Here is a 144,179-nt window from a genome sequence, read left to right on the forward strand (position 1 = left end):
TTCCTGAGTGACTTATGTCAAGCCAAAAGGAAAAACAATAGTTTATGGTAGAATATATAATGGAAATGGTTGTAATGCAAAAATTTTGTGTGCACAGTCCAGCCGGTATTGAGGGTCATTTGAGAATAAACAGACAGAATCCCAATACTGGATAAAAAACCCAAACTTTTTGAGACTACCAGGTCTTCACTGGGGACACATTGCCCTATTCAGTCTAATGTGGAATGTTTTGGGTGCTTAACGGTAAAGATCACCAGCAGCACCTAGTGCAAATGGTAATCCTGCATATTTCAGGAACAATTTAGATTAAATCCACTTTAACTGGACTAAGGTCAACAGTTGTGCTGCTTAGTTCATCTAAACATTGGCTTTCTGAATCATCTCCGGCAGTCGTGCACCTGCTATTGTGTGGCTTAAGTCTCTCCTGAAAGAGAAGTCACCTGCCGGCACAAAGGTGGGGAGGAGGGAAGGGAATGACAGAAAGAATGAAGGAGGCAGGAAAAGACAGTGATGTGTTGAAGACAAATGCATGTTGTCATTCATTTAAAAGAAAACGCAAATTAAGCCTCACGCATGAAAATTGTGAGGAGGAGATGAAGAGGGTGTGTGTGTGTGTGTGTGTGTGTGTGTGTGTGTGTGTGTGTGCGTGTGCGTGTGCGTGTGCGTGTGCGTGTGCGTGTGCGTGTGCTTGTGTGTGTGTGTGGTGGTTGTGGTGGGAGGAAGGGAGGGAGGTTGTTGTTGTCTCCTGCAACAAGTTTAACCTGAATCCAAAGCTAACAAGATGCAGTGATTGCAGGGTGCTGAAAAAATATGAAGGGACAGCCAGAGACAGAGAGCAGGAAAAAAAAAGCAAATTAAACACAGGCTTTTGTTGTCTCTGCCCTCCTCGGGTTTCAGACAGTCGTGAGTTCTCTCTCTTTCTCTTTCTGTCTGTCCGTCTCTGTCACCAACACAAACACACTCACAGAAAAGGGATTTGTTTTGCCAACGCGTGAAATTTTCCTGCATTGACAGTATCTGTGAGGTCAGGTAAAGTCCTGAAAAATGTACATCTTAACACACTTGTAGAAACATGCGTTCACATAATGCACTGCTTGTTGCATATGTGGGCATGCAGTGAAATAAGCATTTAAATCCTTTATAAGAAGTAAAAGCAGTTTAGAAATACTACGTTGCAGAAAAAGAAGGAAAAACACGAGTGCTCTCAGTAACAGTATATTTATATTTTATATTTTAAATTTAGTTTTTGCTGTAATTCTAATTTCAAACATGCAGGAAAAACAGCCTAAAACTAAACATACATCTGCACACAGATACAGTCAATTAAATCAAACACACTCAGGGAGTGCAACTGAGGTACAATAATTTCTCACAATAATACAAAAAAAAAACAAGTAAAGTTAAGAACTAAAGAAAGAAATACGGAAACTATCACCCACACACAGCATTTGACTGAGTTTGTAATGTATACAGTAAGTCGGGGTCAACAGTTGAGACTAAGTGTTATCTTACTCTTCTCATAACTGCAGGTGAGAGAAGAAAAAAGCCGACAAACCATGAACTGTGTTGAATGTGGGTTCTCACAACATCTTCTCCATGTTATTGTGGCAACTTTTGTTATCCAGGGTTTGGGTCAATTGCGTGTAAATTACACTTAACAATACCTTGAAACTGACTGGTAGCTGACATTCTTTTAAGTGGAAAATCATAGCCAGAGTCATGGTGCTGGAATTTGACTTTTTTATGCATAAAACTGGAATGCTGAAGACAAAAATACCACAATATGAAGTGAATGACAATTTTAGCGTTAAGTTTGTGTAATCATAATGCATCATGATGCGTTGAACGTCGTGAAACTATCAAGGGATTGTGTAAAGTCACGCATCTACTATCGAGCTCTGAGTCACAACTGTTTCATGACACAAATATGTTGGAGGTATTTAGTTCTGAGGATTTCTCTGGATTTAAGTCCTTGATGAAATTACGATTTTAAGTGCAAATTATCCTGTGCAAAATATATCCTTGTAATGTCAGCTAATTTGTGTTTTGTCATGAGATGATTTTTTTAAAGATTTTTTTTCCTTTATCTGTTATCATTTATGTTAGTCACACATTTAAAATTTAAAAATAATGGAAAGCAGAGGCAAAGATAACAAAAACGGATTTACACTGTAGAGTAACAGAAAAATAATATTTAATGAATAATTTGTTTAAAAAAAGTTCACATATAAACCATTGGATCAGAGAAGATGTGAAAGAACATCTAATGTTTTTGTGTGAAGAATTCATCTTTAAAACTCTGATATCTGCATTTTCGGGGAAATAATCCTCATTAAAACGCTTTGATGTATCTGCAATACAATTAATGGTATAATTTATACATCATTATCATTACATAATTTAATATTAAAAAAATAAGATTTTTAATAGCCATTTTCAAGTGCTTCATAAAAGGACTAAAAAACAATAGGAAAAGACTTAAGATATAAAAAAATAACTACAGTGAACAACAATTAATCAAAAATGAGAAGGAAAAATGTAAATTCATACAGATCTGAAAGTTTTAAAAACAAACAAACAAAAAATTAACCTTAAAAACACCGATAGATTTGGCAAATCCAGTTTCAACAGGTAAGAATTCCAAAGTTTAGTGGCTTTGACGGCAAAAACACAATAGTTCTTACTCACCAGTTGGCCTCTAGGAGTGACCTAAAGACAAGCAGATCTTAGATGATTTCCAGGCTCATACAGGATTAGTAGATGCTTGATATAAGTAAGAGGCTGGTCATGTTACCCCTTAAAACTCAGCAGTAAAATTTTAGAATCAATGTGAAAATGAACAGAAAATACGATTTTAGCCTTTACTTGAAGTAATAAATCTTAAAACTATGAATAATCTAATTTATTATTTATGTATAAATCTATTTTTTGTCTCATTTTGGAAAGGGGCTTAATATTATACAATGTATAATATAATGCCCCATGACCACAACTAATAGAGCCCTGTATATGTACATATCTTCTATACCGGTATCCTAATTATTCATGCATTCTGTTCCATCTGACAGGCTCCTTGTCTAACGGCAGAAATGCAATTTATTTCCTTTGCTTCCTCTGATCTGTGCTCATGCAAAAGAAACGCCTAATTATAGAGATTAGCCTGTTGAAATGCTCCTCTCACACATAATAGCCAGGTACTGCACACAGAACAACAGAGGTCTGACTGAACAGAGCAGGCTTAGGGCCACTAGGAGGTGAAGATGACCACAGCTTTGTTGTTTTCATTACTGCCTCATTCAGTGCAAAGCTCCCTTCATAAATGCATCTGTGCAATGGAAAGAGTTGGGAGTAATTAGATTGGCTAGAGGGGATAATCACTGTGAGTTTCAGCTTATATAACAGTCAGAGAGAATATTATTTTAAATGGCACTCTGGCTCTAAATTAAATTGTGTCTGGCATAACCATAATCAAGGAAATCTTTTTGCACTAGTAAGAACAATGTGCTGGTGATAAAAAGTGCAATTCCACCGGTGAAATTTTAAAATAATTCAATTTGCATACCAGCTGAATAGACTCCAGATCCTCATAAAAGAACGAGAACAAGTCCTTCAAGAAACTAAGTAAAAGCGTTGCCTTTTGTCATAGGTGCATGTTTATTTTCTCCTCATCCTCCCCTGACATCCATGTTATTATTTAGATAAAAACTGTCTCTGAATGTGTCTTTTGTCATGCGTCCTTTTCATTTTCCTGTGCCAAAAGGCACACAATGTCATCGAAACCAGTACTCTGGAGGGATGCCCAAGAAGTTTTCTCAACACAATCAGCGCTACACTCCCCCCGCTAGTTACAAGCCGTGCTTAATTAGAGTCAACTATTAAAGCCTGCATTCTTTATGATGTTGTCATTGTCACTTTGGACTCATTGTTACAGGTGTCTCATGGCAGGCCTGGACTTGCGTAGGATTTAGGAAAATCCTGCTCTTCCACCACCACTTCATAACGTGTTAACATTCCTTCACGAGTTGGAGTATCACCTCATGGAAGAAGTGACTTCCGGCTGCTTGCTGCTATACTGAAATGAATGCATCTCCTTCATTCCCCTTTTCCCTATCTAACGTACTCACATTCTTCAGTCATTACAAATGGATGCTGGCCTGTTTGGTTTTTAAAACAGGCCCGACAGTTAATAAATACACACTGCGATGCCTAACGTTCGTGCATTCCTCGAGAGACGGTGCCCACGCATCACATGGAACAAGAGAAAGAAACCAAAGATAGCGTGTTGATAGCAAACTCACAGTAATTATAAGATATATTATCTTTTGGGGCGTTGAAAGCAGCACTCCTTTTCTGGCTCCACAAAAGCGGCCAAAGGTGAGAAATGTAAATTATCGGATGCATTGGCTGAAATGCATCTCATCTCTTGTAAATTACAGGATACTGCAGTGTTTTGAACAATGCAGGGCCTTTAACTTGGTGTAAAACAGTCCAACAAAGTCTAAAGACATCAATGGAAGCTTCTTTGTGACTGGAAGCAAACAAAAAAGTAAAGAAAAAGTCTGTGATTTAGTTTTCTCCATGATCTCAACCCTGAAACAGGCACAGGTAGGTTGTATTAGACCCTTAAAAACTGAGCGATTAGTTGATCGACAAAAAACTCAGATTCTGTTTTAAGCAGAAAAGCAAAAAATCCCTGGTTGCAGCTTCCCAAATGTGAATATTTTCTCTCTTTTTCCCTTCATTTATGTTAGAAAGTTATCTTTGGGTTTCTGCACAAAGAAAGACATCTAAAGACATATACCTTAAATGGAGCAAATGATTGACTGTTTGATCAAGAAGTTAAATAAATGATTTAAAAAAGGGTAATTGTTAGTCAAGCAGAAACACCTGCTTGATTAACTGATTTCTCAAATAGGAGAGTTTGCTGCTTTTTTTCCATGTACTACCATTGTTCATTTACACACAGCACACTTTGTGCTAAAACTAATTATGATGGATGTTTTTCACAATTTTATTAGAAAAGACTGAACTACTAATTAAGCAATTAGGAAAATAGTGATTCAGTAATTAAATAGTTATTATTTACAAGCCTGTAGATGCTTTTGGAATTTTTCCACATCTGCTCATTCGCTGATTTATCCTCATCAACCCGTTAATCTTTTCATTCTTCCACAGGGCCTTTAAAGCTGTCTCATGATGGAGATGCAAAAACACACAAACACACACACACACACACACACACACTGAGAGGTGGCAGTGAACAGGTCTGTCCACCATACAGGATAATCTAATGTCCTGAGAAAGGAACACACCTTTGCCTTCTGACCCAACAAGGTCAGAAGGTGACAATAAAAATCTGCTTACACTTAACTTTAATCACTAAGAAGCATGGTAATGATCAGAACTGCTTCATGGGAACAATGTAGGGGCACAATAATTACTGAGATAGATGCTTTGTGCAGCATTTGCATATTTAAAGACCTCAAAGCATTTTATATCTAAGTTCTTGGTGTATCTTTGACTGTTATTATGTTTGTCTCTTATTTGTTTGACAAACATGAAAGAGTCATTCATGCCGGTTTCTGGTGTTTCTAATTGTGTTCCCAAGCACTGAACAACTGTGTAACCTTCATTGCAAACAAAACTTATGCTGAACAGACGAATATTAAAAAACATCAGTGTGTGCTGAAGATGCCTTATGTGTTTTGTTTTGTGTTGTGTATGTGCACATTTAGCTTCACTGCATTTCAAATGGGCTGCCTTAGTGTCATTCATTGTGTTCTACGCTTTTTAATGCAGCTTCAAAATGTTCTATTTAAGTGTTTTCTTTTATTTTCATTTGCTTTTCCTCAAGTTGCAGTTTCTGTTTGTTTTATATAAGAGTTTCACATCTATTACATCTATTTAAATGAAACTTTTCATTGCAGGAACATCAGTGTATGATAGTTGTGCAACAAGCCAAATCAACAAAACTGACTAAAGTAAAGTAAAACTAAACCTTTAAAAAAACAAACAAACAAACAAACAAAACAAAAATGCATCCAACCTAAACACTTAAATACAAACCACTTTCTAGAAGTTCAATTCTATTTCTCAGTGTTTGTAACATCTAAAAAGCAAACTATAAAAGTATAGCACTGTTTTAATGCTATACTCATCTTTTCTGAAGAATTGTGTTCTTAACACTGTGGCCGCAACGTAATACACTGTAAAAACAAAAACAAACAAACAGGCAAATAATATACAAATAAACTGTGGAATACTCTAATTTTCAAAAACTTAAGAAAAAAGAAAAAGAGAAAAAGCAAATACCTGTAAAATATAATTATTTTTGATAGCTTTAAATACAAGACAACTTTTTTTTTACAGTCACACATTGTAAAAGAACTAACTTATATTTGTAAACAATACAGATTTTTGTAGTGGACATTATGTAAAGTTTTGGCTTTCTTTTATACAGTAAAATATCTGTAATATAAAACTTAAAATGATTTGCACCTTTTTCAGTTCTTAATACGTCTATTTTTTCTTTCAAGCTACTGCAAATATCTGTACAATATTGCAATAATATAAAAAGGCAAAAAAGGCATACACACATACACACATACACACATACACACATACACACATACACACATACACACATACATACATACATACATACACACATACACACATACACACATACACACATACACAAATCACATTTTTGACCCGTGTTTTTATGGTTGACATAAATTAATACTTTTTTCTGTGATTTTACTGGTCATTATGTGTAACTGAACAAATCTATAATGCAACAGCAAATAGTTTTTTTAAAAATACAGTTAAAAATGCAAAAAAAAACCCAACCCAAAAAACAACTTTTTTTTTTTACAGTGTTATATGATTTGTTCCTCCTGAGTGCATGACTGCAGTGGAAAAAGTTCACCTGCATACCTCCATACACCTGTTAACACCCCAAGGAGGAAGCACTTGTTAACTCCCAGTCTGTGTTCACTCAGTCTGTGAGGTGTAATCAGAGTAGGTGTAATAAATATCTACAGTTGATAACCCACGTCTCATTCCAGCCTTTCGTTGAGGACAGTGACAGGTGTGGAAGGCGAGGAAAGCTTTGTAGCTTAGCAGGCAATTATGTTTCATCTACAGAAATTACTGAGCCGCTACAGAACTGAGCCAGCTTCTGTGAAGGTTTCATGAATCACAAGTGTGAAATCATGCAAGACGTAACCACAATCCCCTTCAACAACATGCACAAGTTGTCTTAATAACTACTGTGACTGAAGAAAACAATTGTGCAGCTGCTGTCACTGGAAGGCGTGACAATCTTATGATCTTTCTGAGCTCTGAAAAAGTGGAAGAACACACGCACACGGCAGAAATCATCAGTTCACTGCTCTGAGCAAAACACACTGCTCTAAACAAGTTCCTGCAGCATGTCAGTAAAAAACAAAAACAAAAAGAAAACAAGAGATGGCTTTTCAAAAAATACATGCTGGATCTCTCGTATGACTGTCATGCATTCAGGTATTTGTGGTGTCAAACGAGGAAAGCAACGAGTGACAATAAATTTTAAAATTAAATATGAAACACCATTTGAAAATTTACATAGGAATGTCGACTTTGATTTTAGCAGGTGCAGAACAAACTGACAGTGTCCTCTTAGCAGTGGAGTTCCTCCCTCTGCTGGTTAGCAAAAGAAATGAGAAGAATTACTGTCATTTCAGGGTTAGTTGTCAGAAATTAAACTTATTTTGGTGCCTCACACTCAGTTTTTAAGATCATTAGAGATTATTCTCCATTTTTTGTGAGTTTGTAATTTTGCAATATTGGCAGCTTTAGTTTAAGTTAAATTTTTCCTATTGAATCAGCGATAGAAGGCATGGAAATTTTAGTTTAACCTGTATTTAATTATGTTACTACATCTACTACATTGTGCCTTGTATTTTGGCATGACAGCACATGGAAACAATGACTCATCAGGTACTTCCATGAATTCTATCTGCTTTTGATATGTGGAAAAAAAAAACTTGTGTCTCTTAAAACAGTGGCTCACACCCTTCATTGACCTACCTTTGTTTTCTTCACAGCTCCTGTTATAGAAACACTGCTGCTGACGTACTGTCCCTCCTCTGCTGCAATGACACAAAGAGAACAGGGAACATACCATTAGCGTTACTCAGGATCATAATACGATGGCATAATTAGACAGTCATTATTGTGTTCTTGGACGTGAGAAGGAACTGCCTATTTTCATTTGCACAATTTGTTTTAGAGGTGTTTGTATAAATAAATAATCTATGTCACATAATTCATGAACATGCAGTCTGATTTTATTAGATGTGTTACACCTAGATGTAAATATTCATGGATATGTACACGATGAACGACAACTGGGCAGTGCTCTAAGTCGAACATAAGAATTTACTGGCATTTGATTGCCAATTCAAAGTGATTAAAATCTTCCACCTCAGGTGAAAATTCTTTGGATCAATTCTGGCTCAATGGCTCAACCTATTGTTCTCAAGAGGTACTGCAGACTAAAGGCTGAACTACAGCACACAATCGAAACCGCATTAAACCGAATTTTAAAAAAAATAAAGAAAATGGGAATAATGGGGAATAGCAGAGAAAAAGAAGTTTGAGAGTGAATAAATGAAAAAGAATAAATTATAGAATATTCCTCTCATCCAACATGTAAATAAAAGCATTTTGTTGTCACATGCAGTCTCTGTTAGACGTACAGGGTCACGTGGTCAAAGTGGAACCGTCTTGCGTCATGACGCAGCCTGAAACAAGCGAATTCAACCCGGAAGTGAGGTGCTCCTCGTACAGAAGATGGTGTCTTCCTCAGCGTAGAGCTAGAAAAACTCAAAAAATGAGCGATAGATATTACTGGTCAAATCAAAAGCAACGCGATAAGATGAAATATCTGCTATTTGAGTGTCTGGATAGTTCTTGTAATTAATAAACTACCTCTGAAGTTGAACAGTATGGATCTGAGCAGAGCCGGAGGAGGGTCCTACACGGTGAGTTTACTTTTAACCGTCTATTAGCACTTGCAGAAACATGTACGCGTTTATTTTCAAGATTGAGACATTAAAATGGCAACTAAACTGAAGATATTGAGTACTATATAGAGAAAAATACCAACAAGTACGATGTTAATACACTACAATAAATATTGAGTGCTACAGTGGCGTTATGTTAATGAGAATATATTGAGGAAGTTATGTTATTGATAAATAAAGAGTTAAATTTGAATTGTGCCTATGGCGTAGATCATTTTGTTGAACCTGTCTGAATTAGATACATGTCCTCTTTCTTTTTCAGGACAATCTCATTGGGACTTTACTTGCTATTTTTGGAAATCTGCTTGTGAGCATCTCCTTAAGCATTCAGGTACAGAACTCCTTATCTAAAAACGTGTCTGCTATAGGACTGCCCACTATTGACGAAAAAAACACATGTAAAAAAAAAATACAGGAATTTGAAGCAGATGACTTGAATAACCATTTGGCAAGAATTATTACATCTGGAATGATTTCACTGATTTTGTAGTGGGAAGCATCTGCATAGAAAGTTATGAAATTATTAAAAAACAGTTAGAAAAGGCTGTTTGCAACCTCTTTCATATGGTGTAACAGTGGTACAGGCATTAGAAACAGCTTTTTTTTCAACTTTGAATTGCATTCAGGTCTGACTTGACACGTCAACCTGAACCTTGTGGTGCTGATTTGTGTGGTCAAACAAAATTGTTGTGTTGCTTTGTGCAGTGGAATCACTTGCAAGACACTGTCGACAGAGAACCACTTTTTGATATCCTTTATGTAGTATAAAAAAACTTAGTGTATCCAAGAGACAGTGTAAATGATGTCATATCAGACAAAATGTTCTTGTAGAGTAGGCATGGCAGTTAAGTGTGAGTTTACTTTTTGAATCAGTAGCAGCAAAAAAAGTTGTAATGCTTCCTGTGATGTTGTTATTGTGAATGGACTCATCCAGTGCTGATGCTGAAACAATGCATTGTGCAGCCCTAGTCTGCTTTGTCACCCAAGTGCCCTGATACTAGCTACAATTAGAGTTATTATGTCTTCTATATGGAGTAGTTATGTCTCTCTATTTTATGTGCACTATGTATACTTACGCCAATGCTTTGTGTCAACACAGCTTCTGGGACAACTTGTCAGGAGAATCCCCTCAGGGCTTCAACATTTCAGTGTTGTTATCAGCCTTTAGTAGAATCATATGTGAATGAAGTAACGTACAGTTATCAACTCAGGATACATAGCTACCACTGTGTTGTTCTTCCTGCCCATCCTTTATTTATTTTTAATTGACCATATTTATTTTGCAAAACCTTTCTACACTGTGTGATTTCAGTCCTCATCATATGTTTGTTTTTTGGTATGTGTACTGCAGGATATTTTCTGTTTACTTTCTGTCACTGCTCTTTTACCGGCATGCTTTTCACTTGCAGAAATACAGCCATGTGACGTTAGCGGGAACAAAAGACCCGCGTGCCTTCTACCGCACTAAAACCTGGTGGTCTGGTTTTGTGTTCACCTGTCTCGGGGAGGCAGCCAACTTTGTCTCTTACGCTTTTGCCCCCCTCGCTCTTGTAGCACCTCTTAATGCGGTGTCTGTCCTGAGTGAGTATTACCTCCACATTCCCAAATGTATTGTTAGCGATGTTTCCAGATAAGTGCTAAGGATAATATTCGAAATGTTGTAAACATGTAATAGTGACTGACAATTTGTACACAAAAGTAATTCAGAGGAAAGTGAATGTTAATGTATTGCGTTATCCTTTTTAAAAATGTCTTTCAGCAAGCTCAATTTTGGGATTTATTTTTCTGCGTGAGAAGTCTAAACCAAAGGACTTTGCAAGTAAGTTCAAAACAAGTGTGTGACTGAAGATGTGCAGCTGCACTGACACTAATGCAAATACCACTGAACCTGTGCCATTATATGCAAATTCGTACTGCCTCCTTGGCTGCTCCACTGACTGAAATTACATAGAGACTTTGTCCAGTACAGGATTTACTTTGTTGAAAATCTAAAAACTTCTAAAAGTATGCAGGCTTTCAGTTAACAATGACTGATCGCTCTTAATTAGTTGTATGCTTTTCATCATTTCAGAGAACTATGGGCTGACTTTCCTGGGTTACATCCTCACTATAGGAGGAACATACCTCTTTGTATCATTTGGACCAAACTCTCATGAAAAACTCCAAGCAGAGAACATTGTGAAGCACCTTGTAGGGTGGCCTGTTCTCTTGTATCTGGTAAGCTATTTTCATTTCTTAAAAAAATTCAGAAGCAAAAGGCTTGGTAAACATTTCTCAGGTGCTTCTAGTCTAAAAATCTCCCCACGCTCCATAAACAGCTATAAAACAATTGATTCAGGTGTTAGAGCCAAATCTGAATGTGTCGCTGCCAAATAGCATATTTAATAAAGATTTATTGTATATCCTGGAAATAAACAAACCGCAAATCCCTTTTTGACAGTTCTAGTGTTGTTTGAAATGTTCTTTTACTCCCGTGGGACTACGAAATGTAATTTTCACACACCTACAGTATCATCACTCATGTTTTGCAAATACACCCTTGGAAGTCAGTGCAGCAGTCCTGCAGGACGGGGTTGGTGACTCATGCTCTATTTTTTCGGAGACTGTCAGGAGCGTTAAATCAACTCGGCGATCATTTTTGAGGCTGTAGGTTGTAAAGTTGGTAAGAAAAGACGATGTGGTTTACATTCAGTGTTGAAGAAGGCTTAAATATGTATAGCTGCTGCATTAGTAACATGCTGGTCATTGTCAGCACTGATCCTCTGGCAGTTCCAACAATAACTAGAAATTACAAACTCCTTCAAATGTATTTTTACTTCAGGACTGTTAGGTTGTATCTTCTGTTTCGTTTTGTAGTTTTTTATTATTTGTTCCTACCTTAAGACACAAATTGTGCTCCACAGACTTAAGCAAAACGTGTCAACATTTCCAGCCTGCTCAACTCATCTTGGTATTCAGCATACACATTAGTTTGTAGCTGTAAGATTAACTGTGTTATTATTGAACCGTCCTGTGCTTCTTGTGTTGTTCATATGCAGTTAATTAGATGTTTATTGTTTCTTTTATCCTAATTGACAGCTCTTGGAGATCATCACGTTCTGCCTGCTTTTATACTTCTACAAACAGCGCAGTGCTAACTACCTCATTATTATTCTGCTGATGGTCTCTTTACTGGGTGAGTCCTCTGCATTAAAGCCTATCAGTCTCATAGGATCTTTAAACTCAAGCTGTTACCATACTTTATTGGGATGCATAACTAGAATTGAATTATAATGGTGACCAAGAGCTCCAGACATTTTGTGAAATGATGTTTAATCACTTGTTTGTTCTGTGTTTAACTGTACTTTTGGCACACAGGCTCGGTCACAGTCATCACAGTGAAGGCGGTGTCAGGAATGTTGGTTCTAACGGTTGAGGGCAACATGCAGCTCAACTACCCAATCTTCCATGTCTTGTTTGTGTGCATGGTGGCATCAGTGGTCTTCCAGGCCAGGTGAGACACCCTCAGGATGGAATTTTTGTCAGTGGATTGCTGTAATCATGGCTCTCTGTCACAGATTTTAATTTTGACCCTATAGGTGAACAAAATGATGTTACTTTATCTCTCAGTAAGCTGTTGCTGACTGTTTTTTTTTTTTGTTACTGTCTTTCTAGGTTTCTCTCCCAAGCATGTAAGCTGCACGACTCCTCTCTGATTGCAAGTGTCAACTACATCCTCTCCACCTTCTTTGCTGTGGTAGCTGGTGAGTCATGGCATTCTTTGCTGCCGCATTTCTCTGTTGACAACTAGTTTTTAGGCTACATCTACACTAATACAGTTTCATTTTCCAGCACTTAACTTCTGCTATTTTTACACCTAGTGTCAACAATACTCAAGAGTTTTAGGACCCGTAACACAGAGAGTTTTTTAAAACCCTGCCGACCCAATTGTAGTTTGGAAACAATGGTGCAGAAACCAATTTTGGCTGTCTGATTGTCCCCTGATTCATCATACTCCTATCACCTGACTGTTTTCCAAAACAAAACAAAGCCTGATTAGCAATGGTTAATTCAATACAGATAACAAATTAGGCTCCAGGCGCTATTTACATTGTTGTGTGTGCCTCAGCTGTTGTGCAGTGAAGGAAATCTGTGGTCCATTTATTTCTCCATAGCATTTTCTGCAGATTATTAAGCCACTAACCCCCTGTTTCATGTTTACACTGGCACCAGCAGTCATGTGATATTCCTTTTTAGAAGTGTTAGTATACACTGAGATCATTTCTGAAATACAGAGTGGATGAATGCTCAGTTACGCCTAGATTAGTCAATGTGTGCAACTCTTTACCTTAGCATTGCTCTCAGTGTCTGGCTTGAAAATTTCTGCTTAGCTTCAGCAACACACATGTGCAGTCACAACAAGTCAGCAAAGATTTCTTCTTCTCTGGTTTTCAGGAGCTGTGTTTTACTTAGAGTTTAACAATGAGGACGTCCTTCATATCTGCATGTTTGTGTTGGGGTGAGTTATTATCGATCATTTCACACGCAACATTTTGCCACAATAATAACGCTGTTCTGCGTTTGTGCCTGCTGCCAGTGGATTTACTATGACACCTGAATAAAACAGATCCATGGTTCATGTTATTTGTAACACCTGTGCTTTTCCTGCTAGGACAAGTCAAGATATCTACTGTGAAAAGCTTGTTTTAGTAGTATTTTTCTTTAAAGTAAAGGCTGTAGCTGATTATTGTGTGCTTTGTGCAGAACTGCATTCTGTTTCCTTGGGGTCTTTCTCATCACCAAAAGCAGGAAAAGTACCAAGACCTTTGAGCCATATGTCACAATGGATATGACTAATGGTTTGTATAAATTTTACTTTATGTTTATTTAAACTCATAAACTGTACAGGACATGTTTTTTACATATTGTAAAGTTTACCAAAGCCTGCAAGGTCACTAAACACTCAATATATGATCCATTGAATGTAAGTCGGTTTGCACGGTCATTTTACTTTTACAGTTTCTCACATGAAGTTGTTTTTAAAAAAAACTTTTCCTCTCTGTTCTATCATCAGGAGTCCCCGTTATTCATGACAAGGGCCTGGTCGTTCAGCCAGACTTCAATGGTTCATTCTCATACGGGGCTCTTGTCAACAATGACGGAGTGGCTCCTGCTACTGTACCAGTCACCCTGGAACAACCACCGGTCGGCTCCAGATCCACTGATGCATCTCATGACCAGCCTGACCTAAAGAAAGATTTAAAGAAAGATTGAAACAGTCCCCTTCTTTATTCCATGTAACAACAAACAACATTGAAGGACCTTAAAAGGCTTAGATGGGTATTTTCTTTTCTGTTCTCAAAAAAAAAAACTGACCAACCTCCAGCCCTGTAGGCGGTGTCCACTGGGTGTTTTCAATGCTCTCTTATCGCCTTACACTCTTCTGTGCATGCATTCCTTTTTGAAATCTCTGAACCAAAGCTGTAATAATTCCAGGAATGAACAGAAGAAGCCTGAGGCTGTTGACTGTTATAGTGGATTCACAAAAATGGTTTCAGAAATATGAAGGCAGAGATAGTGCTGCGGCTTGAAGCTTCCTGCCTTATACTCAGCGAGCACTGACCTCCACAAATATTGAGCAATTTTCTTCCCATTCACTCAACAATAGAAATATATCGCTATGTGTTCTTCCATTGAGGATTTGTACTGAGTTATTCCTCAAGTCAGGTTTGTTATAAACCAATATTACAATGTAGCTGCAGTGGTTTTCGGAAGACTTGCCATTGAACATTTACACTTTAAATATCTGCCTCTGAACAGTTTTCACTCACAGTTCTCTGCCTTTTGTTCTTGAAATTTCATTGAATTACTGCTTTTCCTCATGTGACCAAACACTGAGTGCAATTAATTTAATTTATTGTAACATATTTATTATTATTCTCTTAATATCTGATTTTAATGTGCCTTGAAAATTAGTCACACACTGGATAGATTAAGGTAGTGCTGTAAGGTAGTGCATCACACAAGCAGGTGAGTGATAAATTACTGCGGCAGATCAGGTATGAAAAGGCAACTGTAAACTGTGCCTGTCTCAATATAAGTAAAAGAATGAATCATTTAAAAAGGGATGAAACTTTTGAGCAAACTAATCTTACAGGAGGGAACTGGAAAATAGCATCTTGAAATTACTGACAGTGTAAAACTAGTTTAATGTCCAAGTATTAAAAAAGCAGCCTAGATTCATTTTGCATTGTACATTACACTGTGCTTTTGGCATCAAGAAGCTAAAGGTTTCCCTTTAACCTGATGCCGGCAAACAGATCTAGAAATAAAGGAATGTCGTTAATATTGCTTATTTAACTTTTTTTTCCCTGTACAGTGTATTTCCATTGTAACCTCATCATTTTTTTCTTGTACAAGCTGAAAAGTAATGAATCGCTGCATAAATGGTACTTTCAGACACTTACTTTCTCCAGATGCAGCACTGTGTCTCTTCAGTGTTAATAGAGCAGAGCTATGCAAAGACTTGAGGCCGAGCACAGTGTTCGGTATGTGGTTATTGTTGGTAATGTGGCTGTTTTCTGAAATCTTTTGTCTGTCAGCATCACCGTGTAAAGCGGCTGAAACCAGTCAGGTTAATTCGGCCATCTAATGAAACCAGGATTCCTTTTAAAGACCATTGCGCTGGCGCTGTACTGTAAGTGTCAACCTTTTCCACTGTAAAATACATGTAATCTTGTGTCATAATGTTATAAAGTAATGCAGTTTTGGTGGAGTCTTGCCTCCTGGGTTTTCTGATACACTTTCAGTGGTGTTTGCTCTCCATGTTAATTTATTTAAAGTCACACTGATGCCAATCTTCAGACAGGGTCTGACCTTTTTGACTTATCTAATTATTTCCGTGGCTCATCCTTCATTGAAAGACTGAGATGGCATTCTTGTACTTCACACACTCACAGCTCCTCATTAAATTTAAGATATTTGACTTTGTTCAGGGGCAATGAAACAACATCATTAAAATCTTGGAATCAAGTAGGCAATTTGGTGCATGACAAATGTTACTGACCAACCGGATTTCTTTTTGAAAACTTGTTGCTTAATGTTGCTTTGAGATGTCTGGATTTGTTGGGTTTTCTGTATGTAAATTTGTAGACTCTTAACCTTAATTAAAACAAAAAAAAGACAGGTAATTTGGAAGATTATATTAGTGTATGGTCTTAGTCTTAACATTTAACTTGGCCAGTTAATTTTGCATGATATATAACATTGTAGGGTTTTAATACTTAAATTGGTCTGTTAAAATTGTAATATATATTGGACATTGTATGGACTTACTCTTATTATGTTAGTGTGTGTGTGTGTGTGTGTGTGTATATGTGTATATATATATATATATATATATATATATATATATATATATATACACACATATATATATATATATACACATATATACACATATATATATATATACACATATATACATATACATATATACATATATATATATATGTATATATATATATATATATATATATATATATATATATATATATATTATAGGGTTTTAGTATACAGGTTAGCCAGGTGAGGTTATAATAAAACATTGCAGGGTTGTATCCTAATTCTTAAATTAGCCATTTAAATTTGTATATAACCTTGAGGAGTCTCAAAATCGATAATTACATTTACCAGATAATTTTGAATTATAACAGTACAGGGTCGTAACCTTTATATTTGTATTATATATGTTATTGTAGGGATTTTACCTTAACTCAATATGGATTAACGTCTGTTGTTTTCAATGTGCTGTTTAAATGACTTGCTTGAAACTCGTTTTAAAAAAGTCTTAAATGGCTCATTTAAAAAAAAAAAAAGCAAAATTTCAACTTGTTAACACTAAAGTTAAGTACCTTCATTTCTGTGTGCAACAGGTGGATCCAGAGAACTGCACTGTAATCCATCTAGATGCACTAAATATCTGCAGACCTCATTATCTTTGCACTGCAGGTGATCCAGCAGACTGATGCTCACCTGGACTGCTTCGTCTCCCCGCTTCGTCCTTGTGAAATTATGAACTCGGCTCTCTGCTCCCACTGCGCCGTTTGATCGCCACCAATCTTGACGCGCAGCATCCTCCCCTTCCTGCCCCCTGATTGGTCGCTGCGAGCCCGAGCCGCCATCTGATTGGTCTCACCTGCGGGTCCCGACGCTGGATTAGGCTGCATCAGATAGTGTCCAATAATCCGGTAATAACAAACACCCCCGCATTTGACAGCAGCCTCCAAAATATCACAGCAGCCTCAACCTGTCATTCAGCAAACTCACCTGGAAACAGTCATTTTTCGTCCGCCTGGCATGGCTCGTTTCGGCCTCCTTCACTCACACCAGTGAGGTGAGTAACAACAGGCGACAGTGTCTGCATTTGAACCTGTCAGAAAGAGAAATTAAAGCAGCAACTTCATCCGTGTTCGTGCAAATGTCGCTCTGTGGCAACTTTCGTGTAAATTTCAGCTTTATTACAACTTACAAACATCACATTTAACGTTAGAAATGAATTGTTTTTATTAAAAAATTTGAATACTGTAATGTTAAACGCTTGTGGCGCAATTTTGTGAGGGCTTTACGTAATAACCAGGGGTTTCCTCCGGGTGGCTACACGAGAGGCAGATGTTGATGTCACGATCCTCTTCGGCCATTTAGACAGTGGACATGTCCATGTTGGAGAAATATTACCTTCCTTTGCTCCATTTCTATATATTTCCACCAAAATTCGCAGTTTTGATGCATTAAATTAGATGTCCTTCTTGTTTTTTTTATCCTAAGCATGTCACATCGAGTTGAATTTTAAATGTTATTGTGCTTAAAATATTGATGAGGCATCATTCAGTCGTATCTACCACTAGATGGCACTCTATCCTCAGTATGCAGCTGGCAGAGTTGGTGCTAAAACCGCATTTGAGTGGACGTTACACATAATAGTCAGACTACATCCAGCCATTTTCTTCATCAGTGGGTCATTTCACTGTAAACGAGCCAAATATGAAAAACTGTTTGGATAGCAGCAGGAATCATCGATAGAAAATGAGTTCATGTGCTGTAACCTGTTTTTGACCAACCATGTGGTGATATGACCCTTTTAAAAGTTGGAACACACCTTTTAAAATTTTTCTTCAGTTAATTATCAAGGAAACATATAGCACATCCAGAATAAAGATGCCTTTTTTTTTTATTGTTCTGGGTCATAAACATTAAACTGGTAGAAACTACTGAAACTATGATATATATTCAATTCAATTCAATTCAATTTTATTTATATAGCGCCAATTACAGTCAAATTGTCTCGAGACGCTTTACAGAACCCGTATGCCTGACCCCCAGAGCAAGCCAAAAGGCGACAGTGGCAATATTCCATGATATTGATGCTCAAAGTTGTTTATAGATGGAAGCATGCTTAACTCAAAGGAAGAATATGTCACCTGGAATGGATATACAATGGTTTTGGTTGCAGTTTTTAACAGAGGTCAAATGTGTTTGCCATCAGGGAACCTTTCATGTATCTATCTTCTGTACTTAGTACTAAGTATTAAGATATGAGGGCTCAGAAATGCTGAAAAATTAATGCAAATTAAAAAGTACAAAGCTGTTCATAGTATGAAGGTAGAATTTTGCATAGCTTCATTAGATATACTAAAGTTACTGTACCAATAAGAGGTGAAATGGGAAGCACTGATAGATTTTAATGTTTTCCAACATTTTGTGTACTTTTACAACCCATAAAATGAGTTCAAGTGATTATTAAATTAACTGATAAGTCAATGATCGAAAATTAGTCAGGGACTTTTTTGGGTAATTGAATAATAATTAGACTTTTTTTCAGTATACATGCCATATTCATTTCCAGCTTTCATCCATTCAAATCTAAATATTCGCTGGTTTTCTCTTCAGCTTTCTGTGATGGTAAAACAATTTTCTTTGGATTTTCTTCCAGGACTACAGCCGCATTGATTAATTGATTATCTATTAAAATAACCACCTTCTGATATGATAATCACTTTAGAAGTTTGAGTATTTTTTATAGAAAGTCACAATTTTCTTTTATTCACTCCTCCATGATAGTGAAACATCTTTGGGTTGCAGACAAAACAAGACATTTCTGGATGTCATCTTGGACTTTGGAAAACACTGATTAACATTTTTCCTCATGCGCTGATATTTTTACTTACTTGCATTCCCTATAAATATGTTTCTGTGCTTTACTCTATTGGTTTACTGAAATATTTTTTAATGTGAGACTAAAGATTGTGCATTTAGCAAATCAAAAAGGCTCCGATTTAGGATTTACAAGGTGCCTATTAAATAATGGAACTAATGCTGTAATGCAGTTTTATTTCATTCATGCAGATTGAAATTTTCAGCGCTGTTTTTCATCGATACTATGTGGTTTAGACTTGCATGTTGTGGTTCAATTGACATCAGGCCAGTCTCATTATTTAATAGTCACTTCTTGTACAGTTTGCAGATCATCTGACTCAGCGTTTAAGCTGTTGTGTCATGCTGTCCTACTTGTGTGACAGTCACGCTTTTTACAGTGACTCATGTGTTAATTTACCATAACATGTTTTAAATATATTACAGAGTAAATATTGAACTGAGGTTTGACTTTAAAAACTAGCTTGCAAATCAAATCACAATATCTTTGAGAGAAATCACAGTTGTTTTGATGTTTTTCTCCACATCATTCAGCTCTAGTGTTGTTTGGGCCACGATAAATACATGGTATAATAGAATTGTCCTGTAAAGACTTCTGACTGGGAGCAGATGGTAGATTTTCTCTGAGTGACCAGCTAATGCTCAGACATAGTTGAACCAAGAAAAAAGACGGAAAATAAACTGACCTACAAGTGAGAGCTGAACATGAAATTAGCTTCTCTGTTCTTTTTGTTTTTCTGGTCTTCCCCCTCTTTTTAATTTTCCTTACATTGTGTCTCTTTTGTGCGTCCCAAAGCCTGTGAAGCACCATTACTAACACTGCAATCTTCACATACCAGAGTTGAAACATCTCCTCATATTCTGAACACTTTTACCCACAAACATCAAACCAACATAGTCACCACATCGCCCAACTTCCAATCTCTGAACCTCCCCCTCTCCCCAGTTCCCAGCCTCTCTGGTCCCCACCAGCCCATCAGCAGCCTCCTAAAAAGGCTCCAAGATGCTGCGAGAGAGCTCCAAGGCTTGGAGCAACGGCTCAGAGGCCTACAGCAGCGACCCCGAGGAGGATGAGGAGGAGGAAGAGGACATGGTGTTTGGGGAGAGCGATCACGACGGCGTGGCGGAGGAGATGATGGATCTGAGCGACCTTCCCACGGCGCTCTTCGCTTGCAGCGTCCACGAAGCTGTGTTCGAGCAGGACGTACACAGGGTGAGATGCTGCAAACTCACTTTCTGGGTCATATTTCTGTGGTGTCGGCGCGTGTGAGTGTGTGTTTGTGTGCCTGGTTGTGTCGGTTTGTGCATTTCTGAGTCATCGTGCTCAGAGTGTCAGCTCGTCCAGGATTCAAAGCCCAGCAACATGTGCGTGGTGTCATCCACAGCTTCTGCTCCTGTCTGTCGAAGTCCACGTTTCAAACTGGGCCGCCGATTGCTCGAGCGCAAAGACACACACACATATACACACCTGATGTTGTTATTCATTTGCCAGTGAACATGAATGCAGGTCAGCGGATTATACCGTGAACTGCACAGAATCATGAGCCGCACTCATCCTTCCTGCATCCGTCTGTGCATTTCATTCAAACATCGCCGTGTTATTCGTGCTCACTTATGCTTGTCGACTCGGTAACGGATCTGAAACGAAAATGTTGCAGACATAAAGAATGATTGCATTTGTTCCCATGTGCTCACACACATACTGTACATTCTCTGTTAAGGCCTCTCTAGGATGTGTCGAGGCTGTCTCCATGCCCTATCAGATTCCCAGAGCAGGAGTATTTGGGATCTTTAGATCCTGTTTGCTGGAGGAGGATGCAAAGAAATACTTTCAATTTTCTGCCACCCTAATCCAATTATGCTGCTCTACCATCCCTCCATCCTTCCAGTTGGCATCCCTGCATCTTCCCCTCTTCTTTTGGCCTTCCTGTCAGCCCCATCCATCTCCCTCTTTATTATATCGGTCTCAGTGATCTCCTCTTCTGATCACAATATGCAAAACTTGCTTTTTAACTCTCATCTCCTTCCTCCATTCTTTTAACATTCCCCTTCGGTCTCCCTCCGTGGCCTTCTTTATTTAGCCATTCTATGTATATAAATGCAAAGCAGAGAGGCTAAATCTGGCGCATGCACAAAATCCCTTTAAATGAATCACTCCTGCTTTGTGAGTTTTCTGTTTGTGCACCCGTTGCTCCTAGCGGTGGAGTCCGCCTCCTTCCCTCCCTTTCGTTTTGCCTCCTCACTTCATTACGATTCACACTCCGGCTTTTAAATGGAAATGCCACCCACGCACCCTTCAGTCAGAACATGTCAATAGAGTGTTTTCCATATGTTTCAATTAAATGAGCCATACTAAAAATAGAACTTTTCAACATTTGTTTAAAGTTTTAAAATAAGGGCAGAAAGTGATGAGATACGAAATTTAAAAAAAACAAACAAAAAAAACTGGTTGCTTCTGATATTTTTAGAGCACGAACAAGGAGCTTATTAGGTTGTTTCTGGCTTGTAGCAGTGCTGTTTGATTTTCTTCACACATACACATTCGCCCAGAATCTTATTTTAAAATTAGAAGATTTCAGCATTTTCCTAAGTGCTAAAAACTTGACATCTCTAAATTTGTTGTCTACATCTTCAGTGAAGAACAGGGACATGGCAACCTACATTTTTGTGTCTTTGGGCTCTTGGCTTCCTCCCAACACCGACATTACCTTCTGTTTCTGTTCTGAAAGGCCTGCATGCAGGAGGATGGGCTGTTTCTATACTCACACTGTGCTCTTTTAGAGAGAGAGAGAGAGAGAGAGAGAGAGATGTGCCCCCATATTTATAAGAAGCTCTTAGCACGCTGTAAAAGCCTTTTCCTTTCTTCTGCATTAGTGAAAAGTAAGTAAAACCTGGTGGCACACTTTCTCTTTTATCTGCAGCATTTTGTTCCCCTGACCAGCTTTTAGCTAAAATGAGGAGATGCCTTTAGGAAGTTCAGCTGAGGTTTAGTTGGATCACGTCTCTACGGATGTGACTTTGTTTATTATTAATTTACGTATTTATATTAACTCTTTAAACAGGGCTGCATCACTACACAGTGATATGAATGATGTGTCTCAATTAAAACATCAAATGGGCTTTGTATTTCCTCCTGCATATGTCAATTGTTAGTGTGAAATGCAGCATTTAAGCTCAGGAGAGTGAGTTTTATTTGGTAAAGGTTTCAAAAAGATCAGAAGTTTGGATGCTCTTTGAGGATCTTAAGGATTTTTTCCCAAAGCATATGAAAGGGTTTTAGATTAATTGTTTTTCTACCTTCTTGTCCATTGTATTTTCTTCCTTGCCAACATTTTCAGTAATTGTGTGTACAAAAGATCCCCTTTGCCATTTTCTAGTTCCCCTGTGTCACAGAGAATGCCACAGAGAAGTCATTCTGTGCAACGCCGCAGCCGGTACGGCTCCTAATTTTGACGTGATTCATTATCGCCTGTACTGCAGCTACAGAAAACTAGTGTATAGAAGCAGTGGGAGAGTTGGCAGTAGAGGTGTGTGAGGGGAAAGTAACAAGGCGAAGCAGTTTGTGTGCTTGTCAAGACAAAGGTCAGAGAAGCCATTATAAGTCGTCCCTCATAGTGCCCAGTGTGTATCAGGCCTAATCAGCGCAGAGCAAAGCTTTCATCGCTGCTCCTGCTGCTGTCAGCCTGAGCTCTCCTCAATCCATAACCGGTGCAATCAAGCAAGCACAAGCTGCAAGCCTAATACAACACGAAGCAAAATGTTTTTATCATGCAGACAATAGAAAATCAGACAATAACAAATAACAATAATGAATCTGAGAAAACATTTGATGCAAGCTTTTGGTATATTTGCCACTGTCAATTAGTTTCGGTTTCATGCCTCTATTTATAAAGCTGTTCCTATGGGTTTAGTTCACTGCTAGCCAAGTTAGCCATTAGCTGTCTTGGAAGTGTGTAGTTTGTTGCAAAACTGCCCCTCGGCACATATTCAGGGCAGAAGATTTTACAGTACAACACTATATATAAAGTCTGGTCTGGACCACAGAAGTATTGATTTTGATTTCCAGTCCCCAACAACAACAACATCCATTGCCTGAATTGTCCCTCTTACAGTAAATAATCCACAGGACGCTCAATTTCAGTTGACCACAGTATTTTCTATGGATTATCCTGAGTAACAAGGACATCTGGAAAACATTACTGACACTGAGGCAGAAACATCAGAGATGTACATCTCAGTACAAGCCAACAACCAAAAATATTGTGCACGCACAAGTTAATTTGAGTGGACCTACTTTTTAATACAAATACAATGGCTTTACAGTTGGCTCACTGACTATATTAACAGTAGCGACTATATCTTCCCTGAAAAGCTTTTCTAAGCTGTTCCTCTTAGCAATGCATTAGCAGTATGGCATTGATGGAGAGCTGTAAGTATGTGAAAACTTGAATGGCTGTAGTGGACACTGTCTGTCCCACTTGGGAGTAATGTGTTTGATAGTGTGACTCGTGTATGTAGGATGATAAAGTAAGAGAACCCTCAGAGCAGAGTGCAGCTGAAACATCAGGGACTAAAGATAGCGTGATGGAGGACGTGAGAAGTGAGAAGCAAAGTGAGTGTGCATGTATTTAATGTCCGCATACAATGCATGTACATACAATTTGAATGCAGGCGCGTGGTAGTGATATGTTCGCATGTGTCAGACTATAATCTATTTTTGGGTGTCGGTCCTCGGGGGTGAACGTGAGGGAGCGGGTGCTCAGTAGAGTGAAGGTCAGACATGATGCAGTGCAGAGTGAGTGAGTGCCTCTGGCCTCTTGCTCTTGCTGCGGCCTGGATATTATTCTGGTACACTGACCCGGCTTGTTTCACTGGTCCGCTGTGCTTGTTTTGCCTTTATTTATGACACAGAAGAAAGCAGAAAGCAATTTAAGACAAGGAGACAACAATGGAAGGAACAATTTTGCCAAATTGAACTGGTGCAGCATTCAAGTATTTCACAAGATGACAGTGTTTTCTTTTGCCGTGACAGTTTAAAGTGCGATAGTGATTGCATTTTAATGAGGATCTCAAGTTTAAGTCATCTACTGAATTCTCTAATAACATTTGAGGGTCTACTGAGGCTGCAGATATTTTACTATGCACTGTATTATAATTATCTGTAACAATGCTCTGTAATCTTTTTAACAATCATTTTTACACCTCATTTTCTGCAGAGCCCTCTTAGTAAAGGGTGTTTTTGCCTGGGCAGCAGCAAATTAAAATCGAGTGGATAAGGTGACAGAAAATGCCCCCACACTGTCCTGTTAAATTTGTTTTATCTGTTATGATGGAGAAAATTACACCTTCATCAAAGGATGTGCTCCAACCCCAGCCAGCTTTGCAGTGATGCGTAGCAGTGAGTCTCGGTTTGCACTTCATTCCAATTCGAATATGCAGAACAGCAAAAGGCATATTTGTGCCGTTTTGAATCAGCAGCACTGAGCAGCATGTAAATGATAACCAAAGATACCACAGTACGAAGTACTGAACAGCTTGTGGCCAAATCCAAATGAATAGAATGGATCTGGGCCAGCAGAGAAAAAAAAAAGTTCATTACAGCAGCTGAACTACATGTTGCTGTTTAATCAGCTGCTAGTCATTCTGTGTCAGCTTCATATGCCACCTTCACTTCATTTCTGTTTCTCCTAGTCTTCCTGCTACATATGAATAACACAGGTAAAAGTTAACAATATTGTTAGTGATGCTGAATTCTGTGTAGCTGCTTCATTGTCAGGGCCCTGTTATTGTGCATATTGAGTCACTGTCATGGGCCACTTAAATAAACACAAATGTTAACATTATGTCTGCTGTAAAAATGGTTATTAGGGTATAGACTCTACTAACCTCACTCAATTTTATTCACCTAGTTTCAGCCATTGTCTAATCAGCCATGACAGAAAACACCTGTGCTTTTAGTGTGTGTATGTTTTTTTGGTGTTTTGCAGAACAACACTCTTGTTTGGTGCAGATTTTTATTGTTAAATCTTAGGGCGCAGATTGTATTTTGGGCTGCACAGTGGCTCAGTGGTCAGCACTGCTACCTTGCCCGGTTTGCGTCCCGGCCTGGACCTGGGATCTTTCTACATGGCATCCGACTTCCTCCCACAGTCCAAAAACATCCATCAAGCCATTATCTATACACCGCTTAATCCTCATTAGGGTCGCCAAGGGGCTGGAGTCTATCCCAGCTGAGCGAATGCAGAGGACATCCTGGACAGGTCACCAGTCTTTCAGCGGTGCTAACCAGCGAGCTACTGTGCGGCCCAATCCAAAAACATGTTGAGGTTAATTGGTGATTCTAAATTGTCTGTAGGAGGGAATGTGAGTGTGCTTGTTTGTCTCTATGTGTAGCCCTGTGATAGACTGGTGACCTGTCCAGGGTGTCTCCTACCTTCACCCTCAGTCAGCTGGGACAGCTGGGACAGACTTCAGTATTGGTGTCACCTGTGGACACTTGAAAAATGTTGCACATATTGATTCCAGTTTTTTAAAAATGTTGTAAAATAAGTAATCTAAGATGAAAGTTGAATTTTCAGTTTTGCATTCTTATAACTCTGTCCAACAGCACGGAAGACATTTTAGAGTTCTTTCTGTGCTGTTTTGCTGTTTCCATAGAAATGTAGGTTTTTATGTTGCAATGAAAAATTTGCCTACAGTAAGTAAAAATGTAACAGGATCAAAAAATGCCCAGAAATAGCTTCAGGTCCAAGAGGGTTAAACACACAGTATGCATTTTCTTCCTCTAAAGGTCTCTCAGTCAAAACAAAAACAAAAGATGTAGTTTGACAATGTTGTAAGATAGGTAGATTCTGACTGAGGGCATCAAAACTGTCAATGAACACTTATGGAATTAGGTAGTGAACAAAAATGTGTGAAATAAGTCAAAACTGTTTTTTTAAATTTAGATATTACTCCTTTGCACATTCTTGGCATTCTCTCAGTGAGCTTCATGAGGCAGTCACCTGAAATGGTGTTCACTTCACAGGTGTGCTTTGTCAAGGTTAATTTGTGGAATTTCTTGCCTTCTTATTGGGTTGGGACCATCAATTGTGTTGTGCTGAAATCAGGTTGGTACACAGTTGACAGTCCTATTTGACAACTGTTAGAATCCACATTATGGCAAGAACCAATCATCTAAGTAAAGAGAAACTACAGTCCTTTATTACTTCAAGAACTGAACGTCAGTCAGTTTGGAAAATTGCAAAAACTTTGAATGTATCCCCAAGTGCAGTCGCAAAAACCATCAAGGGCTATGATGAAACTGGCTCACATGAAGACCGCCCCAGAAAAGGAAGACCAAGAGTCACCTCTGCTGCTGAGGATAAGTTCATCCGAGTCACCAGTCACCAGGACTGGCAAATTAACAGCACCTCAGATTAGAGCCCAGATAAATGCTACACAGGGTTCTAGTAGCAGACACATCTCTACATCTAATGTTCAGAGGAGACCAATTAGGCCTTTATGGTCAAATAGCTGCTAAGAAACCACTACTAAGGAAAAGCAACAAGCAGAAGAGATTTGTTTGGGTCAAGAAACACAAGGAATGGAGATAAGACAAGTGGAAATCTGTGCTTTGGTCTGATGAGTCCAAATTTGAGATCTTTGGTTCCACCCGCTGTGTCTTTGTGCAACACATAAAAGGTAAACAGATGGTCTCTACATGCATGGTTCCCACCATGAAGCATGGAGGAGGAGGTGTGATGGTGTGGGGGTGCTTTGCTGGTGACACTGTTGGGGATTTATTCAAAGTTGAAGGCACACTGAACCAGCATGGCTACCACAGCATCCTGCAGCAACATGCCATTCCATCCAGTTTGCATGTAGTTGGACCATCATTTATTTTTCAACAGGACAATGACCCCAAACACACCTCCAGGCTGTGTAAGGACTATTTGACCAAGAAGGAGAGTGATGGAGTGCTGCATCAGATGACCTGGCCTCCACAGTCATCTGACCTAAACCCAATCCAGATGTTTGGGATGAGATACACCACAGAGTGAAGGCAAGAGGACCAACAAGTGCTCAGCATCTCTGGGAACTCCTTCAAGACTGTTGGAAAACCATTTCAGGTGACTACCTCATGAAACTCACTGAGAGAATGCAAAGAGTGTACAAAGCATTAATCAAAGCAAAGGGTGGCTATTTTGAAGTATCTAAAATATAAAGCATTTTGACTTATTTCATGCTTTTGTGTTTGCTGAATAATTCCATATGTGTTCATTCATAGTTTTGATGTAGTCAGTGAGAATCTACAATGCAGATAGTCATGAAAATAAAGAAAAAACATTAAATGAGTAAATAAATAAAACTTTTGACTGGCAGTGCGCGTGTATATATATATATATATATATATATATATATATATATATATATATATATATATATATATATATATATATATATATATATAGATAGATAGATAGATAGATAGATAGATAGATAGATAGATAGATAGATAGATAGATAGATAGATAGATAGATAGATAGATAGATAAAACATTGCTCTAGACATTTTAATGTGCAGAAATGTTCCATAATACCTTTAATCATTCTTTCTGAGCTCTTATTTTTCTTCTTTTCAGAAGGAATTTTAGTGTTTATCTACTTGGGAGACATGCAGTACATCAGTGATGATACATTCAAAATGTCTCTTCAACACATTAATTCAATTTAATTACCTTGAAATTTAAAAGAATCGCTTCACACAGCTAATCAAATCCAGTTACATAAGTCCATGATGTCATGTTTCTACACCACAAATACATCTATTTAAAGACACTCATCCTTATATGCTCATCACAATAAAACTGTTTTGTTCTGCAGTTTATAAAACACCTCCTCCACACTTTCTCATGAGAGCTTAGAGGACGTTATTTTTTGCTCTTTGATGTGTGATTGTTATTGGTTTTGTGTACGGCTGCTTTGGCCAAAAATACGGCAGCTTGTCTTCCACAGACGCATCTCGCTCCGCCTCCTAACCCTACTAGACAAGGCCTGATTATGAAACTATAACATTTAAGATGCTATGTAAGCCGCTGTGATTTTTGTTCTTAGTCATGCCTCTATTTAAGTCACGATTATTTTTTGGTTCAATCAGTCTAAAAAAAGAACTGCTCTCTGGCTGCTTTCAAGAATAGCAGTTACAGACCAACAATAGAGTCCAATCCCTTATTTAACTGATGAAATACAAATGAACTCATGAATTGAGGCATAAATGCAATCATGCAGTCCATGAAATAGCAGAATGTTCAGTCGATGATGGCTTTTAGGCACGAATGTGTAAAATTAAGGCGCTGAAATAAACCCAGAGGCAACAGGGAGTTTAGTTAAGATGATTCTAAGAAATAAATGAACAGCAGTCCATTTTTGGATCTGCCTGTCTCTCTGTATTTGTGCTGTGCAGATGTATTTAAAAAATGGAAAGCTTGGACTGTGTTGTGCATCTAGAGGTAGTTGTTACAGCTGCCTTTAGAGACTTGTTTCATATCCTGCCCTTATTTCTTTTCTTCTGGCTTCCTGTTTGCTTACATAACTTTGTTGACTTCTTAATGTTGTGTGGCACCTGAATCTGAGAAGCCGGCTCCCCTGTGAGATTGTTTTTTAAAGGTGTTTACTGGGAGAAAAGGTTGCGAGAACAGCATTCAAATCAATTTCTGCTGGTTGTCATTTGCAGAAAAGGACTATTGACAGTTTGTTGAGTTTTTTTTCTCTTTTGGCACTTGTTTTTTTTTTTTGCTGTTGTTACTTTTCATCAAAATGGAAAAACAATCTTGTACTTGTTTGTTTCTGTTCTTCCTTCGATCTTTCATTTGTTCATTTTCTCCCACGAGTGCTTTTCTTCACTGTCATTTAAGCCTGTCTGTCTGCTTCTCGCTGTCTTCATCGCGGTGTTTATTGATGGTCTGTGCTTGTGGCGTCTGGAGGCCTCTGCGGCATTCTGTGCCTCTGTACAGTTTGAGCATCTGTGTGTTGTCTGAAACAGATCTGAAAGCTGTAGCATGAATATTTATTCCTTTTAATTTAGTTTACTTATTAGCCAAACTATTCGTCTAAAGTTTGCATCACACCAGCTCACCACTTGCTCACCACTCTGTTGCCACAAGGATCCCATGGCTTTCAATTAGTCGTGTTTGAAGTGAAAGAACGGAGAACTCTTCCTATCCTCTGGTGAAGACTCGATGATTTCTTTCTGTGTCTTTATTTGCCTGCCTCAGAAAATGGTACCCATTTCTCAGAGTACTGTGTTGTCTTTGAGGCTCTGAAAACGCCTCGGGTCCCTCCCTGCTCGGGTTTTTTTTCTTGTCTTTGTTGTGTCTGGTGTTCTAGCAGCGCAAGCGCCTGCATGCGGGTCGGAGAGTCCGCCTAGCCCATCCAAAGATTTGACCTGATTTCAAAGCAAAGCAATCAGTGGAACCATGGGCACGTGTCGTTCTGTGCTTCCTCCTCCTCTCCCTCTGTCTCTGTCCCGCTCACACAGCTATACGGCAGCTCATCTCTCCAGCTCCTAAGCTGCTGGACTGGGTTAAAACGCTGAACAGCTGCTGGTGGCCCACCAGATGTGGGCCGTGAACCAAAAACATACTATTCTGTCAGTTCCAATGTTTAAGCAGTATTTGTGGTTCTGTTTGAAAGAGGACTCTGTACATAAAGCATCTTTGGTTATTTCATTTTTTAACCAAATTTTTTATGGTATTACTGTTATTGGATTTTTTTTGGAACATTATGTGAAAATACATAACTATGAAATGAAATAACTCTCTAATGTTAGGCCTTTTTCCAGTAACACCAGGTCAGATTCTTTTGTTTCAAGCTGAATTGTTATAACTCAAAATGTGGTGGCAACTCCTGGTTTGCAGATCTGAAGTGATCTGATACACTGTATAAGGCTGAAACTAAAACTCTTCATTATTTTCATTATTGACCAAGCTATGACTAATCCAATAATCGTCTAGTTTTTAAAACATTAGAAAATAGTGAAAAATCATCCATCATATTTTCCCAGCGGTCCAAAGTTGACATGTTGACGTCTTGTTTTGCTAGACTTGCTCATACATTCCTAAACCCAAATATATTAAATTTGCAAGAATATGACACAGAAAAATAAATATTTTTTAACATTTTCACTTTTGAGAAATGGGAGTACCTTTTCTGTTATTAAAATTAGATTTTAGCCCCTATTCTGATGTCATTAAACAGGTAGGATATTTTGAAGATGTGACCGATCCATGTACTGTTTCTTAGTGACTGTCAGCAGGAAACTTTAATGAATGACACGCCGACGGATGATCCCCAAAGACAGGGGATCTGATGGCTCTGTTGTGCTGTTGGGGCATTTTGCTGCCTTGGTTTGAATGCTGCAAATCAAAACAAAGTTGTTCTGAATGATCACCTTTTATCTTATTATGATGTGAATCATATGCTTTGGCATATAAAATCACCAGATCTCTCCCCATTTGAACAACTATGATCAATTTTGGACTGACGTTTTGGACCGCACTCTCCACCATCATTAAAACACCAAAAGAAGCAATATCTTTGTAAGAATAGTGTTCATCACTCCGACTTGTTTCCTGTGGTTTGTAGCTTTAGCTTTATTGTTATTATGTTGAGGTCAGGCAACAATACAGTATAATGAAATCTGAGTAGTGCTCCTGAGGCATAAAACTGTTAAAATAATAACATAGTAAACCATTTAAGACTAATTATTGAAATTAAATACAGTGCAGTATGAAAATGGAATATGAAAAATGCAAATGCATCAGAGAGAATTCAATAATAATTGAAGCTGTGGGTCATGCATAAACAATTTCACAGTTACCAAGGCACACAGGTTTAATATTGCACAGCGGCTAGTCTTTCAGTGAATTTATGTGACCAACACAGTTGCAGAGACTTGGAGAATCAATGCCAAGGTGCTTTGAAACTAGTCATCTGTCTATAGCTTGTTTAGCTCCAGTTGTAAACCGAAACATATATTTAATTTTCAAGAATATAGAACATAAAAGCAAAATAAATGTTGACATAATTGCATCAACTGACAGAGAACAGTACATCTGCAAATAGATAGAGTTTAGTCTGGGGAAAAAATTAATACTGCATTGAGACTGATGCATCTCTGTTTCAGAACTGCTACATTAGCATTAGTTTGACATGATTTTTCATTTTAAGATGTCTGAATAGTCATATCATCTTTTCTATGAAAAGCATCCAGGGCAGCCTGATCTTCCAAATACAGTACATCAGCACTTAAAGTCTCAGGGCAACTTGACAGCTCATTGCAGAGAATTTCTGGATGTCAAAACTTCCCTTTAAAGCTCTGCTTTTTTGTCACCCTAAGTATTTAATAATAATAAAGTTTGGAGGAAAAAATATTGGACCTTATTATTTATCAGAAGTAACACTCCAAAAAGTCAGCTCATCTACCTGCAGCTGTCATCAGATTTTGATTCAGATTTTACAAAATCCTTATTGCTACAAGTAACGTCAAGGCATTATCTTCTTCCACTTGAACCCAACTAAGGTGAGAGGAGTACTTACTGAGTACCAATATGACTATTCGAATTTCTTACTTGTATAGTTGCATGTACAAATTTCCCTCAATAAAAGGCTCAATTTTTAATTAGGAGAAAAGAGTTACAATCAGAGTTGACCTTTGGGAGTTGTCTATCACTTTTAATTAAAGATTGATTGCCAGAGGACATGTAAATCTCTGTCTATCATCTTTTTTTTTTTTTTTTTAACATCTAAATGACTTAACACAGCAGCAGCCACACTCCCCACCTCACATTTCATCCCGTCAGCTCATCTGCAGAATTCAAACCACCAGATAAAACAAATTTGGGGCTTTGAGGAAGCGTTGATCGAGGCTACATGTGTTTGTCATTTACAGTTGAGAGCAGATGTCTGCTCATGCTCAGGTATTCATTCTGTCCTTTGCACCTGGCAGGACCCCCCTCTCTCCCTCTCTCTATTTCTATCTCTTTCTATTTTCACTCACCCGCTCACTACTTTTATTCCCTCCCTGCCAGTGCTGCCTCTCCATCTCTGTCTGTTCTCCCCCGCTCTTTCTCACCTACACTCTGTAGATCTGTCTCTCTGCCCTGTAGACATTCTTTTATCCTCCCATCCCTCTGTCTCCCCCTGGCTCCCTGCGCCTGTGCTTGGCTGCTTGCTTTATAAATAGCTTGGCCTAGATTACAGCAGCTGCATTGGCGCTGGCACCATGGGTTGGTTTGGCTGGGCCAAATGAGGTAGCCAGTTGTAACAAGAGGTTGGCAATGGAAGGGAGAGAGCGTGTGTGTCTGTGTGTGTGTGTGTGTGTGTGTGTGTGTGTGTGTGGGTGTGTGTGTGTGTGTGCACGTGTGCGTCCAGATGCAGGTGTGTGAGGATCAGGAGGATAGCGTAGCCGCAGCCTGTCTGCATGCCTGCAGTGGCTCGGGCAGTTTGTTTTTACACTGTCATTCCTTTGATTTTTCTGCTGCCACATCGCACTCAAGCGTGCACAGTCACACCCACATACAAACAAAGCCTGCATGTCTGTGAGAACTGTTGTCATAGTTGTCATATTTTAATGCTTTTCTATTTCGGATCAGTGATTGCAGAAAATGAATTACCAGTGTTTGCATGTATTTGATTTGAATTTGCAAATGAAAATGATACATATTTGCATCCAGTTATTTTTAGAAGTTGGGTTTATGCATAGCATTGTTTCCTTCTGTTCATGTGCTTGCACTAAGACGCATGTGTGTATTATGAGCATGCGTACATCAGCCCACCGTGATGATCCACTGCCCTGATTTCCTCCCTCCTGCTCCTCTGCAGAGCTCCCCTTCAGAATCCAAATTTTGCTCGTCAGTGAGTCTGAGACACAGCGTCTCACCCTTTGAGCATCTCTCTACCTCTCTGTCAGCTCCTCTTTTCATCTCTCAGAAAGTGCATCGTGCATGTTAGAAACTCCGCATTGACTACATTTCTACCATTTCATTTACTGTGCACCTTATCTGATGATTCATACTGCATGTATATCCATTTATTTCTACTTGATCATAAAGAAATGGGAGTTAGGTGAAAGAAAATCCACTCCTGAATCTAACACCTTTGTGGTATTTGTATTTGCATTTGCTTGTTATATTTATATATTTGGCTGCCAATAGTAGACAAAGAAAACAAACTGACTTTTACTGCATTGCTGGTAAATGGCTACAGCTTAAGCAAATTGATTTTACTTGAAGGGAATACTTGTATTTTTTAAAATACACTTTAGATATGCTGCTATTTTGTTCCCCTTGGACAGAGCCAAGCCAGCTTTTTCTAATCATCTCAGGAAGGAAAACAAAGGAAGGAAAGCAAATAATTGTAAAATATGTGCAACTTAGAATCATGCACACATTGCAGTTCACACTGTGTACATAAACAAATAAGATATTGTCCATATAAAGATGCAACATGCTCCTATTTATAGTTTATTTGTTGATAATAGATTAGGTTATGGTATTAAGTATCACAAGCTGGCAGCATTTTAAGGATTAAAATAATTCTGAGAAATGAGCAGTCACTGATCTGGGTTTCAGATTCATCTTTCAAATGGAAAGATGGTGTCGAAGCTTTTTATTTTCCTGCATGGACTCTTGTTTGAGGGTGCGCTGCCTGTGAGATCTAACAGAGAGAATTGTGAATGAGAAGAAGCGAATTGAGAATGAGGAGGAGGATGAGCAGAGCTGCGGAATGAGGCCAGGGAGGAAGAAAAGTGCTTCATCATCCATGGCGATCCATCCTACTTGTCAGCCGAGACAACAGGGATCAGAGGGGCACATCGACACGGTGCTTTGATAACCGAAAACATTCAAGTAAAATAGTACATGCAGGGTGCCGTATCGGACACAGATGGTAAGGATTATACAGCATGGGTCTGCAACCATTTTTTACATTTTTGTTTTTAAGTGTTAAGATGTTACCAACACTATCACATACTGCTGTAAACAGGACAATAAATCTACCAAGGATTTCCACCACAATAATTTACATTCCTTTTGTGTTTTTTTCCCCCTCCTACACACAAATATATGGGCATATTTTTAATCAAATCAGCATTTTCTTTAATTATTCAATGTATTATTGACCTTTTTCATTAATCTTTCCACATAACCCTTGGTAACCACAGACATTCCTCCTGATGTAGATGCTGGAAAACAGATTTTCACTGGGATATGCTATAGGTTTTGCATTAAACTTACCTAATACAGGCTAAATGCCAGGTCAAGGTACAGGCAGGATTGCTTTGCAGGCTATTTTCCAGATCACAGTGCATCAGCAAACATCTGCTTGACTGAAGTTTCCTTGAGCAACACAGTGAATCTCTACTATCGTCTGTTGACTCAATCCTTTGTAAATAGGGGCAAGTGAAAAGAGAATTTTCCAACAAGGCATAAATAAATGATCACAACCTTTGGCAAGCGAAGACTACATCAGGTTCCAGAAGAGAGAGTGTATTGAAAAGAAAACGGCGACACAGGTGCACTGCTTTATCACTTCTGAGCTCGTGATTAATGAGCTCTGGGGGTGATTTTTGAAACAGTATCTAAACCTGCCAAGAAGCATCTTCTGTACTGCCTGTTCTTACGATCGTGACTTGGAAGAATAAAACAGATTCGCTCCCAGCAGAAGAAGCAGCTGACAATGCTGCTCAGACTCAGGTCAACGTGTTACACTGTCTGTTATGTGGTGTTTTTGGGCGCTTACAGGCAGATTTTTCCAGACCGAGTGACTGACTGATACTGTCAGCTGGAGGAATGTCACAGTCATCCACTTATATCTTTCTCATGTCCTCCGTCTACTCAGCGTGGACAATGCCTGACATGCACAGACGTAAATAGTTCTCACCGCCTAGAGCCTCAATATTAATGGCTTATAGGGACTTAGCTGTCTCGGCTGGTCTGGCAATTATTATTATGAAATGGAGGGCAGGAGAGATTGAGTGAGATGATCTGAGTGATGGAAAGAAGACACAGTTTGTTAGCATATTATGCAATGGCATAATGTCTGTGGGAATTTTTGAAATGGTTGGTCTTCAGCTGGAATGGAAAAACTCAGTGGATCATTGTAATTAACAGAAAGAAGCTCTGGCAGCAGTGGTACAGTCAGCTTCGTCTCCTGCTTTATTGATAACGATAATGAGTCAAGTACAGCTAATCTATGATCAAGAAGTCAGCATTAAAGTACAGTACAGCCCGCTGAGAAGTTCTGTCAAAGTTTTCACATCTCTGTCATTCCAGGATCAGCAAAGCATCTATACTAAAGGCTCTAATGCCCAAATTAGGTGTCTGTTAATTTACTGCACAGCTTGTAGGGAGACAGCAACTTTTGGCACTGAGTACATCAACCTCACTTCCGTTTATGCATATTGTTTGTCTGTCATTCTTTAGCCCATAAAGCCACGGACCATGTCAGCTGAAGGTAACGAACTTCAGAACATGCAGCTGACATCCATGGTTATGCAATTGTGTGCCTTGATAGGAAAACAAGTGCTGTAAATGCCTTTAGCAGGCAGCGTATTTTTGACCCACAGTAAGCTAGTAATTTGAGCTTGTGAGTTATGCAAAATATTTTATGACTTACATGGTTGTACTTTGATCACATGGACTTCATCAGTAAACTGTGTGGTATGAATCATATGATATTGCGAACTGCTAATAATAATAATAATAATAATAATAATAATAATAATAATAACAATAATAATAATGCTAATACATTGTCTACTTGCCACTAAAACTGACTGCAACAATTAGTTGATTCCTTGTGAACAATTAAATTAAGACTATTTTGATGATCAGCTACTTGGTTATAATATTTTTTGTAAAGAAAAAAAACTAAATTCACTGATCGTACCTTCCAAAATATGAACATTTTCAAATTTCTTTGCTACTCTGTGACAGTAAGCTTGAATATCTTTAGATTGTGGCCAAAACGAAACATTTGTGGATGTCGTCTCGGGGTTTTGGGAGCAGAGATTAACATTTTTCAACATGTACAACCCAAACTACTTATCGACTAATCAAGAAAAAGATTGACAGAATAATCAGCAGAAATCATCATTAGCAGCTAGCAGCATTTTTGCCTTTATTGGCTAGACAAGTAGAGAGATGACAGTAAATGAGATTAGAGAAAATGAACAAAAACAAAAGCCAGATGCTAACCAGGGACATAACAGTTCATGGTCCAATATGCGACTTTGTAATCCTAAAAGCTTCAATAAATAGCTACTGGACTTATTTTTTTTCTCTTTCCAGTAGTTAATTTTCTAAATGCTGCACTTTAATAGATGTTATGTATTTTTATTTGTTGCTCTGTCATAGTTTGAAGGTGAAAGCTGCTAATGTAAGTAAACTACAGTTCAAGCACAGACAATTAACTAAACACTGCACTTAATATTAAAGATATATATATATATATATACATATATATATATATATATATATTTTAATTAAGATAATAATTATTTTGTGTATTTATTTTTGTGGATTTCTCAGTAAAGTTTATCTTATATTATTCTGTAGATTTTACTTTGCACTTGCCAGTTCCAGAAGACAGATACAGCAATAGTCTGTTCAGTAAACAAGTTTTTAATAAAAAGAAAGAGTAAAAAGAAGCAGTTTCATGTTTTCTATTTCTTGTTTTCTCTCTACAATAAATGGGCCGAGCTTTGATCTCAAAACCGAAGCACATACCAAACTGTGAACTTTGTTTACCACTGTAGGAGATATTTATTAGTTTTTTTTGTCTAACAGTGTTAGACTTTGTTTGTTTGTTTGTTTTAGATGTTTTGTTTTTTTGATTAGGATCTTTTAGTTGTTTATTTAGTTTCATTTTGTTTGTCTCGCTTATTTTGATTAGTTTACTGTTTATGTATTTTGTAAGTGCAGGGTAGCACTATGGGCACTTCATTGTGTGTAAGTAGGTAGGCAGGGGTAGGACCAGCCTAGATCAACATAAAGCACACATATTTTGTTTGGACTTTACTGGATGCCCATGGTGCATCAGTGGCTTTTTCATTCTGAGTTTGAGATTGATATTTGCCAAATAGCCACTATGATCATTACAACCCTAGTTTTAATGTGACTCTGTCATAGATGTATTGATTTAACTTGATGGTGATTGTGAAAGTAAATGTTATACAAGAAAAGCACTCAGAGAGCATAGAACTCTGCCAAGGCTGCTCAGTCATTGTATCGTTTCCGACAGATAAGTCCCGATAAGTCCGCAGCAGTGGATTTTTTGTCATGGTCCCTCCCTTCTCTGTGCTGTGCTCCTGGCTAGATGACAGCCCAGGCCGATCGGGCACAGCTGCTAAAGGAGTGCAGCTGTGCCCGATCAGCAATCAGTGGCAGTTAAAGCCTGGCTCGCCCCACCAGCCGCCGCTGGTTCGATGTTCCTGCTGGCTCCCCGCAAGCCACTCTGTCCAGGTCTGCCCTGGCTCCGGCTGTAAGTCAGGCCGTTGTGTTTTAGTTTAGTTATTAGCCCATGAAGTGGCCGGTTTTGTTGATTATCCTTGGTTATTTTAGAGCTCTGTTTGGTTTTAGTTAAATTCGTTAATTTCTGTATGGAGTTTGGTTTGCTTTAGTTCACTCAGCCGCTGTCTTATGTTTCTTTGAATAAAGTCCATGGTTTGTTGAATCTGTTTTGCCTCCTATGTGCCTGCACTCTGGGTTCAACCCCCCGGTCCCTGTGACATTTTTAGTAAGATCGCAATCATGTGATCGTCAGCAGGCAGCTGATGTACAGTTCACTTGTTGTCATAGTTACAGTGATGCGGCGCTGCTATTTCGCAATGATGCAGAAATCTTTACCAAATCTGTGGATCCAGACTATAATCCACATCACTGCCAAAAACGAATCAGGTGGTCCTTGTATTATTTCTGACCTTCCCTGAAAATTTAATCCAAATCCGTTTGTCCGTTTTTGAGTAATGCTGCGCACAGACAAACAGACGGACAAACATAGGGTGATGACCACATAACTCTGCCGCGTTTCTTGGCAGAGTAATGAGGTTGTTTCAGCTTGATATAATCCTGTCCACCTTCTCCATGACATTCTGTTATCAACAGCCCCAAAATGTTGACCTTTTATGTAACACTTGTATCTGCTCCATGTACAGCTACACAAATACAGGCTGTTCCCGTTATTATGTCCACACTGTTCATTCAAAGGCATCAGAGCTCTGTGCTGGAATTCGCTGGGTTAATCAGGGTGACACTGGTGTTCATGTTACTTGATGTACCCATGTTCAATTTTTTTCCTTTTTTTTGTAAACGTGTGTGACTTTTTTTTTCCTCCACTGACACCAAAAATACAAGGAAAAGCGGAATAAACCAGCCCGTGGATTCTGCAGTGCCTCCTGCACGGTTCGTCAAGCGCTGTAGTGGCGTAAAACACGACGAACGTGAGATGGTAATGACGTCAATGTGGAGGTAGGGGGAGGGCAGGAGCGAGCGAGGGAGGGAGGGAGGAGGAAGAGCAAGAGGAAGGGAGGGAGAGAGTTTGTGCGGCTGCTGCAGCATCACTGTCAGCAGCGCTTTAGTGCAGTGAGGAGTCCAGCAGCAACTCTGAGCGCAGAAGGACCGAGGCGCAAGAACCGCAACTTTCTGGAGGAAGAACCCGACAGACGATTTCTCCGCAACCTGCGAAAGAGGAAGACTTTTATTATTCTTTTTTGTTTTTTTTTTCTTTTACTAGCCTCCTCAATCACGCAAGGGAATGCCATCGATAAATATGAAACTGGAGATGGTGACCATCATCGCCTGCGAAGTAGACACCGAAGTGTTTACATCAGACAAAATGCAGGTACGGTTTATTTCCAAAGGAAGAAGAAAAAAAAAAAGACGCACGCTGCAGCAAAGCATGCTTTCGCCCTTTGTGGTGTTGGTTGTGCAGACTCAGGACCGACTGCTGCCTGGTATAAGTGCATGCATGTCTTGGTGACGTTGAATGCAGCCCTCTTTCTCTCTCTCTCTCTTTACCTCTGAAGAGGATTTTTATCAATGGGAGCCGCAGCTCGCCAAGGCGCACGTCCCTCACCGCACAGCGCAGCCATTCATGCTGAATGAAACGCAAAATACCGCAAGACTAGGCTGCAAAAAACAATCCGTAATGCACCAATTCTTACGGTATTGTGACGTTAAGTTGCACAGGTTGCGAGGAATTTGGAGAGACGGTGCGGAGGCTGAATGAAAGAGTGTGATGGATTGAATTGTCCATGCAAGACACATGCAGGGAAGGAAGTGAGGCAGTTTTTTTAGACGCAGTGGCAGACAGACCCCCATTCTCCCCCTCTGTATCTCTGCCCTCTCCTCATTGCAGCAGCATTGCAGGTGCACCAGGTTAGACCAGAAAAGACAATCCAATAGCAAATATGGGAAGAATTTCAGAGAATTTGGGCATAAATGTCAAAATGAATTGCAATTGTAAAAGTAAGCTTTCCGCAGCATCTAGTAGGGGTGTTATTGATGACGTTGAAGTTTGACTAACCTAAGCATTCCCTGCAGTAATATTCTATTGATTTATCCAAAGCCCTCAGGACAAATCAAGTACAGGTATGTAGGTATATGCTGCCTGTCAGTCAAAGAACAGGGCAGCACTTGCACTCATGTGTTCAAAGTGAGCCTTGGGACCCCAACTTTGCAACATGCCAGTATTGGGGGCTTAGAAGGCTAAACAGATGGTCTGCCAAAGCTTGACTCACCCACTAAACCCTTTGGAAATTCCATGTCAGAATATATTCCCTCACCTGCTGGCTGCGTGTCTGCTTGTCTGATTTGACTCATCACCACAGATACAGAAAGATGGAGAAAAGGGTGGAAAAAAACAGTGCAGCTCTGGAGACTGAGGACAGGTTGGATCTCATATGATCGAGGTCTAGTCCATTACGAGCAGTCGGTGTACGTGAGGAGAAATTTTCTGGCATGGATGAACTCGCAGTCATGGTTGTTTTTTGTTTTTTGTTTTTTTTTTTGTTGTTCCTCTGTGCCACTTGTTCTCTAGCGCTAATGTGCTCTGGTGCGACGAAGGCTGAATTCAGCAGCAGAAGTTCATTTCTCCACCCTGCCCACCTTGTTTAGCCATATTTTTTCTTTTTTGTTGTTTGCACTTCCATGAATGCCACTAATCCCACACTACCTGTGCATAGGCTTTTTGCTGTATGCGTTTATGAGATGTGGTTGACCTGTTTGCTTCTTGTTTGCAATAGCCTGATCTGCTTGTGCTTGTTATTTGCTTAAAAATACCCTGCACATAGAAACACATAAAGAATACAAGTTGACTACTGACTCACCCTGTGGTCTGCATTCACCCAGCGAGCTGCAGGCAGCTGCTGTGTTTGTTCCCAACTCTCATTACAGTTTGTATCTACTGCAGTCCAGCCAAGGTGAGAGACACCAATGTGTCACCCTGCATTTGCTTGCTCTCTAATTATAGGATGGCCGCCATCATCCTTGTGATTTCCTAGGAAATGCGAGTGAAAGGAAAATAACTGCCAAGGCACACAGAGGTGTTGCTTTTGTAGGCTTTCTGCCCAGTGCAGACACACAATATCTCTTCATTTACCACATATGACTACGGTTCATTGTGTCCTTTGTTTCATTGGGGTAGACTTTTGTCAAAACCTGGTTGATGCTCTTAGATCAGCTGTTCTCCCCAGACAGGCTCACACAGCCATAGGCAGGACACACTGATCAGAGGGCAGTTCTTCACTAAAGCCTCCTGTCAAACAGCTCTCATCAGCCCACTTCTCCGAGACCCAGCTAAAGAAAAAAGGTTCTGTGCACAATTAAAAAGAGCAGACAGAGGGGTTGACTTTCGAATGGCACAAAGAACACCACTAATCCTGGTTTCTGGCACACAGCGAGTGATGGAGAACGCTGGCGGAGAGGGCAGATTAAAGCAGGGCATGTGGGGAGCGGCCTCTGATTGAGCTCACCTCCCTGTCAGCCTGCTCTTATTTTTATTATCATTCAACAAGATCCGAGTCGCTGTTTTGTATTAATATACCCAAATCTGAAGAGCAGGATAATAATCTGACTTCTGTTTTGCTGGAAAGCATTTTGGGTGGACTAATATGTGGATTGCTGCTATTTATAGAAGCTTCAAGGAAAGATTAGGCAATGACATTGATGTTTGAAGGGGGTGACATGAAGAATGTGAGTGCATGGTGTTTTTTTTAATTAGAGGAGATGCTTTGTGAGTGACTGTGGTGTTTTTGGTGCCATTGTTTTGATACGGTTGAAATGCCATGCCCACGCCTCGGCTCAGTCCATGCTGGTTACATCATAAATGAGCCAAACAGAGAGGCTGTGGATAGGACAGGTTGTTGTTATCATAACGGCAGAGCTGCTGGTACAGTAGGCTCTTATGCCAAAGTGCTCGGGATCCATTTTAGAGGAAACAGAAGGACTATTGTTGCTGTGAGGTTCAGTGAAGCCAGAGCTGCGTGTTGACTGCTGTAGTATGTTCGTCACAACACTGCCAATACCTGGAAAATCTACTAGCATCAGCAGATGATAACACAGGACACATGGTGAAGGTCATAGTATGATGGCAGGGAGGGAATATATCACAGAGCATGATGCAAGCCTGTACAGTTACCTTGCATGTTTGATTTGATACTGACATTTCCTTCTTATTTATTTACCCACTTGCCGGTTTGACGGTTGCCTATTTATTTCCTCTTTTATACACGTGTAAATAATTAATCAGCCTCGTCTACCTGCTCGTCCTCTTGATAAGTGCTTCTCTGGTTTTCTGTCTGTCACCGCATGAAACGTGTTTGCTTCAACTGTGAAGCGTTTAACACATCAAGGTTTTAGGAGAAAAACAGGATTTGGACATTATGATCCCTTCACACTTAATTATACACTAACCTGTCATAAAAAAAACACTACAGAGGCCGCATTGCAAAGCCACAAAGGACAGCTATTTTCAACCTGTGCCTGCTCTCCCACACGCCAAAGACAGTAGTAACACTGACACAGTCACACACGCTCCACAGTCACACACTCCAACCACAACAGTGAGTCAGCGGACTCACAGACCTACAGACAAACATCTCTGTCAGCAAACACGCGCCGCTCCTCGCTGAGGACGCCGGGAGAAGTTTCCATCCGCTTGGGTCACTTTCCGTTTGTCCTCGTCTGTCTGTCTCTCTGTTTGTCTGTCATGTGTGTCATATGTCTGTTTCTCAGGCCTTTGTTGTCGCAGAAATTATGCTGGTTGTGCGTAAGGAGGAGAAGTTTGATGACTAATCTGCTATTTGTAGTTCAGCAAAACTGAAGTGATTTTGCTGACGTGTGTGATGTTTTCACTCTTTTCCCACTGTCTTTGTGCAACCTTATGTAATGGCTTGTCATTCCTCTTGATTTATGAAGGTTATTTTGAGCATCTAAGCAGCAAGGCAAGGCACAAAACAATGTTCCATCTAATTATTGCCTGTGATTCGCTTTCACTCATCAAGCATGGGATGTTTCAATAAATGTTTGTTTGCTTTAACAGGCTCCTTTCTGGGCACATTGAAGTAATAGATGTGCAGATATTCGGGTTTTTGATTCCCTAAGATAAATAATTTTATGTTTTTTATTAATTGAGAAGGTGGAACAAGTTTGAAAAGATCATGTTTGCTTAAAAAGATGATTTGTTAGTCCAAATGGCTGCAGATAAGATCTTGCTCTTATTTTTCTTTACATTTAAACCAACTTCAAATATCTTTACTGATGTACTATCTTAATACTGATAGGTTTGACCTGAATGTTAAGGTGATCCTAGATGCACAGTTAGAAAACACCGTTGTGATGCACTGTGACCAGTTGTTGGGTGAAGGCAAGAGGCAGAGGTGCAGCGGCAGGACAGACAGGATGGATGTAGACGGTGACGGTATCGTGTTCTGTGCTGGTAGGAAACCAGATCTGCACCTTGGCAGGGTTGAGCGATCCTGGGTCTGAGCAGTGGGCTCAGGTGTGCCTGCTCCCCCTAGTCTGGGCACTAGGCAGGTGGAGAGCTGGGCAGTTCACATTTGCCTGAAACCCTAGAGAAGCGCTCGAGCTCGGGTTTCAGCTAAAGGTTAGTGCTGCGTCCGTTAGGGTGACGTAGAACAAAAGACAGTCTCCTGGGTGGGGTGTCCGGTTACCACGTGGCCAAGATGACACGACTATAAATTGATAAGATTAGAAGCAAAGAAAAAAGGCAATGGAATGTTGAGGCCCACAGTTTACTTGCCAAGGAAGACGGCGTCATACAATAATCGGTCTTTGTTATTGAGTCACTTATAGAACATAATTTTCTTGTCAGAATTTCCAATTGGATTTCCAGTCCGACACAAATGGCCATGAGAAGACAAGACAGTTGTCGTGCCTAAAATAGCAATGTCAAACCAATTACCTTGGAAAAGTACAGTAAGGCTTCAGACCATTACATAGACCAAGCTACATGCTTCATACTGCAAAACAAGACAGGATTTACTAATGGTGTGCCAAGCAGTGTTTATAGCATCAGAAAATTAATCATTTTTAGTCTTTATAGTTGATTAATAATTTATTTAAGTCATTAATGAAGCAGAAGCGACAAACACGGGCAAGTTTGAACTTCTAAAAGCACTGCAATTATCAGCTTTTGTGAGTTCATATGGTTGTAAACTGAATGACATTGAGGTTTTGACTGTTGGTTTTGGTAAAAGCAAGCAAGATGTCATTGTAGCCTCTTGGAAAGTAGCACTGTTCACAATTGATATCCTTTTTAGAGGAATAAAGACAAATATTGTATAATATACATTCACAATATTACTTGAATAAAAGCTGAAGTAAAGAAAAGTACCTCAAAATTGTTATGTACAGCAAATGAATGAATGTAAATGGTTACTTCCATATGTACAGTACACAAACGGTATGGTTTATACAAGCTGTGCAGTATGCTCTTATCTTTGTTTCTGTAATGCTTAATCATCACTTAAGATGCTGCATCGCCCCAAGGGGATGCACTGATTACCACCAGAAAGGTAGAGAGAGAGGGAGGCATACAAGAGAGAGCAGTAAGAAGAGACAGAGCGGTGGTGAGTAAAGAACCGGATCTCACTTGTCAGTGTGTTGTGGCTTAAGTTAAGTGCTGTTAGTGTAACATCTCTTCAGCTACCTTATGTAATGTTGTGTAGCTCTTTGGATTACTGTCGCCTCTGAAGTTTATGGATCTGTGCGGACGTACTTGCATATTTAGAGTGTGTGATGTAAGAAAAATATGTGTGTGCTAGTGTGCGCATGTGTGGGTTCAGCCAAGGCCTAAGTGCTGTTGAAGAGCAAAAGCTCCTGCCTCAATAAAAACCATAATGACCAGATTGATGGTAATAGGATTAATGTGTCCCCACATGCCGTAAACTGATTTCAAGCTCCCTGCCGTGGACACGTTGTCCCCAATGGAATGGTAGTGTAGCGCCGCAGCGTCGGCCCCTATCAATAGGGCTCCTTGCTCGAGGTATTGATTCCACTGTAATAACACTTGCCCCATTCACATGCCTCCCCAGCGCTTATGCAGCCCTCACAATGCAGACATAGCTATTAATCATGGGATGTTTTTGTTGTTTTGTAAACGGAAGATTTGCTGCTATGCTAATATTAATAGCTGCTTTGACAAAAGCTGTTTCCCTATGTGCTAAGTTGGGTTTCTCACACACACACATAGTCTCCGTGTTTATCCAGTAATATTGAGTCTGTTTTTGTGATAACACATTACCTCACCCTAAGTAGTCAGCAAGCAAACTTTATCTTAAAGTCTCTTATAGTGTTAAAGAACTGACCCCTAATCTGGAGGCTAAGAGGAGATGCAACAGCCAGTAAGCTGACATCATTAAGGAGACTGTGTCTGTGATATTTGCAGACTTTGACTTGTATTAAGAATATTGTAAAGTACTTTGTCATATCAAGTACATGTTTTGTGCTACAATTCAGAATAAGAGTCAGTGACAGCTACTTGATGGTGGATTGACTTCAAAAACAACATACTTTGTATGTTCTCCTCAGCCCTCACCATGCATGTTGGCTGTTGTAGTATGAATTTGCTGTCCCATTGTTGGGAATGCAAATTCCCTGATAGTGATTGCAAATCAGAAAAAGATCAGATACCATAAAAAGTAATTAGACCAAATGCATTGTAATGTACAACTGGACTCACACAAGTATAGACTAGTTGTCAAATTAGTTTACAAAATCTCCCGTGACAGAAAGAAGCATGACACAGTAAAACATTTTTAAAATGAGGACCTCATTTTTAAAATCCAACAAATGCCTTTTCTAAGCTGCTAAGTAGTTTATGTTTAGTGAACGTCTTAGAAAAATAGGACAATGTAGTCACCTTGTGCAGCAAAACACTGCTCCCAGTGTTCCTGCTACACTTAGACCACCCCCTGAATGTCGTGTTCTTTAAGTGCATCAAGCATCATCTGCAATGGACCTCTGGATGTCCTGCACATTGTCAAAATGGTGATGTGTAAAATGACAACGTTGCAGGGAGACAAATCTAATGAGTCGAGCGGTGGTTGTATTGGCGCAACCAAAAATTAATGTGCACATTTTTAATGACATGTTGTCATGATGCGGCACCCAATTGTCATCACACCACATTTTACATTGTTTGCATTGAATTTTCACTGAGATAACTCCTGATGTTACAGTGGAACTGGATGTTGGCACTCTGATACTTGGAAGAGAACAAAATGATGAAAATGCTCTTGGTGCGCTGTGAATCTGATACTTATTCTTTGGACTTGGAAACTGCGGGCACTGCAGCCATGGAGACTGTTGTTTGGCCTTTGGGTTGTAGCCATAGACCTGACCCTCATCTCCAGTGGGGATTCTCAGCATAAAACTTTGCTTTTGCAAGGCCTGTTAATGGAGACTGTGCAGCTCCTTCTGCAGGTCCATGGTGAAATCGCAGATATGCACGAGGAAGTGGCTTAAAAAATGTGTCTTAACATAGGTATGATGTTGATCATGTGTCATATGGCGTACTGACTCACAAGACTTACTGCTCGCCTCAGTTGTATACGCAAGACAATGCTGCAGTCCGTTCTGTATAGAATTTTGATCCCACCAGGTAGAATGTTGTATTAGCAGCACATTGGTTTCAGACCATTATTAAGATGGCTGGTGTGTTTAGCAGTAAATCCATGTTGAAACACTTAAAAAAAAAAAGATGCCAAACCAGCTATAAAAATAAGGTTTCTCTATTTATTATAGAGGTAGACTCACATAATCTACAGAGTAGATTACAGATGCTAGTCAATAGGTTAATTGAGGTGTGTGTGTGTACAGAGCTGAAAGCTGAAAGACTCATGGAAACATTCTCATATTTGAGTTTTTGTTTTGCTTTCAACAGTGTTTGTAGTAACGTCTGGCAGCTGAAGGGTCTGCTGTATCTGAAATATAATACATTTTCAACACAGTGATAACTGCAGTGGAAAGTTGGCTCTGTTTAATGGAACAGTCATGGAAAAAATATGGAATGTGATAAGGAAACTGTGCTGAAACAAGCATGCATTTAGAAATGAGATGTTTCATCCAACTTGGTTTGTTATCTCTACGATCTGCCTTCCTTGGTCGACCTCATTAGACTGGTTCCAGTTTGGCCCTTTGGGGAGGATGGTAATTAAAAATGACGGTCCACACAATTAAAAAATGAATTTTCTTAATTATTCCAACATGATCTATTTTTAGTGTAACACCGTCCCCGACTCACCCTGAGGGTCAGTGGCCTAATTTGTTGGTTTTCACCCAAATCCCATTCAAGCATGAGGGTCTGGATTAGACTGTGCTAAAGCCACGCACGTGTCGTAGAGTTATCCGCCAAAGGAAAAAATGGAAAAAACACAGAATAACCCTTCTTTACGTCCCAATTATGCTCGGTTAATCTTTTCATTTTGATCCAAAACGCCAAATGGTGTAATTCAACATAGAATTGAACAAGCTTGTGGATTATAGTCATGGATTGTGACATCTGAGTGCCAGCATGATTGAAATACTGTACCGGCTTAAATCAGAAAGAAGATCAAAATAGAGCATTGTGACTCAGTCAGTGAGTTTAAATGGTTTTTTTTTTTTTTATGGGCAAATATCAGAATTTTCTTTGACATGAATTATTTTAATGATAGAAAAAATGTTGCAGATCTGTTTTCTGTTTGTTTTAGCTCTTTACTAAATTAAAAGCTTTTCCTGCTTTTCTGTTTTCTGTCATTGCTCATTCAGCTGTTCCAACACTGCAAAGGCTTCTATTTTCAAATCAATTTTGAGATGATTTTGTGATTGTTTTCTGAGTGCTTAGTGGTTTTCAGGCACATGGTTGATAAAAGGAGTGACGGGACGTGTGACTGTGTTTCAGATTATGTGACTTGCTCACTGTCAACTGGTGACAGCGAACAAACAGCTGAATATGCAGGCCTTATTTAACTCCCTAAACCGCACAATGAGCTGACAAATACAACAATGAAAGTCGACAGCATGTAGGAGCTTTTGTGGAACATCACAACTTGAACATAATTTGTTGAGAATAGTGTTTGCGCGGCGCTACTGAAGTCATTTCTCCATCATTTCTGTTTATATGGTGCTAACAGAACAGGATGAACCTGCAGGTTTGCTGATTGTCAGCGATCCTCACACATTAGCGAAACTTAATCTCACCTTTACATACGGTGGGAAAACACTTAAATGACACTCATCTGTCATAGGGTTACAATTCTGCCGCTTTGATTCATTACCTGAAAAGGATGTGAAGCAGATGCGCTGTATATAGTTGTTAATTCTGTGGTTTTGTCAACCCCCCAGGCTCCTGTTTCCCTTCAGCACTGCTCTGTCAATCACTGCTATTTATTGTTGTGCCGCAGATATTTTGTTCGGATGATTGTGTGTCAAGACCACTTGCTGGCTCAGTGCTTGCTGTCTCCCTGTGCTGCTTAATGTGAGTCATGCCCACAGTCATGTCCTGTTGCCGCTGTGATGACAGCCTTTCCATTACCGTCAGGAACATAACTGCCTCATTGCCCAAGAGGCAATCTGCTGAAGGATGGCCTTGCAGCCACCAGAGTGGCTGTAGTTCACTAGTATGCTTTATATCTCTCCATGTTGGAGTTTTATGATCATGGTTTCTTATTTGGGAGGACAAATGTATGTATTGTTATTTTCCCTTAGTATATGTGACCTTTGTTGTACTCCAACAGTGATTTGTTTCACTTTTCGTCATACACTATATATAAAGACTGCAGTTATCCTACTAATAATACAGCACGGTTTCTTTCGTAGAAGGACTGTGGCACATTAGATGCAGCTCATTTGCATTTTCTTCCAGTTTTTCTTTTTCTTTCTTCTATCAGAAGCAATTTATGAGCTGTAAAGAGGACTTTACTGTATATTGTGGTTGTCCTCTTACTGAACTGCAGGAAATATGGCAGTACAATCATGGTACTTTTTGGTGAAAATCTGATAAAAACCCAAAAAACTCGTGAGGTTCCCAAGTCATTCTGACTTCCACAACATTCATTTGTGTTCAAGCATGGGTCACAAGGTGTTTTGGTGTAAAATCTGTCAAAACTAAATGGAAAAGACAGAGAGGAAAGATCTCACGTTGCAAATTTCAGCTTGCATGCTTCCTCTGGCTTGCTCAGTTGTGCAACAGCAGAGCAGAGGTGAAGTGGACAATCTGAGACAGGAAAGGAAGGGAATCCAGGCTGCAGAGGTACACCCTGGATGTTATGTAAAGATGACAAGGAGAAACGTGGTCAGCAATGATGAGCACCCTCGCTGTTTCAATTAAGTCGTCGGCTATTTGAGAGCTGTGACTTCACACCTCCTGCTTTCAACTGTCCCCACCTTAATCACATCAGTTAAAATGTAAGAAGGAATCCTGAAGTACATGATTGCACACACACACACACACACACACACACACACACACACACACACACACACACACACATATATAGAATGTAATGCTTTTCAAAATAATGTTTTCAACCTGAATTCTTCTGAAAATATACCCAATTTCCTCTTATTTTCCATGTTCCGTGAGTTAGTAGCGACTGTGTGGGAGATAAATCATGTTTTTTATCTGGCTTCTTCAGTGGATGTTGTAATCTGTCTTGTTCAGAATGAGAAGTGAGAACATGCTGTTCTCTTGTGCTCTCTCACCTGCTGTCCTACAGTTTCTTGTTCACTGCAAATACAGTAGTAGTTGGATTTTGTGCCATTAAAACCGGTCTGTCTCTGCTCTGTTAGTGGTTATATGCATATTGTATGTTCATGGGTACCTACAGGTCGCTAACTGTGGAAACACAGTAAAGAATCCTCAACACATTGTCTGCATCACACACACACTTACTCACACACATACACAGAGAGAACAAAGGGAGTAGGTCACCCCAGGGAACATAGCGATGGCAGATGAGCAGGCCACTTTTCAGCCATGTGTAACCCAACACCCCTCTCCTCTTCCTCATTTCCCCTCGTCTTCCTCCTCTCATTCCCTCAGGATGTTCACTCATAGAGACCTCGTAAATTAGTGATAAGCACCCTCACTTGTTACGCACCGATCGGCCGTGGGTGTATCAGCCTCAGTGCATGGGGTTAAAAACAAACAGCTCACGCTATTATGGAACATGATCTCTGAGCTTTCCCACATCTCTGCTCATGCCAAAACATCAATTTAGGTTAAGGAAGTAGCCACAGTGTGTGTTTATGTGTGTGCGTCCGTAAATGACTACCTTATCAGTTTTACACACAGCGTTTGATGACATGTGAGTCATAGTGGTTGGCTAAGGCTCATGGAAAATTCACAGTTTCAATAAGGGCTTAAGTGGGTTCTGCATAGAGGCCAAACAAGTGCTTTGTTGTTATTTTCAGGCTAATCATGTTTGTACTCAAATCAGGAGGGTTTTTGAACAAATAATAGGTTAGTGTGAAATGCTCTGAAAAATAAACCAAGCTCATACAATGAAATTTTCACTCTTTCAGGGAAGAGTAATACTTAGTGTGCAGTAATGTTTAGATGGGCGGTACTGCCATAGGGATGCCAGAACACAAGATTTCCCAGCAGAACACTGAATTGTAACAAGATGATCAATGTTATACACCTCACCTGCCAGTGGTTTTAATGTTGTTGTTGATTCATGTACACTACCTTCCCAGGGCTAACAACAGCCAGATAAATACAGGAAGTAGCAAGCAGAAAGTAGTGAATGTTAGACTTCAACATTCATCATAAGAAGAGAAATAAGACTTTACATGAAAGTGGTGAAAAAAATCTACAAATACCAAGTTAAATAGGATCGGATTTGTGAGAGGGAGTGTCCCGGTTTCTCTGGAATGAACAGGGGCTGAGCTTAAAAAAAAAAAAGACACCAAAGTATTTCATTTCCAAGCTGCAACAACACAAATCTGTATTGCAGAGGGTGGCTGTTGGGCCTGTCTAGTACAATGTGTAAAAGCAGAAGAAGCAACTTTTTGACATGCTGCTTATTCTGCTATTTATGCACAACTATGCGGGTGAGGGAATTCATTTTAAATGAGTACACTCTGCTGTCCCGGTGTCGTGATGAGTCACACTCGTTGCTCAGTTTTTGGGATTCTTGCCTTCTAATTGCTGAGTTAGTCGGCATTTCTCCTCATAATGCATAAAAGGAGTCAAGATATTCACACATTCCTGGACTTGACCTCTTTTCTGTGCTTCCTAAGAATGCACCTTGTATGGTGAACTAGAAACCTGACTAAAAATGGTATCAGAGTGCCTGGAGGTGAAGCCAGCTCTGAAGTTCAGTCAGTTATCCTGAGAAGTTTAGCAAGGGAAGAGTAGATGCACTTACATGGGGAGAAAAGCTGGGACTAAAACAAATAGAGAAGGAAGGAGGATTTGGAGTAAAAGTGCTAATCTGCTTATTTTTAAAATCCAGATTGTTTGGCTACAGTGAACAACACACTGCAAAATAAATGTGGTTCACAGCTTGCAGAATCATTTACAACTCTGCATGTGTCAGACAGGGTGACGATGTGATTTCTCCACAGAGGCAGCGTACAGCCTGTATTTTAGAGCATATTTACTACCATTAACTATCACTGCATAGACTTAGCTCTAGTGAAATGGCTCACAAAATAATCTAGCCAATTGCATTTCACTGATGATAGTAAAATGAAACATACATATACAGATTTAACGTGGTTAAAATAAAAATGCCAAACCTTTGCATAATCGAAATTCACCTTTTTTGTCTTAATTATAATTAATGTCTTATTTTGAAAATACAGCAACTGAGCAATGATTTGAAAACATTTTGATGGATATGAATAAGTTTTTACTGATTTCATATTTTTCAGGTCTCAATAAATAAGAATGAGTGGCAGAAAAATTCATACGGCATGTCTTTTTTCAAGAATTTTTTGGACAATTTCAAAGTTAAAGTATGACTTTAACACTGGTACACAGGATCAGAACACCCAAATCTTTATCTCCTGCTTGTAGTTTTGTGATTTACGATATCAAATTGCATAAAGTGTTGTTTTAAATGTGAAACAGCATAAGCAGAGATGTATATGTGCAAAAACCTTTTTAAGGATTCACCAAAAGCTCGCCTGGCTGATAGGACACATAGACAGAACCCAGCACTCATCTCGGTGTGCTGAGTTTATAGATACCTGGTGTCTCCAGTCACCAAGCTGTCACTAATGTACCGAGGCACATCTCACGGCTGACATGCTGCCTGTGTTCCTTCAGGTAACAGGCACCGTTTCCATCCTGGTGAGAGCTGCTGTGTCAGCTCAACAAGGGAAGTGTTGTGGGAGTATTTTAGTTTTCTATCTCCCACAGCCGCTAACAGAAAATAAAAACCTGTTCAGATAAAAACTGTCTCACGGTAACAGAGTTAGAGGCTAATTTGAGAGCAGCACTTAACAGCTGAGACTGATGCCACTGATTGCAAACATGTGGCTTTTAAGACACCAGGCGCATGAATAGAGGAAAGGGAAAAGCAACCGTCCGTCATCCTTTGTGATTCTTGGAAAGATGACTCATTTCTTGGTGAAGTTTTCTCGCTGCTGGGAGATGGTCGGCTAGGAGACAAAGAATAGCATTACTGATTACTCAGAAACCAGCTCTCCCGGCAGCCTTTTTCCTTTTCCTTCTGCCCCCCTACTGAGCTGCTTGATTGAGTTCACAGCTGAGGAGGCCAATTTGGTGCCCATAGAGAGGCCTGAGTTAAAAACAAAAAAACAACAACAGGAGACATGTGGGAATGTATGGGTAATGTTAAAGACAAAGTGTGATGCCTAAGGTGGAAGCAGAGAAAGGAGATAATTACATAAAGAACAAACAAGGAGGAAAAAAAATTTACTGTGAGACAAACAGCACCGGAGAAGATTGCAGGAAAATGACAGGAAGCTGGAAATCAAATTTTTTCCATTAACTTGATAACAAAATGAAATGTGTGCAGAGCAGTTAGAGTCACGTCTTTTGCAGACAAAGGTGTCAAAGAACTTAAATCCCCAAATTTGTTATCTTCTTGGAAAATAATTGAAAAATAATGCATCGACGGCACAAATTGGGTTGGGAATTCATACAAAACACACCAATCAGCCATGGCATTACAACCAACCACTAATGTTTGTTTGTGTAGATATCCTTCATGATGCCAAAACAGCCCTAACTCATCAAGAGGGGCCTCTGTGGGTGTCCTGTGCTGGGATTTTGTCCTTTGGGCCTTGTGGTTTGCAGTGGGGTCTCTGTGGATCCGATTTGTTGATCCCAGGGATGCACAGTTAGATTTAGACTTGAGTTTGGAGGCAGGATCAATACATTGGGCTCTTTGTCATGTTTCACCAGCCTTTCCTGGGCAGTTATTTTTTGGAGTATATAATTGCTGCCGGACCGCCGCTGTCGTGAGGAGTTGTGCTTGATCTGCAGCAATTCTTAGGTGGGTGGTACATGTTGAAATCAAGTCCAAATGAATGCCAGGACCCAACGTTTCCCAGCAGAGCATTGCATTTTTTGATCAATGTTATTCACTTAACCAATTAGTGGTTTTAACCTTGTTGCTAAGCCGTATATATGTATTAAGAACATTTAAAAGCCTTTTTTTTAAGGAAATTTAATATTTATTTGACTGAAATAAAGAAAGTGAAGTGACTGAGATGCTTCAGTGGACATTTTTCCAGAAGGCAACCACTTCTCTGTGTAACTACTGCTGTAACAATTTGTTGGTTCATGGACAAGTGTGGGTGATGAACAACAATTAAATTTTAAACTGTTTATCAAGCCCAAATGTGGACTATTTGTTCTAGTTTGTTTGTTTAAATGTTTTCTACTTGTCACAACATCTGTAGAATATCAGCACATATCCAAGATGCTTCAATCAGGACAGTCAAGTTCAGTCTCTTACCATATTTGTACATTTTTCTGTTTTTTATCTTCTACAGGAGAGGTTTGAGGCATTGTTTAGGATCTACGATGAACAGACAACTTTCCAGATGTTCAAAAGCTTCCGGAGAGTCCGGATCAACTTCAGCACCCCGGAGGCAGCTGCCCGCGCACGCATCGAGCTGCACGAGTCAGAGTTCAACGGCAAGAAGCTGAAACTCTACTTCGCTCAAGTGAGTGTCAGTGAGAGGGTCTGGGAAAGGGCAGGCAGGGGGCCTGGGAGATTGACCATCTGAGGAAGAGCGTTGCTTATTTACATGGAGAGTTATGCCACAGTGCATCGTTTTCTCCAACACATACATGCAAAAACACACACCAAACAGGAAAGACAAACTCGCAGAAAGAGAATGGCACTGACTCTCCTCCCTTCTCCTTTCAGTTTTTCTCTTCTTATACCTTTATTTGTGATGTTCACTTCTCTGAGCCACACCTGACTGCCTCGCCAACCTACGAACCTTCCTGTCAAAACCCATCAGTCACAGGATTGAACGCAAGAACACAATTTTAGATTTCTGTGTATGCGTGTCTGTATTTTGCCTGAGGAGGAGAGAAGGAAAGAAAAGCAAAGTTTCTAGTATGAACACAAAATAAGGGGAACATATCTTCAGTACTGTGTTAAAACTGTTGTTTATAGTCTAGATATTCACTCGTATCTATAAAAGTAAGATTATATTCATCATGAAGTTCACAATCTATAGGTGAAAGGGTCTTGTCTTTTGGGTAAAACGTGGACTTAATTTCATCAAAGTGCAAAAGACCTGTCTAGAAATGTCACTGGGTTGTTGTAAACATTACTTCAACAGCATTTAAATTACTGTATTTCAATGTGAAGCAAGTCCAGAAACCCCAGTCCAGCTTAGGTGCCTTCAAGGTGATGCTTGCTGGGATAATATGTAGCAGCTTTAGTCAATTTAACGCCCCCCTTTATCACAAGCACAACATCAGTCATGACCCCTGCTGCACCTCATAGTACTTTGATGTAAGAGGATTAAGGATTTTACAGATCAGACAGATGTCACATGTAGGTGTTGTAATTACAGCAATTGGCAGCTATCAAAATGCCAAAATCCTTTAATGGGAAAGGGCCTGCAACAAAAGGCTGAAGCTGTTACTGCAAATCTGTTGTGCTTTTCTTTGCTCTTATGGAGCACAATTACATATGCAAGTATGGGAATGTTGTTAGCTATCTCAGTTTGACACACCTTTATAGGCCTCTGCAATAATGATGCGGTTGCTAAATCTGTTTGCAAGAAGTTGTCTACTCGCCGTATATATATTTCTCACAATGTATTGCAATATCCTGTAAAGTACAATGCCAAAAAATATATAATAAACTTCCTATTTCTAATAAAATTGCAGAAACAGGAAATAGCATTTTCTTTATATGTTTTGCAGAGATCAACTATCAGTAAACTGATAGTTCAGCTCTGCAGTAAATCAAAATATTACATTGAAAAATCTTTAATAAAGTGTTAATATGTGCTCAAGAAGAAAATGCACACCACTGTTACACATGAAGATCTACAATATCAAGCAATTATTCACAAACATTTCTGCAGAGTCTCTTAGGAAGAATTGAAAAACAAAAGCTTCTTGTTACAACCCAGCTCATGGGTTAGAACGTAAAATGGAGACTGACAGCAGAATTTTCAAAAATCTGACTTTTAATTTCAATTAATAAATACCTTAAATACATATCTACTAGTTGAAGATAAATAACTACTAGTAGATGACAAATCTAAGAATCAGTGAAAGCATGGTGAGCTCCAGCAGCAAGAGTGTGGTGACACCTTCCCAGATGTGGACGTTAAGATAATTAAACCCATTTAGCACCCATAACTCTTGCACTGTCACTGCAAGACCAGTAGGGTTGCAGAGAGGTGCGACATGCCTGAGATATTTAGCTTTAGAACAATGGATCTTTGTACTTGTCTGTGCATTATGTTGGATGTCATGAAAAGAGATTTTAATATAAAAGCACACATAAATGTAAATGTAAAATTAATAAGATTTCCCCTAAACTTCAGAAGGAAAATGTTGTGATAACTGGGATATAAAACTTTATATAAAGAGCTAGAGATTCATTTCATCTTGTCATTTTAATTTTAAAAAGCAGAAAAATACTGTATACATAATACAGTATAAATAATAAATTTAGTTGTCCATAATTGGTATAGATAATAGGTAAAATAAGTGTTGCTGTTTCCATTTACATGCAATGTCTGCAATTTTATAATTTTCTATACAATTTTAAAAAACTAGAAATTACTGTAAAATTTTATTTTCTCTAAAATTAGGATTTATTGTTTTAAGAACCAAGGAGCTGGCTGGACAGATTAGAAGTAAACACATGAAGGATTTAGTTGCTTCACCAATTTAATTTTGCCTTCATCTCCTCTGTACTCCAGTCCTGATCAGTTGTCCTCTCTCTGATAGATCCAGAACGGCGATGAGGACATCGACAAGTCGTACCTGGCACCTCCACAGCCAGTCAAACAGTTCCTGATCTCACCGCCTGCCTCGCCACCGGTGGGCTGGAGCCAGAGTGAAGACGCTACGCCCGTCATCAACTACGACCTGCTGTGTGCTGTAGCCAAGCTAGGACCTGGTCAGTATTCAGGCTCAACCAACTCATACAGGATGTTCGTACTTACATGTGTGCAACAGTGTGTAACCAAGGTATAAAAAGAACTAATTTGAGTGATTCATCTCTGAACAGTAACCCAGATAAAAACAGGAAATCATTTCATGCACCTCAGCGAGGTGGTATAGAAAGGATGTGTTTCTCGGAAGCAATAAGGACAAGAGAAATGGTGTGAACATTTTTTGAATCATCACTGTTTCACTGCAGGGTTTTGATCCATGTCTACAAAGCAGTGTCTAATTTACCTGCTCATATATGCATTTATAAAACTGATGGCATTTAAAAACATGTTACTCTGCACATGGATTTGATCTGAAGTCTTGAAGCTCATGAATCAAATTCATCGTGTAGGCCATCGTCCGTCAGTGTCCCAGGTGCTTAATCTCTACATGCTGCATTCTGACATCTCTGAGGAAATATGTGTCAGTGTCAATATTTGTGGAGGCGCCTGTGTGTGTGTATGGGTTTGCCAAATCTACACTGATCCCCTCCACCAATCAGTTACAGTCCAATTACAGCCAACATAATTAGACACAGCAGGTCTGCCTAGACTCTGCATAGCAAAGAATAATAAGAGTTTGGAGCATGGTACCATTTTGATGGCACCGCAAACACAAAGTTATGAAATTGTGTGTTTCTTTGGCTCCAGTGTAAGATGAAGCAACTGCCTTACTATATACAGTATTGTTGAGCATTATTTCCATGACCAAGGAGGACATTGTAAAGGAACTGCAGTAGTTTGTGCAATGCAAGTGGATCTTTTGTGCTCTTAATTAGTTTAGACAAGTTATTGTTCATAAGAAAAAAAAATACAGTTTGGCAACATAAAAAGTGTAAAATGTAAAATAAGCTCCTAAAAAGTATATTACTAGGAGTAATTCCCTCTGCAGTGCATCTAAAAAGAACAATTCTGTTCCTTTATTTTTGTGTCTTTGACATGTATCATCAGCTCATGTGGAGGCAAATTTTTTGCCTTGAACCCGTTAGCTTTAGTGTCAGTCTGGTAGCATTACGTTTAACCCTTTCCACCCTGGAGGTCCCTGTACTTGGACCACATTCTGGTTTTAAAACCAGTTGTCATTTTTCGTTTTGTTGCAAGGTTGCAGAATTGAAACCATTCATTCAAGAGGTTGTCTAATACTGCTGCAGCATTATTTACTCTCTGATTTACAGTTTTATTTGAGGTGAAATGAAAAATATTTAGTTTTTGAAGAGTGTTTTGATTCTCATCTGGCATGGTGATGGTGAGAAAGAGACGTGTTGTATTTCAGAATTATCCCAAGTGTTTTATGTCCAGAGATTTTCATTTTGGCCTCTAATTTGTGGAACTCTTACTGACGGAATTTGGGGATGTTTTTCAGAACATTTCCAAAGTACTGTATGTCCTGTATAGCCATTAAGTGCATGTTTAAGACCGTCGTGATTCTAAATTTGAACTCAAATCAGCTGTTTTTTTTTTTTTTTTTTTACAAGCTCGCAAAACTAAAATTAGATCAGTTAAACAGCTAGCCACAGCTGATGAACACCTCTAGAAACAGCTGTCTTTTCAGCTAACAGAACTGACAGCCTGCTTTTGTTTACCTCAGGTTCCATAATTACACATGATGATGTGCTAAATCTGTCACTATTATAATTGGTGGAGCAATCTGAGTTTCAAAAATAGGAATCTTAAATAAACAATGCACCCTAAATTCCTATTATTATTATTATTATTATTATTATTATTATTATTATTATTATTATTATTATTATTATTATTATTATTATTATTATTATTATTATTATGTAGATCAGTTTCAATACATTACACTTTTTGCAGTTTCCATCCCATTTACAGCTTTAACGAGTGTATTGAATGTGAGGGCAGCACAGTTAGATTTGGAAGATTTTAAGATATTTCCCAGCAGCTTTACTCCCTGCAGCATTTTTGCTCAGTAGCCACCTCTGCCTCTGACTGCCTGGTGGACAAGATATCAGGTTGCGGCAACCTTTAGAAAATGTCACAACATCTCCGAAAAGGGAGTGCCATGTCCGCAGTGTTTTCTCATGGTTGCACATGTGCGTATGATAATGCTGATGAAGTGGAAAACGCTGTTTCTATTTGTAATGAGTTAAGCACCCTTATCTTTTTGATTATGGATGGAAAACTTCATTAAACTTTCCCCATCCTCACAAACATTCACACTCAGACACCCTCAGTCCAGCTCAGAGGACCACTTTTGACATGTTCTGCTGTTGCCATAGAAACTCGAGGCATCAGGAAATGGCTTTGTTCTTCGCTTCACATCCTGCCATCTGAAATCAGATTAGCGCAGCTCTGCAGCACAGCGCGCTGACTCCCTCTGTCAACTCCCCGCGGTAACAGCGGGACTCTATTCACTGTCCATCTCTGTGTTTGGCACCACAGTGAAAAGCCACTAGGCCAATTTCCTCCTGTCTGCCAGCTGTCTGATCTCATCTCCATGGCAACTGTGATACAATCTCGCAAGTGTGTGTTTTCAATCCGAGTCCGCTGAGTTTGGCATCTGGGAAAATGGCAGAACTGTTCCAAGGAGAAGTCTTTTTGTTTTCTTTTAAATCCATGTCCTTGAGTGCTGATCTGCTCTTCAACCTTTGAAACACCTGTAGATTATCTTGTGCTGTAACAGAATCCTCACTACTCATAATACCACTCATATTATATATTCTCAATATAGAAGAAATAGCCACAGTAAACAAATAATAAACTAGAAATATTATTCCAACCAGTGCTGCTCTAGCCAATGGGAGCATGTTTTTTAGTCTCTCTATCAACAGCAGTGGAAGATGTAATCAGATTCCCTCAATATTACACCATTTACAGTAGTGTTCTAAATAATCTAATTCATGGATCATTGTATATATTTTCCATACGATTATTGCCATTATTGTTATTACTGATGCCTTAAATTTTAATTTTACATGCTGTCAGCTGTGATCGTCATATTTTATAAGCTGAGCAAAGGTTGTAAAATTTGAATCTGCAAAGTAACTATATATAAACATGGGTAACAACGGAAAAAACAGCATAGCGTGTCTTTGTAAGGTGTTGGGCCACCATGTGCTGCAAGAATAGCTTCGGTGCACCTTGACATTTATTCTGTATCTCGGCTGAAGGGATGGAACACCATTCTCCCAAAAGATTTTCCCTCATTTGGTGATAGGTATATAGGTGATTACTCAGAACAACTTTTATATTAATTTGCCCCTTTAAAGGGACAAGCAGACTGAAACCATGCCAGCAAAATCCTCCCTATAGCAGAGGACATTCCCTCACTGTCGGGGTCAAGGGTTCAGGTTTTTCCTTTAATCTGTCAGCCATCAAATAAACATAGTGGAGTAAAAAGTACAATAATTCCCTCTGAAATTTATTGCATTTATTAAAACTAGTTGTGCATGGAAATACATGTACTGTCTTTTCATATTTATACATCAAGTGACAGCCAAACAAAAATTATAAATACCTCTTGTGTTAACTTTACAACAGCTATACATGACCAGTAATTTATTTTCTCAAGATGAAAGAGCACTATTAAATTACTGACATCTTCCCTGTCATTTGTAAGGCTTGGAAACACAGTGGCTAAAATAATCCAGTATAAAACATTACAAACATTTTCTCCAATGAGTAAAAATAATACTAAAATGGTCATGAAATCCCTCTGCACAATCTGAATTGACCATATTAACTATCATCCCGCAACAAAATGAGCACAAAAATCAGTTAATTTGTAAAAGAGAAAAAGAAACTGTATAGAATATTAAAACAAAGCAAAACAGTATAGCAAATTATAAGATCAGAGTTAAAGATATAATAAATATAAAAACTAGAACATCTGAACGCCATTGAAAAAATGCGTATCTTGAGATTTTTTTTATAAATGTCAGTGGAGGAGGAACTTTTTATTGCGCAAGGAATGCTATTCCAAATGTTTGGAGCTGCTACTGCAAGGGCTTTAATAGGATTTAATATTAGTAAAGTGCCTCAAAATTCCATTTATACTTAGTTATTGTCACAAATTCCATGAAATGACCAAATTCAACAATTTATTACTCTGCTTCTCAGTCCTATTTTCAGTAAGAAATCCACCGATCAGCCACATTATGACCACTGACAGGTGAAGTGAATAACATCAATCATCTTGTTATAATGCAACGTTCAGCTGGGAAGCTTCAGTCCTGACATTTATGCCAGTTGCCACCCTCAGCAGGACAATGCACCCTGACATGCCACAAAACCTGCTCAGGAGTGGCCCAGGGAACACGACAGATCTAAGGTGTTCACCCAGGTTCCACACTCCCCAGATACAAATCTTATTAAGCATCTATGGGAGGATAAGCTTGATCTAGGTAGGTCCCACCCTGCAACCCACAGGACCCAAAGAATTTACTGCCACCATCCCAGTGCCACAGGACATCCCCAAAGGTCCTGTGTCCATGCCCCACTGGGTCAGAGGAGTTTTAGCAGCATAAACACAATATTAGGCAGGTGGTCATAATGCTATGCCTGATAGGTGTATATTCCCATTACTGTAATACTACAATTACTTTCCACCACTACTACTACATCACATGTGGGAATTTAGAGAGAAAATACTTCCCTAGTAACTATTGTTCTTCTCTTTCCGCAGGTGAAAAGTACGAACTACACGCAGGAACAGAGTCCACCCCCAGCGTGGTCGTCCACGTGTGCGAGAGCGAGACAGAGGAGGACGAGGCGGCGCGGCCAAAGCAGCAGATCGTCCAGACCAGACGTCCCGACGGACCCCCCAAAGTCTTCAATTAGAGAGGCCTCCCCACCCCGACACCGGTGCGGCCCCCGACCGCCCCTTAAAACCCGCAACACACCTGCCCTCTCTCTCTCGTCTCTGCACTCACAGAGAGCGTCGATGCCCCTCATTTCAGTTCAACTACAAGCAAAAACACACCAACAAACATTGCTCGAAGACGGTGTTTGTGGGGAGCGTGGCGATGGAATGAGGTGGCTTGAAGGGGATGGATGAGAATCACACACACACTCATCACATTCTGCGGACAGCGTGGGGAGCGGCGGGCACGCTTTGCCTCCACTCCACCAATCCCCCCTCCTTTTCAGCAAGAGGGGTGGAAAAATACCTGTCCCAACGCAGGCACCTGTCACTTATCACACACACTCAGCTCTCATTGCTAGTCCTGCTCAGCAGCTTGGTAGTCAGTTAGCTTGTTAGCCGTACCTCTCCCTATCACTCTCATGTGTACATCTTTGGTTGGGGACAAAAAGACAAGTTTTTGGGGTCTTTTTTTGTTTTTTTTTCCTTTTTTTTCTAACGATAAATTGTGTTTTCAGGTTGTATTTACAGTATGTGTCTATTTTTTTTCTTCTTTTTTCAACCATTTTCATATCTGCTGGTTTGCCGCTTCAGCTTGCATCAAGATTGAGTGTGTGATGTTCCCGCTCTTGTCTGCATGTATATACTGTATTACAAAAAATACGTACAGAAACACAAATACTAACAAGATATATCAAGAAAAAGGAACCTATTTAACATCACACACAGCACAAAGCGCCATACGTGACTAACAAAGTTGTGGTGGTTGTTTGACTTTCTTTTTTTCCTTCCTGTTTTTTTTTTTGTTTTTGCTTTTTATCTTTTTTTTTATTTGGAGAGGTGTTGTTCTTTGCTAAACTACTAGATGTGTATTCTTACTATGTATTTGATACCCCAACACTTTTTGCATGCTTAGTTACTTCTGTAGATGAGGAGCTGAGGTGTTTTTTTTTTTTAAATCGTCGTTTGTGATGACAGGGAAATGGTGTGACGCTTTTGACGTAAGTGCATATTCCCGCACAGAGTTTAAAGTGACGTCTTTTGGGGGAGAGAAAAAAAAAACTAAGCTGGATGGGTTTTTCGCAAGATTGACAGTTGAGAATTCAACTTGATGACAAATTTTCATTTGTCGCTTTTGTTGAGATTTACTGGATTGGAGACAGTTCATCCCTTATTTCTTCAAGAGGATTGGGATGTTTTTTTCTGATTCTGTTTGTTGTAAATCACATCTTTAGTGTCTCATTTATGTTGTTTGAACTAAACCCACTTTCTATGTGTCAGGTTTCCTCTGAAACCTTCTACTGCTTGTTTTGCACTGAGAATCTCTTGATATCTCCGAGCGGGGACTCTTGACGTCTCCTGCTGCTCACCAGAATACTGCACTGCTTTTTTCGCTGTACATAGCTGAGCGATAAATTTGTGGAAATATTTCTTTTAGATATTGCAGTTTACCTGAAAGCATTTTGCGGAGAAAAGGGAAAATTAGGTAGCCTCATGAGATACCAACTGATATACCAACCAAAGCATTCACTCACCTCACATTTTCATCACAGCATAAAATGATTTTTTCTTACTCAGAAACACTGATGTATATTGTTCAACTAAGCAGAAAGAATCATATTTTCACAGCCCTGTTGCAGTACTTTGTATTGCAGTTTTTTCTCATTTTATAGTTACATACTTTTTTGCAGTATATACTTTAGTGGAAACCTGAACAAATCCTCAATTACACTTTTTTGCACCCTACAGTCCCATGTCATATCAGTGTTCTTCACCCGCATTTAATGAAATATTTCAGTGATTCAAAAGCAACATGAACTAATGCTTTTAACCAGGCTTTTGGGTGTCATTGGTGAGTCTAAACCTTGTTTATGCCATTAGGCAGCATGAAATCTAAAGTGAATTTTTTGCTATATAACAATATTAGTAATCAGAAGACAAGTCTGTGTGCATGTGAGCACTTTATTGTTAGTATTTAGTTTGTTTCCTCCACATTGAGAGTCTTTTTTTCGAGACAAAATAGGAAACATTGTATTTCTTCAGTTTTACTTCTTGTGTTTTTTTTTTTCTTTTTCTTTTATCTCAAGCTAAACACCTGGTTAGCCTTTTCACCAGCATATTGCAGTGAGTGAAACACTCCACTTCCTTTTTGCTAGTGTGAACCTTTCAGGCCTTTTGGATCTAGGGGAGTGTACCACTGAAAAGATGTAGACATGCAGTAGGTTTAAAATGAGGTAGGATGACACTACAGAACAAAATCAATACCTTTGTTTTTGTGTTTGTCCACAAAGAAACATTCATCTTATCTTCTGAGAAAGCTAAACAGTTCTTTGAAATGCACCATGTTGGCTGAGTGCACTTTTATTAGCGCTACAGTGAAGCTGTCGCAGTTATCTAAGCAGACAGCAGACTGGTGGAACTGCTGAGGTGGATGTTGATAAAGAGGAAGCAGCAGAGCAGAAGGAAAGACACTCGTGAAGATTTTTTTACTATGTGGTCATGGTGTTTAAAACTGTCGCATTTTGGTCACAGTTGAAAAGAAAATGTATATTTATGTACATATGCCAAGTGTTTTTCTGTTGCTGAGGCCAGTCCCAGTGTGCAGTTTGTTATGGCTTCTCTTGGCAATGTTGTAATGGAAACAAAAAACAAAAAAAAAATGACAAAAATGTGTAACAATAAGTCCTGAAGATGCTCGATCAAAAACCAACTGTCATTGTGTTGTGTTCAACATGGACTCTGTTTGAATGTTTCTTTTATTTCTGGGGAACGTCTACTAAAAAGCTCAATAATACCGTTTGTCACTGTTGTACTGTTTCTGTTGAAATCTGAATATTGTGTCTTGTATTGTAGGAATCCAGAAAACAAAGTAGCAAAACAAGCAATAATTTACAGTTCTATAATACCAGTATGTGTATTTTCATGTTCTGTACTTATTTCTCAGAGATGGTCTCTGTCTCTTACAGTATCCGCTTCTATTTGTGTAGTATAATAGTCATTTGTTTCACATAGAAAAATACATAAAGACTTATTCTTAAAAGAAATGTTTAGTGTTGTTTATTTTAGGTGGGTCTTGACTTTAGGAGCTACACCTGGGATACAAACACAGACACTGGAGTTCCAGATGCATGTGGATTAAGCAGAAAGTAGATCAAATAAATAGTTTATAAATGTAGCATTTGTTAAGCTCAGTGTTCAGATTGCATGACATTTATTTGAAAATGACTCACAAGCCCGTTTGTGATAGTAAGATAAATGTATAGAGATGTGTAAAGCAGCCACATGATGCAAAATTCATTTTCATCCACTAAAGTAATTTAGAGTTGGATTTAAAGCTACAGACACTGTAACAGCTCATTGGGAACAGTGATAAAACCAGGAGTATCCTATCTGTTTACATTAATTTATTTACATTAACAAAAAGGGGTATAATATAGGACCTTTAAAAGAAATTTCAAAGATTGCTAAGCAAAACTAACAAACCACAACCATTTTTAAAGCATTTCCAGAGTCTTTTAAAGGTTTAAAACTTATTTCCATATCCAAGACTGTAGTAATTACTCTTTCTTTTTACACTTCTATCACGTGAAACAAAATTAAAGTTTTAGAAGTACGCAGTTTAACAGTAGCAGATACCGTTTTTCACATTTGTCTTTTCATACATGCTCCAAAACATGGAAAGAGATGTCAGTCCCAGCTACTGTCTTTTTGTGAAAGAGGAAAAACAAAAATAAAATCGGAAAATTGATTATTTTTTTCATGCAGTGGACAAGATATTAGTCATCCAGATACGCAGAAGAGTTTCTACAAATGGAAATATCACCAAAACTGTAAGTGTTGCTAACTGCTTGTTAGCCAGGCTAGAGGCACGTCTTTAGCATGTGTTTGGCGCTAATTACCAAATGTTAGAATGTTTAGACGTTACACTAATATTTTGAACCGTAGACTGTATACCAAATGTAGCATTTATATACAGTTTATAAGCTGAACATGATAAACAACATACCCTAAACATAACAATAACATTAGCATTGTCATTCTGAGCATTTTAGCATGCTGACATAAGCATTTAGCAAACGCACCTAATAAGTACCGACAGAAAAATTGTTGCTTGGGTCAAAGACTCATATGTTACAGATAGAAAATTGGGCTATAAATCAGTCCAAGCATGCAGATGTAAAAAGCAAGCGCTGCAATTAACCTTAAAAGTTTCGATTCATGCCTCACTGTTGCTAAATTTTCCCAATTCTGCCGTTTTCTTATATTCACAGTTCATGATAGTGGCACAAAAAGTTTGAAATTGGTTTGGTATTGACATGTATTCCACATAAAGCTATAAAATACACAGAAGATCTTTGATCACTGCAGTGATATCTAATTAAATCTATGCTACAGCAGAACTAGGCAGTCTACTGTCACTGGCACACTGCAGCTCATATTTTCCTCAAGGACAGCAGTTAATATTCTGTCTGGTCGGAGCCTCGTTCCACCGGTGAAAAATGCAAGGCTGAGTTAATGATTCTTTCAGCGGGCAACACCGTCTGCGAAATTTATTGCATGAAATGTGAGGTGATTGTGTGGCAATATAGCCGTGACCTGCGGTCCAGAGGCCTGTTGAATTTTACAGCTGCAGCTTCCTCCTGTCAGCCGTAAGGAAAGACAGATGACTATTCATTAGTCCACCAACAAAAGGTTTCTCTCATCCATTTCCTCATGATAAATTGCTTTTCATTATTGCATAAGGGGAGAAACAATAACAAAGCCAACACAGTGGCTCACTGTAATCCCATATTTCACAAAAGAATGTTTTGCAAGCACGGGTTTGCCCAAAGGTGGAAAAGTCTCTGTCTAACACTGGAAAAAATAAGATGAAATCTCTGCATGTTCAAGGCCAGTATGCTGAAGGTCAGAAAGATTACCTGTGTTGAGAGGTGTAACAGTGGTCGGCTGTCAGGGTTTTACAGGTAAATAGGTCTGAGTAACAGCTGTGAGATGAGGCATACGCTGTGTCTTGTTCTCGGTGACACAAACAGTCCTCTCTTCACGGTGTGGTGGAACGGGGAATTCCTCTTTACAATGACCCTTACTGTTGAAAGTGATGATGGGTGTGCACCTAAGGGGAACAGATCAGGTGGCTCTCGTGGGCGTTAATGGGACCAGCAGCTCCGGATTCCTTTAGAAGGTACTGTCCAGAATTACACAGCATGGCTGCCTCTTTGCTTACTGATAAATCCTTAGTGGTAGTATGCAACAACAACATCTAAAATGAGATTTTAGTAAAATTACTCCTTATATGTTGTAATGAAGAGACACTGAAGAGGAGTTTAGTGGCAATTTCAAGCAGATTACATCACGTTTGAAATGTTTTATTAAAGCAGGGTAATACAGTTTAGGATCTGGGAAAAAATCTTCCTCCCCTGAGCCTGCAGGTGGATGTGCAGTAGAGGCATGTCAGAGGGAGAGCTGGGGAATATTTGCAGCTTAAATAGACTGTCAAATTGTAAAGGTATGTTAGATAAATGATGTTTTGAGAGGGAGGCATGCCACGCGGCAGTGCAGCTCACAAGCAATGCTTCATTAGTCATGAAATGACAAGAATGTATGCAATGAGGTTCCAGTAAAGTGGTTTCCTACATTTTTATATCTTTTGATACTTTACTTTTTTGATGGAGATTTAATGTTTGTGGTTTATGAAACAAATATGGCACGCTTACAGAGCCATTCAACCATTAGCTATAGCTGCTATATACTGTAGAGGGCCGCAGGGGGCTGGAGACTAAATCAGATGACGTATGAGAGGCAACAGGTTTCTAACAGTTACACCTACAGCCAATTTAGAATCACCAATTAAGCTACAATTCGTGCCTTAGGATTGTACAAGGAAGCCAGAGTTGTTTTTTTTTTTTTTTTTTTTTTTAAGAAACTCTATTTTTAAATACATTTTGAGCTACAGGCTTAGTTGGCCCAAACTGAAATGTCTGAATGATGGAAGAAATTGATGCTCTAAATCTGTATCATGGTTTCCAGAAGAGGAGCTGTGCTACTTTGGTGACTTTCACTTGAACAGATGGATGCAGCTGACTGCTCGTACTCAGTGAAATCAAACAGTTTTAGCACGCAACGGTGTTTACGATAAGATAAGATCAGATAAGATAAACTTTACTGATCCCTCACCAGAAATATTTACATTTTACAGAGGCTGGACACAGATATTCAGAGGCTGCAAGAAAGAAGCAGTACAATTACAAAAGTACAATAAGGCTATATAATAAAGATATAAATATAAAGTTCTCATAGAGACAATATATAAGGTTTGATGGATTTACATATGGATTTGACAGTGAGTTTACAAATAGATATGTGCAGATTTGGCACGGCCATTTTGAGAGATGGGTTATCCTTTGTGAAACTCGACCTCCATCTTTTACCCTTATGTAATGTTCTTCAACTGCAACTGAAGGATGTCAGCTCTGTGTTGCAAACAGTGCTGGCAGCCTATTGGGTGAAGCAGAACAATGTGTGTCTGCTTGAATGAAGTTTAGTTACACTTTCTCACAAAGGCACAACACTGACTTGCTTTATTATCACGGGCGCCACCTAACCCCTGGAGGGAACACGAGCCTCGATCCTGATGTCTTTCTGGCACAGATCTGGGGATAGACTGTCAAGCTTGTGCTAAAAGAGCTTGCACGCTAGAAAAAGAGATAGTAGGACAGTAGGAGCGATGGATAAATTACTGCCGGTAAAGAAAACAAAAACATCCTGTTCATTCTGCAACTTGCATACAAATGTTGACAGGTGTTTGAATGGAGCTCACTGTTCCACAATAGGATAGAAGAAAAGGCTGCTTGATGCTGGATGTTTTCTACTCACACACCCATTACCCTTTGAACAAGTTGTTCACATAGTTAATTTTTAACTACATACATAAAGTGTGTTCATGCAGAGATGAATAGATTTGTGATAACATTGACACCACATGCTTTCACTACATTCACACAACATGCACAGACATGTAGAGAGATCCTTGTGTTCACTGACCATGGACCCATAGTCACACACTCTAAGATATATATGAATGGAACTGATGTTTTTGAGGCGTTCGTGTCAGTTTTAATAAGATGCACTTCCAACCTCTTTGCAGAGACATCTTGCAAGATGCAGACAGGTGAATTCTGAGAGGCAGTAGTCATGGTGAGAGCAGCCAGCTCCGGAGAGGATCCTTACTTTTTGATCGGCGGCTGCGGCACGCCTAAGGGCCTGGCGGCAGGACCTGAAAAACCAGCTGCCTGAGAATATTAGTCTGACCGAGGAGCAGCTCCAGTGAGCAAGCGTGGAGCACCCTCCTCCTTCTCCTCACTCACTAACTCACTCACTCTCCTCCTCTCTCTTCACATAAACACTGTGATTCCCACAGAAACCACACACACAGAGGCATTTCGGCTTGTCTTTTAAACTCTGCGGTCCTTTGTGTGTCACTTTAGCAGCATCTGGGACTGATTGTCCTCTCGGAGCAGCTCACCTCCGCTCCTTTACTCCCTCGTGTCTCCCTCCACAGGTGGACTATGCCCCCCTCGGTCAGCTGAGGGAGGGGGCTGCACACTGCTCGGGCTGCCCATCTGGAGAGGACTTGGGCTGAGATTAAAGAGGAGACGATTTGGTAAGTCACTGAACTGATCACTGCTTCTTCTCGGTAGATTTTGTCCTCGCCTGAAGTCCTGAGGTTGAGAGTGATTTCTCTGTCACGGCGGTCCTTTCAATGTGTGTGTGTGTGTGTGTGCGTGTGTGTGTGTGTGTGTGTGTGTGTGTGTGTGTGTGTGTGTGTGTGTGTGTGTGTGTCGCCAGAGAGTGTGAGAACAGGGGTTCTCCCAGACAACATGGCGAGACAGCAGGTGAGCCTCAGGTGAAAGGGAATAGCTCACATTCCAAAGGACTCTCGTATTTATAAATCTTCTCTTACTGCTGAACCAGTGGAATGACACAGATTTACATCTGAATTAGGAAGATTCAATTTCAGTTCCCATCACTATCAGGCTATCTGTGATTGATATGTGACTGTGGCAGTTATCATCTCATCAGCGGCCACTACGTTGTAGGAAAGTGTGACTGCTGTTTGTAAAGCCTGGCTGCCCTAATTTCAAGCTCACAAGTTTGAATAACATTTAAGTGGTCGATGAAGTATTTATGTTCTACTTGTAGCTTTGTTTTGGTGTTTTATTAACAGTGATTTGCTGTTCCTTTCCCAGGGCAGCTGTCTGTACACTTGTTTCTTTCAATCATGCTATTTTCAGTTTACAAATTTAAACTGAAAATAACATTTTCAGTTATTTCAACAACTTCCTATACAAGCATTCAGACTAACAAACGAAAAGAAACGACAAACATTTTTCATCTCATCCCAAGTTATATAATAACAATGAAATATGGACTTTGCGCTTTGGGAATCATTTGAAACAATATGATTTTAGTTAAATCCTCTTCAATAGAATCTATAACTGGGCTCCAGACAGAGAAAAACCCTGAAGAGATCCGTCTGTGCAGTTCTAAGAATCAGAATAGAAAGTTCTCCTACTGTGATTGTACTCATCTTTATTCATTAAATTTTGCTACAGATATTCTTTTTGTGGTTAATCCTCTGAACTCCTAGCAGTTTCTGTCTGTTTTTGTGCTCCTGACACTTATTTAACCAACTTCTTTACTTCAATATGAAGTTGTGCACCTCTATAGAGACAGCACAACTATGTCTTGAGGTAATGGGAACTCAGAAATGCCTTCTATGCCACATGACACACTTAGTACTCATACCATAAATCATAGAAAAGGAAAGACAAAAGTTGAATTGCTTTGGTTATTTGTTTATGATTTGACATTGAATGAAAGAGAACACAACATGTAGAGTATGGTGACTCTACATACTATAGAAATACTCACTAATGTTTTTAACTTGTTCCCATACTTGGCTCCTATATGCTATATATAAACACAGCCTGCAGTTCAACCCATTACAGCAAACAAGTAGAATTTTTTTCACCAGACAGTTGACTGTAGATGAGTCAGTAATGGTTTTTAGGTTGTTGTTTTTTTCTTTTAAAAAAAATATGGCTAGTGCAAATGATTTATCTTTTGGCACATTTACAACTGAAACTTGTAGATGTTGAATAAACCGTTTTTAATTAAATATTAGGATTTTAAGTTTCAATTTGGTTATTTTTGTGGACAGAACCTTACATCTCATATAATACAATCAAGGGTGGTCTGAAAGGTCAAAAACCAAGGATTTCTTCTGTTTTTACAGTTTCTGATTTCGATCAATGGTGTAATTTTTGCTTTTTTTTTTGGTCTTTTTTTGTGAATAATGTGCCCTCCAAATCCACTAGTGTGTTTGAGGGTTCACAGGCTTAATGGCTATGTTCACCTACCTAATTATGTTGAACATTAGGCTGAAATTATAGTTTGTATCACTTTGAAATGTCACTCGTTTGCAGCTGGTTTGTTTTCCAAAATGTTTTTTTGTTTGTTTAATTATGGGATTAGCATACATGGAGTACTGAGGAGACTGTAGTGAGATTAGCCAGCCATGCTAAAAGGAAGTGGGCATTTTCACATAAAAACTTAATTATCTTGAGGCTCTGTAGATGATAAGTTTACCTCTAGTTTGTGGACTTTAGTTTGTTATCATATTTGACTGTGATAAGCGTTGTTTGGGCATATGCTTTGTTATGCAACCTTAGAAAGCATACTAGACATACCAGTAAACCAAGAAACACTGTAACATCAACAGAAGCTGCATGATTTGCATCAGGATACACTGAGGTGTTCAAGATAAATAAATACTGTATCCAATTAGAAGGGAAACTCCAAGGGAACTCCAGCGCTACTGTATGACTGTGTTCTGACTGACATGGTGTTAGAATTAGTCATTTAATTTGGCATAAAGATATTAGTCCTATTATTGGATTGGTTTTCTCCCGGGGAATCCTGAATGGATAATGAATGCTCCTTCTCAGACAGTTTGAGAAGGTTGCTCTCATGATAATACTTGACTGACAGAATTTTAATTGCAAAATTTGCTCCTAATCAGTGTAAATACAGCCAGAATACTCGTTACATGATGTCACCGCTTGATGTTTTGACATTGAAACTGTCAGATCCAAGGTATTGAGGTTGTAAACAAACAATCTGAAAGCCAGATACTGTTTGCCTTCAGTATTCAGTCATCTCTGAGTCGTTCAGCTGGACTCACTTTGATCTCCTTGTCACCATCTTCAATTCCAAAACTGATTTAACTGGCGCACACAGTGGCGAGCGCCTTCCACTTTATTCTATCAGTATAGATACTCATCAGGCTGTATCACGAATTTCAAATTTTGAGGATGAATGCATCAATCAAATCCTTTCTCAAAAGTACAGACAATTAAAATGGCTTGTTTATGCCATCATACAAGAACACTTTTAATTTTTTTTGTTGTAAACAATACAGTGTTGGCATGTTTTATGTGGAATTTTGCTTTAAACAACTAATTGATGATATTTGCACACAGAAATCTAGACTTTTAAACATCAGAATTTCCAGGACAGTGCAGCTTGTTCTTTCCTTTTAATGACATAACAGTATTTCTGCTGTGATTTCTGTCATTTGCAACTCACTTTCACACTCTTAGCTGTCACGATACGCTTCCTCTGTACTGTGCATATATTTTTAGATTGATTAGTTTTTAAATCTTGCATGTCACTTCATCATGTATGTCAATCACAGGCGAGTGCACTTTGCCAAAGACCTACTAGTGCTGCTGGAAATCCCTGGTGGCTGATTGAGGTCAATAGAAGTCATGGTTAAATCCCTCTTTAGCGTGACATGTGGATATAGGAAACCTAAATCTGACGTGATACAGCTGACCTCTACTGTGATCTCAAACTGCTTCATGCTTGTTCTTCCAAGGGAACTAATGGGTCCACTCGTGTCTAATTAAGCTGCTTCAAAGCGACTGCTTAAATATTGACTCTGACGGTCATTTGATGAAGGTCTTGCTTTGAATGTGTTTATTATTGTGTGTGCAGGCGACTGTGTTATATTTAATATGTGGACGAGCAGAGGGGAAAGAGTCGAAGCACTCGGTGGCTTCAAGTATTTTTTTTCACTTGCATAAAAAAGGAGGAAACAAAATTGTTCCTGTTCTGCGTTGAGTCCAGTAAATGATTTGTTTACTGAGGGTGGAAGAAAGGATATTGAATCTGTGGCGTTGGTGAATAGCTGCAATTTGCGGAACAACAAACAAACTATTATTAGAGCGAGGACAAGACTGGCCGATGAGGAAATGGATACCAGCGTTAGAACAAAGTGATCTGATTAGTATTAGTTACAAATTCCTTTGCCTTCAAAATGGTGAACAAACTTGATTCCCCCTGGGAAATTAAGCTGCACTGAAGTCAGTATGAACCTCTGGAAAGTATTTGAGCAACAGTCATGCTCATAAAATGAGCTTAAATGAAAAATTTTATTTAAAAAATGACAGTGGTTGGTTCAGTCGCCATGTTAATCGAAGCCTTGAAACTAAATACATGAAGTTCAAATTTTTCTTTAAATGCCCGTACAGACAATGTTACACCTGATTAATATTCAATAGGGTTATCTTTGTGATCAGCATGCTGTAAAAATTTTAAATTTTTAACTGTAATTTCTCATAGCAAGTTACTGTTATTTTATAGATTTTTTTTCCCTATTTTGTTGAATAAAATAAGTAAAAGCACAGAAAAAAATTGTAATTTGCATGTCAACATTAAAAAGCAGACCTAAACTGTGAATAATGTCAAACTGTGAATATATGTATAAAATAATATATATAATAAAATAAAATAAATATAATTTTTTTACGGCGTTTGATGGTACACCTACACTATTTTATATTTTTATTGTCATTTTACAGATTTACTTGTTTTGTGAAATTACAGATAATATCTGCAATATTTTCCTGTTTAAAGTAAAAATAAACCAAAAAATTTAATAAAATGAAAATATGCCAATGCTGTGCATAATATCAACATAATAAAAATGCAGTTTTACAAATACTAATTCTTTCCTGTACAATGCAATGCAAATTGTGTTGTTTTGCTGTATTTAAATCAGTGGAAAATTTCATTCTTTTACTGATTTTCTTGAACCTTTTTTGTCCATTTTTATAGTTCTGAACATGACAGAATTGCACTACTTTTTAATGTACACTTTACTGCATCCTTGCTACCAGATTTCTAACTATGTTTTTCAGATTTGTTTTTACAGTGCAGAGGATCAGTACTATTACATTACATGGATAGCATCCTAGATTCAAAACTGTATTTTTAGATGTGCAGCTTCTTCATGTTTTCCCATGCATAGTCTTTAACATTTGAATTTCCCTGATTTCCCATCTGTTATCAGGACGATAAACGATGAATGTTTATGATTTTTGGTATTTCCAGTCTCTTGCTGAGTTAATCAGCTGATTATACTGTTTGGTTAGTACACAAGGAACGTTGCAGCTGATGAACACGCTCCGAAAAGACTAGTACCAGTGTCGAGTCCATACAGTAAATATGAAGCTACTCAGAGCAGTCATAAAAAGTGGAAACAGGGGAAACAGCTGTCCTGGTTTTGTTCAAGGTGAACAAAATCCATCTATCAACACCTGTCAAGCTCGACGGTTATCACAATATATCTCAGCTGTTTAACCCTGGATTGTCACCTAAAATGTAGCAAAGTTTTATTACATGGGAAACATTTTGTCCAGTTAAAATGCAGTGAATCGAACGTGTTTTTTTTCACTACATGTTGGATATGAACATCTTTCAAGCACGTCTTAATAAGCTTAAGTTCATGCGTAACCTTTTTGACAATGTGCGCCAGCAAAATGTTTTGATCCGGTGCCAAGTACGAGTTGTTTTGTTCCAGGAAGTCCAGTTGAATCATGAATTTGTTCAAGGTGTGTTGGCTGTAGGTGTTTCCTCCGCTGATCCTTACGTGACTTTTACCACAGATCACCAAACCTGAGTGTAACCGCCAGTCGGTCTGATGTGTTACCCACGTCTGCCGACACACCCAATCCACCCATCCACTACTGATGAAACATCTCTTTAGATACCACTCAGAGGCCAATTATTTATACGTAATCAATAAAGTAACTCTAGCAAATGTGCTTTTCGTCGATGGTTAAGTTCTTTATAGCCCAGTTTTGCTAGAACACATGTAGGCCGTGAAAGCAGACTTCCCTCCTGGGACTGAAAAGACTATCGATAGATCGTTTGCTTCTTCCAATCCTCCTCCTGATAAAAGCTGGTACACATAATCCTGGCCAGAGTTTTTATTCAGAGATAGCGTCGGTACCCTCTGCAGCAGCAGCAAAATAACCTGAAGCAACTTTTAAACCCAAGATAAGATCATTGGGATTGATTGAAAACTCCACTGTAAAGGCTGCTTACTTAAGGTGCTATGTACTGATGGACAAAGTCATTAGGATGCAATGAGGAAGGATAATTCTATTATACTTGTTTTAAGAAAATAATCAACTAACAAAATAACTGTACCGCCTGTCAATATGTCAAGGTGAATATTGTGCTGGATAAAACTGTATTTTTTTTCCATTATACCTCATTAAAAACTTTATATAGCCAAAAATATCTCTGCTCTATACTAACAAACCCTGAATTTATGCACAATATGTATTTTTTTAATGCATTTGATTCATTTCAGACATACCATAGTGTTATGGAGTCTAAAAAGAAAAGAAAATATACACAACGAAAAGCAAAACAAAGTAATCCACAACCTAAAATAATGTATTAAAAGTGAGTGTAATGAAGATAAACTTATTAGTTCCAACCTGATACATGTACTCTGGACATCTAATATCTTACTGTTTCCTGTTTGCATCAAACCATATACTTTTATACGTCTTCAGAAACTCCAAGCACACATTTACTGTTCCACATTATTAGATTTTTCAAGCAATTAAATTAATTTGTGTTCTTTTTCAAATAGTTTTAATATTTAATTTTTTACCAGCATTATTATATTGTGAAAAATGTGCACTTAAATTTATTAACATAAAGGATAGAAAGCTCACCTCATTTCTTTTTCTTTCTTTCTTTCTTTTTCTTTCTTTCTGTATAGTATCCATCTCTCTTAACAACTGACTGACTATAAATTCTCTTCAAAACCTGATGCTGTTGATGCAGTTTTATCCTTTTCAGCAATATGAATAGAACTGGCTTGAATTATGGTCGGCTGCGTCACCATGCCAACATCAGCTGCATACTGTATTCCCCACTATGTTACCAAAACAATGGTGCTACCAGTGTTACTTATCAGAAGCTGTCACCTAAGCAAAGAGCAAACATAATGTATACCCCTGTTAATCTCTGTGCTTAATAGTATGTCAACACCTGGAGAGTCACTTGGGCAATATTTGCCGTTGAGCAGGAAGCTGGATAAGACGAACAGTACGCACGGCTATCGAGTAACAGCTTTGTGACTCCATCGTCAGCCTGTAATTAAAATTCTGATTTTCATTTTTCATCCAATCTCAGTGAGACAATGTCAGATTTCTAGTTTGCAGAATTTTTTTTTCATTTCATACGTACTTGTATTACTGGAAATACAATGTTGTGCTCTGCCTCAGTATATTAACGTCTATTAGTTGCGCGAGGTGATAAGGCTCAGATGTACATACATTATGAGATTGTAAATGGACCTTTACAGGATATGCGTAGACTGTAGATAGAATGTAAATAATTATGCTCCACTGGTGATTAAGGCTATGCACACAGGCAACTGTGTGTTTTCATACATTACAGGCTGAAACACTGAAATCTAACCTGATAACCTCTGTAACCTAGTCTTTTAACCAGCTATGATAAAATCTGTGAACCAAACCTTTTAAGAAGCATTTTGGAAAACATATTTTTTCCTTTTCTTCCCTAGATTAAGATAAGAACATTGGTTACCCTGTAATTATCTCCCCTGTATCCAGGTGGCTGGCTGAAGTTCCATATTTACTGACATGAGAGTACAGTTGATCTTCTCATCTAGCTCTGATCCACAAAGCCAATAAGTGTATTTCTGTAACTGTGGTTGGAGATAATGAGGCTACGCAGAGTGTGTTAGCCTTAGGTTTCTTCAGCAAACAACTGACCTCTCGTGTTTTCAATTATTATAAGATGCATTTTGTAGGAATGCCAGGTACTGTACATGGCTGATATGTGACAGTGAAGTTTCTATTATTCTGTCTTGTGCTTTGATGGATCTCACTCTGTACAGCTAGATTAGTGTATAAAGATGGGAGGAATTTGTTTATCCACAGGTGGTATTGTGGGTTAATCTGCCTACAATCATTTGTGATACAGTAATATAATGTAATACTGTTACTGATCAGTTATAGTTATTACTTTTATTTTGCCTCCTTGATTCTCATGCAACTGATCTTTGTTTCTGAGCCAGTTTTCACCAAATTTGTTTTTAACTTTATGTTAATATTGTATTTAAGAGCATAAAAGACAGCTCTTGTGTATATTATCCTTATTAGGATGGAGATTTGTGCTGAAAAGTGGGTATTTGTTAAGCATCTCAGGTGATATAACAGGAGTATTATATCACTTTCTACAAAGAGTAAATAAACATAGAAATGCTTTTTTAAAAAAAATAGTGACTTATAATTCCCAATTTTTTGAGCGATGGCCCCAACACTGCTATTAATGTTGTAATTTCTTACCCAATTCTGCCAGTAATTTTGAAACGACAGCACTGATTAACCTTTCATTAATCCAATCAGCGCTTTATAAAAGCCACAGTGTTCAGCTGTAACTCACGTGCGATGCTGTAAAACGGAGGGTTTTGCATACATTCTTCTAAATTTGACTGCAATCAACAAAGCAGTCAATCTAACTCAGAGAAGAAAGAAAACCAGGGATGGGTTTTGTGTGTGTCTGGGACTGCTCTTCCGTGTGCCGGGGTTTTTCAGCTTTTTATAGCTGATGCAAATTCGGTCTGCTTGTTCTGATTGTGCCGCTGTGCTTCATTCCCAGCAGACACAGATCTCTCTAACTAACATTCTAACTGTAAAGTTTTAATTCTTTCTTCATCTGTGTCCAATCATTTTAACTGATTGGTGCCAAAATTAGATATCAAGCATAACTGCAGAGCCTGTTTTTTCCATGACAGTATTGCAAAAATAATATGTTTTCACGCTGGAGGATTTTAGCATTAGTCACTGAATATGTGAAATGAGAAGTGAATGAGAAGAGTCACAAAAGAGCCAGATTTACATAACAAAAGCCTAAAGAAAGACACTTTTGGACTGAAGTACTATAGGGCCACAAATGTCATGATGGTACATGAAGTCTTCTGATTAATGAGGTGTTCGTGAGCTACACTTGAATGACTCAGTGACCTCATTATTGACTCTCAGTTTTACGTTGCACTACATGAGAGGAGGATGAGGAAGTCTCACGATGACGCTCGTCCAGTTCCAGCGTAGCAGAAGTGGAAACTGAGGTACACGTGACATTTCTAAAACAAAGGTGCAGGGGAAGTTGCTGTGATAAGCCTGCATGTAAATTTCATTGACAGACCTTTAAAAACAAAGTGTCACTTTTTTCTTTCTTTTTTTTTTTTTTTTTTTTGCGTGAATCGCTATCTCTGAGCCAGCCAGTCAGAGGAGGAATCAGTTACAGGGACAGCCCTGACCTCCAGCTGGGTGCAGATTGTTTCCTGAACAGTGTCAGAGATCCTAATAATGACGGAGGATCTCTGCAGGGCACATAGCGGTTGCGGTGATGTAGGTGAAGATTTCACTGTAGTTTGTCAATAAAAATAGTCTGCTGGTAGCTAAATAACATGCACTCCTGGCAATGTACAGAATAGTTATGAAAGTTAGGACATGCTTGCACAATTACAAATTTATTCTTTTTTTGTTTGTTTTTTGTGAGTCTGGGGTTTTTGTTGCCATTTTTTGTCTTTATTAGACAGTGGCAGTGGGGGAGAGACGGGAAATGTGGGGAAAGAGAGCAGGGGAATGACAGTAAAGGTCCAAGCCAACCGGAAATCAAACCAGGATCTCACTGCTTGAAGGTATTTGCCCCCATGTGATGCACACTTGGCAATCGGATGGTGCAAGATGCTGTTGTTTTTTTTGCAAATATCCCTGAAACAAGAGTAAATCATATATTTTGGAGGCTTCAGAATAAAGCTATAGATCAGTGCTCTAGTGAGCACAAAAACCTGAAAGTAAAAACAGCAATTTGTGCCAGACTAACAAACCAGATATGATATATGAATTAATGAGCTTTGAAGATGTTCGTAGGCAGATTGTGTTACCTTCGTTTAGTAGCAGATTTCAGTAATCGGTTCCCCTCGTTCCCAGTTTTCATACAGAGCTAAGCAGCTACTATGGATTCAGATTAGACAGACATAAGAGTTGTATCAATCCTCGCTGTTAGTCAGAAGAAGCCAGTAAACATATTTCCTAAAATGTGGGACTTTTGCTTTAATCGTTTCTGGATAACATCCTTTATCAGGATTTGGATACACTCTCACATCACACACTTATTTTAAATATGAATTCATCGCGGGGTATCATTTATTTTACCGACAGTAACAATTATATGGCATATCACAAGGAATATTTTTTACACTTACAAAATCAAAGGGAAAACAATTCTTCTGTCTACTTCTTGTAAGGTTCTTTGTCAGTCTTACAAGGTATTGCTTGACTCTCAGTGCACACATAGCTATTTACTTAATTTTAACACATCTTGACAAATAGGATGATGATTTGAAGGAGTTTGTGCATACACAGGAAATGGATATATATGTCATATGTCATTCATGTTGAGTGCCCAAAGACAAGAGCTGCAGCAAACCTGTCCTACATGTCTGGATATTGTTTCCAACTCTCTCTGATAATGCATCTCTAAAACAACAAAGCCATTCTCAAAGCTTTGGCAGACGGCTGTGTGATCTTACAGCCGATTGATAAAGCGCACAAGAGCACAAGTTGGCTCACGTCTAGACAGACAGTTTCATGACATTTATGTGGTTGAGAAATCAGAGTCTGAAATGAGTGAATGCATTTTCTGTTTTGATGTTAGCTACTGTAAAGTCTGCACTGATTAGTGCTTCATCCTCTTTCCTGTGGTTTCCATACAACATTTTACTGATTTATGCTGCCTCCTCTGCCAGCCACTGTTCACTAACATATATTATAATGGTATTTTTTTTAAAATCTCCAAATCTGTCTTTTCATATTGCTTCCTCGTTCTCTTCTTGCTTTGTCTTGTAAAAAAAGAAGTCCCGCATTTGATACTTAGCCATAGCTTCAAGGAGGCTTAGTCAGCTGAAGTGTTCTATTTTTTTCATCTTGGCAGGTTTTTACTGAAGATGCAAGCTTCAACTGCCTCACCTGTGACCAACACTACAGCAACTTCGAACACAACTGCCGTCACAAAGACCAGAGAACAAATACTCATGCAGAGTAAGGGGCATCTCCTCTGTAGTGTGTGTGTGGATGGGTGTCTGTAGTGTTTCTTTTCTTCCCCAGTGAAACAGATCTTAGAAAATAAGGAGGCCTCCATCAGATCTTAAGAGTGTCCCCTATGTTTGAGAATCAGGTTCAAATATCAGACGATAAGCCAAGCCTCATGAATAACACCCTGTTGCATCATCTAATCTAGATGGTTTGCACAGGAGTGGCATGCATGCACTTAATAGAAAATATTTGCCATGTTGTGTTTGCCTGCTCGTGACGCCGTTGCTAAGCTACGACACATTACTTCTAAAGGATCCGTGAAATTAGTTGCACCACAAGCAGAGCAGAGGGACTGTGTAACAAGGACAGTTTTGAAGAGACACACACACACAAAACACTCCAAACCCACTGTTCACTGCTCATTCCTCTTCCTCTTTCCGTGTCTCTCAGGTTCTGGCGCTATGATCGCTGTCATTGTCATAGGCATCATCATCATTCTCGCCATTCTGCTGATCATACTTAAGACATACAACAGGTGAGACGACATTCCTGCGTGACAAGATGATTCCTGCATACCGAATGGCATGAGCTGTGGCACAATTATGCTGTTTTTATCCACTTCAAGGCGGACTGCTGCTGCTTTTGATCTTTGTCTGAGATGTAGAAGACTCATAAAAGCAGACATCTGTATCGTTAGAACTCTACTGAAAGTGACTGTCAAATATTTTGGCTTGTGACAACCTCATTTACAAGTCGCATGCACAGTGTGCAAGCACTACAAGCAACGAGGGACATTCCCTTCTTAGATTGTTTATTCTGATGCTGTTTTACAAGGCTGAGACAGTACAACTTCCCTGTATCTACAGTAAGACAAAATGTAGTGCCAGAGGTCAGCTCAGCTGTTCTTCTGACCCTCTGGCAGGTCCAAATCCAAAAGTTGGGCAACACTGACTTACGATTTTATGCATCTCTCTCAACAGAAAGGCTCAAGTAAAGTCTTGTCCCAGATCTTCAGTGCAAGTAGTTAGGTCTTTTATTTCAAAATAAAAGTGCTGATACCTCAACATAAATATGACTCTATTCGCATTACTGCTAAAGTAAAAGAACAGAATTAATCGAATTTATTGGAATAACTTTCTGAAACATATTATCAATACTGAGGTATAGTCATGTAATGTGCATTTCCTTTTGTAGCTGGTTGAGCTGATTGTAACTGCTCTGTAATAAGGTATTAGAAGTATAAATTACTTACTGTATTTGCTTATAGCTTGTGAAAACAAATGGCGTAATTATGTTCTTAATAATGTTTCTGTCAACCTGTCAGGATATGTTCAAATTTAAGGGGTAACAAGATAACGAAAAAGATGTAGGAGACAGTTAAAAACATATGTCTTTTACGCCACATTATTTTTATTGTTCTAGCTCTTTTTGGTACATAAAATATATGAATATATGTATATAAAATCACAGAATTTTATTTATTAGACTCTACAATTCTACAATTTCATTTAGCAGATGCTTTTATCAACAGCAATGTACATCTGAGAGTAGATACAACACAAGCAAGTATCTAGTCAGGAGAAAACAACCTGGATAAGTGCCATAAAACAAGTCCAAGTTTGATAATAGGACCGTGGTGTCTACAGACAGCGTGGATGTAATAGGATTTTTCTTTTTTTTTGCAAAAATGTTTTTAGTCTTTTATCTATGTCAGATGTGTTTGGTAATTTACTTATTATTTAGTTTTATTTGCTGATAAAGTAACGAGTAATGGGAGGGAGATATCTGTTCCAGTTGCAACCAAATAAATTTGCAACCTAATTTAAAAAGAAATGTGATTTTGTTAAACACTACGGTCTCTTTTTATCCAGACGGACACATGCATCCAGAGTCCTGGGAGCCAGAGGGGGCTCCAAACCTCGTCCTAAGTTATCACAATCCACCGTTCAGAGCAACATGCCGCTGAGCACCATGGGAATCAGCTCAGTGTCGGGCAGCATCACCACCTCGAACCCAGCCTCGGAGAACGGCTTCCAGCTGCCCAGAGCAGAGCTCAGCAGCGTGGAGGAAAATCACATAGAGCAGTTCAGCACCACCAGCAGCTCCACTGTGGTCACCATACACGGTAATCCGTCATTGGGAAACACATAACACCAAGACTGTGGTTTGGTCTCCAAACAAGCATTGACTGATGTGTTGTCCCTGACCACACACTGTGCTGACTGAATCCTGTGGAAAATCAATGCATGACGTTAGTGTTGTCACTGTCAATCTCCACCAACTGAGCCACTGCTGGTGACTATGTGGATAACAAGATGTCCCTTACTGTACAAAAACATAGAACAAAGAAACGTTCACAATGGATACCATGAAGAAATCGCAAAACTGAAACTTTCTTTTGAAGAATTGCTTGTTGGCTAAAGTCAGTGTTCAGAGATTGAATGTCACAAATGTCTGTACTGCTTGCTAATGTTGCATCACTACTAACACAATGAAAAATGTGTAGTGAAGGATGTATTGGCCGGACAATGTTGGTCTTAACTGTGTACATTTCTGTATTTAAGAAAAACTTACAAGTTGGTGAGTAAATGTAGGATAAACCTTAGAGAGGACAAAGACAGTATGAAAAAGGATAAATCAGTTTGTAGTGGAAACCAATGTGACTGAGAAAATATGGTAATATTGCAGATTTAGTTTGACCAGTTATATTCCTTACTTCATCTGGTTTGTGTTGCATCATTGTCTTTGTTTTCTGCTCAAAGATTCACTTAGGCTAGTTATTAAAAATCTATAAAATATCAGTCTTTTTTTTTTTACCACATGATGAGACAATGGAGACATTTTGTGAAACATCCGTCAGTCTAACTTGCTGATGTGAATCCTTTTTAATTTGACACCGAAGTATTTTGCACTTTATTTCTGTTGCTCCCTGTATTTGTATTGTTTGTGGGTCTTTATTAAATGAAGTGACATGATGATAAAAATGTAATATTTCTGTGTGTGGATCACTTGTGTGTTAAAAATGAAGTGAAAGGCGTCGAAGACAAAATAGTATGATCTTGGAGTGAAACAAACAAAAAAAAGGGGGAGGTAGAGTGAGTTTCTGCTCCCTCAGCTGGCAGCTTCTGGACACACCACGCTGAAAAACCTCCAGGATGCATTCAATACAACCGTAATTCGTTGCAAACTGTTGCACATCATAAATGTGACTGTCACGATATAATTGTTTGGTGACTGTATTTATTTGTTTTTTAAATATAATTAACGAGAACATTTTAAAGAATATATGTGTTTAAAGCTGCTGGTGAATTCGTCCCTTTAATGTTCACTAACAACAACAGAGTGGTCTTGAACGCAGCTTCAGTGTCGACTTTACTATGCTGTTTACATTACGATGGTGACCGTTGGTGAGTGGCTAACAAGCTATTTTACATTCATAAGTCATGCTATTTACTAGAAGTTTAAATTAACTTTTATATTTTGAGTTTTTTCATATGATTTCCATTTACATTCCTAAATATTTACTTCGTCCTTAGCGCTCAAAACTCTAAACTAACCCAACAGGAGCTAGCATACTATAGCCAATGCTAAGGAAGTAAGCTAGCAGGTCAGCTGCTAACCGCGTTATTCTACTGTTTGTCTGGTTATTATCGGACCGTGGTTTGGTTACTGTCAAACACCGTAACCGTGTAACATTATCTGTTAAATCAGAAGATAAAGAGACTGTGATGTGTTTGCAGTCGAGCTGCTGAGTCTCCTGCTGGTGTCGGTGCTGTGGGGCTGCACCAACCCCTTTCTAAAGAAAGGCACCGAGGGGATAGAAAATGTGACAAAAACCAACAGAGTTTCACAGCTGCTGGCTGAGGTCAAGTTTCTATTCCTTAACTTAAAGGTGAGTTTTTAGGAGTAGCATTTGTCTGCAGCAGATGAAGCTGCATTTGTGTTTCATTAACTCTTTTTGGAGGGATAGATGACATGACAGCAGTTTGTTTACTCCAGAGAGCTGGCTTTTCTAGTCCACAGACACTGGCAACTACCAAAAAAGAAAAACTTTGCACAGTTTTGGGATAAATAAACATTTAAACCCGTAACTTGTCAGTTAGATAGTACTATTTGGAATAAATGAATCATTAAAAATGCATGCCTTTGAACAGAAAATAATATTTTGGGTTTAATAGGCCTTTAAATTTAAAAGTAGTTGCACAGAAAATAATATTTTGGATGGGATAAACCTTAAAACATTGTAGTGTTCATTAGAAAATACTAGTTGGGTGGATTAAATCTTTAAAACTATAAATACTTGTACAGAAAGTAATATTTTGGATGGAATAAACCCTTAAACTATATTTTACTCATACAAAACTATAAAAGTGTTTAGTGTTTTGATTGAAATAAGCCTCTAAATCTATATGATTATCCACAAAAAGTAATATTTTCAGTGGGATAAACTTTTAAAACCATAACTAATTTGATACAAAGTAATATTTGGGTGGAGTAAACCTTTAAAACTATAAATTCAGAAAGTAGTATTTTAATTGTAACCTCCTCTGCTGCAGACATAGTACTGTTTTTGAGACTATTGATATTTGAATTTTTAAAAAACTGACAATGTCTCCTTATAACTGTTTTAATTGCACTCTTTGTCTTGTGTTGCTGTCCAGTACCTGGTCCCATTTCTTTTAAACCAGAGTGGCTCTTTGGTCTACTATTACACACTTTCAACAACAGGTGAGAGACACTTCAAACTTAACATTACTGCTGTAGCACGCGGTATACTGGCAGATACAGTTAAGGAGAGGTTCTGCTCCAGCAGAGGACTGTAGACCTTTTAACATCTGATATTTTAAATGTCATGGCACAAGGACCACAGCTGCAGTTAATAACACTAATGACAGCTCAGCAGTGCTATGAGTTTGTACCGGCAGATTGTCCAGGTCAACCAGCATGTACAACGCTCGTGGCCTGGATGTGAATTAAACCTGTGCTTTTCCTGCTCTGACAAACCAAAGGGTCTGCTGTGATTCAGTTCTGGCACTCATTCCTTTTTCTTACACGCGTGAGCTCACTAGAACTTGTCAACTACGGAATTGATCACCAACTATTTTAATAATCGATTATCAGGTTTGAGTGATTCTTTGAGATAAAGAGTCTAAATTCTGTGATTCAAGGTTCTTACATTTCTGGTTTCTTTACTCCTTTATGACAGTAAATTGCATATCTAAATGGACAAAACAAGACATTTGAGGATGAAATCTTGTGATATGGGAGGCATCCTTTATCCTTTATTTGTAGAATTTCCACTTTTAGAGATAATCTGATAAACATTACCTAGAACTGTAATTCATGGTTATTTTTATTATGAATGTATCTGCAGATTATGAATGTTTTGATCTTTCAAACCACAGAAAATAGTAAAAAAATAATGCCAATCACATGCTTACAGCACGGGTTGACCTTTTAAAGTGGCCTTTTTAGTCCAACAACCAGCATTAAACCCAAACATATTCAATTTACTATAATGTCAGACTAAGAATAATAGCAAATTGTCATATATGAGGATCTGGAATGTGCACATGCTTCACAATTTTGCTTGAGAAATTGCCTAGGTGATAAATTGATTATGTTTCCTGTGTGTCTGATGAAATGTGGTGCCCATGATTCAGGTTTAGAGTGCCGGTATTTCACTAGTTAGCATACAGTGGGTACGCAAAGTATTCAGACCCCTTTAAATTTTTCACTCTTTGCTTCATTGCAGCCATTTGCTAAAATCAAAAAAGTTCATTTTATTTCTCATTAATGTACACTCAGCACCCTATCTTGACAGAAAAAAACAGAAATGTAGAAATTTTTGCAAATTTATTAAAAAAGAAAAACTGAAATATCACACGGTCATAAGTATTCAGACCCTTTACTGTGACACTCATATTTAACTCACCTGCGGTCCATTTCTTCTGATCCTCCTTGAGATGGTTCTACTTCTTCATTGGAGTCCAGCTGTGTTTAATTAAACTGATTGGACTTGATTAGGAAAGGCACACACCTGTCTATATAAGACCTTACAGCTCACAGTGCATGTCAGAGCAAATGAGAATCATGAGGTCGAAGGAACTGCCCAAGGAGCTCAGAGACAGAATTGTGGCAAGGCACAGATCTGGCCAAGGTTACAAAAGAATTTCTGCAGCACTCAAGGTTCCTAAGAGCACAGTGGCCTCCATAATCCTTAAATGGAAGAAGTTTGGGACGACCAGAACTCTTCCTAGACCTGGCCGTCCAGCCAAACTGAGCAATCGTGGGAGAAGAGCCTTGGTGAGAGAGGTAAAGAAGAACCCAAAGATCACCGTGGCTGAGCTCCAGAGATGCAGCAGGGAGATGGGAGAAAGTTCCACAAAGTCAACTATCACTGCAGCCCTCCACCAGTCGGGCCTTTATGGCAGAGTGGCCCGACGGAAGCCTCTCCTCAGTGCAAGACATATGAAAGCCCACATAGAGTTTGCCAAAAAACACATGAAGGACTCCCAGACTATGAGAAATAAGATTCTCTGGTCTGATGAGACTAAGATTGAACTTTTTGGCGTTAATTCTAAGCGGTATGTGTGGAGAAAACCAGGCACTGCTCATCACCTGCCCAATACCATCCCAACAGTGAAACATGGTGGTGGCAGCATCATGCTATGGGGGTGTTTTTCAGCTGCAGCGACAGGACGACTGGTTGCAATTAAAGGAAAGATGAATGCGGTCAAGTACAGAGATCCTGGAAGAAAACCTCTTCCAGAGTGCTCTGGACCTCAGACTGGGCCGAAGGTTCACCTTCCAACAAGACAATGACCCTAAGCACACAGCTAAAATAACAAAGGAGTGGCTTCGGAACAACTCTGTGACCATTCTTGACTGGCCCAGCCAGAGCCCTGACCTAAACCCAATTGAGCATCTCTGGAGAGATCTGAAAATGGCTGTCCACTAACGTTCACCATCCAACCTGACAGAACTGGAGAGGATCTGCAAGGAAGAATGGCAGAGGATCCCCAAATCCAGGTGTGAAAAACTTGTTGCATCATTCCCAAGAAGACTCATGGCTGTACTAGCTCAAAAGGGTGCTTCTACTCAATACTGAGCAAAGGGTCTGAATACTTATGACCGTGTGATATTTCAGTTTTTCTTTTTTAATAAATTTGCAAAAATTTCTACATTTCTGTTTTTTTCTGTCAAGATAGGGGCTGAGTGTACATTAATGAGAAATAAAATGAACTTTTTTGATTTTAGCATATGGCTGCAATGAAACAAAGAGTGAAAAATTTAAAGGGGTCTGAATACTTTCCGTACCCACTGTATTTAGGTAGTTGACAGATTTAGCGTCCCTCTTTCTCAGACTGATCCTCACTCCCGTTACCCTTCCAACCTCACTTCCCACCTTTCCTGTGAATGAACATGAACATGCACGACCACAAATTTGGACAGGACATGCTGGAAAAATAGTGTGTGAATAGGTCCATTTTGTTTCCCACTGATAGAGCCAGGGCCATGAACAGTAGATATTATTTTTCAGCGCACACACAGAATGCGCAGTTAGCAGAAAGTGAGAAGATATTTGCTAACTTTGACCAAAAGTGTATCATATTAGACTCAGACAGTCCAGTTTTAACCCAACAATCCAGCTCTTAAGTGACCTCTTACCATTTTATAGGAGATGGTCCTGCTTCTGACAATGTGTGCATCTCTATTTATAAAAATCTGATATTTCTACTGGTTTTACTTTGCAAAAAAAGTAAATTTGGCTGTACTAAACACTTTTATTGGGTAACATCAAATTATTACAAGCATGAGTCTCTCTTAGAACCAGTAGTTTCAGTATCTGCTGGACCTACTAATATTGACATGGTCATGTAGAAGAACCTTTACAAGATTAAATTCCTGCAAATTCTGTCATTGTATTGTTTCTTCACAGGATTTAATTTAATTTAAAAAAAAAATCATTCTTGTTATTTAGAGTTGTCCCTTGCTGTTCCTGTGGCCAACTCTCTCACCTTTCTCTGCACTCTGTTGACTGGAAAGTTACTGGGTGAAGAGTTTGGAGGCAAACGTAAGTCCCTCAATTTTAGCCAGTGGCATTAATTCCCATAAGGACAAATCCAGAAACTAAAATGCTGCAGTCTTAAGTGTCAAACACTAGTCTATTGGAAAGTTGTTTTTTTTTTATTTGAGTTACTAATTCAGCAATGTTATATGAGCAGGTTATTTTTGCTCCATGATACTTCACTACCAAGACGTTGAGCATTTAATTCCCCGCAGTGCCTTTCTCCTCTCCTCGAGAAATACTTTACTGGTTGTTCTCTTTTAAGACATACTTTTTTCAACTTGCCTTTTCTTTCATATCCTCCCCCGCACACCTCACTCTCTGCAGAGGCTGTCGTGGGAATGTTCCTCACCATGGCTGGCATCACTCTGTGCGTAATCAGCTCCATTGAAGACAAAAACGCTGGGAAGCAGAACATGAGCGAGTCTGTGCACTAATGGAGATCAGGATTAAAGCAAATTCTCCTATACCTTCTGGTTATTCCTTAGCAGGGAAAGAAAGAAGGTCAAAGCAGAGTTGATGCAGGACTTGAAGGGGCGATTTAGATTCAGGCAGCAGCTCTTGATTTGTGCCTAAATGAACTTATCTTGACCTTGAAGGGACCTGTCCAGAAACTCTTAGACCAAGTTGAAGGGGAAGCGGGTTCATGTAGGGTTCACCCCAGAGCTAGACGAGATTTATGGTGCTCCCAAAGAAATCGGTGGTTGTTAAGTTTCAAAGCGCTCTGATGCCCCTCCATGTGACTCCCATCTGCATAGAAGTTATAGAGACCCCATACAAATAAGGCAGGGGTTTGAAATGGACACAATTAGATGTCACCTCCTGGTTTAACAGGGACATTTTACGGGAGCTGCCTGCTGTCTGCTATAGCATGTGTGCGGGTATGAGCTGGACAGAAGACTGTTTAGCTTGAGTGTAAAGCTTTCTTTCTTTGAATTATTTTTTTTCTCTTCCTCCATTCTCTTCACTGCTGCCTTGTATACATGATATACTGCTGAAGTAGATGTTGCACTTCTCATTTTCTAAAATTCTATGTAAAGGAAAAGCAAAACGGGCTTATCCTATTGCACATATGACCAGTAAACATATCTGAAAAAAGCTGCACAGAATTCAGATTCGGGTCACATGTTGTACGTAGTAATATATATTTTTATTGTCACAGTATTTAATTGATGCAAGACACTGTACAGATGACTTGTCATTGTATCTATTCCTGTGCTGTCGCTGATATTTCATTAATAAAATGTTGGCAACACAACTCTCTCCATTGACGTTATGTTCTCATCACATTTTTATACAAATCAAATACCTAGGGCTAAAATTTTCCAAAAGTATGGTTTTTTATATACATACTGCATATGGAATAGTGGAAGAGAATGCACAATTTAACATGTACAGAGATCAGTATTAGAATAATCCCTTTAAAACAGGATCAACACAATATCATAAACATGTACAATAAGCTGCATTTTTAGGAGACTTCAGACATCCGGAATGTGTTTGTTTGAGGTGTAGTAAAGTCTGATACTGTATCCATCTCTTACAGTGTTTTTTTGTTTCCTCATTTTTGGTCCCAAGAATATTCACATTATTTTACTTTTACATTGTTCTAAAAGAAAACATAAATTAATTTTGTTACTTGGCTCATTAAACACTATCAACTGAATCAAACATTCATTTAGTCGCATTGTACAAGCAGTAATCACTTGGTTATCAGCTGTGGTTGAAAACTGTTAGGATGCTGTGACGTCCTCCTGATGATGGTTTTCTTCGGCTGTAACTGAGGGAGGATCTTGTGGGCTCTCCTGTTCGAGCAAAAATATTCAATTAAGAAGATGGTTTCACTGGTCTTGGCTATGGTGAAGCCAATAGAAACTGATATGCTGTATTTTAGAATGTGAGGTGAGCAAACTTGCCTTATCTCGGCTGTTTTTTCCCTGAGAGGTGGATGATGAAGGCCTCAGCTCTGAAAACGTCTGTTTCAGCTCAGGTTCCTTTTGAAAAGAGAGACGCATGAGTTTCTGTGTCCGTGGACTCAACAATTATTTATCAGTAGCTTGCATGTGTGTGTGTGGGTGTATGTACCCGCATTTCAGCAGTGGACTCCTGCTCTTGTTCAGATGGCAATGCCTTTTAATAAACAAACGAGCAAGCAAAAAAAAAATAATCTGAACCCACTGATCTGGAATTTATATAGAGACACGTGTAGTGTGATTATCTAAATGTAAACACCCACTCACACATACTGTACCTGCTTTTCGTTGTACTTGTGTGGGTGTTCTTGGTCGCTGTGCTGCTCGCTCTGTATAATTTGTGCATGTCTCTTGAGGAAAAACAGGTTTTATGCATTTAAAAGAAACAATGCAGTACACATGCAAAGTGCTTGTGATAGAGGTTAAATAATTACAAAAGGACTCTTTAATATTTGTGATTTAGAGACAGGAATTCATACAGTAGAATATTGTAGCAAATAGGTTTGATTTGCTTGATCTTTCTGCTTTATTTAGATAAAAATATGTAATTCACGTTATCTGTCACATATTTGTTACTTAAATTTTACTTGCGTGGACTATAATCTGGGAAGGTGTCCAACAGAGGAACATGGGACACTAAGAAATGCCTACCTGCTGTGTGCTGCGCAGAGGATCATCTGTTCCATTTAGTTCCTCATCTTCCACTATTTCTGCAACTCTCTTGAGATAGAAAATGAGAATCAGATTTAAACTTACCAACGCTTATATTTTATATTCATTGACACCCTCAGTGAAAGCATTTGATCATCATATTGCACTACGCAATGATTAGATGAAGATGGAACAGACGTGAATGAAGCTAACCTGATCAACAGGAAGCTCTGTGGCTGTATTTTCATCCTCCTGCACCTCCTCGGCTCCTCTAACCTCCTCTCTCCTTTTCCGTCCTGCTCTTTTAAAGACACTGGGCTGAACTGTAATAAACACAAATCAAAAAGATGCTATGTCAATTCAGGCAAAAATGAATGATCCTCATATGAATGTGAAGGTAATTTTTAATGATTAGATTTTTAAACGAGTTTTGTTGGGACTCCTAACCAGATCCATTACTGAGAGGTGGTCTCTTCTGCATTCTGTTCTTGCGGATCTTGACCGGCCTGGCAAAGAACGCAGAGTTCTCATCTGCTCCGTCTCTCCTGAGCCTCTGCTGCGAGGCTTGTGGTGCTGCAGCTTCATCTCCTGTCGACTTCACCCTCCGACCATCTGACTGAAATTCAAGTGTTACAACTGAATTAATATTCTATTCCACTGTAGTGTGTTACACGTAGAGGCCTTCTGTGCTGTTTGTCACCCTGGTGTACTGAATGTGTTAAGAAAATACACACCAAACAAACAAACAGTGCCAATTTAGCATCATGCAGTGTGAATACAAGACGGCGGAGGGTTGTTTTTTTACCTCTGGGGAGTCGAGGAGAGCTGAGTCACTGTACTGGTCTTCTGGACCGCTGCCTGTTTTCCTGTTCTAAGAAAAAAAACAGAAAAAAGTGTTTGCTAGTCTTGGTTTTCTAGTTAATTATCTTCTGAGAGCTGTCCTCTAGAGTTGCTATGATTTTAAGACATAATAATGTGAGCAACTGAAGGTAGAGTTGAGTATTTACCTCAGCTCTCCTCAACAGCCTCCTCTTTCCAGGATAATATCTAAAAAAGAATGTTAGAAAAACACATTATAATGTGAAAAATGTAAGATAAGCAAGTGTTTTGTTCATGTTCACAGTTGTCTGACAGCCAGTATTTCATGCTGGAATACAGAGCAGTTGCACATAAAGACACATTTCTGCACACAAACGGAAGACCTTGCATAACAATACCTCTCTGCTGCTTTTGAAACCAGCAGCTCCACATAAGGAAGTTTCTTGAACCTCTCGGTTCCCACGGCAACGTAGCAGTGGCCAGTCTCCAGCTCTCCAGCTGAGGACACAGTCACGCCTTCCAAAGAGCACAACCTAAGAAAGCACAGGGGTTAGAGAGATATTTACTGGATTTCTCACCCACTGTTTGAGCTCAACGGTTTATGAGTGGGTTTCTGGGTGACAGTGGCACTGACCTGCGCACCGCTCCAGTCCGTAAGCTGACCTTCTCCGTGATCAGACTCAGGATCTGCTCCAGGTCCTGCTGCATGCTCCGAGGAATGATGAATCGGAATGGTGGACACAGGAGGTCTCCATTACGGAAAACACTGGGTGGACACATTGAAGAAGATACTAATACTTAGATGGTCTTATGTACAATGAAACAGATACTGGTTGCTGTAACTGGAACTCCTGACTATACTGGTCATGAAAGGATCCTCATAATGTGACAGATGAGGAACAAAATCTATAGTACATGTTGAAAAACATATTTTATTCCTGAGCCAAAAACTATTGTAACTCATGTTTAGTATTTTCCAAAGTTATATGCTTTATAATGCAGATTCCTGTCCATAGATTCTTTGCTGTGCCATAGTAGATTAACAATAACACAACAAGATGCTACATGAATCTGGACATTGTGGTCCAATAATCTGTACAAAATTTTATAGCAAATCTTTCACAAGTTAAGATATTTATTTAAAGTTCCCTTAAGTGTCAAGCTGCTGAAGGAAAAGTCAAGGAATTAAACTCAGCAGACTCTAACCTCTGGGGATCATGAATATCTGTGCAAAAAAAAAAATCCTCTAAAAATGTCTAGTATTTGCTAAGTTATGTCACTTTAAACCAAAGCAGTGGGTCTACTAACAGACTGAAATCACCACCATGGTGAATCATAGTTTTACTAAATCTGACTGCTGAAGTCTCATTGGTTGAATTTTGCAGACATTCAATCATAGGTTGTAATATAAATGGGAAAATTAGTGTTTCATAACAGTCTTAAACAAGTGTGGAAAAAAGAATATATATATATATGTGAGTGTTTATATGTATTTTATCCAACTCACTGTATAATGCAAGGTACAGGTATAAACTTCCTCCATTTGGCAGAAACGTTTGGCCTCTGGATGCCTTTCGCCTGGAGGAGACACTCAGACAATCAGATGCATGGTTCTGCACAACATCACAATGTTGTAATTTTCTCATCAATACTGAAAATTGTCTCATCAGATTTCCGTCATCCCTCTTCTGCACATCAATCACGCCGCACGTCCGTCACAGCAAAAATCACTTTTCCCAGATGTGTAATGACTGACTAACTATTCTGCTCGCGTCAGCTCAAGTGCTGCAGCCATGGAAACAGACGTCACTCCAAGACACATTCACGCGCCATCTCTGATGTGAGGGTTCCTCCTTAAAGCTCTCGTCCATGTCGACCCATATCAATGAAATCTGGAGCCGATACACCGTGTCTGCCTCTCATAATGTAGCCGGATGAAGTCAGTCCAGTCAGAACAAAGCAGAGATTGATAATCTTCCCTAACTGTTTTTTTTTTTTCGTTTTTGAATTGGCAGACATTTAATTCATTTTGTGAAATGTGTCTGAGCAGAGAAGGAGGTGTCGGGCTCAGAATATGGGCATTAGGCCTGCCCGGACATGCACACAGCTCTGATAACACTGTGTGGAAGCATAACTCTTTGTTTCACCAGCAGGATCAAACACACATACGGACATGCTTCCTGCATTGCTCCACAGCAACCACCCTAACACAGGCATGTAAGACTTTAAAACCCAAAGACTCTGGCTTGAAAATCTGCTCTCCAAATGGCAGGCGACCAAGGCACACACAATTACTCTCCACACTTGTATGTTTTTCAGAAAAGTAACACTGATGGCTTAAGACTAAGGACACACTCTGCGTCTGAAAAAACCTAGCGGTCACTCCTGCCAGCTGGTCGGAACACAAAGCAAGTGCTTGTCAGCATGAGTGGCTCTGTGTGCATACAAACGTGTGTCGCTTAGAAATCAATTTAGTGTGCAGCTGAGGGAGGGTCTCCATGCATAACCTCATCAACATTTGCTGCCAGCCTCTCAATTTACAGCAAAGGTTTAAATTCTTTCAGAAGTGACTCAGAACATTTTCTTCATGAAAACTATTCTTACATCAGATGTATTCTGGTATTTTCTGACGATATCCAGCTGTAATTCATTAAGCTTGTATCACATGAGAGCATTGAAAGTGACTGTTTGACAGACAGCACAATCATTAGCCCATTATTTCCAGTAATTTACATGACAATCGGTGACATCAACAAGACGGCAAAGGTGTGACCTGTGTGCATCACAACTAATGCTAACATAACAATGTGTCACCACATTTGCATTCAAATAGGAGCTGGTGTCGGTAATGGAAAGTCCTGCACTTATTTTCATATTGAACTTGGCAGGAGTTCAAATGGATCTGCTTGATATGAGCAGAGTGCAGCCCAGTGGCGCATTCCTTGTGGTCAGACTGGGATTAATAAGTGATGGAGTGTGCTGTTGGCCTTAATAGGAGGTCAGCCACATGTGAAAATATAAGCTTACCTGGGTTTCGTCACGAGTTGCAGGCTGCTTTTTTGCTCCTGCATTCAGGTAACTGTACATGAAGACAGCAGATACACTTGATTTCTTTCTGGAAACACCCAGGAGTAAGATTCATTGAAGATTCATTTACTTTAAGGAGTAACTAAATGGATTTTGTACTCACTCCAGTTTCTTGAACCTCTCAAAGCCAGCAGCAACATACTGAGCTCCTGTCCGCAGGTCCTGGAGGTCAGTGACCCTGTGGCCCTGCCTGGGGGTGTACAGAGTCCGGACAGCAAGAGGAGCCCCGATGTTGTGGGTCACTTCATTCAGAAAGGCCTCCATAGTGGCCACCTGACGCTGGTTGACCACGAACCTCCGTCCGGTGTAGAAGGGGTCTCCGTTCCTGTACACCACCACGTTCTTCACCGGAGGTAGGAGAGATGTAGCTGCAGTGCTGGCAGCCATCTCCGAGCCAGCTGCTACTGTCCACACACAGAAATTTAAAAAGTGTTTTTCAGTGCACACACCCACCCATCACACAGATCTCTCCACATATGTCGTCTCGCTCACTAAATTTAAGGGTTGCATTTACGTTGTTACACTCCAGATACACACATCACCCTCTGTGGGTCACCCTTGTTCAACGATCACACATTAACACAAGCACATGATTTCTGATCGAGCCAACACGTTCAGCACAAACGCTGCTCAGTCACTCACAAGCCTGGCGGAGGATGAAGCAGAGGAACTGCAGGAAAAGCCAAAGGTAAAAATCAGTCCCTTCTGTTGTTGTGGTCTGTCTGGACTCCCACTCACCACGTTCTACTCCTCTCTATTCCCTCTCGCACACATACACTCACAAGGACACTACTCCACTGACGGTGGTGAGTATTTCCTGGTTGCTATGGCAGCGTGGCCAGCAATGACCAGCTTTGTGGGCCAAACCATCGGCAGAAACCACAACAAAAGAGGCAGACAGAGGAGGGGAGAATGGGTGGGTCTCAGTGTTGTAAGCTGAATCAATAAGATAACCTCTACACCCTGTTGTCGGTATTTAAAAAAAAAAAAAGAAAGGCAAAGTTATGCATATTAGTCAGACCTAGTGCAAAAACCAGGTGGTACCCGAGCAAAGACATACAAAAAATACAAATTCAAGGACATAATAAAACAGATTTCACTGTTTGTGTGACCTCTAAATGCTTATTTTTAGAGTGCTCTTTAAGGAAATTAATACCAGGAGACAACAGCAGTTTACCAGGAGACTGTCAGGTGAATATTTGTAGGATGAACTTCTCATGTGATGAGTGATAGCTCATTCACTGTGATCCAAATGGGAAATTTGAGCTTCTGAGACACAACACAAACTTGCATAGAGCCAAAGACCCTCCCCTGAACTAACCTCTTTTCTGCACAATAGTTAACAACCTCAAGCTCACACAATTGATAGCACGAGGACAATACAAGAGAAAGCTGCAACAGACAACAATGCAAGGAAAACATTGTAGAAAAATAAAATGTATTTATTGTTTACAAACACACAATTTACACAACTACACAAACTACATATATTCTGCCAATCGCATCATAAATATTTGTTTTAAACATGCGATGTCCCGTGTACTGATATGTACTCATATCTTGATCATATATTGTGTGAGTGAGTTCAGTTGATGACCCATGTTATTAGGTCTTGTTTATGTTGTTTATGCTGTCAGGATACACTCAGTCGATCCTTCAGTGACAAGTACTGTAGAAGAAAAGGAAGACAGGAAACGCAATCATGAGCCATGTACATTTTCAGTAGGTGAGCACACTCTCACTGCATGACAACACATTTACAAAAATATTTGCTCTATAAAGTTAAAAAAAAGTCATTACTTGTGTATGTGTACAAATGTCAATAAAATCACTCAAAGGGTGCTTCACGGATGCACTGATGTGGGATACGTGAGTTGTGTTAAAGTTAAATGAAAGGATTCAAAATCAATACACAGGACGAGGTCAGAGAGTGCAGACAGCTAAACCTGCTGTCTTTTGATTTACACTCTTAATACACAGGTCAGAACGAAGGAGAAAACATCCTGAATCATTTAGTTCATGTTTCCAAGTAGAATTTTGCAATTTTATGGCTTTCAGGACATTTTGTGCTGCACTCAATAAGTAACTGCTGACACTTGCTGCAAACCTACAACAAGTTATTTGGCGAATGAACCTTAGAAAATAGTTTGTTTAAAGAAGTGCTGCTTTTTGGACCTACTGTATCAATTTATATTGAAGAAATTAAATAAATTTAGTCTTGCAGCAGAAGCTATTATATTACAGCAGAAGACTGCCACCGCTAAACAACTGTAGGAAAGCACTACATCTCTTTCTTTATTCATCTTACCTTTTTCCTGCTGTCAATGGCTTGCTGCAGCCAGAGCATCTCCATGGTCAGGGTGTTTCTATGGAGACGCAGAGCCTGTGGGGTACGGGGCACCTCCTGAGCCAAGCAGTACCGCTGAGGACCTGAGGGAGGGACTGCAAATTCAACATGACTCATGAGGCTTCTTCTCTGTAGTTTCACTTCAGCATGTTTAACAATGAGGTTAAATATTTTTCTGTTTGTCTTTCTTTTATTTTCTATCAAGTGAAAAACCTCCAACTTCAGCCAAACATTTGGCATTTCCTGCTCCTCCAGTGTAAAGATTTTCTGCTTTTTAGCATCATACTATTATAAATTGCACATTTAAATACAAAATCAAATCATTAAATTACAAGCATTCAGATTGCCTATCCTTGTGGTCTTGAATGTGAGAGGCAGTCCCATGTATTTCATAGGCTTAAGTGAATAGAACTGTAATGTGAAGCCTTGAACAATTTGCATATACACTACTGTTCAAAAGTTTGGGGTCACCCAGGCAATTTCATGTTTTCCATGAAAACTCACACTTTTATTCATGTGCTAGCAGAATTGCACAAAGGTTTTCTAACCATCAATTAGCCTTTCAACACCATTAGCTAACACAATGTAGCATTAGAACACAGGAGTGATGGTTGCTGGTAAATGGGCCTCTGTAACCCTATGTAGATATTTCATTAAAAATCAGCCGTTTCCAGCTAGAATAGTCATTTACCACATTAACAATGCCTAGACTGTATTTCTGAATAATTTAATGTTACCTTCATTGAAAAAATGCTTTTCTTTAAAAAATAAGGTCATTGCTAAGTGACCCCAAACTTTTGAACGATAGTGTTTATACAGCTTCAATATGCAATTTGAAGCTTGATAATAAATTACATTATAGATAGAATCATATGAATGAAAATGTTTCACACACAAAAAGCACCTGGTGACTCTTCCATGTTCTCTACAGCTTCTACCTTTGTAAGTGTCTAGCTCCAAACTGCTCCATATGGTGGAGGATTCCCCTGTGCTCTCCATCACCCCTCCATCTTTATTCCCCACTGAGCTCTGTCTCTGCCACTCTCCATCCCCTCCAACGGGGCTGCTGGGTAAGTCATCTCTCTCTGCTTCTGTCTTTTCTGGCAGGACACAGTGATCTCTCTCCTGTAATAAGGACGCTGGGTACTGGGGCCTGGCACTGACATCTAGTCCTGGATCTGAAGGTTGTAGATATGGTCCGCCCTGATAATGCATAGAGCAAAGAGATGAGAAAAGTATCAAGGAGTTACGAAACCTCACTCTCATGACAGTGATCGTTACTTACAGTGTCTGTGAAGTGGGGAATGGAGATTACCGCTTCAACCCACTTTAAATGGGTCAAGCCCCCATCAATCTCTTTCACGATCTCTTCAAAATCTTCTTGTGCACAGCGGATTTCGCTCCTCACCAAGTGTCCACGTGCACATGCCTAGAGATGGAAGGAGAGTAACTGTAGTAACAAGTGGCATTACAGGCATTATCATGTGTCTGCAGCAGAGGAGGCTGCAGTTTCAGCACCGCAGCTGAAGAACAGCATTTCAGGGCCTTTGTTCTTCATTAACTCTGTTGCGACAGTGCCACCTGCCCAACGGGATGATCACTGAAGTGCACAACTTATGGTTTTAAAGGTTTATTCTACTCAAAATACCACTTTGCATCCACACACTAATAGTTTTAAAGGTTTATCCCATTCAGACAATACTTTCTAATGAACCGGTTATGGGTTTAAAGGCTTACTCCACCCAAAATACCACTTTGTGTCCCCTAATTAATAGTTTTACAGGTTAATTCCATAAAAATAATACCTTCTAACAAACGAGTTACGGATTCAAAGGTTAATTCCATTCAAAATACCACTTTCGGTCCAAGTACATATAGTTTTAAAGGTTTAAGCCACCCAAACAGCAGTTTATAACAAAGAGGCTATGGGTTTAACGCTTTATTCCACTCAAAATATCACTTTCTGTCCAAACACTAATAGCTTTAAAGGTCTATAGGTCTATATACAAATATATTACTTCCTAATGAACAAGTTATGGTTGTAAAGATTTTCTCCATCCAAAATGTTACTTTGTCTACATGTATTAATGGTTTTACAGGTTTATTTCACTCAGATCATACTCTGTTACAAACATGTTATCTTTGTAAAACACCCAAATGATACTTTCTAACAACTGAGTTATGGTTTTAAAGGTTTACTTCACTCAAAACACTACTATATGTCCAAGTACTTATAGTTTTAAAGGTTCAGTCAACTCAAACAGTTCTTTCTAACACACAGGTTATGGTCTAAAAAAATTTCACTACTCCAAATACTACTTTCTAGTAATAGCCTACTAGTTATGATTTTTAAGGTTTATTCAACCCAAAATACTACTGTCTACAAGCACTAATAGTTTTAAAGGTTTATCCCACCCAAACAGTATTTTGTAATGCACAAATTATGGGTTTAAAGTCTCATTCCAAGCAAAATACCACTTTCTGTCCACACACTAATAGTTTGAAAGGTTTATTCCAACCAAATAACACTTTATAACAAACAAGTTAAGGTTTTAAAGATTTATTTCACTCAAAATATTACTTGCAAACAAGTTAAGGTTGTAAAGGTTTTTTTCACTCAAAATGCTACTTGCTGTCCAAGTACTTACAATTTTAAAAGATTTATTCCACTCCAACATGTACATAATAATTTATTTGTGTATTTTTGCTTGTGTCTGTGGCAGGGTAGCTCGCCGTTGGAGATAGCAAGCCACTGCCATGTTATCTTACTCAAAAAAAGTTAATGCAAAACAAAGTTCCGAGGAATAGGGTCCTACAACTGTGGTCCTGAAAGTGCAACCTCCTGCGCTACTCGTTTTAGTATTTATTTACTTCAGTGCTAGCTTTAGCCGAAGTTAGCTGCAACGTTCAAGAGCAGCATAACAGTCCAAACTAACTAAAACAACTTTTTATAAATTTCTGTAGGTGAAAAGACGCAACATTCTGCATTAAGAATTCAAAACACTTTGATTAGATACGGTTATTACCTGAAAATGTGTGATTATCTTCTCCCATTTGCTTCTGTCCATTGCTATGGTAACATGACGGCGAGCGGGAGATGAACTGCAACTTTTAATTTACTTCCGGGGTGAACCTCAAAAATAAAAAGCATGTCCTTGTGAAATATAATAGTATACGCAAATTGTTTATTTTTCACATTGATATAGCCCTGTAAACTAAAAGTTTCTTGACACGTGAAAAAAGAAAACAGTATCCAGCTGAGTAAAACCGTTGCCACGAATACAGTGTTATATTTTGGAAAACGCTAGCGGAAGTGCCGCGATGTTTGTATGCTGTCTGAAATGTTGCTGCTCGTGACATGCCACTTTTTCCTTAAAGTTTTTCGGCACGGCTTGTGGAAATGAGCAGTGGTTCAAACCAGAGGACTTTATTCGAGACTTGGGGTGCCTCCGTTTCCCAAAACAGAGATGCTCAACCGAAAAAAGATGCCAAAAACGCCGCAGGACGGCGCAGAACAGCCCCAGGTTGCAGTTCTCAGGTAGCTAGCACACATCCTCCCCGAAATCCTCTATGGACTGAATTTGGTCAGAGGTCCACATGTACATCAGCAGAAACCCCAGTGAGGACAGATGACCTGATACCTGAGTATGAAGATGAAGATGATGATGATGATCTCATGGTGGTCGCTGTCTATGAAGCTGAAAGGAGCCTGCAGTTGGATAATGCTAACTTTTTTCAAGATGACAACCCTACAGGAGCAGAAAACATTGGCCTTTCTCCAGTCCCATCAGGTGGTCAGACATACCCAGACTTCCCAGGCTTTGACGGCTCCTCAGCTAAGGTGTGGATCTACCCCACCAACTATCCCATTAGGGAGTACCAGCTGAAGATATCAGAGGCTGCCCTGTTTCGGAACACACTGGTGTGCCTTCCCACTGGTCTGGGGAAAACCTTTATAGCCTCTGTGGTTATGTACAACTTCTACCGCTGGTATCCATCTGGGAAGATTGTGTTCATGGCCCCCACTAAGCCTCTGGTGGCCCAGCAGATTGAGGCGTGTTATAAAGTGATGGGAATCCCACAGGCTCACATGGCTGAGCTGACAGGTAATAAAATCATGGCACATCATCACCATCATCCTCCCTCTTCCAGCAATCGCTAACACGAGTCTATCTTCTGATTTATAGGCAGCACAGCAGCAAAGCAGAGACAAGAGGTGTGGAGGTCCAAGCGTGTCTTCTTCCTCACCCCTCAGGTGATGGCTAACGATCTGTCCAGAGACACGTGCCCAGCCCAGCAGGTCAAGTGTGTGGTGATCGATGAAGCACACAAGGCACTGGGCAACCATGCTTACTGTCAGGTAAACAAAGCTTACGTCAATCATCCACAGTCTGGCATTTAGGTCAGTTTTTTGTATTGAAATCACTTAGTTAATTGCTTTGCCTAGATTCTCACTCGCTCACATACTAGACTTCACAGCTTACTTACTGTATAGTGATTTATATCTATATTGTGCTGTAAATTTCATACCAAGATAAAAGCTTATTTTCTAGCAGATGGTTGCATTCTAGCACTTAGACTATTTCAACTGTCCAGACTTACCCTGAACTTCTCCCTCTTACTCAGGTGATCAGACAGCTTGGCAGTCAGACTCTGCAATTCCGCATCCTGGCTCTTAGTGCCACTCCAGGTGGAGATACAAAGGTGATAATGATATATTTCTGTTTGCATATCTTTTCTTGACTCTGAACTAATGTGTCCTAAAAATAGAACTTGTCCTTGCAACTATTCTGAACTATTCTGTCCTCCCTCGCTTCATCCTTGCAGTCCGTGCAGTCGGTGATCTCTAATCTGCTCATCTCCCACATTGAGCTGCGTTCAGAGGAGAGTCCAGACATCCAGGCTCATTCCCACCAGCGCAGTGTGGACAAAGTAGTGGTTCCTCTGGGTGAGGCCCTTTCAGCTCACCAGGCTTGTTACCTGCAGGTAGGCACATCCCCGAGCTTTGCTGTTTTTATTTTTCCTGACATTAAATGTCTGATGTGACAGGCAGATGTGAGAGAATGAGAAAAATGTCACTTTTATGCCCCTTTAAGGCATGGAATATGTCACATTTCTGGCTTCATAAGTCTGTTGAAGTCACACATTCTGTTATTCAGACAAAGGTCACTTTTATGTTAGTGTTTTTCAGGGCTTCATTCAAACAGACACACCACAGTAATGAAGAGAGCCACAGTACGCATGTGATATTTGTCATCCACGTGAAATTGGACAGTACTTCAAGTGATGTATAAGACATAATAATGCACTGTTAAACAAAATATTAAATCTAAACATATCAAGCTTGTCAACCTGTCCACATAAAGAATTGCCTAGTTTATCTAGGATATCCATAATCACTCAAAATTCTGGCCATGTGCCAGTAAAATAAAAAACATCAAAAGTTATCCCTATGTTGGAGTAATTTATAATTAATTAATGATGTTACAGGTACTGTTTTTCTAAATGCCTGCAGTTCATTCGCTGTATAAATAAAATTTAATTGAATTTTGCTTTAGACGTGCTTCAAAGGACCCTGCTGCTGTTTGATGTAGATATTTAATAAACTCAGAGGAAAGACTCCTACAAACAGCTGGAAGCAGCAAACTTCAGCGGTTGCTAATGTTATGTCAATAAGAAAACAACAAACAAACATGGCAATAACTAAGATTATTAATAGTAGTTGTTATTATAATGAAGAACTATTATTTTAATATAATATCACATAAATAATATTTTATTATAATAATTTATATAATTAATAATGACTGAATTTTTGTGGCTAGTCTCAGTTTTAATCGCAGTAGAGTTTTTTTTCTAATGGAAATTTCTGTTTGTAGTCTAATAGATGTAAAAATTGTAGAGAAAAGTGAACAAGAAAAGTGTTTTCTGGATTGTTTTTGGACCAGTATTGTTACTGAAATGTGGAAATAGCCTTCCTTAAATCACATCACACAACTTGAAGTATTGCCGTGCCTGTCCATCAGTGCGGTTCAGGCTTGTGCAGTGTTCAAAGTAATATGAAAATGTTGCTAGGTCAGAGCTCGTGAAATTGCAGTCGTGATTATTATGGAAATGTGACCAGTGTGCTCATTTAGACATGATGTTGGCACATTCAGTTGCTGTCAGATTAGATTTATTAGAATTTTGCTTTGTGTCTTATTAATACCACAACAAGCAAAGTGTTTTTGCATAGTTCATGACATTTTAATATTTATTTTCAAGCCAAGCACATTCAGATTCAGAAAGTTAGCTTATTTCCTGAAACATTTCTTGATTTTGTCTTGCTGTGTTTGGTTGTATCAATCTGTTGATCATATTGCAGTTTGTTTGGTGCTCTGCTGCCACCCTGTGGTTATCGTTTGCTCGCTTCTTTTGTGAAAGCTCCTCAGCTGTAATCCTTCTCTCAGCATCACGTCTTTCTCCTCACTCTGTGCTTCTTTCCGGGTCAGTCACCATTAAATGGATTGATCTGTCTTGAAAGCACCATCCTGCTCCACTCGGTGGTCTAGCTTTTAGTGTTGGTAGACTGAACTGTTCTGGATTATTAACGGGCCCTACCTGCTCTCTGCTCGTCACGGGTCTGTTCCCTGTCTGTGTGTGCTGTACTGTAAATATGCAGCTACACTTGATCCATCTCTGCTGACCAGACAGCTGGAACTTAACACCTTCATGTGAAAGTTTAGACCCGTTGTATACTCCTGGGCCATGTTCATTTAGTTTTTTACACCTGTTTTTGTTCATTCTGTGTGCCAGTAGACAGAGTTCGTTTTTTTCTATGTTTTAGTTGCTTTTTCACCCTCTCTTCATTCAACCCCCTGACCAGAGGATGTCAGGACTCTGCTTGTTAACATCCCACTGCCAAAATAGAGGCAACGCCGTATTCAGTTGTGGAATGAGCATCACCGCAGTCATGCAGGCAGAATTTAATAACTGTTGAGCAAATCAGGAAAATGAACCAGTCATGCGGACAAGTGTTTTGTGCTCAGCTGTGTGTTTTTCCTTCAGTTTTTGACACACTGAATCACAGACGTAGAAGAAAGGCCAGTATTCATCCACATAATCATTCAAGTAGCCTCCTCTTCCTCCATGGAGCGGTTTTTATTAAGCATGGATTGAGGTTTTAGAGATGGTGTATGTCAAAGCAGTGAACATTTATGCCACTGTTGAGGCTGCTGCTGAGATATGTGTCATAAAGTTTACACCCTGTGTTGTAACTGAAACTGATGGTATAATTTAGGGCTTGGTATTAATGGCGTAAAACAATTATGTAACACAGTTGTAATCGTTTGAACACACAAGTTCTTTTTTCTATATTCATTGTTCAAGGTTTAGAATTTAGTATTAGTAATAAATAACCAATATTTGGAACCTTTACACATTTGCAGTAAAGCTGATAATCTTTGTGTCAAAATTTAGAATAACTTAGCATGCAAAAGTTGATTGAAACACTGTTTTTTATGTTTTTTTTTTTTTTAAAGAGAACTGTTGAACATTATTCCTCAGCACTGATAGGCTATCAATTGTGACGTTTAACCAATTAAATGGTGGCGAACGCTGTATGTCGCTCGATACCACAGTGTTGACTACAGATTTATATGTCGTCATTTTTAAGTGGATTTATTTTTATTGGGAATTGGTTAAAAAGAAAAAAAAATTTGAAAAAATTGTGACATTCGACCCCTATTTATTGTGTTTATACCCGTTGTCATTTGCGAACTGAAAGCTGTTAAAACCCTCATGTTCATTCCTATCAGCTCGCTCTTTTACCATGTGTGCTGCATTGTGCAACAGGCTGGACTCTGATAGTGTCTGCATCCCTCTTGTGAGGGCTCATCATGTTACTATGCTCCAGTAACTCAGCACCAGTTCCTGTGGTGAGATGGATAACGCTATACATTTCAAAATTAAGTAGGGTGGAACACATTTGGTTTGCCACATTTGATACCATAAAAAGGAAGTGATTGGCCTTCGGGGGGGTTTCTATAGCAACCATTGTTGTTGGTTGATAAACACAAATAACACGGCCTGATACACTTGTTTTGTATCTGCCGTCATGCTGAGTGTGAGTCTAAAGTGTATTGTATTTTGCCTTGTATTAGTAACACATAGTGTGATGTTTACTTTCACATTTTGAAGTTTTACCACAAACTCCTCTGAACCATAGGATCGGACACTATTTATTGAAGCAAGTTCTGTGTATATGAACCCACTAAAACTTTACATCATCATAGATTTCAAAAGACAGGAGACAAGCACATTTTTATTGAACAAAGAAATCCACAATAGCTCTTGTCGTTGCACTTGAATTTTCACAGTACATCACACTTTTGCAAAACACTAAAAAAAAATAAGCAAAAAGAAAGAAAAACAAATTAATTCCACAAACTTGATGTTCCCATATAACCAGGCTTGTAAAGGGAAAACCAATCTACATGTATCATCGCTTTGCACGTGTTTCCACACTATAGTTGTCATAGAGTATCATATCGACGCTACAATCATTTAATGCAAAATAGATTCTTTGGATTTGGATGTCCTGATATCAACCGAACTGTTTAACATTAAGACTGGGCAACCTTCCCAACCCAATACTAAACTTTCTTAACTGTCCATTTCTTTGTTGACTTTTTCTGAGTGAAGCCAAATTTCTCCCAGTTTTGGCTTAACTTTCCTTTTTCACAGAGTAAATAGGCTTCAGCAAGTGTCCGTTTTTGCATTTCATAGATCCTGCTGTACTTGTAAAAAAATCCTTACACAGTGATGATTTGGCTAGTTCACTTCTACTTTTATTTCACTGGCACCCAAGCAGTGAATGCACATTTCCTAAGCAGAAATATCCCTACATTACTGTGAACTCTAGGTGTAGCTGGCAATATCACTTTGTCTCTGTTGCATTGCATTGGTTTGTTTGATTTTAAAATATAGTGAAGATAAACACTTCTGACTTTACATACTCTTCTTAATCGGTGACAAAACATGAAAAACAGTTTTAACTAAAACAGAATGTAGCTTTTTTCCCTATTTTTAAAGAGTATAATTACAGTAGAGATATTCTCTGTGCATTTTTTTTAAACTTGCATTCTCTCTACTCAGCAGGAGTAGTATTTGCAATAGAAAGAGCATGAGAAAGAGGTACATCGGTAACTACTGTTGTGTGTGAAGCTTAAAATATGAGGAATGCATTACCTTGTATATAATGTATATAATCTGTAAGTAAGATTGTCATTCAGCGCTAAAACCAGTGGGTTTTAGCATTTGGTTTGTAGAAGTGTGGCATTTGTTTATACTTTTACTTTACATTCATGTACAAACACGTTTGTTTCCTAATTTAGTGTCACCTATTGTGTTGCGCTTATTTATAGTTGAAGCCACTAGTTCTGGTCTGGTTGTCTGTCGGGCTGTGATACATGCTGCACAGCTCCTTCCTATTCTACAATACCAGCTACTGAAGACCCCCTTAGATTGGGTTAGGTCAGTGGCCCAGGAACTGGCTTGTTGATTATTGGTTATCTAATAAATATTGCACTTATTGTTGAAATAAAATATGCACATCAGAAAGATGTGTAACCTGTAGTGAATGATGTAATCTAGAGATAAAGAAACAGCGGCTCAAAAGTGACAGAGCTGACATCACCTCAACAAGCTAGAGAATGACTCCACATGACAAGACATTGTGGCTGTGCAATAAACAGAAAGGGAACATAATAAGGCTGTAAGTCCACTGGCAGCCTGTTTCTTCTGTGGATTGACAGGCTGTTTGCATGTTTTTGAACCACTCAGTGGTCACCATGTTCACAGAGCGTTAAGAGTTCAAATATTTCAACTTTCAACTAGAGGGCACTGTGCTTAGGACAGGCTTTAAGCCATCTCAAAGCAGGAGATGAATGCTATGCTTCACCTTAGTATCTGGGTTGTGTTTATGAGAGTATGGCAGTGGTTAAGTGCAGTTCTTGCGGGTGAAATGAGGGTTTAATTCAAATGAACATAGATGAGAATTTACTGAGGTTAAAGTATCAGCTGAGCTCTTTTTTTTTCCTGTTTTTTATAAATCAAAACCCAGTGGCTGTGGAGTGTGCTAGGCTGGTGGTCATTTCAGATATTGGTGGTGACAGAAGATGATGTTACACCTGAGGTTGTAGCTGAGCAGAGGCAGTGTTAAGGGAGTCTTTATGAGGCTCAAAGGTCAAAGCTAGGATGCTGCGAGATGCTGCTGTCCATCAGCGTCGCTCTAGGAACCAGATCTCATTCTGACGGTGGCTGTGAGCGGGGTTGGTGTAGCCGGCCACGATGAACGAGTCGTTGACACACACACCTGGAGAGTCTAGCAGCTCAGCCATGGCATTGATCTGATCAATGATGGTCACTTCATTGGTGGGACCAGTAAAGGCCCTGGAAGATGGCATCAAATGTCAATGTTAGTGTCACACAGGAAAAACAGCAAAAGAAGCAATAATTCTAACCCTACTGACTAACACTGTTAGATGTCAGTACTAACAAGAGGAGGGAGTTAATCTGGAAAAGATGTTGATTATTATTTAATTCTCAACAAACCTGGTGTATACGACACTGGCAGGCCAGACCTCTACAATGATGTCACTGTCATGAGGTTGTGGGGGCTGGGCCTGATGTTCAGCTGGCAGGTAGTACGCCACCGTGACATCATGGGAAATCACAGAATGGTTCTCATCTGTGCGCACCACTGTCACGATGGGCAGCGTCATGCCCAGGTAGTCATCTAGATGAAGAAAATTGTGACTGTCATTTTTGGTCATTAATTGTCAGGCTGTTTAAAAAATGACTGGTGTTGAGAATATTTCCAGCTAATGAAATAGACAAGGCAGTGATTCAAAAGGCCAGAACCAGATTGCGTGTGTTAAATGGTCCCTTGCTTTTGGACTCACCTAAGGAGTTCTGCTGGCAGATGTATCTCATTATCCTCATAAAGCCGTAGCAGATGCTCTGTTCATAAGTGTCCTCACGCATTGTTATACAAGCCCAGTGACCCTTTTCATAATGGCGTTTCTCAAATAGCACCTCCCCACACTTAAAAAGGAAAGCAAAGAAAACAAACACATGATCCTAAACACCTTATGATTACAATGTAAACCTTCTTGCCAATAAATGGCTTAACAAACAAAGCTGTCATCTACAAATTATGTAAAAAAATCCAACGTGACCTTGTTACTTGAGATGAAAATTATTCAAGATATACAGTGTTTGGCCTTGTTAGCATATGTAAAAAGTGACGTGTGATGAAATGTGCAAGAATTTCTCCAAACATTTCTGAGCTTGCAGGTGTTAGCTGCATAATATTAAAGACTTTTTGTCAAGACTTGGGGTGCCTTGATTTTTCTCATCTTGTCTGCATTTCTGAAATTGTATTTTGACGGGTTACATATTACAAGGCCAGGTTGTGTAATGTATTTATTGTTTGTGGATCTCAGAGATTTTGATCTTTTTTTTTCCGTGGGGTACTTCAGTAATGTTTTCAGACCACCAGTAAACAGACTGGTATCTAACAAGGGCTGTAGTCTACCAAAGAAAAACTTAACTGACTCATATTGTACCTACTTTTGAATTAATTAACTGATAAACTGAATTAGTTACGGTGCACGGAGTGCACTCTCGCTGCTAGCTTTCCAGCCTAAATATATAAACATTAAAAGCTAGTATTTGGAGCATATTAAATAATTTCACCCTAGTTATTTTACACTCAGTGATTACAACAGTTGAGCTTGTACCTGCCTTTATCAATATGATTTCACAGATGATTTAGCCTACTGTTTGTAGATGATATGCCTTGTTGGTTGTTAAACTATGATATGCAAACTGCAATTTGCAATGCTTACACGACGTTTGGGACATCAACTGTAACAAAATGCAAAATTAGCAGTTTATTAGCAGTGTGTCTTCAGTAAACATTAGATGAGTTAAACTGAGCAGTCTCCATTAGATTATATGAGGTCAAAATTGTAATGTGCGAGCATTCACAGGTAGGCTGTTCCTCCCTTGCCAAACACAAAGGAGAATTCTGGGATAGCTATTGACATAGTGCCTTTTTCCTTCTGAAAGTAACACTGCTGATTATCTGACCAAAGAGTGGTTGGAGAGCATATCAACCCACAAATCAACTAGTTAACGTGGACACTATGGCCCTTCTTTTACCTACTACAAAATAAGAAATCTTAGTTCCAGCCTTTAAGTATATTGTTACTCCTTTAGATTTTATTTTGGATGTTGTCTGTGTGCTATTAACACTACTGTTCAGGATTGTGATCAACTGTTTGAAGTCTGCTAGTAGTCAACGTGCTGCCATTTTAGAAGACACTACAAACTTCTCCAAGAATAGAATGCCATGATTGCCCTTTGTTTAACCTGAGTCTTCCCTAAGTTTTCATGAACTAATTAAATCAAGTTAAACCAATTAGCTCTCTTTATTTATACGGTCCCCTAAGGAGTTTAAACAGCTTATTGTGTTGGGTGACACGGTCATCTTCGCTGAAATATAAAGCCGACCCACACTCACACAGATGATCTTATACTGTACTTCTAACAAAATCTTTACTCTAAGTTCAAGTGTGAGTTAAATGCAAAATGCCACTTTGGCTCCATTGTGTCCAGTTGTTGACTGTCCTAGTAGTTCTGCTACTCTACACAGATTGGGTTGTGATGCAAAGTCTTAATATGCAGTGCTTGTTCTTAATGCAGATACACTTGGCTTCTTTAAACTAGGTCACTAATTTGATAGTTTTTTTCCTTTTATGTAGAGCATGAAAAATGTACAAGTAGTAAAAGTTAGATTGATACCTTCTCTTTGTGTGCAAGGAGGGTAAAAGGTACGTGCTCTCTGGAACTGCGTCCTTGGTTGTTGCTGGTCAACTGTTGAATGGGTTCTGCTAGATCTGTCAAACACACAAACAAACAATATGTGGTGAGTTGAAACCACTGTCGAAAATAGTAGTAAGTGTTGACACAAGTAAAAGCATTTGCTTGAGATGCTTCATGATGTGTTTGTACTAGACATGGACAGCTAAAACACTGCTTTAATCAAATGCCAACTTTGCCTGCATGCAGCACAGAATGAAAACTGACGTTTTTAACCATTCACAGTGAGGTCTCTTTTCTTTCTATTGTTTTGGGTCTCATGGTATTTATGAAATCTCTTATGTATACATATGCAAGATCTCTCCTGCGGTCTTCACATACTTCATTTAACTTTAATCCGCTCACGCTGCAATCTGCTCTCTCTTATCTGTATGAAAGGTCCTCACTTCCAGTAATCTGTTGGCTGGCTGTGTTAGCAGTTTGAAAGAGAAAATGCTGCCAGACAGACAGAGCACTGTGCCAGGAAATTGCAGAGAGTAATGTTTATTTGAGTTGATGGAGAGAACATTGATTAAAGCCGCCCAAGGCCAGGTATAGACTGGTATTAACGAAGAGTCTACAGCATTAGCCAAGGGGTTTGAAACACGCAAGTCTATTTGACCAACTCTTTCATGCCATTTCCTATAAATTCATGCATTAACTTTGCAATTAAATCTCTTATTGGGCCTTAGAAGCAACTCATCCACAAATATATCACTAAAGCAAATATTAACAGCCTAAATACCCACACACTTTTTATAATGCCTACGTTGTCAGATTAAATAATAGCATCATGCTCAATTGTTGAACTGTCAAATACAAGGCACTCAAGGTGAACCCAATTCAATCACATTTTGTTAATCAATACTATGGAGGACAACTAGGTCGGAGGGATCAGTGCTATTTACGTGATCAATCACTGGACAACGAACAAAGCTGTAGGCTGTCGTTTGTGTGTGACAGTGTGTGGGGCATCTCAGCAATATGAAACTCATTTAGTATGATCTCATTAAATCAGAGTGGAAAGAGAGCACAACTCAGCCTAAATCACTGCACAGTTGTCTACACCTACAGGCACATACTGCATGCACACAAAGACAAACTCATCAGTTTCTATGGCAGCACGTCCAGAGCCACTCTATGTTGACGCACAACGGTCAACAAACAGTCAACCCACATGGCTGTTTTTGTACCTGAGTGTTCTAATCAATTCAGAGCCGTAGTCACGTCCCAGTTTCAGTCTGGTTACTACTACTAACCTTTGCTTCACTGTTTATATCAGTTTTTCTGAAAACCTGACGCATAATTTTGAGTATTCTATTTATAATCATTCTTTTTTTTTAACAACCATCACTTTCTGATCAGGGAATTACATTATTACAGAATCAACGTTTGTATAAAATGCAAAATGTGTTGATTATATGGGTTTTGATTTCAGTAGCACAACAGACCCAGGAAATCAGGGACGAACTCTCAACTTTTAACAGAGTACAAATATCATTTTCACTTAACCTATCTCAGTGCATGCCTGTAGTAAGTGGTGTGTATGTAGTCTATTTGTAGCTTTTCTTGTGTGTTGTGTGCATAATGTTATGCAATGTCATGTACAGAATAGACAGTCGGATTGAATGACAGATATTTAAATTAGATTTTCGATAGAATTTATTAAAGTCAAGCCTCAATTTAGTATTAACTGTGTAAAACATGTGATGGAGCATTGCCACATGAGATACCATCAAAAATGTGATCGTCACACAAGGTGGGTGGCATGAATATGTAAAACCACTGACCAAACAGTTTAAACCCTGGGTCAGATGCGCTGCAAAATGCATGAAGTATGACTATTAAATAATAAGTCTGAAGTTGCGTGAGTCAAACCACAGTGCATGCCTGAATCATGAGGTAAGCATAGGGTCACAAGCATAGTCCCTGAAAGTTTCAATCTGTTTGAATTAGATAGAATCATATTATACCATTATTATCATGATTGTTCAACAGCACTGGACAGGTGAATAGAGTTGGTGAATTGTGCAAGAAGTACATGACTAATCACATGCTTATCAACCAAAAATGAAAACTAAAATGCTTTAAATATGTCAAGACTGAAGCCTGTTATGGTTGTACATTATATATTCATTGAATGACTCCATTAAATGACCCCATAGCTACTTTGCATCAGGACAATGCCAGGTTTGTGCGTGTGAGCATTTATTTTTGCGTGTTATCATAGACTCTACCAGCCACTGTAGTGGAAATTTAATGTGTAGACTAGCGTATTAATGTTTGCTGACAGTGGCACTTATTATCATGTAATAAAACCACTGTATAGTGATGGAAGTAGACCACACAAACACACAAATCTGTCCTCATTTAATATCGTTCAAACACAAAATAAAATGTCACCAGTGTCATAACAGATTAGCAGGGCTGAAGCATCCACATGCAATGAAGTAGGTTTATGTTATTTGAAATTAGAACACAGCTGCTTAATTTGTTTGTGGTTTTTTGACTTTGCTACCATCAAATGGAAGGGAAGGTCAGTTTTGTTTATTTGGTGTTCACTGATGTGAAGTTTAAAATGCTGTTATAGGGCACTTTTGGTCTGAATCCTGGAACAATAAATTCAACCTGGTTGAAAATCTTGAAGCTCTTCAGGCATCCACATCATGTGATAATAATGTTTATATATTTATGTAATTAAAATAATTGCTGTCCTCTAATCTCACTTTACTGTGCACTCTAAGCAGTCCGAGTTACTGTTAATTTCCATGGCAAATAGTATCATTTTTCCCCAGCATGAAAAGAGTCAGATACATTAAACAGATTTAGATTTATGTTTGTAGGTACCCAGTTTGCTGGTACCTGTAATGACTTTTGTTGCTAGGATACCATTTAAGGCATATTGATGGTAGGCCCCTTTGGAGAACAACATGTGTATGATGTAGCATACACATGTAGCATTAGCTAATGTTAACCAATGAAAAACCTCGAACTGCTGCATTCTGCAGCTTTAAAAGCTGCCTGCATGACGAGCAAAGCTCCCCACTAGTCCAGCTCCATCTGACTCTATCCCAATTAGAGCAAAGGAGTTTACTGTAGCCTTGGCCTGTGTCCTTAGCTACAGTACTGTAGTCAATCCACAACCTCAGTACCAGCACAGGCAAGGTAGCTAATCCCCCTGAGTCAGAAAGCCCCAACAAGTGATTTCGTTTTAATTCCTCAATTAGTGCTGTGGTCTGAGGGCAGAGGGAGGAGGATGTGCCAGTCTACATTACTGAATTCCCATTGGGCTCCTGCAGAGATGGCAAATGGCCTAACCAGGTGGATCCAAACATAGTGTCAGGATCCCCATCAAAAACAGTAGATAATTAAAGGTAACAATCTTCTACACAAAATTATCTTAAGTTTTTACTTTTCTATTGTAATTCTTACGGTTCAAACAGACAGGCATTTACAGTACTCAAGCTGAACTAATACGATGTCTCTGAATTTGTTTAACCCCCTGTGATGTCTGAGGTGTGTTTTTAAAACACTACTTTATTACCACAAAGCAGGTATTAAAATGTTGGAAGTATAGCTTATCTCAATGGGTCTATTATTCAGCTCTGTGTACCCAAGATCTGCATTTAGCAGTGACTTGGAAGGCTCCAAAGTTCAAGATTATTGTTGCTGTCCCCCGCCGAGCACAACGTATGGTTTTACATAGTGAAATCTATCGCCTGAGGCTACAAGTTGATGAAATCAGGAAATCTGTAATCAAAAGGCCTGAAAAAACAACAATTTAATTCCTGTACTTTTAGAGTAAAATCATCCAAGGTTTCCCAAAAAAAGAAAGGATCCCATTGAAGTATCAGTGATTGAAATGAAACCACCCTTCTTTGTTTACGTGGATACACAACAAATGTTTACAATAATAGATTTGACTGTCACATCCATAATAAAGCAAATGTTCTAACTTCAGATTAAATGAATACATGTTCTATGGCAAATAGCTAGTACATACCATTGTAGAACATGTGTAATGACACCTCAGAGGCACCTCAGCTACGTGCTAAAGTTGGGCTCATACACTGGATTGGTCTGCTGGAGCAGTTCAGACGTTGAAAAGCAGTTCAACCTTGCGCAGGCCTGACCACATTCCAAACAACTTGCAAATAGATCACGCACACAAATAGATATACAAAACTGTCAATATATGCACCATCAACTTCATTACAGGGGTGGGGTGCATAGAATACTGCTTTATTAATCTGTCATCCTATCTGTCTAGTACACAGGTGTCAAACATACGGCCCGTGGGCCAAAACTGGCCCACCAGAGGGTCCAAGACAAAAACTGTAAATTATAAATAAATTCTATACTTATTTTTTTGTAAAGATTTCTATTTACGCCTTTTACTCCATTATTTAGTTATTTTTTTATTCTTTTATTTTCTTAACTTATTTATCTTGTCTGTTTAAAACGGAGAAAGTCATCTGGAATTTCATTGTACACTGTGTATAATGACAATAAAGCTTTCCTATCTTGTCTTAAAACTATAGTTCATTAAATGTGATCATTTTTTTGTCTAAAAGAAAAGGAAAATTTTGGAGTTGTGTTTTTTTTATGGGTTATTATGCTGTGATTTTACTGGTCCGGCCTACTTGAGATCAAACTGGGCTGTATGTGGTCACTAAACTAAAATGAATTTGACACCCCTGATCTAGTAGGTAGAGTTGTATGAACAAAAGAATAAAACTACTCCGCCTCCCTTTTTTTTTGTATAATTTCACACACTGTAGGATTCTGCAGCCTAAAGTTATAAATACAGTCAGCTAAAACCAAAAGTCTAAAGCCCTGTTTGCATGTGAAGCTCCAGTCTTAGATTGCAATAAATAAACAAAACATTCTGACAGTGATTGTAAAAGAGTACATCCTCATGGGATGACAGAATTGCTATTTTCAGCCAGCTTTACATTATAAAATCTGAGGCAGGCTGAAGACAAATGGCATTATTGTACAGTAGTGAGCTCAAAAACTGGCAACACAGAAGTCAAGTATAAATCTAATTTATTTTGTTTCTGTACTCAAGTAACCCCACTGAGTTACTACTATGCAAGGCTATTGTGTGCAAAGATGAGGAAAAAAAAACAACCAGTTTATTTTGGTTCAACTAACAGTATGAATGGCAAATGCTTCTGTCTAATTGGATAGCTTATCATTTGCTTTCCCCAGCAAATCAAAGCGGCAAAACAAAGGAGCCCTTCATTTTATGCAACTGTAAACAGTCTGTTTACTGTGATGATGTGCTTTTTAATTTTTTTTTTCTGTCGTATTCCATGTTGGACTGGAAACATCATCCTTCAAACTTAAAAGCCAGTTGCAGACTTTTCCGATTACAGTAAATATGAAAGAGCGCCCAAAGTTGAACCGTTCACCTCATGAGCAACAGCATGACTGGAAACAAACAGTACATAGTGATCGCATGACATCTGAAAGCTCTCAATATTTTGTTTTCTTTTTGTTTGACAACCAGGTTCTTTGTTTTCTGAACAAAATGCTGGATAAATACGTATAATTCTGTTTTACTATTAATTTTCTATTAACACATCACTCGCTAGACACCACAAATTATCGTATTACTATATTATTAACCATACAGTTACTGCTTTAGTATTGATCCATATACCCAAAGTAATACCACTAACATTATCACAACGTGCGATATTGCATTGTCCTATTTAAATATTTTAGGCTACAAGCAGAAATGTGTATTTGCTGTTGTACATCTGAAAGCACCACAAACAGATCTGAGCAAGAATGTGCCTTACACTCGACTGATCAATCAGTGAATGCCTAAAAAAATTGATAAAATAATTGATTAATCAGTTTGAGTCTAAATTCCCTGATTCTAGTTTTTAAAATGTGTATATTTCCTGTTTGTTTCCCCTCTATGACAGAAAACTGAATATCTTGGGCTTGTGGACAAAAGAAAACATTTGAAGACGACATTTTGAGCTTTGGAAAACGCTGACGGACTTTTTTTTTTTTTTTTTTTTTACTATTTTCTGATGCTTTATAGACCAAAATCTAATCAATTAATTGAGGAAACAACCAACACTGAAGTAATTGTTAGTGGTAGCCTTATACCTGACATGCAAATCCAGTGCTTATTCCTTATGCTGTACAGCACTTGTGCTTTTCTACTTTTCTGTGCAATCGAGCTAAGCGAGACTTTATTAATGGTTTCCACTCAAAAGGCCTCAAAAGTATCTCCAGCTGACAACAGACTATTTAATGAAATGAGTCAAAGAAGCACATGTGCAGATGTCTGTGTTGTGGTAGAGTTTTGGAGCGTTTCATTGAAGGACTAAAACAGCAAGCATATACAATAGTATGTTAACATATTTTCCAGACTTCTAGTCAGTAAAATAACTGTAATATTAACACTCTCATGTCAACAGAAATCAATCCAGGGATCCTGCAGGTCCACGACCACAGTGTAGACCCTAAAAGTGTGCCTTATTGTTGCAGTCTAAAAGCATAGTCCTTTGAATTACAACCTGTATGCATGACAGGGGATTTATTTATTTGTGTCTCGCCTTGGATACTTTCACATTTGCACCGTTTTATAGTTGAAACACATGGCTGCCTGAAGGGAAGGGTCTGTCCTGGCTAGAACTGGTTTGTCTACGAGCCTCACTGGAAAGTAGGTCAATGTACACGGTGGTGAGAAAGTTGAGAACCATAACTAAAGTTGTTGCCTGTTTTCACTTGTCTGTTCAGCTAACGTTGACGGGTATATATACTATACAGATACTGGTGCGAAAGTACGCGGGATAAAAGTTATTTGTTAGCAAAGTGTGTTAGCATGTGGATGTTGCTCGCCATAGTTGGCATACTTTTATCATACTTTACATGTTTACCTTGGGAAACTTCCACTTGGTGTCCCCTGGCCACATCCTGCCAGTAATGAAGCAGTCGGTCTTGATCTTGGTCTTCCTCCATGGTCTCTCCTTCTTCTTCCAGACTGCCGTTACCGGAGTCTGACAGCTGGTCCTCGGAGAAAGACTCCAGGTCCTCCAGTGTGATCATCCCATGTCGGTCGGGGCCGCTGCCGTCTCCTCCTCCTCCTCCGCCGCTACCGCCGCCGCCACTCATCTGGCAGCCACCGCGGTCCATTTCTCTTCTTAAAACTAGCTAGCTAGGTTTAAAAAAAATGCCTCAATGGGTTAACCAAAAGTAAACAAAAAGTAAAATCACTTCGAATTCGTCGCTGAATCGACGCTCCGCTGAAGTGTTGTTGTATTTTTTTTTTCCTTCGGACCGCGGCGCTTGACTGGTCCAGATCAGGACGACCGTTACTTTCTGGTCAACGAACCGGCCACTGCTACGCTTCAGCCGACGCAATTGTCCATGTTTGCATTCTCGGTGTTACATATGACTTACGGAAACCATATGTTGTCGCTTTGCGCACTTTAAATTCGCGCAAAACCTAGAAAAGTCCGCGTCTCCTTCCCCCGTGTGGAGCAACGTGACACTTCCTTCATCGTAGCCGGTGGTGAACGCGGTGTTTATAGAGAGGAGGGCGGGCCGACACGCCACGTGACTATGCGGGCTCCCTCCGCCCCTCCTCCTCCCGCTGCCCGACTCAATAAATACCCGAAACCACGACCGTTGTCAGGTGTTTACGTTTCACAAGTCCAAAATAAATAAATAAAGCAAGCAAGCAGTGACAAAAAGATGAGATTGCAATCACTTTTTGGCACAACACAAACAGCTAAAATATTGTACAACATTCACATTTATCTGAATAATAATATACTATACAAAGTTACCTGACTTACTTAAATACTAAACATTATGACCCTTCAATATCATGTATTTTTCACTTCTACTCGATAAATTATGTATCTCATATTAGCCGTATTGACTATTTAAAATATTTAGGAATATTACCCTACAATGTTATATATTATTCGGTTGCGCCTGAATAATTATATATTATAGACATTTACCTGCCTGATTTAAATATTGAGGATGAAGACTATGCAATGTTACATATTATTCTAATTTCCCAGGCTAATTATAACATATGTTTTGTACAAATTTATATGACTAGATATAAAAAATTAAGACCCTACAATATCATATGTTATGTAATTTTACCTGACTGTTTATACATTGGCTAAATTTATCTGACTAATCTAAATATTAGGGATTAAGACAATACACTATTATGTATTATTTAAGTTTGCCTAACTAACTGTTTATTTAATATTGCACAAATTTACCTGACTGATTCAAATATTCAGGATTAAGACCCTGTCATATTATATATAATTCAATTTTACCAGAGTAATTTTATATTATTAAGATTAAGAATTAAAACCCTACAATATTATATATATTTTTAATTGACCAATAATATATTATACACATTCATTTAGAAACCTTCATATTATATTTTTGCCTGACTACTTTATATATTGAAGATTAAAACCTTAAAATAACATATTTTACTTAATTTTACCTGAAAAATTTAATATTATACAAGTTTACCTGACTAATTTAAATATTAAGAATTAAGACGCGGCAATGTTATATATAACATGTATTTTCCAGAATAATTTTAAGTTGTGTTACACACAGATTGACCTGACTAATTTAAATATCAATTGTCTGTGCTGATTAATTAGTTAAGAATGAATGCTTAAAATGTAATTTTTTTTAAATTTTACTTGACTAATTATATAATATACATTCCACAAATTTACCTCACTAACTTAAATATACAGGTTACGAACCTATATATTAGTTATTATGCTACTAAATGCATGTGTTCAGTTACATTGACATCTTTAGCTCCTTTGTCTGTTACATCCTATTTGTCATAGCGACCACTCACAGCATGTGACTGTTTACATCCAGCTGCTTTAAAAAAATGATGAATGCCTTGACAACATGATGCTGAGTGGTAGAGGGTAGACGGGAGTGAAAATGTGTGTATGCATGCATGTGTCTGCCTGCCATGACTGCCTCTGTAAATGTAAGATAACAGGGGTAAGCTTTAAAACCGTGAAAGACATGGAATGATCATGCGTGTTAAATGACCGTCTCCTTTTTTTTTTTTTTTTTTTTTTTTGCTTTGGTAGAATTTTTTTTTTCATTATTTATATGAATGGTCTTTTATTATGGATGATAATAAACAAAACTTTCCCAGGCGGGGGATTATAAACAAACTTGCACCTGTGCACTAGGGGACAGACTAGGCAGGATTTCCTCTGATCTGTGGCGCTGCAACATCCAGCCACCATGCTGCACCCTTCAGCATGCACGTACGGAGGACATTATATAATCCACTACAGTCTGTGGGGGAGTCTGTGTGTACACATTCACTGATAGACACACCGACAATACAAGGAGGGGGGACCTAATTGGCCTCCTGCCTGGCTTTATCTATCCACCTATATCTGCTTTAGGTTTCTTTACTTTAAAATCTATTCATTCTAAATCTGCACAGCCAGACTGAGACGGAAGCTTGATTCACAACACTGCACCCTTGCAGTAGTCTCATCAGTAATCACATGATTAACCCTGCCAGAATTTCCACTCCGCATTTGAACAAGGCAGCCGGTTCTCTCTTTATACTTATTCTCACTCATATGTCTCAGTGATTCAGAAAATAAACTTTACCATGCAGGCACACACACCCACACATAATAAATCCTTCGCATTGTTGACATGCGGGAGTGAGAGTTCAGCTTAGTGTAGGTTCTGTTATTAATAGCTGCCTACAGACAGGCTTTTTCACTGATTCCTCCCGTCACTTAGCTACATGCTTCTCAGCCAATCAGCTGCTGGCCCCCTACTGAGCATGCTCAGTGTGGCTGTCATCTACAGCGTTGTCATTTGTCCCATGGCCTCTCCTCTCCTCTCCTCTCCTCTCCTCTCCTCTCCTCTCCTCTCCTCTCCTCTCCTCTCCTCTCCTCTCCTCTCCTCTCCTCTCCTCTCCTCTCCTCTCCTCTCCTCTCCTCTCCTCTCCTCTCCTCTCCTCTCCTCTCCTCTCCTCTCCTCTCCTCTCCTCTCCTCTCCTCTCCTCTCCTCTCCTCTCCTCTCCTCTTTTTGACAATCTTATTGGATTCAGGATCAATCCAAATCTAATATCCGCACAATGCTTGTGTGACTGCTTTTGTGAGAGCTCTACACTGATTTTATTTCTTTGTAATCTTAGTTATTGTAATGAAATATCACCAAGGCTACAAAATGAGTTAGTATTGTTCACAGTAGTGTTTTCAAAGGTGTTTTCCCTTTTTTGTCCTTTTACTTCCTGTGCCTCCTCCTACCTTCTGCCATCTGCCGTAACTTGAATTCTCTGAAACAGCAACTCCCTGGCATTTTCTTTGCGCTACAGCAAGAACCTTTTCAGCTTCTAATTAATTTATCTCTTTCCCTGTGACATCTGACCTGTTCTCATAGAATATATAATGCAGTTAGAGGTGGATGTAATTGCACAAGTGTATAGTACTATTTTTGTCACCACTTAGGTTAATATCATCATTGCATAATGGACTTAAGATGCTGGTGTAAGCTGTAGCAATATTGACTCCATTTTCTTGTCTCAGTTTTTAAAATAACTGAGTCAGGCACACTGTACTGCTCAGACACTGGTGGTGTAACGGTTTTCAAAAGTACTGAAATCCTTAACTGTGAAAATTAAATTCACAGTCCCATTCTGCAAATGTATATTAAAAAAGTGCAGCATTCCTTAGCAAAGCAGGACTAAAGACTTAAAGTGTTTTATTTTCATTTTCAGAATAGTTAACTCATACATACTGTGCCTCTGGAGACAAGTTAGTCCCAATAATAGTAAACAAAGGCTGGTGTTAGCACTGATTACTAATTGAGAACGTCTATAAATACATCCCACAATGGGATAAAAATATCTGACCGGTGTAAACTGGAGTGTATGGAACAATGAAACACGACTACAACACTGAAACTGAATCAGCACAGTTTTCCTCCTGCGCATTCTGTTGTTTTACTCTGCATTCCAACCAGACAAAAAAAGAGACCTCACTAATCTGGTTCTGTGTAATCTCATAATCTGGACCTGACCGCTGCGTACACATTTCCACATTGAGCTCCACCTGTCAACCAACTGTGGAGAATGGAGTGGATGGCTTGTGGCCCTTATTCTCGTTGTGTATAAAACCCCAAGCCAGTCTCTTTTAACCCAGAAATAGATTAACATGACTAAGAACTAAAGATTAAAGAACATAAATGGTTGGAGAGATAAAGCAATGAGACAATTTTATCCCTCGTAACAATAGTCAGACAGAAAATGTAAATTTGACCTTACGGTGGTAACAGATAAAAGGCCACTGTGTTACCTAAATCAGAACAGTTAATCCTCCTACATTGGCTCATTTCTGCATTGTCAGCCTTAGTTAAACTTAGAACACTTAGCTTTAAACCTCTGAACTCTGAGCAGTTTCTGGGCTTTTTTCACTGCAATATAAAGTCCTTCACCTCTATGGAAACAACGCAACCATGACGACAAGTATGGGGTGCTCAAAAATGTCTTTTGTACAGCATAGTACAGTCATCATTCCACAAAAGATAAACAAAGGAAAAAGAAGCAAAAATAGAATTTCATAGACTATTTATTTATTTCACAAAATTGAAAATATCTGGAATTAAAATGTGCATTTTTTCCAAGTGCTCAGAGATGTTACCCAACACTAGAAAGAAAAATGTTCCGTAGATATTTCATTACTTAAATTAGCATTTTGTTTTCAGACTTGTCTCCTTCCTGCTCTGTGTAAACACTGCCTGCAGTTCAACCGAATAGTCTCAGAAGTTCTATCATGCGACTGTTAGTCACAACTGACCCAGTCATGGCTTTTCAGTTGTATCAACGACTGCCAAGAGTTTTGTTTTTTGCAAAATGTCGTTTGTACAAATGGAATATATTGGTATTTTTTAAATGGGACATGTTGAATATGGGGATTTTTGAATAAATATCAAAAATGTATGCTTGCATTTGGTTAATTGTCACAATGGAACGGCACGTGACACATGATTAGTTTACCGACTGTCAGAAAGTTAAACATCTGACCACTCCTTCTGTTTTTTTAGTTTCTGACTCTGAAACATGGTGTAATTTTATCAAGCTTTTAAAGATAGCATGCCTTTCAAATCTGTGGGTGAGTTTTGGTGATCAGAGGGTTAAATTTGTCATTAACTTTAGCGTTTTATGAATTTTGTTGTTTGTAGTCGTACGCAATTGCAATTATCCGGAATCATCATGACTGTGATTCAGCCACTTTACATTCTGCTCATCTTCATGTAGATGATGTCATTTATTACTGTCATGAATCAGTGATAAATTGGGTGTAAAATCCATTTTAGCAGTAGAAAATATTACACAATGCTTGTAAATGTGCTCCCAGGGTTGTCTTGTCACCACATGCGTCCATGTGCTTGTTAAACATGTTGCAATCTGACCTCGAGAATTTTTCTCCCCTCTCACCTTTCCTTTTTTTTTTTCTTTTTACACACAACCACTGTAAAGTATGAAAGAAATTTAGCTGCTAACATGATGTGATATCCAACAGTGAATTTTAGTGCCTTTAGCTGCTGATAAGACTAATAAAAAAAAACTCTTAAGGTATCACTTTGGGATTTAAGTACTTAGTGTTATTTTTGACGCCTTGCACTAGATGATTTATCAGGGCTGTGTTCAAACAACAATGCATGACTTACATGTAAACCCCTTTGAGTGGAAACATTAGGTGACAGTGTGATAGCTTTCTACCATATTGCCACCCACACGTTCTGGTCCTTTCTGGCTGCTAGCAGCATCATCTGTCACTGATGATCTGTCAGTGATAAGAGCTGGAGTCGACTGCTAGCCTTGTCACCTGTGGTTTGATTTCAGTTCAGTCTCCCTTGTTTCTATGCTTCTTGCATAAAACCCTGCCGCATTTTCTTCAACATCTGGTCCACCTTCATCTGTGCCCAGTACCACATGTACATCTGCACAGTGCAATAAAACCTCCATTTAACTCATGTCCATCATTTCTGTCACCTGTAAAACCATATAAAAATATTAATTTAATATAAGATAAACTTTAAGTTAGGGGAAAACTGGATGAAGAAAATTTGAATATAAAAGTCACCAATAAAGAACTCGTATGTATGTTATACACATCAGTACACATATTGCACGCTGTCCACTGCAGTTTTTACAAACTAACAATATTAAAATCTCTGTATTTTTAGCTCTGGCAGTAACACACAATTTAACAATAGACATTTCATTAAGAAATCGCCATCTTTAGTCAAATACCTGTTCTACAAACATTGCTGTTCCCTTTTACACCACTAACTTTCTCCTTTTTAACTTTACAATCTGTATAAGCAAAAATATCCTTTCAATATTATTGGAAATTGTTTGACAAGGCTTTAGCTGATTCCTCAAGTTCTCCGTCAGTACTAATAGGTGATCAGTTGTCAGGTTTAAACCATATCGTGTGATGAAGCAGGAACCCGACCAGATGGGCAGACTTGTTTGCACTCTCATGAAAGAAGGACCAGGTGATATAGCTGCTGATGTGTGCTGAAAGGTCAGTGGAGTTAAGGGTTGTTATTTAACCCTTTGCTTTTGTTTTCGTAAGCCATGTGAAGCGCATTCGCATTTCACCTCAGACAAACAATCCGACGTTTAGCAGAAATGGGACAAGTGGTCATCTCAGTGTACCCAAGAGGAAATCTTCCTTTCTGATTTGTTATGTATTAATCCTTCTGGGTTTTTGTGTCTTGCTGTTAGAGCAGTAAGTAATTACCGAGGTGTTGTAATATAAAAATTTTGCGTCAAGCCTCACAGATACATGTTGATTCATCCATCAATGTGAATTACTTTCTTTTTTTGTTTTTATCTGGACAATAGCTTCTACATCTCTTTGCAGGTAATAATTGAATGCCCTCAAAACAAGTAAATTGCTTGTCATCTGTTACAAAAAGTCATTTTTTGTATATGAATAGATTCCAACAGGCAACCCACTTTTTTTTCAGGGCAGTTTTTTATTTTATTGTGTGCAGTTTCTAAAGCAGCAGTTCCACCCAGGTGAAATTGAAATCGTAATGACCCAGACTCCCATTATCTGCGGTTGTGACGATGAATAGATGTTGTTAAAATTGCTTTTCTGGACAAAATGCTTCTGTCTGTTTCCCTAGTATTAGGAAACGAGGACAGGAGGACGGAGAAAGACTCCAACTCATTTTAGTGCCATTAAGAAGTGAGACTTTCATTCAGAGTGTGAAAGTCTGTTTACCAGGAGAAGTAACACCTGTGAACCTCAAAGTAGTTGCAGATGCTCTGTGTGTGGATGCTGCTGAATCTTTGTGTCAGTGTGACGCCACCTACTCAGACTAATGCTTTACTCCTTTACACAGGAAACGGCCTGTTATCGATGACCTTTATATCTTCTTATTACTCTTCCTGCTAGGTGCTGGAGAAATTCATGTCTCGTCTCGTCCAGAACCGTGTGATGGCCCACAAAGACCTGCGAACCCTCAGCAAATACCAGCTCATTCTGGCCAGGGATCAGTTTCGCAAGAACCCACCACCGTACATCAAGGCATGGAACCACTGATGCTTTGTATTATACTATACTGTGTGCTGTAATTTACAATTTAAATGATATAATAAACAGGATTTTTTATTTTATATGATGTAAATAGATTAGTCATTTCTAATAATGTTTGTTGTAATAATAAAACAATTAGAGAAATAAGTGAAGTAGTTATAATCAATAATCTTGATATGACAATGTGTCCCCTGACAGCGGAAAAGGGGAGGCTTGTTGTGAAGAACCTATAGAGAATTATCACGCTTGGCTTTACAGAGCTTTAAAATGAGTTTCAGTTCATTGTACAGTAACCTATTTAAGAGCATATCTTTTTAAATGATTTAACTAACAATTTAATTTCTTTGTGTAATTATTTACTACTTGTATCACTGTTATTTATCAGAGAGTCTTTTACATTTTGTCCCATTCAAAGCTCCAAAAAGATCCAGTGCAATAGATAATAATCAATATAAATCTGACCTCTCTAAACTAATGGATTTAAAATGTATCTTCTTTGATGGCTTTTGCTGCTTTACATTTGAAATAAAAGATTAATAATACAAATATACATGAATAAAGAAGTATCAAGATCATCTCTAAAGTCAAAGCATATAAAACATGTATCATTATAAGCATAAAATGTTGCTGGTGATGTTAAAAGCATGCAATGAAAAAAGACATGTAAGAAAATATATTGTTATTAAGGCTGATTGAATTTTAATTTTTTTGATTTCAAAATAAAATGTGATGTTTTTGCCTTAATTTGATAGTGACAGTAGATGTACAGACAGGAACTACAAGAAAAGCCCCTGGCTGGATTCACTGCGATTATATGTAGTTATACATGTTTTACCTTTTTGACCCTGATTGCCCCAATATTTTCCAGTTTGATAGAATATTTTAGCCCCATTCTTACCACTGGTCTCACATTGGTCTCCCACATTCTGCAGGGTGGACAACAAGGAATGCTGGAGGGCGACTTTGCCCTTTGCATCAGCCTGTACCACGGCTACGAGCTGCTGATGCAGATGGGTCTCCGGTCGCTCTTCTTTTACATCCAGGGAATCATGGACGGATCCAGAGGTCAGTCGCCTCACCTCCAAGCTTTCAGTGTATTTAACTACAGAAAGGCTTTGCTGAGTGAGAGAGCATTCCATCTTCACGCTTGCATGTTGGCATATTGCAGCTTAATTTCCACGGCATGCTTTCATACACCAGATAATCCATCAGTGCCCCTGGGTTTTTGTACATGCAGTAGTATTCTGTATGAGTTTCTGTTTGATGTGAACACTCTCCATGCTTTGCTTGACTCAGAGATGTCCAGGGCCAAGAATGAACTGCAGAGGACGCCCACGTTTATGGACCTTTACCATAAGATGGAAGCAATGTTTGTGAAGCCATCTGCTGGTACATAAACTCTCATTCATACTGCGGAGTTCACATTTCTGAACCTGTTATGTAATTAGATGTAGCACTACAAAATGCTTCTCTTTACAGTGTATTTTAAAATATAGCAAAGAATGCACTAGTGTCTCTATTTAATGATCATGCTCCATGATTCATGTTTCTAGATCCAGATGAGCCATTCATTTACAGTCACCCCAAACTGCAGAAACTGGAGGAGGTTGTGCTGCAACATTTCAGACTGTGGGCTGAGAGCTCAGCTGGCAATAATGGTGATTTACTTAATATAGCAATGCTATGCTGTGACTCATACATGGAATGATGGTCTGAGGTGAAAGCTGAAATGTATTATTCTCTTCTCTTCTGACTACATCGAAGCAAAAGCACCTGACATTATGGTTAAGTTGTTTAGCTTTGTTGCTATGATAACATGCAACAGGCAACGCTGGAATTTTATCTTGTGACATTTATAGTTTCTATTAAATTCCTGATAGGTTGTTAGTATGACAGTGTCCAGACAATGTTTAAAATCGACTTGGAAAAGCACTTAAACAGAGACAAACTGTCCTCCTGAACAAACAAAATCAGTAAAAGCTTCTGAAGTGCGGCACAATTCCAGCTAATCACTTGATCCAAAGCTTGAAAGCAAAAACCAGAAAATATTTTGATGTAGATGTGTTTGCTCTTGAGTATTATCAGTTCGGAGAGGATCACAGAAGGGAGCATTCCAGCATGTGAATTACAGCACACTAAATACTGAAAGAATTCAGCTTATAAGGAAGGAATTTGTAATCTTCTCTGTCTCATTAATGTTCAGGTTCAGGTCTTCAGGAAGTCAGCACACGTGTGATGATCTTTTCATCGTTTCGGGAGAGCGTGCAGGAGATCGCGGCCATGTTGAACCGACACGCTCCACTTATCAGGATCATGACCTTTATGGGCCAAGCGTCAGCTGGGAAAGGGGTCAAAGGCTTCACCCAAAAGGAGCAACTGGAGGTAGAAACTGTTTCCTATGTTTTGATCAAAAGCAACTGATGTGTTTGACAAGAACTGAAAACAGTACACTGAGTCAAATTAATATTCGGACAGACAACTTCTGGGTCTAAGTCTTTCATGTTCAGTCAGTCAGCATCAATTATACAACAATGCTGCCCCAAAAGGAAGACAGTGTCCAAACCTGAGCAGTTAACTGCAAACCTAAAGTATGAAAGTACAACAACCTAGAAAATAACATGAAAAATATTAAAGACGTTCGGATTATTTAATGAAAAACGTATTTATTGTTATTATACACTGATTTATTTCAATTTCTAATGACACAACAGCATTCTGTATTTCAATAATAACACTTTCTGAAGTATTGTGAGACCTAGTCGGCCCAGTTTTTGGTGTATGATAAAAGGGCTGTCAGTAACAGGAAAGAAGAAATTGGGGAAAAAAATGATTTAGCAAAAAAACTGACAGTTTTATTATAGTGAGAAAGATTAGTATCATTTGCTGCCCCATCTAACATCTACCCTTTTTCTTTAACTTTTTCCTCTCATGGCATTTTTGAGTTTTACTAGCATCATTAAATCTAATATAATAGTAGTGTAGACCTTGTAAAACCAGCATAAAAGAACACATCTCTCTGCCAGTACATTAGTCGTACTGGTGGTTGCTTAACATTGCGGTTTCTCCATGCAAAGCTCGACCATCCTCTAAGCAAATGATGCAGGAATGGATCTTCCATACAAATTCATGTAATATCCTATTAGCAGTTCCACACATATAATACACAAAAACAGATCTTCTTCTTTAAAAGATCGTGGAAAGGGCCCTTTCAGTCTGCAGGTTTTTGTGTATATCCACGAGTTTTACTTTCCTCTTGTCTTGCAGGTGGTTCACAGGTTCAGACAGGGAGGCTTCAACACATTGGTGTCGACTTGTGTGGGGGAGGAGGGGCTGGATATCGGAGAGGTGGACCTCATTGTTTGCTTCGATGCGCAGAAGAATCCCATCCGCCTGGTGCAGCGAATGGGACGTACCGGACGTAAGCGGCAGGGACGCATCGTGGTCATCCTGGCTGAGGGACGGGAGGAGAGGGTGGGTGTTCTTCACCAACATCTATCAGTGTCTAACACTTATCTATTTAAAATAAAACCACACACAGGTTCACAAAGTACCTATGCAGTCATTTTAACCTTTATTTTCCCCCAGACCTACAATCAGAGCCAGAGCAACAAGCGCAGTGTGTACAAGTCCATCACCGAGAACAAAAGTGGCTTCCACATGTACCCCAACAGCCCCCGCATGCTGCCTGACGGAGTGAAGCCCAAACTCCATAAAATGCACATTACTTGTGGCCAATTTGATCACCGGGAGAACAGCAGGCGATCCATCAGGGGTCGACGGTCCCACTCTGAGGGACGGGCCTCGCTCATCCACCCTCAAAACCTGAGTAAGTGACAAAGCAGAAGTAGATTGTTTTGTAATTCCTGTTTCAAGAATGTGAAAATGGATTTCTGAGTTTGTTTTTTTGTGTGTGTGTGTGTGTGTGTGTGTGTGTGTGTGTGTGTGTGTGTGTTTATTTGGCTGTAGTTCAACAGCAGAGTGCAACGTCCGATGGGTTTCTGAGCAGCGCAGAATATTCCCTGTGGGTGTCCACCATGAAGCTAGAGGAACATGAAGCTCATCCAACCCTGAGGCAGTCGCACTTCATGTCCATACCCAGTGACCCGCCACCTCAGGTTTCTTTTTCCATCTGTTTCTCTCTTTCTCATGCAGGTCTGAACAGCATAAGGTTAGCACAGACACCCATGCCGTTAAACACACATGGAATAAATCAGATCCATTATCTATATTTCGCAACGACCCTGTGCTTGTGAAAACACACAAAACTGAAATGGATGTTTGAGACAGAGAGCTGAAAGCACTGTCAGTCATGCATCATGCTCTGAAATGTCCATGTATTTAAACTGTGATATTATGTCACGGCACCAGTGTTTTTAAATTAAAATTAAGAAACACTCCATAATTTGAAACCATAATAATGATGATATTTTACATGGAATTCTATCAATCTGAAACTGTTGCAGCTCTATGTTAGTTCCACTTTTCAGGTGGAAAAACCTCCGGCCCACGGTTGGAAAATTATGCATGGAAAAGCAATCATTTATAACCAGCTTGAATATAATGTTACTGTTTATACTAAAACCTTTTTTATGTTTTTTTTAAATGAAAGGAGGAAATTTCTGAAGGCAAACCACCGGCCAGGGAGCTGTCTTTGTGGGAATGGAGACACTGGCAGCACAAAGCGCTTCCCTCTCATGTTGTGGATCATTCCCTCCGCTGTAACCACTTCATTAAGGTGATGGAGCTCATAGATGACATGAAAGAGGAAAATGAGGTGAGAAGGGCAACAACTAAGTGATGCATGATCATTTTTGTGTTATGTTGTGTTGATACTGGGGCATTAAGCAATTAGCAACTGTTATGTGACATGAGTGTGTAGTGGGAAATACGCTGAAAATAAATGAGTCTTCAATGAGTCGGCAGCTAGATAAATCAGAAGCGTAACTAAAAGTTAAATTACTGGTGATGGAAGAGTGCTATTATAAAATGGCATCTCACCTAAATCCTGCAGAGTTTCCTAAAAGAAAGACAGTTTTGTGCATTTACTCGAGGGAAAATCAAACTTTACAAACGAGGCTGAAAGGAGTCAGCTGAGTTGCATGTGAACATACAATTGGGGTTTGTATTGAGTTACAAAATTCACCATTTTGACTGGAAAAGCAGATGCATTAACAGGAACTGTGGCATAATTGTGGCTCTAGTTAATTTATAAAAAACAACAAATAAATAATTTATATTCATAAATGTGTTTCTAGGCTGTTACTTCTCTTCATTTTCATGACACGAATTCAACAAAAGGTGCATGAAATAACAGATTCTTCTTTAAAAGCAGCACCAGAAACACCATGTTTACTGTAATATTAACCTTTCTAAGCTTTATGTGCACATGAATGTGAATTTGTGGTTGGCATTTGTCGTTGTTTTCACAGAGAAGTGAACCAGTTTTCTTTTCCTTGGATACAAAGCTGGTAGAAAAGCAAAGTGGGATGTTTACAGCTTCGAGGTCTTCCTGCTCTTAATTCATCTGCTGACCCAGCAGCAGCAGCTCGGTTCATGAACTTAGCCGATAGATGACAGCGGCCTTGTTGTTGTTTTTTTAGGCTGAATTGATCAGTTCTATCAGCAAAGTCATCAGATCTCCTTGAAGTAGACGCACAACAGTGGTTTTGTCACATCTTTGCAGCATCTCAAGTAGGAAAGATTTACCAGGCTCAAAAACCAAACTGTCTTGCTTTAGCATGATTATATCATCATTATGAGACCAGTAATTTAACCACACTCTTCTTATATTACTCTCTTTCTGACCCTGTTTGCATTAAGCCAAAACCATCCCATTACACACCTTATCACCAGATGTCTGTTTTTTAAAATTACGGGGCCTTCTCGTCTCCTCGTCTGCTCTTTTACAAGATTGTGCCATCGATAAGACGCCCGAATTTGTTCAAATCCTTGAAATTGGGTCAGAGATTATGGTAAAACTGACTATTGGCTGAAATATCAAGTAGGCTCTTATTACCTGTTTTTTTTTTTCCTGCTGTAGGTCTTAGCAATGCTCCGGAAGGAGAAAATTAACCCACTTGTATACACAAAACAGGATTACAGAGTGAAATGGCAGCTAATGTCTGACATGCTTCCTTGGATGAATTTAGGTCATGAAACAACCTTGGAACAATACAACTCATATTCACATTTAACTGTGTTCAAATATGACAAAACATTACATAGTCTCCAGAAGTTAACAATGTATGCTCTAACAGCCAAGGCTGATGTTCACTTTCTTATCTTCTTCAGTTTTTCAAGGGAAATCTGTTCAGTTGCTAAATGTTCCGTTGCTCACCAGATAACTTTTAACTGTGGCAGTCAGTGAATAGGGGATTTTTACAGTTTTTTTTTGCTGAAACTTACTGTCTGCTGCAGCCAAAATTGACACTTTTGGAGTCATGAGTGTGAACCAAAAGGGCCAGGCAGCAAAATAATCATCTGAAATTCCCTAAACTCATAAAAATCTATAAAACTGAGGGGAGCTGCAAATTCAGACCCCATTTAAATTGTCACATTGATGGATCTCCACCAAGGTTACATAGTTACCAATCAGTAATCTTAATTGTACTAAGTATATAAATGTTTTCAAGTTAAACATAAATAAACTTGTTTCCGGTCATGTAAATACTGCAGTTTGAGGGAAATAGCCAAAATTATATAAAAAGCAAATACCCAAATCTCATAATGTTGTGGAATTTGAAAAAAAGAAAAAGTCCTTCAAGGAAATGGAGCAATACCAAAGTCTGTTTTGTCATTTGTGAAATTAAATTAGATTCAGTGTTCAGTGTGTGAGATGCAGTGTTTGGGATGGAACAGAGTCTCTTAGAAAGAGCTAATTAGTGTAGAATTTATACTGTAGCATTTCCAGAAATTTTTCCTTTTAGATTTCATAAGATCTGATTTATTTCACACAAGCAACCAACCCACAAACATGTTTTTTCCCTGAAAACAGGGAGTTTCAAATGTGTTTGAAAGGATATTTGTCTATCCAAACAGTGTCTTGTTGTTCTGATTAAATTTGACAAATACACGGTCCTAGTGAAGAGTTTTACGCATTGTTTTATAAAGTATGAACTCTCCATTTCAGTGCTGATGAACTATAATTGATTTCCACACACACAGACCTGTATTATGCTTTCAAACATTCTTTAACAAATAAGCAGCCGCTCCAACGTCTTTTGCCAGTGAGGGATAACGTTAGCCGTGGATTACTCTGTTGGCCTGAATCTGCAGAGGGGCCTTCTGACGCTTTTCCTTTTTGTTCCAAACAAACAAAAAAGTAACCTAAATCAAAGTCCAAACGTTACTTTTCTTCAAACCCTTCCCACCTTTCTCCTCCCCCAAATAGCCCCTCACCCCTGAAGTCACTGTAGTCATTTAAGGCCCTTTTCTGCCGACCCATTCTGTGTTTTTCTTAGCGTTGCTTCTGCCTCTTTGTGAAGAGAAGACCCATGGCAGGCAGGCAGGCCTCCTCTCCTGTGATTATGTAACAGTTCAGAGAACTGTTATATAAAGCCAGGAAGCTAGAAGTAGGTCAGACTGTGATGACCTAGAATCTCAGTCATTAAGCTATACATCTCCATCCTATGTGTGTAGAATACTAGACTAAAGCGGTGACACACCAAAAATGATGCAGAAAACGTTAAAAGAAGACAAATTTTAAACAGAAGACGTGTCGTATTGTTGATTTATTGTGCTTGAGTTTTTTTTAAGTGCATGACAGTGCCAGTATCTGACACTATAACACCGATTTATTCCCTTTCTGCAACACTTAACACACTATTTTGCAATAATGTAAACAAAGACAAAGGCATTGAGTTCATTTTCACACATTTATTTGTGCCACTTGTGAAGACAATTTGTATTGCTTTGCATTCCTGGGACTTTCCAGCTAAAGAGTTGTCTCAGTTCGTTCTTGCTTATTGTTGACATCTGAACATGTTGCAGCTTGACGTTGCATGTCTAGTTCCACTGGCTGACTCTAGAAGTAGCATCCAAAGGCTCATGCTCTGCCTTTGAATCGATCTTTTCTTTTATATTTACTCAGATTCATTGAAGTCTCAGTTGTCATGTTAGGACTAAATAAACTGAAATGTCTACGCAAATCCTTGTTGTTTGCAGCCCATAGCTTCAGCTGTTACTGTTTTGTAGCAGTCTCATAGCAGCTAAAGCTCCTTTAATCCTCATTTGACTCATATGCCTCTTTTATTTGCAGCTTGCAAATACCTGCCAATTGCACGGAGTTACATTTGAATGAGGGCAAGTTGTGTTGTCAGTCGATCAGCATTTACCGATCTGACAACAAAAGCACTCCAGGGCTTCTTCTCCTGAGCTGTGTGCATGTTTGGAAGCAAAGTAATGAAGACTCATTAATACAGATGATGCATTCTTTGTGTGTGCTCATGAGCATCAGCTTCCTACGACCATTCCAGTGCAATGAGATAATCAGCAGAGAGAAGTTTCCACTTTGCTGCTTCCTTCATTCTTAAGTGTGAAACAGCATGAACTGTCTGACCCCTCCAGCATCATTGTGCTCTCAGCATCAAGGTTATTTCATTCGCCGAGCTCTCTAGATCTAGAGACTTAATCTGATTGTTAATTAATTGTGCATCAGGGAGTTGAGGTTAATCCTGTGTGAATCCAGTTCTATTCATTATTTTTCAGCAGCAAGGAGCGTCATTAAAGTTGTCGAAACTCATTAGGAAATACTCTATTTTTCCGCATTTAAGGGAGGAACATGGTAATACTTTACCCCAATGTCCAGTGCGACTAAATCCTTGAGTGTCTAAAAGCCTCTGCTCCATTGTTTTTATCAGGAGTGACCTGTTGACACAATGTGCTGCAGCTTTGGTCTTTTTCGAAACAGGCGGCTAAGGGCAAAGCTGCGTCTACAGTAAAGGATATAGAAATTTGAAGGAAGATGGATTACCCAGGAAAAAAAGAAAACATCATTCAGTTCTCAGATTTATCATAATGCTCTCATAAAATTTCACAATGCTGTTGTACGGCAACATCGCTGATAACATGTTACGTGAGTAGAACCTTGTTCTGTTGCAGACGTGCGTTGTGATGGGCTCATCTAAACTGACTGATACAATACCAACCTGTTATTATCTGTATACACTCATGCATTTAGAACAGCCTGTAGCAGTTGGGTTCGAATCCAGCCCAAGACCCTTTGCTACAAGTCTTTCCCCTATTCTTCTCCCCACTTTCCTGTCTTCCTCTATACTATCCTGTCAATGAAAAGCTGAAAGACAAAAAAAAAAAATATATATATATATAGAAGAACACAGCTAAAAATTCTCAGTTATGTTTATTTTGTACTGTTTACATTTCTGACTTTGAATGCGAGCAACAGTAACACAAGCAATTTCCCTTCTGGGATCACTAAAGTATTTCTGATTCCAATTCTAATAAGCCAGAAGTTTCAAAGGGCTAAAAATACAGACTGTTATTATATATCTGTCTTTTAAAAAGCACTTAAGTAAACAGCCAAGAAAAACATAAATATCAAACATTTGATAAACTTGTTTAAATGCTGTGTGTGAACGCCAGCAATGAGTTATGATTTATGTTATGACATTTACATTTTCTATTCGATTAATGCACCTTTTTTCAGCATGCTACCTGCTACATTAGTAAGTAAGTAAGTAAGTAAAGTTTATTTCTTAAGCGCTTCTCACAGATAAAAATCACAAAGTGCTTTACAATTAAATACTAGAAAATAAAACAAACAATAAAATACATTAAATATAAAAAATAAATACAATAAAATACATATACAAGACAAGAGGAAGAAATTGTCAACCAAATGCTTTCCTGATTTGCATTTTCAGAATGCACTTTTTTTTAAAAAACTAAAACAAAGGGGAAAAGCTGGAGTTGTGGTTGTTTATAGGTTGTTATGCTGTGATTTTACCAGTGGCACTCACTGGAGATCAGATTGGGCTTTATGTGGCCCCTGGACTAAAATGAGTTTGACACCCCTGATCTTTACTGTGAAAAACAACAAAATGGAATCAGATAAAATAAAAGAGCCCCGCATATTCACGTTTTCACAGTTTTTATATATATATATATATATATATATATATATACACACACACACATATATACACACACACACACACAAAGTTATTGGAGGGGGCCCGGAAGCTTTTTGTCCTCCGAAGGGGGGCCCGACAGAAAAAATAGAGAATCACTGCTTTAGAGTTACCAGTTAACCTCAGCATGTTTTTGGGCTGTGAAAGGAAGCCAGAGTGCATGCACAGGGAGAACATGCAAACTCATGTAGCCCTATTATATTGCTATTATATAATTTAGCCATTTAAATTGTATTAAGGCTTTAAATCATGCATTACTAAGGGTGTGGCCACTTTGCGTGCCAGTTTAGGACAGTCCATGACTCTGAGACATTTGCATGACCCACCTCAGCTCCATCATTTTTCTCATTTTTGGATTAACAGTGTTAACTAGAATTCGGCCATGATGGCTTCGGCCTGACCCTTAGGTTTCACCACACCACAGTGAAATGTAAGGGTGACGTTATGGAGGACTCGTCCACCTAAATACACTTACTGATTCTAGCTTACTGTCATGTTCACTGGTAAGATAGTCTGACTAGCTGCACATCCGATCATTTCAGTCGATTTTGTCCTTTCCTTCTGGTATCTGTATGTTTCAGTTTTCTTCACAATTGGAATCAAAAACAACAACCTCCAAGCAGCAAACTAACGCACTGAAAATGTTTTGCAGAGGATTTAAGTCATACAGAAAGGCAGCCCTACTTGTTTTTGCAGTGGATTATCCTTTTTATCCACAATGCTTGCAAATTTTCCACCACAACATTTCCAGCCGTCACTATTTTGAGTGAACACCGAAGCTGTATCCTTTGCTTAACTCCACCTATTGCAATTGTGATCGGTTTAAAGAAACACAAACAAGCAAAGCATTTCCCCAATAGCGGAATGACAGTGTAGTGCAGCTAGAATTTTATGTACTACAGAATGAGCTGACTAAGTGAGACTACTGGGAAAGGAACTGAGCTATCATTAATTAAAATTTGTCAAAATCTCTACTGTGAGAAAAAGTCTTTTCAGTGACATTTAATAATAAATTTCAAATCTACTTTGGTTCGCCTTGATTTCTAGCACTGTGACCTAGAACCATCCAGTCTACTCTCTCTACATTCATGTTGTCATAATACCGTCTGAGCATTGCAGAATCAATATGGTGTCAGATCACTTGTTCAGGGACTAGCGGAGTTACAAGTAGCAAAACAATGTCCAGCGGCGTGTGTTCTCTCCTTTTTCAAACTATCATATCTGTTAAATAACTTGTTTTTATTAGATTTGATTCAGCCTTAACAGGTGTCACTGATGACGTTAACACAGCCTTGGCAGCTGATTTAAAAGCTATTTTTTTCAGTTCGAAGCCTCACCTGTGTGTTTGGCCCTCGGTGAGAACCGCAAAGCGCTGAAAGGTTAATTGCAGTTTGACGGCTGCAAGCTTGTTTGTCTAGCTGAAGGATTATTGTAGTCCAAGGTGTTAAGTAACACAAATAATAAGTCATCATAGTTTAAGACTATAAATCTCTTTGGTTTCGCTTTGTCACAGTGGAACATTTTATGACTGGTAACTTCGTAAAACTAGAAACTTGCTGATCAAGAATCTAAGCGATGAGTTATTAACCCACAAATAACACTGATACCTTTCCTTTTCTGTTTGTAACCAAATAAGTTTTAGATGGATTCCCATGAAATTTTGACATTCAAGGTTCCCAAGGAATGAATCTTAGTTGTCGTTTGGCTGACTTCTCCTTTGGTGCCAACATTGGGTTGGCATTTGGTTTTTGATAAAATGCATCATTAATTTTTTGACGGATTACCATGTCCTTTGTTTTAAGGAGATCCATGGTCACAAGAAGATGAATAATGATGCCTTTGTGGATTTTTTTTTTTTTTTTTTACCTGTAGCACCATCAGCAGGCCAAAAGAAATACCTTGACATCATCTATAAAAGGATTTGGTGCAAACATTCATCATGCCTCTAATAGTCATTGTTGTTCCCTGATTTTCATTTAGAACCACTGTGCTGTTGATATTTTTTGCTTTTAGTTAAATACCTCTAAAATTGGTGGGTGGATTGCTACCAGATATGGCACAAACACGCAAGTTTCCATCAGTGATGTTGATTATATTGCATATTACCTTCAGTCTGTTTAAGACATTTTGGCTGTTATGTTCTTAAAACTTAAGAACATAATAATGTCTGTCATTTAGAAAACTCTAGATAGACAAACAAATGAAAGCAGAATCATCTTTTAAAAAATTATACAAGCCAAATCTTGTCCAGCTGAACTGTCACTGTAATTTATTCCACAGTTTTTGTGCAATGAGAGCAAATTCACTAAAAACTCCAGACTTACGAACTGTGAGCATATGCACTTGTAAGTATGGGCTTTGTATGTCAGAGATACAGCTCAGATTCAATCCATTTAATGCTGTATTGTGAAGTAACTGGGGTAATGGGTTCTCTTCTTGTATTTCACAGCCTTTCAGTTTTACTGAGAGCTGATTATAGACAGTTGGATATTCAGACAAGATGTAATTAAAGCATGCCCAACATTCACCAGGTCATTTTAGAGATACATATGACCTTTTTTATTGCAGTGCTTGAGGGTGCTAGTGTTTCTTTTCTTTTTTTCCTGTGTCTGGGCAAAACCATTATTTTTCTCTCAATTCACCGTCTGCATTAGACACCTATTCCCTCCTCCTCTCGGTTCATTGAGCATCGTCCTCCTGCTGGTCACAGGTTCGATGGCACCCTGTCGACCCAAGCAGGATACCACTTCAGATGAATCATTTCCAGGACATATGGTTTGCCCAGATGACAGGTGCTAGATGATTACAATGTGTGAGTGTGTGCCTCTGCCTGACATGTGACAAGGCAGAGATTGTCGTGTTGTTTTCATTTGGAGAAAATGTATATTTTTATTGTCCTCTAAAACGACTGTCTTTGAGAGGGAAAAAAAATGAAGTGACTCTCTTTTTCACTGTTTCAAAAAACAGATAAATGGGAAACGTTACATCAGGCTTCTGTATGCCCATATGTGGCTGCAATGTGACATTTCTCTTCATAGGAGACTTCCTGATTAGATTACTGTATGAACATGAGCAGACAAGTTGTTTGATTGGCGAAGTGGCTGCCCTTAATGCCACATCACTGGTTTGGCAAGTGTAGAGTTTAATTGCAGCTCTCCATCCTCTGTTCTCCTGCAGAGGGATCTTTTCTTATACAACTCTATGTTTTTGTGTTCAGGGGGAATGCCGTTACGAAAAGGAGCTCCTTCCTTACCTCCACAAGGGCGACGCTGTGAAGAGCAGACAAAAGAAACCAAAGGCCGCTAAGATTTGCACAAAAACGACCAACATTAAATCTAAACCATCTCACTCGTCTTGGTCTGAACTGGAATATATTGATGAGGAAACAGATGCACAGACAGCGGGGTTGTTTTCCACGTTGGCCATGACGAAACAAAGGCTACCTGTTAATCATATCAATGAGGTACCTGATGATGCCATTAAAGATCCCTCAAGACCTGATGGAGTTTGTTCTCCATCAAACAGCCCAGTTGCTGATATCGACAATGACTGTATCATTGTCAATGAGGATGTCGTGGAAGATGAGCATCCTCTAAATTTAGACAGTATTTCCAAGCTGGTTACTAAAAATGATGAAGATGTTGAACTTCAGGCAATGTTCTACCATCCCAAATGGGATTCAGCACCACGGTGCTGCTCTGACAAACTCCTCCCAGCGAGAGATGAGAGTCTGAAGGTCATCCTGGCCAACGTGGCTGAACTGCTGACACGATCTCCTCCGTCAATGACTGACGTTTTAGAGGCCGCTCCGTCACTTCCTCCCTCTCCTCAGCTGCACCGTCAGCCATTCCTAGTCAGCTTTAGCTTGGATGTGGATGACGAGGACGATGATGATGAGGTGGTGATGATGAGAGATGCTGACAGTGCAGCCCCCAGGCCAGAGTCAGAGGGCAGTAAACTCTCTTCCAATTGGCCTGGTCAGGAGGAGGAACCTGTCAGTGTCGCGGCCGACAGTCCGACTTGGGATGAGGTTTTTGGGGATGAAGAAGCAAACGACGATAATGATATGAGGGAAGACAACAAGGAGACAGATGATATGCGTTATGACTTCACGGAGAAGCAGAATGATGTGGAAGCTGAAGAAAACTTGAAAATGAGTGAGAACAGATTGGATGATGTGAGGGATGCGGAAATGCCATGTTTGACAGATGGTGGCCTGAAAGGTGATGGCGCCTCTCGGTGCAGCTCCCATATGGATGAGAGCATAGATTTATTTGAGGATGATGAAGCCTTTCTGCAGATGACCATTCCGGATATCCCCACTCCTGAGAATGGCAACACACCAAGGACATCCCCCAGTGCTGATGACATTCTTAATAGCACGGAAAATATGTCTAAAACTGTGCACATGAACACCCCAACAAATCAGGAATTATCATGCACAAAGCACATGTCTCCTACTTCAAATGCCAAGCTGATAACTCATGACACAAACACCCACAACACTACAAAACTTAACAGACCGACACCAGCACAAGCTAAACATGTAACAGACAATTCAGTGACAGCAGTTAAACAGGATTTTAAATCTCCTACAATGCAAGAAAGTACTGAGCCATTTGACAGCGTGCATGACTTCTTTTCTGTCAACTTTGACCTCGGCTATTCACTGGAAGACTCCGAGGATGAAAGGGAAGAAGAAGTCGCTCCTGCCCTGTGTATGCCGATATCTCCACAGCCTAAAAAGCAGACTGACTCCAGTGTTGGTTTACCGGCTGCTTCTACCTCTTCTACCCCTTATAACAGCTTCACTAGGCAGAGAATATCTGAAGTGTGCAGTGAATCCAAGTTATCCACGCCACAAATGCTATCAAAGCACAGGATGTCCAACAGTGGTGCACTCCCATCCCCGATCACAACACTAGGAGCAAGGCGAACACTCGTACCTGGTGTCAGCAGGCCTTCGTGCTCCTACTTGAAACGTAGACAACCAGAAGGTGGCGGTGCTGTAGCAGTAGGGCGACCCAGTCAGGAAAATGCTTCATGTGAGGAATCTCCTCATCCAGGTTTGTATAATCTCCAAAAAAATATGATTTCAAAACTTGAAATTTCTCAAGATTGCCTCGCTTTGTTTTTCCCCAGTCTGCTGTCAAAATACATGCATGTTTGTCTCATCTTCTGCCTCCGTAGATCACAACAGTGACAGTGAAGATGAGGTTGTGCTTCATAAAAGAAGACATCTGAACAAGGTCAACCCCCTGTCGTCCCCAGAAGTGGTGAGTAAGGCTTGTACATATTGGAGCTGCAAGTGATGATTATTTTTGATTTTATTTCATGAAGCTGCTAATTAGTTCATCTTTAAAATGGCACTGTTTTTTTTTTTACAGAAATGCACTTTTCATAGGTCTAAAATGTCTAAAATAGTCCAAAACATTAACATGTTCAATTTGTTTAATTTAAGAAACTGGAAACTGATATTTTTTCACCATTTTTTCATCAAACATTTTCTGTAAGCATTCCCAAACAGAATGGACAACAGCAAGCAGATGGTGAAGTGATATTCACTGAATTGTATGCTGGATTAAATTCACATATGCCACCTTTTATGAATAATATGTTGTATATACATTACAAACACTAAATAAATGTGTATATTATTTTTTAAAAGGAAAACAAACAAAATAAACAGACAAGACTGGAGCTATCTGATTCAGACAGACCGGTCTGCCTCTGTCCATCTTTTTCAAGGTGCCTGTAGTTGTCATGACAACCAGCTTGTAAGCAGTGAAGATAAATTTGTAGGTCCTCAGATGTCGTAGCAAAATACACCTTGGTTTACAAAAAAGTCGAATAGCACACAATGACAAACTTAGCATTGTTTACAGGTGTTGTGTAGAGATGCTGTACACGCTGACATTCTAATCCTTTGTCTCCGCTAGTCCAAAATCACCAGTGATGTGGATTCCCCGGTGGTGGTGAAAAGAAAAGCTGCTGCTGCACTCAACACTGTAAGATTTCCCTCATGAACAGTAATACTAACAACATGTCTCAATCTAAATAACACAGCTGATATGATTTAAATACCTACAGTCCCTGCATTACTTCTAATAGTTTCTACAACTGCTCATTATCCAATAATATGCAGCAGCGTTGTTCTCTCCGTTCCAGTCTGATGAGACAGAGCATGAAGCTGTTTCCGATGACGACTTCCAGAATCAGTCCGTATTCACGCGCAGAACCACGCCAAAAGGAGCTCAGAGGCAACCAGTCAAACAGACCAAAGCTAAGGTCTGTACGGCAGCAGATGGTTATGCAGGGTGCTGTGATCTGAATCTCATTTATGTCATTTATTTCCATATTCCCATGTCACTACACATAATAGCACATATGCAGGTAAAACATGGTTCTTTCTAATGTTTGAGAGTTGTACATGCAGAAGCTTGATATACATTTGAGCTTTAAACCTGCAATAAATGATTTGGGGGGGGCAATTTTGGGTAAAAACTATGCTAATGTGTCACTCTCACTGTATTTACTCTCTTCTGTCTTAGTTTCTCATCTCTACCAATTCCTAAGGCAAATATCTGGGTTGTTGAATGCTAAAAGCTCTACTGTTCTTAACAGTTTGCAGATACAAAATGATGGATTTTTGACCTCATACATGAAAACAGCTGCCTGCTGTGGCCAAAACTGATAATGTGAGATTAGTAAAAGTAATAAGAGCTTTGTTAGGAGCTGAAACTGACAATAAAGCTCCGTAAAGCAACAACTGCAGGTGGTAACTGTAGCTTTTCAGACGGTCCCATTGTTTTCACATTGTCACTTAATAGTTTTTATCAAAAATGTCAGTTTTTGCTGCGAAAAGTAGCAACTGCTGTTTTTCTCTTTTAAAATAGACCCACATGTTTTTAGACTAGTGAAACTTTTTTCCAAATACCCCTTACTCTTTTTTTCTTTTATAAAAATGTCAGTTCATTAAATATCTGTCAGTCGCGCAAGCATCTTCGGCATTCATCAAGCCTGACATTTTCCACCGTTCCTTTGTCAGCACACCATATACCGAAAAGGGCGTCAGTTCCTGGATGAGGAAGCGCAGCTGTCGGAGGATGAGGAGGGGGCAGACGTTTCATCAGATGAAGAAGACGGCGAGGAACAGAATGAGTCTCTGGACGGCTTCGTGGTCGACAACACACACGCCTCGCAGGGACTTAATGGTAATGCGCAGTTGCTTTTCAGAGAAATGTGGTTTTACTCTGTTTCTTCTGAGTTTTTCAGCGTTGCAGGAGGTTGACTGAGATGTGCTGTGACATTTACACTCTGTCTTCCTGTCTGGTCTCCTCTGCATCAGACTCGGAGATGCAGGCGCATTACCTGAAGTCAGTGAGAAGCCCTGCAATCCAAGGCAAATTCAAAATGTCCTACAGAAACCGTCACAACATGGATATCTTTTCCCAAGTACACTTTATATTTTCTCCTCTATATAAATAAAACTCGAGTTACAAAGCAACAAAATACCAAGTCAACTTTGACTCAATTCCATGTTCTTAACTTTTTGAATCAGGTGCCTGAGATGGATGAGACATATGCAGAGGACAGCTTTGTGGTGGGCAGCGATGTGGAGGAGCTGGACAACAGCGAGGAGGAGGCCGAAGACGTTGAACTGATGCCCGAGGCCTCGTACGTGGACGGGAGAAGGCAGTACGCCACCAGACGCCGTGTTTTCCTACACAAAGCCAGAGCAAGAACCGGAGCAGACTCTCCACCCGAGAAGAAAGGTGGAACGAAAACCAAACGCACCCGGATCTTACGCATTAACGATTCTAGTGAGGATGAAACAGAAGAAGTTGGTAGAGAGAAGAAGAGTCTCCCAACAGGAGGAGGTGTTGCTCCCAGTTCCTCTGCCTCTGCAACTATTGCATCCAAGGTCTCATTGTTGAGCAAAGCACAGAGGAGCTCAGTTAGCGAAGAACAGAAAAATGAAAGGTGAAGACATCTTTAGAAGGTTGCACACATGTACAAATGCTTAGCAACCACTTCAGCATTGTTTTCTTTCTCCTGCAGGTGTCGCCAGAGGTTAGAAAATCAACATCTCCTCTCTGATGAGCTGGACTTTATGGAGCCACAGTCAAAGAAACAACCCCAGGTACAAGCAAACACACAGACACATAAACATACATGTCACTCAATGCAACACATAGTACGTAGAGTGTTATTAAACCTGGCCAGCAAATTTAAAATAACTACATTGAGGCTTTGTTTTTCAGACAGTCCCTGCTGCTTCTTCACCACCTCAAAACTCCACTGTGCAGGATTTGTCAGTCACCGAGCCCCCTGCTTCTTCCGGGTCTGTTAGCATTCTGGTGGACAGCACCTGCATCAGCAGTGGGGTGGACCTGATAACCAGCCTGCGTCAGCGACATGCAGCCACCGTCCACGTCTGCTCGCTGGACGGCAGCTATTTCATTGTCAGCAACCGCATGGCTGTGGAGAGGCACAGCCAATCAGATTTGGCCGCCATGCAGAACCGGAAGGAACTGGCCAAGAGAGTGAACAGATTGCAGGGGCTGTTTGAACGTGTGTGCCTGATAGTGGAGAAGGACCGAACCAAGAAAGGTAAGATGTAAAAATGTTAATCTGGATCACAAAATCACTGTGAAATACTTAAAAATGTTTCTCAAAATGTCAGATTGTTCTTTATGACCGTTCAGTAGCTAATTCCGCAAATCCATGCAGAAATACCGTAAAAATAAATGATAATTTAGAAATGACGACGGTTTGATTGACTGTGTTAACTTCCAGGTGAGGCGGCGCGTCCATTTCAGCAAACACGTTTGTACGACGCCACTTTGGCAGCACTGGTGCGTGCGGGGGTTCGCCTGCTGTGGAGCGACGGTGCTGAGGAGAGCGCAGGCCTGCTGGCCGACCTGGCACGACTGGAGCAACGGAAGGGTCAGGGCATCGCTGTACCACTGGAAGTCAAAGGGCAGCACAGAGAGGAGACCCTGCAGGTGTATCTGAGCATGCCTTCAGTCAGCTACGTCCACGCCCTCAACATGACTAATAACTTCGGGTCAGTCGCCGAACTAGTACACAGGTAAAGTATTACAGTATAATGTAGCAACAAGAATACTTTCCTTCTCTTTAGTATAACGTCTCTTCTTGTGTTCCTCCTGCAGCCCGATTGAAGCCATACAGAAAGGAGGCTGTATGAGTCGATCCAGAGCCGAGGAGGTGTATCGCTTCCTGCGCTACTCCTGTGACATATTCCTCGCATCAAACACAGGAAAAAACAGCTAGCAGACAGATGGAGAAACGCTATAGGAATTCCCAAATACATCTCTATCATTCAGCCCTTGTGATCTTTCCTTTCAGTGCATCTTTACCTCTCTCTCTGCCTTTCTTGTTTTCTTTGTTTACCAGGAAGCAGAGGACACCAGTCATTATGCTGCATCAGAGTGCCTGCGGTCTAATATTGCTGCTGAAGAGCCTCATCATTTTTTGCACAAGAAACTGACATTGCACACCACTTTGACTTGAAATAATAACAGGGGTTTCTTGATAGAAATATAAAGCATATTATTTGGCTTATGCAGATTTTTTTGAAGTCATTTGGGTGACTTTCCTTTAAGACTGACAGTGATCCAGTCAGACCAAAGATAATAAGGACTCAATCATATTTAATTCACTTTAATAACTTATTGTAAAAAATAATGGATTCTTTAGTTTTCAACTGTAGCCTGAATATATGTCAAAATTGTTTAATAAAAAAATTTTTTTTTACATGAAAGTATTTTCTTGCA

General features: G+C 39.1%; 8 protein-coding genes across 11 annotated transcripts; 5 read left to right on the forward strand and 3 right to left on the reverse strand.

Annotated features, from left to right (window-relative positions):
• The first annotated feature begins 8,796 nt into the window (after positions 1-8,796).
• On the forward strand, positions 8,797-15,825 carry nipal3 (NIPA like domain containing 3). The gene is made up of 11 exons (XM_023295764.3): positions 8,797-9,029; positions 9,334-9,402; positions 10,481-10,652; positions 10,831-10,890; positions 11,143-11,288; positions 12,150-12,246; positions 12,429-12,564; positions 12,726-12,814; positions 13,506-13,569; positions 13,815-13,909; positions 14,125-15,825. Exons 1-11 carry the CDS (start codon positions 8,994-8,996, stop codon positions 14,322-14,324), a joined length of 1,164 nt encoding a protein of 387 aa, XP_023151532.1. The 5' UTR covers positions 8,797-8,993; the 3' UTR covers positions 14,325-15,825.
• A 1,460-nt stretch (positions 15,826-17,285) lies between these two features.
• Positions 17,286-64,294, forward strand: rcan3 (regulator of calcineurin 3). Of its 2 annotated transcripts, XM_023295844.3 has the most exons (5): positions 17,286-17,445; positions 20,209-20,475; positions 53,780-53,953; positions 56,217-56,388; positions 61,074-64,294. In XM_023295844.3, exons 2-5 carry the CDS (start codon positions 20,266-20,268, stop codon positions 61,226-61,228), a joined length of 711 nt encoding a protein of 236 aa, XP_023151612.1. In that variant the 5' UTR covers positions 17,286-17,445; positions 20,209-20,265; the 3' UTR covers positions 61,229-64,294. The 2 variants fall into 2 exon arrangements, with proteins under 2 accessions (XP_023151612.1, XP_023151621.1); XM_023295853.3 differs by lacking the exons at positions 17,286-17,445; positions 20,209-20,475 and adding an exon at positions 38,855-39,143.
• Positions 64,295-68,340: 4,046 nt separating this feature from the next.
• Positions 68,341-83,045, forward strand: ncmap (non-compact myelin associated protein). Its single transcript, XM_023296001.3, has 4 exons — positions 68,341-68,910; positions 79,644-79,750; positions 80,195-80,279; positions 81,616-83,045. The coding sequence occupies exons 2-4, from the start codon at positions 79,657-79,659 to the stop codon at positions 81,893-81,895; spliced, it is 459 nt and encodes a 152-aa protein (XP_023151769.2). The 5' UTR covers positions 68,341-68,910; positions 79,644-79,656; the 3' UTR covers positions 81,896-83,045.
• Positions 83,046-83,060: 15 nt separating this feature from the next.
• Positions 83,061-89,073, forward strand: tmem234 (transmembrane protein 234). The gene is made up of 5 exons (XM_023295814.3): positions 83,061-83,151; positions 83,485-83,636; positions 84,406-84,472; positions 87,729-87,821; positions 88,143-89,073. The coding sequence occupies exons 1-5, from the start codon at positions 83,139-83,141 to the stop codon at positions 88,250-88,252; spliced, it is 435 nt and encodes a 144-aa protein (XP_023151582.1). The 5' UTR covers positions 83,061-83,138; the 3' UTR covers positions 88,253-89,073.
• Positions 88,944-94,732, reverse strand: dcdc2b (doublecortin domain containing 2B). Of its 2 annotated transcripts, XM_023295801.3 has the most exons (14): positions 94,449-94,732; positions 94,286-94,337; positions 92,766-92,836; positions 91,893-92,024; positions 91,657-91,791; positions 91,447-91,486; positions 91,245-91,310; positions 90,887-91,055; positions 90,653-90,762; positions 90,440-90,508; positions 90,067-90,138; positions 89,901-89,945; positions 89,732-89,809; positions 88,944-89,620 (listed from the first exon to the last, which is right to left on the reverse strand). In XM_023295801.3, exons 1-14 carry the CDS (start codon positions 94,730-94,732, stop codon positions 89,549-89,551), a joined length of 1,395 nt encoding a protein of 464 aa, XP_023151569.2. In that variant the 3' UTR covers positions 88,944-89,548. The 2 variants fall into 2 exon arrangements, with proteins under 2 accessions (XP_023151569.2, XP_054862046.1); XM_055006071.1 differs by lacking the exons at positions 89,901-89,945; positions 90,067-90,138.
• A 1,034-nt stretch (positions 94,733-95,766) lies between these two features.
• On the reverse strand, positions 95,767-99,847 carry iqcc (IQ motif containing C). Of its 2 annotated transcripts, none has more exons than XM_035941842.2 (5): positions 99,719-99,847; positions 97,978-98,121; positions 97,631-97,895; positions 96,654-96,775; positions 95,767-96,014 (listed from the first exon to the last, which is right to left on the reverse strand). In XM_035941842.2, exons 1-5 carry the CDS (start codon positions 99,758-99,760, stop codon positions 95,979-95,981), a joined length of 609 nt encoding a protein of 202 aa, XP_035797735.1. In that variant the 5' UTR covers positions 99,761-99,847; the 3' UTR covers positions 95,767-95,978. The 2 variants fall into 2 exon arrangements, with proteins under 2 accessions (XP_035797735.1, XP_035797731.1); XM_035941838.2 differs by having other exon boundaries at positions 96,654-96,787.
• On the forward strand, positions 98,117-144,159 carry fancm (FA complementation group M). Its single transcript, XM_023295672.3, has 24 exons — positions 98,117-100,798; positions 100,880-101,052; positions 101,319-101,396; positions 101,520-101,678; positions 124,091-124,222; positions 125,164-125,296; positions 125,528-125,620; positions 125,785-125,889; positions 126,435-126,613; positions 127,496-127,702; positions 127,817-128,057; positions 128,198-128,346; positions 128,841-129,005; positions 137,597-139,445; positions 139,570-139,655; positions 140,319-140,387; positions 140,548-140,667; positions 141,428-141,593; positions 141,728-141,834; positions 141,941-142,362; positions 142,441-142,522; positions 142,644-142,992; positions 143,179-143,473; positions 143,556-144,159. Exons 1-24 carry the CDS (start codon positions 100,093-100,095, stop codon positions 143,674-143,676), a joined length of 6,186 nt encoding a protein of 2,061 aa, XP_023151440.2. The 5' UTR covers positions 98,117-100,092; the 3' UTR covers positions 143,677-144,159.
• Positions 104,975-117,138, reverse strand: soul3 (heme-binding protein soul3). Its single transcript, XM_023295683.3, has 5 exons — positions 116,504-117,138; positions 109,542-109,636; positions 107,636-107,777; positions 107,286-107,469; positions 104,975-107,123 (listed from the first exon to the last, which is right to left on the reverse strand). The coding sequence occupies exons 1-5, from the start codon at positions 116,757-116,759 to the stop codon at positions 106,952-106,954; spliced, it is 849 nt and encodes a 282-aa protein (XP_023151451.1). The 5' UTR covers positions 116,760-117,138; the 3' UTR covers positions 104,975-106,951.
• Positions 144,160-144,179: the final 20 nt, after the last annotated feature.

This window comes from Amphiprion ocellaris, chromosome 20 (assembly GCF_022539595.1).
Source record: "Amphiprion ocellaris isolate individual 3 ecotype Okinawa chromosome 20, ASM2253959v1, whole genome shotgun sequence".
Lineage (NCBI taxonomy): Eukaryota > Metazoa > Chordata > Actinopteri > Pomacentridae > Amphiprion > Amphiprion ocellaris.

Coding starts and splice junctions, on each gene's coding strand:
- ncmap (XM_023296001.3), top strand. CDS start 79,657: ATGCAAGCTTCAACTGCCTCACCTGTGACCAACACTACAGCAACTTCG. Junction 79,751..80,194: donor AGAACAAATACTCATGCAGA/GTAAGGGGCATC, acceptor CGTGTCTCTCAG/GTTCTGGCGCTATGATCGCT. Junction 80,280..81,615: donor ATACTTAAGACATACAACAG/GTGAGACGACAT, acceptor CTTTTTATCCAG/ACGGACACATGCATCCAGAG.
- fancm (XM_023295672.3), top strand. CDS start 100,093: ATGAGCAGTGGTTCAAACCAGAGGACTTTATTCGAGACTTGGGGTGCC. Junction 101,679..124,090: donor ACCAGGCTTGTTACCTGCAG/GTAGGCACATCC, acceptor TCTTCCTGCTAG/GTGCTGGAGAAATTCATGTC. Junction 142,523..142,643: donor AGTCAAAGAAACAACCCCAG/GTACAAGCAAAC, acceptor TTTGTTTTTCAG/ACAGTCCCTGCTGCTTCTTC.
- soul3 (XM_023295683.3), bottom strand. CDS start 116,759: ATGGACCGCGGTGGCTGCCAGATGAGTGGCGGCGGCGGTAGCGGCGGA. Junction 107,778..109,541: donor TCCTTGCACACAAAGAGAAG/GTATCAATCTAA, acceptor TTCCTTTTTAAG/TGTGGGGAGGTGCTATTTGA. Junction 107,124..107,285: donor GCCAGTGTCGTATACACCAG/GTTTGTTGAGAA, acceptor GCCATCTTCCAG/GGCCTTTACTGGTCCCACCA.
- nipal3 (XM_023295764.3), top strand. CDS start 8,994: ATGGATCTGAGCAGAGCCGGAGGAGGGTCCTACACG. Junction 11,289..12,149: donor GGCCTGTTCTCTTGTATCTG/GTAAGCTATTTT, acceptor CCTAATTGACAG/CTCTTGGAGATCATCACGTT. Junction 12,815..13,505: donor CTTCTTTGCTGTGGTAGCTG/GTGAGTCATGGC, acceptor TCTGGTTTTCAG/GAGCTGTGTTTTACTTAGAG.
- rcan3 (XM_023295844.3), top strand. CDS start 20,266: ATGCTGCGAGAGAGCTCCAAGGCTTGGAGCAACGGCTCAGAGGCCTAC. Junction 20,476..53,779: donor TCGAGCAGGACGTACACAGG/GTGAGATGCTGC, acceptor TATCTTCTACAG/GAGAGGTTTGAGGCATTGTT. Junction 56,389..61,073: donor TGTAGCCAAGCTAGGACCTG/GTCAGTATTCAG, acceptor CTCTTTCCGCAG/GTGAAAAGTACGAACTACAC.
- tmem234 (XM_023295814.3), top strand. Junction 83,637..84,405: donor TTCTATTCCTTAACTTAAAG/GTGAGTTTTTAG, acceptor GTTGCTGTCCAG/TACCTGGTCCCATTTCTTTT. Junction 84,473..87,728: donor TTACACACTTTCAACAACAG/GTGAGAGACACT, acceptor CTTGTTATTTAG/AGTTGTCCCTTGCTGTTCCT.
- dcdc2b (XM_023295801.3), bottom strand. CDS start 94,732: ATGGCTGCCAGCACTGCAGCTACATCTCTCCTACCTCCGGTGAAGAAC. Junction 94,338..94,448: donor GAGAGGTTCAAGAAACTGGA/GTGAGTACAAAA, acceptor CTTCATGTACAG/TTACCTGAATGCAGGAGCAA. Junction 90,139..90,439: donor CTCTGCGCAGCACACAGCAG/GTAGGCATTTCT, acceptor TTTTTCCTCAAG/AGACATGCACAAATTATACA.
- iqcc (XM_035941838.2), bottom strand. CDS start 99,760: ATGGACAGAAGCAAATGGGAGAAGATAATCACACATTTTCAG. Junction 97,896..97,977: donor TTCCCCACTTCACAGACACT/GTAAGTAACGAT, acceptor ATGCATTATCAG/GGCGGACCATATCTACAACC. Junction 96,015..96,653: donor CCATTGACAGCAGGAAAAAG/GTAAGATGAATA, acceptor TTTCTTCTACAG/TACTTGTCACTGAAGGATCG.